The sequence below is a fragment of the Muscardinus avellanarius genome (assembly GCF_963383645.1).
Source record: "Muscardinus avellanarius genome assembly, chromosome: 2".
In the NCBI taxonomy this organism is placed as follows: Eukaryota; Metazoa; Chordata; class Mammalia; order Rodentia; family Gliridae; genus Muscardinus; species Muscardinus avellanarius.
Window position 1 is genome coordinate 128,743,835 of NC_137787.1, and position 126,676 is coordinate 128,870,510.

At 44.7% G+C, this 126,676-nt stretch overlaps 1 protein-coding gene across 1 annotated transcript; it reads left to right on the forward strand.

Moving 5' to 3' along the window:
• Positions 1-50,637: 50,637 nt before the first annotated feature.
• Positions 50,638-119,584, forward strand: LOC308258810 (cilia- and flagella-associated protein 337-like; the record flags this gene model as incomplete). Its single annotated transcript, XM_080689435.1, has 22 exons — positions 50,638-50,918; positions 51,105-51,222; positions 54,448-54,517; positions 65,641-65,881; positions 68,489-68,594; positions 86,598-86,749; positions 89,844-89,946; positions 95,921-96,027; positions 96,108-96,187; positions 97,041-97,095; positions 98,233-98,278; positions 100,078-100,137; positions 102,772-102,928; positions 107,256-107,351; positions 108,971-109,029; positions 109,293-109,434; positions 112,112-112,151; positions 112,974-113,062; positions 114,026-114,219; positions 116,293-116,390; positions 117,778-117,925; positions 119,420-119,584. 22 exons carry the CDS (start codon positions 50,638-50,640, stop codon positions 119,582-119,584), a joined length of 2,607 nt encoding a protein of 868 aa, XP_080545561.1.
• Positions 119,585-126,676: the final 7,092 nt, after the last annotated feature.

The window sequence follows — 126,676 nt, forward strand, 5'->3', positions numbered from 1 at the left end:
ACCACCTCCTTCCTTCTAGCCCAGCCCGACCAATGCTATCCCAGCGTTTGAGGATGCAGAGTCAGTTAAGTTGGAGCAGAGACTCAGGCAATATGGGATGAAATACTCTCAATGTTACTTGAATGCTGATCTATCTCATTTGCCTGATAAAGAGAGAAATTGTGGCTCTCCAAAACTATTAGCATTACAAAATTCTAATTTCTTTTCTTTTCTTTTTTTTTTTTTATAAGATTGAACATCAAGTGACCCTGGAGGAGCTACAGAACTTAAATGTACTCTTTCAGGTGGGAATTTGCAAGGTAAACTTTTAAAATATTCATCTGGGTAATCTGATTCTCTTTTTGATGGCTGATTTTTTAGTACAAAGTACAATCCTTTTAATTTCTATAAAATTGCATGAAGAGTAAATTTTTTGATTGTCACTTCTTAATGGAATTAGAAACAAATTGTGAATGCATCAGAGAAATGAACAAAAGAGAAAACATGTTAGAAGTTGACAGAGTTTAGTTAGGTCTAATTAGACATTCAATACTTTGGATTTTTGCTCCTAGACTAAACAAAATACAGCGACTGTATGCTCATAGCTGATTCTTTCTTGCCTGTTTTTTTTTTTTCTCCTAGGAACATGAAAAGAAAAGAAGACAGCTGCTGGATATGGAGACTTTCAAATGCATAATGAAGCAGAGTATGAGGTCACAGAATAAAGTAAATGGATTTTATAAATGTCAGATCATTGAAGCCACAGTTAAAGCTTTAACCATGTGAACCAATTAGGCCTGATGATCTGTCCATGAGATCATTCCTCTCTTTAGGAGAGTGAAGATTTGAAAATTATGTTCCTTTTATTTCTCTAAGATGTGATTTCTACTAAGACCCACCTGATTTACTGAACATTTTACATGGGAAAAATATTTTAAAATTACTTAGTATACCAGACCAACACAGTATTTAAAGACTTTTCTTAAAATAGAGGAAAAGACTTATGAGGACACTGATTACTTGCATATATATTTGTTCCAGAGTTTGGGCATGTCCTCCTGCGTCTAGTATACTGGAACTAAACGTCTTAAACATTCTCTCCCCATCTTGGTTAACCCAGACTATGAAATCTTAATAGAGAAGATTTTACTCATATCATAAAAGACATCTTATAAAGGGACAAGTTGTTGAAACTCTATTTGTCAACGTCTCATGATTATGTCAGAAGTTATAAAAAGTTATTCAAGATAATTCCGTTCTTGAAGTTTGAACAAAAACACACTCATGTCAGATCATAGATTGATGATGACATCATCAGCCAACCTTCCAAGTACAGAGTGCCCCGGTCTGAGGCTAAGGTGACAAGAGTTCAGAGTTCCACTTACTGCGGGAAGGCAATGTGGCATCGCATCTGTTGTTAGAAGTGTCCCTCCTGTCTTGGTCTTTGTGGGCGGACACGGTGCAGTGCCTTAGCCTGAGTGGGAAGGTCAAGGTTAAGGCACTGGCGGATCAGTGGTCTAAGAGGGGCCCTGGCTCACAGATGGCGATTTCTTGTTGTGTCCCCACAAGGGAGAAGGGGAAGTGGGCCCCTCTGAGGCCTCTTTTAGAAGGGCTAATCGCCTCCCAGAGGCCCTGCCTCCCAATACTCATTGTAAGAATTTTTTGCAAGAAGCATTCAAATAATAGTACCTCTGCTTGCATAAATCCAAACAAAGAAGAGAGAGAGGAATATTTTAAACAGATAAATTATTAGGTGTTTTAACAATATCCCAGATGGGTCTTTTAAACCACAGCAGTCTAATTACCTGTAGTTTTAGAATGCCTGCCTTCTTAGTTATCTCCTTATTCCCTTCTTCCTCCCTCCCTCCCTCCCTTCCATCAACAGGTACATAGGCTGTGTCTTGGCCCCTGGGGTGCAGAGCCAGTGAGGGCCTGGCCGTGGATGTGAGCACAGGAGCACTGGGAGCTATAGCCGCACCAGGGGCGGGAGGCCTCCAGCGGGCGGACTTGCACTGAGTTCTGGGGGATAAAGACAATCACTCCATGAAAGAGGGAGAGGAAGGTGAGGGCTTCCAGGCAGAGGAATAGCACCTGGGGATGCCCAGGGGCAAAAGCCGGGGGAACATGTACGAGTCACACTGATGAGGAACCAGGACAGACATTCCGTTATCTGGGGGCATTCGTACTAGGTGTGAATTTCACCCACAACATCACAGGGGAAACCCTTTCTTCATCGCCTATTTAACAGTCACTGATTTCTGTCTGTCCACATTGCCTGAGGATCTTTATATATTTTATTCCACCAGTCTCCAGAATCACAGGATAGCCCTGTTCAGAAGACAAGCTTATTCCTGTTTTGTAGCTGAAAGGGCAGAGGTGTAGAGAATCTGAATAATTTACCTGGAGCCCTTGGCTACCAAGGAATAGACTTGGGATTCGAACTCCAGTGTGACACTAAAGCTCATTATAACACTTAGGATATATCACAGAAGACCTTCACCCACCAAGGCCTAAGTGAGAGTGAAGCTTTTTCTTCTGTTAGGTAAAAAGTCAGGAATCAAGTGACTTTGTGAAATTATCGGGAGCCAGATTCCTCCTACTTTCTGCCACCCCCAACATATGGATTCTTCCTCATGGCCCAAGACGGCTGCTCAGACTCCAGCCATCGTGTTCTCCTCCTTCCAGCCAGCAGCAGGAGGAGAGTGGCAAGGAACTATTTACCTCTCCCCTTTGAGAACAATTCCCAGAAGCTGCCCACGACACTTGGATTTTCAACACTTTAGTCAGAAATTAGTCATGCAAAGGAGGCATGCAAATATGGTCTATTCTGGGCACGACCCAGTTAAAAGCTGTATATTCTGTTAGTGAGGAAGAACAGCTCAGGGCAACAGCTGGCATCACATCTTTCTCACTGTTCTAGGATCTCATAGTCTAACATCTGCTAAAACCCACAAAGTATCTCCCTTGCTCCTTCTAGGAAATGCTAACTTAGTCAAAATCCACTGCCAGAAAGGGGACACTGGAGGATACATTTGGGAAGAGCCCGGTGTCTAGGATGACTATCTCAGACATAGGTGGCATCTGGAGGAACCAAGGTTCCCAGCCTAGGGCACAACAAGCCCTGTGCTTCCCTTGGGAAGCCAAGATGTTTGACTCTCCTAGAAATGCTGTGACCTCTTCCTCTTCCTCGGTACCAGCTGGGGTCTGCAGCTGCCGTGAGCCTAGCATCGATCACTCTGCATTCCTCACTGGACAGTGAGCACCTCAGAAGCACACCCTTCTGCTCTAGCGGCTCAGCACTGCCATAGCGCTTGGCATGCCATAGGTGCTCGGTCTGTGTTCCTTCAGTGAATCAAATGAGGTAGGGAGATAGACCATGTTCATGAATGCCCATGCAATCATGGCCATCCGTGCAAAAACACAGGCTACTCCTCACTCTGGGATGGAGGGAGGAAGCTGGGTCTCTGGGCACAGCTACAGTGGACAGGGCCGGTGTCCTATGACATGGCTCAAGATACTGCAGTCCCTCCCTGCCGCCTCCTTACCCTGGGGCACCCACAGGCCTCCTGGACTCTGCCTTATGGTCACAGGGTGGGCAGGGTGGGCAGCCCAAGCCCAGCTGAGATCACTCTGACCCTGAGCTTGTGTTTTCTCATCCATCTCTGACCCCAGGATCTTCTTGAGGCACTTTCTTCATGCGTTTGAGTTTATTTGGACATTTGTTGCAAAACCACTTGTCACATATTATGATCATGGTATTGTCTGAAGCCTGGCGCTGTCAGTCCACCCAGGAGTGTGATGTACGTCCACTGGAGAAGAACTTCGTAGAGGGATCTGTGCTTAGCTCGGTTCTACAGCCAGCGTCTCTTTCTCCATGGCCCTTCCATGACAGTGGGGGTCAGCTCAGCAAGAAGCAGTGCTCCTGTGTCTCGGGAGACCAAGCCCCACCTAATTTTCTCCATTTCCCTGGCATTGCTGCTCAGAGGCAGGAACCCTGAGTCTCACAAGAGAAAAACCAACATCTCAGTCCTCAACACAGACATAGAGTCTGACCATCTTTGTTAAAGCTGCTTCCTAAATACATCATGAAATGGTGGAACCCTGAGGTTTTTAAATGACTCTAGAGGTTTCTTAAAATATGACAAGTTCACGCCAGGCATGGTGGCACAGGATTGTAATTCTAGCATTTGGGAGACTGAAAGAGGAGGATTGTGGTTTGAGGACAGCCTCAGCTACTTCTTAGTGAGGCTCTTTGCAACTCAGTGAAACCTTGTTTCCAAATAAAAAATAAAAATGGGGCTGGGGGTGTAGCTCAAAGGTACAGTGGCCCTGGGTTGCATCCCCAGTGCCACAATAAAAAATGCATATATATATATATGCATTTTTATATGTATATGTGTATATATATATATATACACACACATATACATATATGTATATATACATGTATATATACATATACATATATATACACATACACACACACACACACACACATATATATATATATATATATATATATATGACAAGCTCAGTGCTCCAGTTCTCTTCTCTGCTAAGCCATGAGCCAGCATATACTTGAATACCTTCAACTAAAGAGAATTCAGTACCTTCAAAGGGAGCCCGTTTGAAGGTGGAAGCTCTGGCCTTAGACTGTCTTTCCCTCTGGGAACTACAATTCGTCTTTATTGGCATTCTACTCATTAGCCCAATTTCAGCACTTCCGAGCCACTATATTAGTTACCCACGACTCCAGAACTTGGTAGCTTGAAACAAAACACTGTTTATTATTTCATTGTTTTTGTAAGTTGGGAATTCTCATAGTGTCTCACCAGGCCAGCAGGTCTCCCTGGAAAGCTTGACGGGGGAAGGATCTGGACTTGGTGTCTGGTTGGGCTCAGGGTCTCAGCTCCTGGCTGGCTGTTACCCGAGGCTGCCCTGAGTGCCCCTCCATAGACCAGCTGGCGGCGTGACAGCTGGCTTCATCAAAGCTAGCAAGACAGAAGTTAGGATCTCTCGTAGCCTGATCACAGAAATGACAGCCTCTCAAGGATGAGGTATTCCATGGGCTGCAGACAAGTCACTAGGGACGAGGGAAGGACACAGGCTGTGAATGCCAGGAGGCAAGGATGGCGGGGTCCAGCTCTTGTCAGCCTGCCAGAGCTGCACCACAGAGGAAATCTATTCTCTCACAGTGCTGCTTCTTATGCTTGAAAAATACTTTTCATAATTTGTATGTCTTTTCACCTTGGGCTACATCCAACTGAGCACCCTCGCTGTCCTTGTCCTTTGGATTTGCTTTGCTATTTGTCTCAAAGTGGAGCCTGAGCACAGTCCATTCTTCAGAAAGGAGCTCATTGGGTGGAGTGGGTTTTCTGAGGAGCACAGGAGCTGAGGGCCGCACAGCTCTTCCTGCTGCCTAGGGCTTAGTATCACAAACTGGGGTTCTAGGAGCCCCAGTCTCTAGTTGGGCAAGAGTTTTGGTATCAATATGCTGAATTCTGATGAATAGTCCTATTAATGTGGTTTTTTTTTTTTTCGGGTCTGGGGATGGAACGCAGAGGCATTCGACCTCCGAGCTACACCCCCTGCCCTATTTTTTATTCTTTATTTTGAAACCGGGTCTCACTGAGTTGCAGAGGGCCTCACTAAGTAGCTGAGGCTGTCCACGAACCGCCATCCTCCGGTTTCAGCCTCCCGAATGCTGGGATTACAAGCGTGCGCCACCACACCTGGCAATGTTTTTAGTTGTGGTTTTTTTTTTTTTTTGGTTTTTTTTGAGGTACTGAAGATAGAACCCAGAGGAATTCTACCTCTGAGCTATACCCCAGCCCGATTTTTAATTCTTTATTTTGAAACAGGGTCTCACTGAGTTGCAAAGGGCCTCACTAAGTAGTAGCTAAGGCTGTCCTCAAACCACAATCCTCCTGTCTCAGCCTCCAAAATGCTGGGATTACAAGTGTGCGCCACCACACCCGGCCCTATTAATATTTTGGAACAAATGTTCCAGAAATCCTTGAGCATTAAACTTTTTTAGTATAAAATTCATGAATTGATCAAATAAAATTTCCCTCCTTCTGAAGCACTCCTTTCCCCCACAATCTAGTGAAATCTCTAAGCTTATTTCTTTCTTCTCTCTAGAGTATTGAACAAATAGAACAACTTTTCATGAAGATAGACTGTGAAGCAGTAGGCAGAATTCAGTGGGTAAGTGGGCTATGTTTTGGGAAACAAATTTAATGTTAACGCGTGCATAACATGCGTGTGATATTTAGCCATGTATAACATAGTTACTTCCAAGATGGGGCCCTCTATTCGCCCCTTAGTGCCCTTTACCAATTTGAAGGTGAACCATGGTCACATGCTTGCTCACAGTTTTCAAATTTTTATGATGCCAAGCTGTAGAGCAGTTTAACTAGGACTCTCATAGCTAAAGCACATTCCAGGAAGGTCATCCTAATGTCAAGAATTAAAAGGTACATCCACCACTTTAACCAAGAGCCAAAGAGACATGCCAGCGAGCAAGAAATCTCACAGGCAAGGACATCTAGGCATGGATCAATGAACACATGAAGCGGGACTGTCACAGAATAAATTCTCAACGGATGTCATCACCAGCACTGTTGGTATTGCCCAGTTTGGGCTGTGTAGTGAGGAGCTGAGACACCTGTTTTCAGCATTCTCGGTTATCCTGTCTGCCAGGGTCTTTCCAGTGCTCTGGGATGAATTAAGTTCAAAAATGATAAATTGCACAGTAGGCCACCTCTACTCAGACCTCTGGCCAGTTCCCCCAAGCAAATCAAATGCAAACGCTCTCACTATGGTCTGATTTAAAAAAGGAATAATCAGGATTCCAGGATAGAGGAGAGAAATCTCCTAGTGAAGTAGGGATTTGGAGGAAGTGGAGAGAAAACTAAGATTTTCCAGGTCCAGACATGCCCCACACCTTCCCTTTTTGGCCGCGGAACTCTTTCCCCATTAATTATACTGCTGAGATTCTAAAGGAGGCAATGTGTCCTGATGCTTAGGAACTGTGGAGTCAAATAGGGGCTCAAGTGTCTGGCCAGACACCTGCTAGTTATTTGATCTTAGGCACAATCATTAGCCTGGCTGCATGGGAGTTTCCCAATTTGAAAAATGGAGTAAACAGTAGACCCTACCTCCTACAGTTATGGTGAGGACTAAGGTAAAAAGCCCCACCTCATGGAACATGGTACAGTTTCAGTAACCATGTCATCATCATCATGATCATCACCTTTCAAAAAAAAGATGGAAAGAAAGCAGGGAAAGTAATTTCAACAGCTGGATAGAAGGCTTCCATGCCCATCTGAACTGGCACACCACAGGTATTGCCTGCAAGATTTTGACAACCAAGCTCATGTCCTAAACAATTATGTCCAAGAAAGAAGTTACCCATGCCCTAATGGGAAAAAGAATCTTTGAAAGCCAGAATGACTGGCTATCTATCGAATTGTCCTTTATTCTCCAGGGTGGCTTCTGCACACATCTGCAGCTGGAGTATTTGGAACAAGCCAATGCTTTGGCCCGACAGAAAGAGGTTTCCTTCCTGCTGCCTGCTGTGCCCCGGAGGCTGCCGCTTGGGGCCCCCGTGCTGCGCGTTCTTTCCATGCCTGATGACACCTTAATCATGATCAGAGAAGATGGAGCTATTTATTTCTGGTCCCTGCAGCTGAAGTTGAAAAGAAAAAAGCAGATTTTTGTATGTGATTTTCATTTGATAAGGATGCTGAGTGCTACAGTTTGATTTTATTTGCTATTTTAAACTGCTCCTTAAGTGGCATGATTACATAAATTGTGCCCTTGAATATAATATATTCATGTTGGATTTTGCCAGTCTATGGAATGAATGCAAGTAAAATATGGGCTCTACATGTAGTACAAGATAATACTTCATTTTCCTTCTAACATCAGATGGAGTGATGAATTACACGTGATTCTGTCATGCGATTTTTCACAAATCTTAATGAATAACAAGTGGAAGAGAATTTCCCCCTAGTTTGTAGTTATATTGGTTTAGGCAGTTGTGCTAGGATTTCTCTTCAGAGAACCTACTGTATCACAAAATCAGAAACTCAGAAGGCAAACAGCCTTTGGGAGCTGCATTGAGAAACAACAATGGTGGACCCATTGCTTGATATATGCTCTCTTGAAAGTCATTCTTGTATTATCTTTAACAAATAGCTGAGCCCTTGTGAAGACCTGGCCTCCATTCTGGGTGCTGGGTTACAGAACCCAGTATATATTAATTAATTAATTTAAAATACACACTAGATTGCTGGGCGTAGTGGTGCACGCTTGTAATCCCTGAGCTTGGGAAGCAGAGACAGGAGGATCACGCAGGTTCAAAGCCAGCTGAGCTGGCTAAAGAGAACTTGTTTCCAAATAAAAATATAAAAATAGGTCTGGGAGTGTAGCCCGGAGGTAGAAGGGTTTCAAGGAACCCCAGTACCACCAAAATAATAATAATAATAATAATAATAATAATAATACACACTAGAATTTCAGCTAGACCTCTCTGATTGCAGAAAAAGCCATCCCTAGAGAGGGATAAAGTTGGCTGTTCAAGACTGTGGAACAAATGTTCACTGAAGGAGAAACAGATGTCTTTAGTCTGCATATTATGGATAAGAAGGACTCCAGATGACTGAAATGGTCTTATTAAAAAGGCACGTGTTTCCTGGCATGGTGGTGCACACTTGTAATCCCGGCACTTGGGAGGCGGAGACAGGAGGATTGCACTGGTTCGAAGCCAGCCTTGCTGGCTTAAGAGACCCTGTTTCCAAATAAAAATATTTTAAAAAATAGGTCTGGGAATGTAGCCCGGAGGTAGAAGGATTTTCAGGAAGCCCAGTACCACCAAAAACAAACAAACAAAAAAGGCATGTGTTTGCCGGGCGTGGTGGCGCATGCTTGTAACCCCAGCACTTGGGAGGCTGAGACAGGAGGATCACAGTTCGCGAACAGCCTCAGCTACTTAGTGAGGCCCTTTGCAGCTCAGTGAGACCCTGTTTCAAAGTAAAAAATAAAAAATTGGGCCGGGGCTGTAGCTCTGAGATAGAATGATCCCGGGTTCCATCCCCCGTACTGCAAAAAAGACAGAAAGGAAAAAGGAAAGAAGGAAGGAAAGAAAGAAAGAAAGAAAGAAAGAAAGAAAGAAAGAAAGAAAGAAAGAAAGAAAGAAAGAAGGAAGGAAGGAAGGAAGGAAGGAAGGAAGGAAGAAAGAAAGAAAGAAAGAAAGAAAGAAAGAAAGAAAGAAAGAAAGAAAGAAAAGACACATGTTTTCTCATTTCTACTCTTCAACCTTCCAGGGCAAGTGCATCAGCCGGAAGCCCAGGTGGGTGACAGATGTCGTCAGCATGCCACAGTACAACAAACTCATCATCGGGACTGGGTGAGTGCTGAACAGAGCCCATCACGGTGTTAAGAGATACACTTCCATGTCTGAGTTCACACAAACACATACCCACTTGTGGTATGTAGGTAAAGTTAGGAGAATTTTTTTTTTTCTGGTTTGGGATGAAACCCAGGGACATTTGACCTCCAAGCTACATCCTCTGCCCTGTTTTTTTTTTTTTTTTTTTTTTTTTGAAACAGGTTCTCACTAAGTTATGGAGGGCCTCACTAAGTAGCTGAGGCTGTCAGCCAACTGTGATCCCCTGGTCTCAGCCTCCCAAATGCTGGGATTACAAGTGTGCGCCACCACGTCCGGCTTCAGGAGAATATTTTTAAAAAATACTAAAATTTTATGCCAGTCCATGGTGTCTTACAAAGTGACCACTGTTATGTACTGCAATGGAGTTCTTGCTTCAAACACAGATGGAGCCTTCTTGTGGGGAATATGCCCTAAGCCTCACAGGAATGCCCCAGATGAGGTTTTTGGGGTTTTTTTTGTTTTTTGGTGTGTGTGTGTGTGTGTGTGTGTGTGTGTGTGTGTGTGTGTGTGTGTTTGCCTGGCTTATTATTTTTACTTTTATTGAGACAATATTTGTACATTTTTATTGAGACAACATATGTACATTGTGATAACTGGATGCATGTGTATAACATGTAATGATCAAATCCAGGTAATCGTTTATCTTGATTAATCATCAAGCTTTAGTCATTTTTATGTGTTGGGAATTCCATACTTTCTTGATCATTTGGAAATGTAGCATAGATTGTTTTAAGCAATATTTGCCTGACTGTGCTGTAGAAAACCAGAACTAACTCCTCCTCACTGGGTTTTGCGACCCCTACTTCTTTCACCCTCCTCCGTCCACCTTCCCCATTTCTAGTGAGCCTACTGTGTCCCCTTGTATTAGATCTACTTTTTCAGTCTCTACAAGTGAGGGAGATACTGAGGTCTTTGTCTTTCTGTGTTTGGATAACATAATGACCTCCCAGTTTGATTTTTTAAGTGTGTTCAATAACCATTTCATGTGTGTTACACATGCAGAAGTTCAGAGATTGATACGGGAGCTTATTATATTAGAGATGCTCCAAGCTGACAGACAGGAAGATGAGGCAAAGCATGGGCCCCCCGGAGGCAGGGGACCACTTTTGAATTGAATGACATGTGGGAAGGAGAAGGAGAAGAGACATTTAACACCAAGGAGGCAAAGGTCATGCGATGAAGAGCAACTCCTGTGTGTCCATTGTGAACACACCGAAGAAGTAGGTTGCTTTTCACAAACACACAGAAATATTTCCCTCTCACTCAGCTCCACGGTAGACCGCCTACCAGGAGGGAAGGAGCCAAGGGTACAGGTGGGGAAAGTACCAAGTCAACCCCCTAGTACAGAGAAAGAAGCCGTCGCCCTCTGCCCCACAGGAGTGATCGTCCTTACATTTTGAGCATTTAACAAACCCCTGGCATGGGACTGTCTCTTCCTCACATGTCATCACATCTTCTTGAGTCTGCTCTAAGATGAGAACTGTCATGGTCCACTTTACAAAGGAGAAAACCAAGTGGTGGACTGGGATCTGGGTCCCTCACTGCTGGGATCAAGAGCCCAGGCTGTTGAAAGCTGTGCCAGCCACTGCTGGAGTAGGACTGGCCCGGGGCCAGGTTGAGAGCCAGGCTAACGAGATGCCTCCCCTGTCAGAAGCAGAGAGCAAGGGCCCAGGCTCAGCCAGAGAGGTTTGCCCTGCACGCAGGCCTTTCACTGCCAAGTGCCCCCTGCTTTATGGGATCCGTGGAGTATAAAATATTTCTACAGAGCTGAAGTGGGGAGTTTAAGGTTTACTCCAAGTGTGCTTGGTTTTTAAACAGACGTCGGGAACTGCAGCTGTATGAGCTTTCTAACTTGGAGCCTTACTGCCAGATTGGTGGCCTGGAGGCTGTGCCTCTGAAACTGGACTACTGGTAAGAAGGGACATCCCAGAGGGGCTGGCTGTGGGGGACCCTTCCCTGGGCGCTAGAGCCTCCCCTCCTCTCGCCCTGGGCAACTGTGCTCAAGCAGGACATGCCAGGGTTCCATCAACATGTGTATTTTAGTTAGCTTTTCATTGCTGTAGGCAAAATGTCAGACAAGCCCAACTTAGAGGAACAAAGGTTTATTTGAGCTTACTGTTTCTGAGGTTCAGCCCATGGCTGGCAGGCTCCAAGGCAGGCACAGCTGGGTGGCAGGGCATGGCAGAGGAAAGGCCACTCTCACCTCATGGGGGCCAGGAAGCAGAGAGAGAAAGAGAGGAGGGGACCAGGGTCAGATACAGTACCCAAGGCTATACCCCTGCGGGTCCATCTCCTGCAATACCCCTCCTCTCTGAACCTGGCTTCATCGGCAACACAAGGTTTGTGTGTGTGTGTGTGTGTGTGTGTGTGTGTGTGTGTGTGTGTTACTGGGGGTGGAAACCAGGGGCTTTTCTATCTCCAGGCTACACTCCCAGACCTATTTTATACTTTATTTGAAAACAGGGTCTCTAAGTTGCTGAGAGCCTCACTCAGTAGCTGAGGCTGGCTTCGAACCTGTGTGATCCTCCTGTCTCAGCCTCCCAAATGCTGAGATTACAAGCATACACCACCGTGCCTGGCTTGGCAACACAAGGTTTTAGGGGACTTTTTAAATCCAAACCATGACTTCTCATCACTGTCACCTGGCACATCAAAGAGGGACTTTCTTGCATCTAGTAAGGAGAGGGCAACCAAAGGTGAAATTATTTTTAGAGTCATGCAATTATCAGTTGATCTATTTGTGTGTATGTATGAAAATGGGGATTGAACCCAGGGGCATTCTACCTCTGAACTATACCCATATTTTTAAATTTTTATTTGGAACCAGGGTCTCACTAGATTGATGAGAGTATCATCACTTGCTGAGTCTGTCCTCGAACCTATGACCCTCCTGTCTCAGCCTCCCATGTGCTGGGATTACAAACATGTGTCATCATGCCCAGCCTTAATCTCTGTTTTAAATGTAGCTGGATTAATGTTCCTGATACTCAACTGTGATCATATGACTTTTTGTTTGCCAGCTCCCTATCCAATAATAGCCACAGTCTTTGTGTACTTTTTCCATTTACTTTCTGTTGCTATCACAGAATATCTGAGACTGAGAAATTTGTGAAAAAAAAATTTGTTTTGGCTTATTGTTCATGGGGGTAGAAGGTCCAAAGCTCTGGCACAGGCACCTGCTCAGCCTCCGGGGAAGGTCTCATGATGCTTCAACTCATGGCAGAAGCAGGAAAGAAGTGTTGGTGTGGCCACTAATTGTGCTTCTGGTGGGACCTCTCTTCCCGCCTTGAAGATGGCCACTGTCTGCTCAGTGTGTGCTCACGTGGTCTTTCCTTGGTGTGTGAAGTGCAAAGAGAGAGTAGGGAGGGAGGGGACGAGGGAGAGAGAAAGCAAAAGCTCTCTGGAGTCTCCTTTAAGACCACTAATCTTGTCATAAGGGCCTGACCCTCATGACCTCATCTAACCCTAAGGCCCTATCTCCAAACACCATCACATGGGGGTTAGGGCTTCAATATGTGAATGGGGTGGGGGAGCAGCTGTGTTCGTGCATGCTGTCCACAATGGGGACTATACACTGACTTGGTTGTACACTAACCGTGTGACTTCTCCTGCTGAGGACTTCATCCAGGATGGAGTCAATGGCTCTGGCTACACATCAGCCCCATTGACCAATGGGACTGTCTGCTGCTGATGTAGTCCTGGGAGTGCCTCCTCTGTGGCCAGCACCCTGTGGGAGGACTGTCCAGAAGGGAAGTTCAAGACGCTTCTCTGCTCCTCCAGGTGGAGACCCCTCGCTCCCTCCCTCCCTTCCTTCCAACAGAGAAGCAGCTGGAACAGCCCTCATAGCCCATTACAACTCCACCGACTGTGCAGAGGGGTGGTGAGGGCTGTCCCGATGACCCTAAAGCCTCACTTGGGGCTGGTTGGCTTGGTCTTGACTGATCCTTAGCTAAGCACCCAGGGCCCAAACTCTGCATTTTATCTCCATTGCGTCTCTCTACCTCCTCTCACACCCAGACCTAATCACTGAGTGCAGTAGTAGAACCAACATGGTATTTATCATAATATCCTGGGAGAGCAGAGTTCTGGTAAGCACAGGGATCGTTAGTTATGGGGACTGAATGCTCCAGGGAGCATTAATCATGGTGTCTGAGTGCATTTGTGGGAGCACATTGTAAACTAATTACCACGTACAGCACCCGCTCTATCATTACCTCTAATGTATGATTTCAAATATAATACAAGTTCTATTTTGTTGCTTTCACACCGTTGTAGACACACTCTGAGGTATGCCTCAGCCTGAAAAATTTCAGGTCCCAAAATAAAACAGAAAGCCAAGAGGGTTTGTTTGTTTGTGGTGCTAGGGATGGAACCCAGAGCATGCGAGGAAAGCGTTCCACCTCTGAGCCACACCCCCAGCCCAAAAGTATTTTCAATGCCTGACAAATGTACCTGCCTAAGAGTTCTTAGATCATAGAAGACATTCAAAAGTTCCTTTTTGACAAAAGATAAATAACTACATTAATAAGCAAGTAATTTTTTTCTTTTCCCAGCCAGACCTAATTTGTCTGCTAACCTAGGGCAGGACATTGCCCTTTCTGAATATAAAGTAAGCTAACAATAACAGGAAAATAAATTTTACTCAGGGACATGGCATCAACTTCCTCCAGAGAATTTTTTAAACAAAAGACTTAAATTTTAGAGCCTTTTGTTAAGACAATTTATCAGTAAGAGAGCATAGAGATTGGCTTCATTTCCTAAATTAGAGACATTCCTTTTCTGTATAAAAATGATCTCATTTCTCCAGGAAATGAGCTCTAAAATATAGACTTGTTTTTATTTTATTTCATTTTATTACAGTACTGGGGATGGAACCCAGGGACAATGTACCTCCGAGCTACAGTCTCAGCCCTATTTTTCAGTATTTCTTATTTTTTTGAAACAGGGTCTCACTGAGTTGCAAAGGGCCTTGTTAAGTAGCTGAGGCTGTCCATGAACCGAGATCCTCTGGTCTCTGCCTCCCAAATGCTGGGATTACAAGCATGTGCTACCACACTTGGCTTAAAATATAGATTTGAAAGATACTGTTTTCTTTTTCTTTATTTTAATTTTTTATTGAACATAAATGGTATACATTTAAACTATACTTGATGCCCACTCCCCCCTCCCGCCCCCGTTTTCCCTTCCCCCCTCCCAACAATGATTGTCCCGGGTAACCATGCCATATTCATAATTTTACACATATTCGGATGTGGACCCTCGTTAATCAAGTTCAGCCTTCCTCCTTCCCTGTCTTTCCATTCAAGCTTTGCTGGTATTTCCCCTCCATTATCTGGAGTACCACTGGTATCCTCTAGGTTCCCTAGTTTGGGCATATTAGTGGAAACATATGTACCTTCTCCTTCTGTGCTTGGCTGACCTCACTTAACATAATGCTCTCCAGGACTTTCCATCTTCTTGCAAATTATATGATTTTGTTCTTCTTTATGGCTGAGTAGAATTCCATTGTGTGTATTTCCCAGAGTTTTGCAATCCATTCATCTGTTGATGGGGACCTGGGTTGGTTCCATATTTTGGCTATTATGAATTATGGAAAGACACTGTTTCTCATACTGGTTGCACCCTAGAGCGAGAGGCAGATGAGCCAGCCCACCCCGTGACAAGAATGCTCCAAGAGCCTGGCTGAACCGTGCACTGGGGTGAAGGGGCTCAGAGAGGGGCCTAAGCCCTCAGACGGGCAGAGGTCAGGAGCCAACGGCAAAGCCTTCCCAAGGGGTCACCTTTGCGCTGGAGGACGAGGAGATATATAGACCCAGGGACAGAAGGGACATTCCCGTCCACAGCGCATTAAGAGGAGGGCTGGGGGAGGGAGGCATGGGTTTCGTCAGAGAAGACAATGTATTTTTGGATTGAAGAGCTCCCTTGAAGGGCAGATAAGAGAAGATGAGGCCAGACAGTCAGGGGTTTTCTAATCAAAGGCCATCTCTGCCCTGCTAAGGACTTGGCTTGTATCCTAAAAACTGAAGATTTTAAACAAATGCTTAAGGTGACTCACTGTACTAAAGAAATGAAAGATGGATTAGACCAGGGTCCGAGAGACCAATGGGGGGAATATATGCAGACTCTCAGGGGCCTTCGTTCCGCCTCGGCAAAATGAGGGGCTTTTCTAATGAACTCGCAACCGAACAAACAAGCAGCCAGACAAGCAGTGTAACGACCGGCAGAGAACACTACTCCATGAACAGTGGCAAGAAACTGACTGTCGTCCAGGTGGGAAGGGCTGGCGGGAGCCAGTAAAGGTAGAGGAGGAGATGGCGCCGGGGCTGTGTGGGAGGCTCAGTCCTCTGGATTGTCTCGGCTGGACGGTGCAGTCCAAGGGACCACTGGGCCACGTGGCTGCCACCACTCAGGGGCCACTGCATTCGCTCAGTGTAGCTCAGGAGGTGGGATGCTCTCTGAGATCCCTTCTGGCTGCTCTTCTTCCCTCGTCCCCTCTCCAACCCCAGACCCTCCCCACCGCAGTATCAGAGGGGGAGGAGGATGGAGAAGCCCTGCCAGCCCACCAGGGGTCACCTAGCTCCTCGCTGTGCCTCTCCAGGGACCTCCCTCATGTCCTGCATCCTCAGTACCACGCAGCACACAGTAGTGACGTTGCTGTGCTCACCAGGGCTCCTCGAGGCCACTGGGCCACCCTGGAGGAAATGACGGAGATGGAGAGGAGACCAGGGCAGCTGGAGGATGGCGCAGACCCCCTAAGGGAACTCAGCTCAAATTCAAGAGTGCCGCAAGGCCCCTGGGCCATCGCATACAGGTTCCATGTGTGCCACTTCCCCTTGGGCCAAAACCGTGATCCCGCTCTCCCCCACCCCCAGTGACTCTGCCCCGTCTTTATCTCAGCCAGTGGCAGCGTTTCTTACCTCACTGCAGACACTGCAGCCATTAGCACAGAAAGTCCACTAACTTCCACCCATCACTTGCCCACCATCGGCTATAACCTGCCCTCTGCCTTTTCTCTTGCTCAGCTGGATGCCCTTTCCACACCCCTTTGCTAATCTCTCCACTTAGGTACCAGATCCCAGCCTCTCTCACCAACTCAGGGATGTCCCTCCTAAAACTCTCCATTTTCTTTGAAATTTTCATTCTTCACTAGATTAATCCCAAAAGTGTTCTTGTTTCTTCCCATATTGTGAATCTATCTCACTTGTTCTGCAAGCTAATATCTCTCTTTGTTCACGTTCTGTTGCTATAACAAAATGCCTGAGGCTGGGAAGCTTATTTAGAATAGAGGTTTACTTGGCTCACAGTTCTGGAGTCTGGGAAGTCCATATTTGTGTAGCATCTGGTGAGGGCCTTCTTGCTGTGTCATAACATGGAAAGTTCTTTTAAAATCGAAAGTAGTTCCAATATGGGGATGGTGAGATCATTAGGATTTATAATACCAAGATTTGTCAGAATTTGACTCACTTACAATGCTCCATAAGTTAGAAAAGTTCCAAGAAATAGAATCTGGAGCCAATCTGAGTATCACTGGGCATTTCCAATTTCCCAGCTTCATTGTTCTTCCTGGCAGCCATGGGCTGAGGCTGCCCTTCCGAGCGCTATATGAAAATTTCAGGTGATTTGATGTACAAAATGCCCTTACAAATCACCATAATTTCAAGCCACTTTCTTAATCCTTATTCATTTGCTTCCTTTATCAATAATAAAATATGTAAATTAGTTATAGATGATAAATTCCTACAGAAAGAATAAATTGTCTTAAACTTTGCCTCCTCACATCTTAAAAAGAAATCACAGACAGCTCCCTGTACAGCCTAGTCCTTTTACAGCCCACCCTGACTGCCATTTCTGCCGTCCACTGAGATGTTTCCAATGCTTGAATTTTCAGAACCTGCTCTCTTGCCAGAGCTGCACAGCAGTAGAATGATTTCTGGGCTCTCTTTCTCAGGATAGATGCATTTCTGGAATTTTTTTTTGGGGGGGGCAGAAATTCTATTGGAGTCTGTCTTTTTAAAACGGGTGCTTTTACACTTTGAAGCAGGATCAGAGATTCCTTTCAGGGTGAGCAACCACAGAGCAGAAAATCTCCACTCCAAAACTGTTTTTGGTCCAAGGGACCTAAAGACCTTCCACTTCCTGGAGGTTTGAGTACTTCCTACAGCATCACCCCAGAACCACGCCCTTAGCACATGGGCCCTGGAGAACATTTCAGATCCAGACTATAGCACAGGGGCATCAGCTTTCTGCTATCTGGGATCCAAGACTGCATGGAGAGACCCAGGGCACTATCTGGCCTGAGCGCCTACAGCCACTCCTCCACGGGGACCAATTGCCTCCCACCCTGGAAACCCATTAGAGAGGCTCATCCTGGGTACCCACTGCTGGCTCCTGCCCTTTTTCCTCTCCTTCTCATGCGCTTCTTCTCTAATATTCCCCAGTCTAGGGGCCTGTCTCTCTCTCTCTTTTTTTTTTTTTTTTTGCATTACTGGGGATGGAGCCCAGGGGCATTCTACCTCTGAGTTACACACCAGCCCAATTTTTTATTCTTTATTTTGAAACAGGGTCTCACTGAGTTGGAAAGGGCCTCACTAAGTATCTGAGGCCAGCCATAAACCGCGATCCTCCTGTTTCAGCCTCCCAAATGCTGGGATTACAAGCATGCATCACCACTCCCGGTTTAGGGGGCTCAGTTTTAAGGGGAAAGTCTTCCCCCTCTCTGCATCCTCCACTCCCCTTCACCCTTGCTCAGGAGCAACACTCCACAACATTGAAATCCTCGCTGTCCTTTGAACACCCTGTTAGGTACTGGCACTTCAGCACCTTTGCATTGGCCATCACCTCCTCCCTGAATGTCCTGGCCCTCTAAAGTCCACGAAGCTCCCTCCAATGTCCCCTGCTTGGAGAGGCCTTCCCCTTCCATCCTCTGCTCCTACCCACCCAGGCAGAGAGTCTCTTCTGGCCCCTGCCTGTGTTATTTACCTTTATAGTGCTGTGTATCTCCTATACAATATATGCATTGGGCTACTTGTTTATTATCTGCCTTCCTCCACTAGAATACGTGTCATGATGGTAAGGGGGCTTGATCGATTATATCCCATGGGTTTAGAACAATGCCAGGCACATAGATATGTCCAAGCAATATTTGTGGAATGAGAAGAGAGAGGGGATGGATTGAGGGTGACCAGACTGTGCCAGGCACCACCCTAGACATCACATTCATTCAACTGCCACCAGTGGGCAACCCGGCAGCCCTGAGTTTGTCTGGGTGGCTACTGGGGCTCAGAAGCCAAGGAGGTCACGGCAGTGTGTGTTGGGGATGCGTAGTGGGAATACTGGGACCAAGAGAGGCACCCCTGTGGGCTCCAGGGTCCACTGTGATAAAGGCTGAGGCTGGTCAGGCACAGGGCTTGGAGGAGGGTAGCGGAAGGTGGATGGCGGCCGCCCTGAGGACAGAGCCACCATCACCTGGCTGACATGATGATGAAGCCCCATCCCTTGTGTGAATCAGGATACCACAGCACAGGGAACCTTAGGAAGGGTGCTCTTTAAGTAGGTGCCTGTCACAGCCACAGGGCAGTGGGGTAGGTTTTAAACAGGCCAAAGAAAATACCCAGAGATGGTGTGGGGGACAAGGTTTATGGTTTTGGGGGGAAGCTTACAAGAAATCAGTGAGTGCTCCAAAAAAATTTCAGCAGCGACAGGCAGACGGCACCTCTGCCCCTCCACATGCTTTGCCAAGCAGCGCCTCCTCTCCCACAGGGTGTGGTGTCCAGTGGCAGCCAGCTGACCAAGTGACACACATCTTCCCTGCAGGGTCCTCTCTTTCATGCCCATCCTCATGCAAGGTGACATCACCAGCATCTGCTTGCTTAGCTTGCTCATAGGACCAGCATCCCAAGGAGCAACTGGCCGGGTGAACAAGCAAGAAAGTAGCTTCTACAGCGAGCCCTGATTGCCATGCTCCTGGTGTGCACCGGAGGAGCCATGCCTTCAAGACCGTAAGCACCTGGACTTGCCAGCCCAGGCTGGCTCAGGCCTCCTTACTTGGCTAGGTATTTGGGAACAAAAAGGGTCATTCAAGTTCATGGGTTTTTTTTACTTTCTTCCTTGTTTTAATGATGATACAGTTTTCCCTCACTATAGCCCCCAAACAGGACCAAATGCTGTCTTCAGGATTGGCAGTGAAAAAAACAGCTCTAAACTGGACTCACAGGGAATTCTTATTGGGGAGGGAAAAGACAGGCATTACACAAAACCAGTAGGAGTATGTGAATAGTGCAGGTTTATGGGGAAGAGAGCACATAGGAGGGATTAGACAGCCGGCGGGCAGGGGACAGGGTGCCACTGGGTGCCACTGCAGTGGGACCTGGGGGACAGCGAGGGGCCTACAGAACTTCCAGGCACAGCTGGAGCATGCAAGGTGTGTATATGGTGGCCTGCACGTGTACAGCAAGGATCAAGGCAGGGGATTATGGGCCTGACAATGTTCTGGGTAGTTAGGATATAATACTAAAGAAAATAGGCAAGAACCCTTGCCCCAGTAAAGCCTGGCTCCCAGACAGTAACCACCCACATAATACATGACCACATATGGTGTTAGAAAGGCACGGGGGCCAGAGAGAAAGAGAGGCCATGTAAGCACATCAGAAAAGGGGATGCCCAACATGTGAGCACTGGAGAGGGGTGGGAGGCAGAGACATGAGCACAGAGAGATGGAGCTAAATCCATGAGGCTGAGGAACGTGCTCGTGTTTTCATCTGCTTTTCCATTTCTATGACCGAAATACCAGACATGAACGACATGGCGGAGGAAAGGTTTATTTGGGCTCATGTTTCAGAGGTACAGTCCAAGGTGGCAAACTCCAAGACAGACATCATGGCGGCGCAGCATGCGGCAGAGGACAGCAACTCATCCCATGGCAGCCAGACAGGAGAGAAAACAGACAGACAGGAAATGGCCAGGGAGCCATCCAGTTCCCAAGGCCACACCCCCAGTGACCTACCTTCTCCAGCTGGTCAGTCCATTCAAATGATTAATCGTCGGTGTATTTATCCACTGATGAGATTAGAGCCCTGAGACAGTTCTTTGATCTCTGAATAGTGTTAAATTGGGGACAGGCTTCAAACACTTGAGCATTTGGGCGTACTCAAACCCCAAACCATAACAGCTCACCAGTGACTTATCTGCAGTGAGGGCTGAGCCCAGAGCTTGAATCTAGGAGGTACAGAATAAAGGGCAGCAAATAGAAAGATGAGGCCCTGCTTTTTTATGAGCTTTATCAGTATGGAGGTCGCTATTGGCTAGACAGGCCACTTCGGTGGGCATTGGGGGCAACAGGTCTGTGGAAATGCTGCAAGGAGAAAAAAAAGACAACAGTACGTCACTCTTCTCTTTTTCCCCCAAAGGAAAAATAGAGCATGTATGTGTGCTGTTAGGAATGATCGATCCCATAGAAATTGGAAAGTCAAGGAGCAGGAGAGAAGGGGGACAGAGGCTGAATCACAGCCCTGGGTGAGCAAGAGAGGAGCCGCCCAGTACACATGCGGGGAGCTAGCTTCAGGAGGAGCAAGTGTGGTCCGTCCAGAGGGACCCACAGGAAGGCTGGCAGGTGCACCCAGGTGCAAGAATGTGTGTGTGTACATGATGGGATCTGGTGGGGAGTTTTTCTCAGTATTCTCATCAGAGAATGGGAGTTGGGATGAGGTGTTGAGATCGCAGAGAAGAGAAGTGAAGTGGTCTTGAGGAGTGGGAGATGAGGGGCGGCTGCCAAGTAGCACTGGGAACTTATTAGTGGCTCGCAGCCATGACTTTGAAGTCAGACCACTCAGCATGGATGAAGTCAGACCTTTTCATATGGATGCAGGCAGCAGGCAGATAGAAAGTCAAATCAGGCTTAACCTAGGTCTCATTTTTGCCAGAGAAAACTAAAGAGAAGAGAGTGCAGGGGCATTGGGGATTGGTAGGAAGAAGCAGGTACAATTGACTATGGAGTTTAAGCCGTGTGTGTTGGTCAGCTTTCCTTTGTTGTGACCAAAATACCTGACAAGTAAAGGCTGGAGGAGGAAGACTTTATTTTGGCTCCTGGTTTCAGAGGTTCAGTCCATAGTTGGCTAACTCCACCTTGGGCCTAGCTGAAGCAGAACATCACGGCAGAAGCGGGAGGCCAAGGCAAGGTGCTCAGTGTGCAGCAGCCAGGAAGCAGAGAGGGGGACAGGGAGGAGACGAACCCTTCCAGGGTCCTCTCCTACTTCCTCCAGCTGGGTCAAACCGCCCAGTAGTCCATTCAGCTCTCAGTGGGCTAATTCACCAAATGGGTTAACCTGTTGATGAGATCAGAGCCATCTTGATCCAAGCACTTCCCCAGAGCCCTGTCTCTGAACCTTCCTGCATTGGAGACCGTGCTTTCAACACATTATAGGGCATAAGAGACCCAAACCATAACTCAGGAAAGAAGGAAAATGAGGCACAAAAGGATTAGAAACAACGCAACTGTGCTAGGATCTGTGAATTACAACACCTAGTATAGAACCAGAGCAGAGTGAGTAAACTGGAAATCTTGGGAGAAGGTGTAAAATTCAGTGTGGGGTGGGGAGTTTTTCAGTCATTACTGACAGATCAAGGGCCTGACTGTGACCATGAGTATCTGAAGTATCGTGGGGAGCAAGACCACAGGAGGCATGAGGTTAAAGAAATACAAAACCAGTCGCCTGGAAAGATTATTTACAGTTGATATTAGAGCCACCAAGAACTGTGGAGGGGAGAGAATGATCATGTGCAAGGAGCACATGATCAAAATCTTCTGTAACAACATGAAACATAGAGAAAATTGGGATTCAAATAGGCCTTTGATACCTTGGCAAAGAGCCTCAAAGCTTTGTCTTCCTGAGGGACATGGATATTGTTGTTAGCTTGTTTGTTTCTGTAGCTTACTGAATTGACCAAATATTCTTAGCCAATTTTTGCAGGCTCCTAGATGAACTGATCATGTTTTTGCTAGGAAGAGATCTGTTAAATCTCTGCAGGTTTCATGATGGGACACCTTGGCCACCAGGAACTGGGTTCTTCATTATCTTTCTCCCTTCCTGTCTGTCTGAAGAACCAATTGGAATATTATTAAATATACCCAGAAATGACCTTAACAATAACCTTTATAAAAACATAAAAGAAAACTCCAATATTGGAAGCACCTATGTTCCTGGACAGAAAATTCAATATTGTGAAGATGTTCCAAAATTAAATGCCAAATCCAATGTCAAATCAAAATCTTGGTGAGATTGTTTGGGATATTAATAGGGTGATTCTAAAGTTCATCTGGAATAGTAAATATGTGATAATGGCCAAGATAATGTTGAAAAGGAATAATGAATTACAGGTACCAAGCCATCTGTTAAGTTACAATAAATGAAAGTAGTAAAATAATAGTGCAAAAAGGAGCCACACCAAGCAGTGAAAAGACCTCTGTATACATAGAAAAGAATATTTTTATAAAATTAAAATTTCAAATTAATGGGGGGACAGCTGGGCAAAGAATCATTGGCTATCTATTTAAAAAAAAGTTAAGTCCTTGCATCATACTATATATAAAAATAAGTTCAAGGTAGAGAAAATGCCTAAATATTTTAAGTGTATACTAGGAGATGTAAGAGAACACCTTTAAAAATGGGATTAAAAAATCCCTTTGCAAAACCAGGACTCTGAAGCCAGAAGTGAAACGCAGAATTGGCTATGACAAAACTTTAGGAATATTTCTGTTCAGTAAAAGATAAGGGTGTAAAAATTTTAAGATAGGCACAATATATTCATGTTTTTTTTAAGTTTTATTTTTTTTATTTTTTATTTTTTTAATTTATTTTTTATTGGTGCAATGTATTCATACATCATAGTGGTATAAAGAAAATACTTTTGTAGACATACATGCACATCTCGCCCAGTTAGCCCCTACCACGATCCCCACCCCATTCCCTCCCCATCCCTCTTTCCCACGCTTGGCTTACTGGTTGACATCTAGTCATGTTTTTTATTATTAAAGACAGTAATGTCTAAAAGAAAAGTTAGATACTTACAAAAATATATAGAAAATAACAAAAGCTTATCACATATGAAGATGAAGGCAAAAAATATATATATATATGATAAATTCAATAAATAAACATATTCCATAGTACCCTAAACAATTTTTAGAGACAGTGCTGTTCTCTTTGAGTTTTTTTAATTAATTAATTAATTTATTTATTTATTTGGTGATACTGGGGTTCCTGGAAGCCCTTCTACCTCCGGGTTACACTCCCAGACCTATTTTTACATTTTTATTTGGAAACAGGGTCTCCTAAGCCAGCACGCACGACTGGCTTCGAACCTGCATGATCCTCCTGTCTCTACCTCCCAAGTGCGGGGATTACAAGCATGTGCCACCATGCCTGGCTTCTCTTTGAGTTTTCTACATGCCAAAAAAAAAAAAAAAAGGGAAATAACATCTATTGTGGGCTTCATGATGTCTGTAAAGTAATTATAATTAAGGCATTTAAAAGACACAAAGATTTTTTTATACCAACTTAAAAAGTGTCTCAAATATATTTATCTTGTCCTTGAAAATAAAAGAGCAATAAATTAGTCTGATATAAGTTGATTAGTCTGATATGAATTGATGAGTTATTCACCAAATTTAATGTAGACACCAGGTGTGGTGACACATGCCTGTAATTCCAGTACTTGGGAGGCTAAGATAGGAGGATCGTAGGTTCAAAGCTAGACTCAGCTACTTAGTAAGACCTTCAGCAACTTAGTGAGATCTTGTTTCAAATAAAATAAGCTGTATCTTAGAGGTCCAATACCCCTGAGTTCAATCCTTTGTCTATCTGTTTCTCTCCATTTCTCTCTCTCTCTCTCTCTCTCTCTCTCTCTCTCTCTCTCTCTCTCTCTCACACACACACACACACACACACACACACACACACACACTATAATGTAGTCATGTCACCCAAACCTTGTGATTGTGGTATTGCTAATTCCTAGCTACTGAAGGGGCCTCTACCTCTGGAACTTGCTTGGCCCCTTCACTGTTTTTGAAATCCAGCCCACACCAACCATTTTGTGTTTTCCGTGGACAGTACTGAGGGTGTAAGAGGTCACTGGGCAGAGGCCCCCATCAGTGTCTTGGCACCTGCTCCCCCCTCCACCACCCTCTTTCCAGCCTGTCTGTCCCTTCTGCCTGCTGCTTCTGGTCTTGGCTTCAGCCAGTAGCACCCAAAGGCTTGGAGCCAGAAATCCATCCAGAACAGAGGTTGAAGCGAATTCCCATGATCACCTGGCCTCTCTCCAAAGGGATGTCCTCGCTGCTCACTTCATGCACAGTGTTTGGGGAACCGGTCACCCCTGCTTCCCTGCTCCCCTTCTGATGGGAGGGCTGCGTGGCCATGTCAGGTCCCTCCCCGCCTGCCAGCCCGCTAAGGTGGTGAAGAGTCCACAGCGCGTTCAGGGGCAGAGGCATGGGCAGAGGCACTCAGCTCCCCTGGTTCTTTAATGTTTCTTACTGTAATCATGTATCTGTACAGTGTAAGCAGATGATTTAAGGAAGAGAAGCGGAATTCTCTTCTGATCTAGGTGAAGCAAATAATGTCTATTTCCAAGACCTTTCTATAAATAGCTCACTTTGAGGGACATTGGTCGGATTCCCTGCTCCCACCCCCAGCTTGTGGTTGTTGACTTTGTATCTGAAGATGATTTCTGTGTTTGCTTTCTTTGCCACAGCTTCCTGGGTCCTGACAAGTGCCTGATTCTCTATGGTGATGACCAGGTAGGTGTGTGGTGGAACTGAGTCAGGGACCAGAAGGCTGGGAGGAGCAGGGGCAGGGAAGAGGCTAGGAGCATTTGCATCCCCAAGCTGAGATGGTAGGAGGAGAAAAACAGACAAGGAAATGTAGGGTTATGAAAACACATTCAGAAATAACACATGGTCAAGGTTCTCTTGAGTTTCCGGTGCTTTGGACTCTTTCCATTCTCCTTAACCACACCCCGAAGAGGTGGTTATCCTCATGGCCGCTTGTTAGAATGGGGAAACTGAGGCACGGGGCCATTGTGCCATCTGCCCAAGGTTTTGTATGGCAGCAAGTGGCAGAATGAGGATCCCAACCCCAGTCTGTTCTGTGTACTTACCTCTGGACTTTTCTGATTTATCAAGCAAGCAAAGGAAATGTTGCAGGTAAATGCATGTGTGAAGAAATGGCCCCGGGGACAGAGGAGCCGCCAGGGAAGCAGTGGCGTTGGGGTGCAGAGGGGGGCTCAGCGGCTCGCCTCCTTTTGCAGGGAAAGCCTGTGTTAACCTGGCGCGGGAGGGAGGAATCCTTCCCCATACCTTGGCTTCACAATTAGAAATTAGGCATAACTGCAGATTCCCCTGGGAGAGGAGACCACGGAGTCGAATGATTGGATATTCTACAATCTTGCCAGAGAACAGGCTTGGGCCGGGCAAGGGCAGGAGGGCAGGAGATTCTTGAATCAAGGAGGCAATCGAGGGTGGATCAGAGGGAGCCACAGACATCGCACTCCACTGGATCTTGCTTCCTAATTTCGCTCACGCGGTGCCTTTTTCTCCTTAAAGCCTCTTAATACCGATGCTATTAAATATGAGACAGGAAGTTTGCAGGTTCACGGCCAGCCTCAGCTACTTAGTAAGGCCCTCTGCAACTTAGACCCCGTTATTTTTTTAATTAAAGAAAAAAATTTTGCGTTATTGGGGATGGAATCCAGGGGCTTTCTACCTCCGAGAGACACCCCCAGCCCTATTTTTTATTCTTTGTTTTGAAACAGGGTCTCACTGAGTTGCAAAGGGCCTCACTAAGTAGCTGAGTTTGGCTTCAAACCCAAGCAATCGTCCTGTCTCAGCCTCCCAAATGATTACAAGCATGTACCACCACGCCCGGCGAGACCCTGTTTTAAAATAAAGAATAAAAATATAAGGCTGGGAGTGTAGCTCGGAGGTAGAATGCCCCCGGGGTGGTTCAATCACCACTACCGCAAAATATATATATAATCTAGGGGGCGCTATCCGCACAGACTGCCACGTGCATGGTGCCGGGATGATTTGGGTCGTGCATCCGCCAGCGGATGATTCCCCTAAATGTCCTGGGGACACAGGGACAGGAGGACAGCGGCCCCTCTTGATCAGCAGGGTCCTGTGGTTCTAGCCTTTGTAAATGGGGCTCCCTTGGCGCTGCCTCGTCCTGGATGCTCTGCGCGTGAGGTCCATCCGGGTGTTGCCCTCCTGCAGAAGCCCCCAGGGAAGCCCCCCTCCCACAGGCTGCTCATTAGCATGCAAGTTCACGGGCAAGAAATGCAAATGATCCATTGCACTTTATCCCTCCGACAGGCCGTGCTGGTAGCAATAACCGGTGCTCCCTGCACCTGTCATCGCTGCGGCGCTGCTCACTTTGTGTAAAGCCTGCCCCCCTTCAGGTGTATATGTAGTAACCTTCATTAAAGCTCTCGGCGCTGAGACTCGATCATTCACTGCCCCCTAGTGGACGCCATAAGAATGAGCAGGGAACCGTGTTCCTTTTCTGATTTAGGTTCTAAGCAAATCAGGTTTGCATTTGATTTCCGGAATAGTAAGCAGCTTCAGCTGCTTTCAGCTTTCTGACCAGTATCTGTGGTTCTTAATTAACAGCCCTGAGGTGGTGTAAAATGTCAATCAAGAGTGATTCTTTGTAGAGCTATATTTTAATGTTAAAAAGTCATGACATTTTCAAATAGTATTTAAGGTTTCATGTGGTGCTCATTTTTTAAGAAATGAAATTTCTTCAGGTTGGAAAGAGGGTTGAAGTAAGCCTCACATTGAAGAGATTGGGCTGCCCTTTAGTGTGGCCTCGGGTGGGTGTGAGAATGAGTTTGTTCCTATGGCAGAAGCACTCATTCCGCCTGCCTTGTCACAGAATCTGTCGCCCAATTGTTCTTTGGCAGCTTTAAAGGTGTTCTAGGAGCCGGGCATGGTGGTGCATGCTTGTAATCCCAGCGCTTGGGAGGCTGAGACAGGAGGATCACACGGGTTCGAAGCCAGCCTCAGCTACTTAGTGAGACCCTGTTTCCAAATAAAGTATAACATAGGTCTGGGAGTATAGCCCGGAGGTAGAAAGCCCCTGGGTTCCACCCCCAGTACCACAAAAAAAAAAAAAAAAAAAAAAAAACAAGGTGTTCACAGGCTGCATGCTTCTTGGTGTTCCTGTAACCCTGGAATGGGGGTTGAAGGCCAGGGGACCTTGCTCACCACGAGGGAGCTGCTTCCATGAGTCCTTGCAGCTTCTTGGGCTTGGTGCACCCAGCCCAGGACCAGCGGCTCACCAGTATTACACATGGTATACTAAGAAACATATTAATATAAGTATAAATTGCATACTCTTTCTGAGTCATTTTCTCATTGTCAGAACTTGAACAGATTAGAACTATCCCAGAGTCCCATGCCTGTCTCAGCTTAGGGCTTTCTGTAGACTAGGATATCTCCCTCTCCATAGTGTGGGCTCTTGCTGTCAGGGCTCCACCGATAAAGTCCGAGTCCACAGTGCTCTGGAGCATTCCTCACACTTACAGATCTGCTTTTCACCTCTACATGTAGAATGGTGTTGGTTATATACCACTTGGAAGAATTGAGAAAAATTGCCCCTCAAGCCGGGAGCAGTGGGGCACACCTGTGATCCTAGCACTTGGGAGGCTAATAGAGGAGGATCACAGGTTTAAGACCAGCCTCAAAAACTTGGTGAGATATTGTTTCAAAATAAAAAAAAATTAAAAGGGCTGGGGTGTAGCTCAGGGATCGAATTCCCCCCTGGGTTCAGTCCTCAACACACGGAGGGAAGGAAGGAAGGAATCAATCAGATGTTCTGTGCTGTGTGGTTCAGTGGAGGAAAGGAGAGATACCTGGGTGAAATAGTCCAGGACAGCCCTGCTCAGCTGGTTTGTTTATTTCAGGCTGACTGTAGAGTAGACTTGGCCCTGATGGCAGGAAACATCCAAGACAGGAAGAAACTGTTGGAGAGAAAGCTTTGCTATATCAACACTGAGCAGAACTCAAAAATTTCCACCTCCCATAGATCAGAAACCACAATAAATGGCTTTTTTTTTTTTCTAAACAAACTGTAGTTTTCCCCAGGATGTCACAGGAAGTGCTGCTGGTGATTCATCGGGTTAAACATTTCCTCCTGAGTTAGAAATGAACGGAAGCTGCCACTCAGCGTGAAGGTGGAGGCCGCCGGGGACCAGTGGGCACGCTGACTGACCAGCCCTGAAGGGCTGCTGAAGAACGTTGCAAAATTCTTGCCCATGGAAACTTTTTATATTGCAATAATAAAAGTAAAATAGGCCTGGGGCTCAACTTAGAAGCCAGTCAATAGAGTTGCCTCTGCTGTATGTAGGTCTCTGTGACAGCAAAGTCCTCTGGCTGCCTGTTTTACTGAATTGGGCCAAATGCCTCGCCCCCATCCCGGTGGCTCCGACGACCTGACTTGGTTTCAATCCATCCGTCACTGGGGGCCACAGACTTTGGTGCCACAGAACTGAGTAGTGATGTGGTCTACTTCCTGGTGTCTGCAGCCGGTATCTTCAGGATATCATTTCTAGTGAAATCCTCTAGCCATGACTGAGTCAAGCGCTAGGTGTGAGGAGAAGGCAAGGCAGAGAGGGTCGGCGCTCAGGGCTGGGGTATTCGTTCATCTATCTTGGAAATTGTAGAACTGATCCAAAAACACATGTATGTATAATTTAGAGGCCGGGTGTGTTGGCACACACTTGTAATCCCAGCATACGGGAGGCAGAGACGGGGGCATTGCGGTTTGCAGACAGCCTCAACTATTTAGCGAGACCCTTCGCAACTCAGTGAGATCCTGTTTCAAAAAGTAAAAAGACTAAAAAATGGGCTGGAGGTGTAGCTCAGAGGTACTGGGTTCCATCCCCAGTACTGCCAAAAACAATTTAGATGGCCATATTTAGGCCATGGATGGTGGGTGGCACATGCCTGTAATTCCAGTACTTGGAAGGCCAAGACAGGAAGATCTCAGGTTGAAGGCCAGCCTCGACAACTTAGTGAAAGCCTGTTTCAAAATAAAAAGTAAGCTGGGCATGGTGGCTCACGCTTGTAATCCCAGCATTCAGGAGGCTGAGACTGGAGGATCGCGGTTCAAGGACAGCCTCAGATACTTATTGAGGCCCTTTGCAACTCAGTGAGACCCAGTTTCAAAATAAAGAATAAAAAATTAGGGCAGGGGGTGTAGCTCAGAGGTCGAATGTCCCTGGGTTCCATCCCCATACCCACAAATAAATAAATTAATTAATTAATTAAAAAATTAAAAGGCTGGAGGTAGAATGCCCCTGAGTTCAATCTCCAGTACCAAAAAAAAAAAAAAAAACCAAACAAGAAAAAAAAATAGAAGGGGACATTAAAAGCGGTGATAGTACAGAACACATCAGTGTTTCTACCTCCTAACCTTAGACTGCTTCGGCCTGAGGTCCCCCACTTGCCCGTGCACCTGGTAGGCATGAGCAGTGGCCGATGTGCACAGAGAGCCCCTGCTCCAAGCCGGCCGTCTTCCAGCAGGGAAGCTGGCTTTCCTGGAGGTGTCACTTGTACCATGCCTCTGCACCCGCTCCAGCTGATCTCTGGCCAAGCTGCCTCATTGGCAAAACAGAGCATGTTTTATGTAAGGGTTTAAAGCTGCAGCGGCGGCGGTAGTAGCTATAACCTGGCCTTTCATGTCTCCGTCTAGACAGATGCATGATTGAATAAAGGATTCATCCAAGGCCTGTGTCACATTGGCCATCTGGAAAGTAGCCAACCACTCATTTAGCAAATTGCTCTGTTTAAATGCAGCTGCTGCGTCTCCGCATTTATGCTACCAAGACAGATCGCGCGATTCCTCTTCCTTCATTTATCCAAGCCGCTCCTCTCAATCTGCCCAGGAACTTAAAAAGGCTGTTAATGCATGACAAGGCACTTGACCTGCATGATTTCCAAGCCAGGGGGGAGCAAACGTCTTGTGCCGGGTCGTCCTTTCCTCAAAAGCAAGGGCACGTCGTCTGCACTCCCTGTCTTAATGAAGGTGGCCTTTATTAAGAATCCCATTAAGCTCCACAGCGCCCAGCCATCCACCACTGTAAATATTACCTTTAGAAATGTGCCCAGGGGCCTGGCACGGGAGGCTGGGCCTGCAGCAAGAGCTCACCCTGGCAGTCGGGAGGCGACCTCAGACCTCAGGTCCCTGTGGAGGGAAGGGTGGTGTTTGATGGGTTAGTGCCTCTCTCCGTTTGGGAAGATGGATTACAGTCGTTAGTGGATAATGTCAACAAAGCCCTTGAGATGATTTGAATAAGAGTTGGAAGCAGAAATGGCTTCGGAATGGCAATGAGCTCTGAGATGCTCTACCTGGGCTCTTTCTTCCTAAGGAGGAATTGGAGGAAGGACAGAGAGAGATGCAGCCTCAGCCGTTTGTCTGGAAGTCTCTGGTCACTTTGTGTCATCTGTTACTTGCCAGAGAGAATAATCCTGGTGACCATTGCTTACTTCATTTGAGGTCACCATCTTATTAAGTCTGGAAGCTAGAACCCGCAGTCAGTGAGTCCCTCAGGTAAGTAGTACACGCTCAGCTCTTAACCAGGCCCATGAGAAAAGAATGCCACAGAAAAGTGGTCTTTGCAATTAAGTCATTTTTAGAAGACAAGTCCTTCCACCCCCAAAATAAAAACCACAGGATTATGTAGTGAGTAGTGAGGTGTATGGACTTTGGAGTTAAATCCCAATACAGCCTGGGTCAATTTCATCTTCTGAACCCCAGTTTTCTCATCTCAAAATCAGATAGGCATTTACCCTTTGGAGTTATATTTGGAAGTGACTGAATTAGTCTTTATATACAATAAGAACTCAATCGATTCTACTAAAAATAGCTACAAGATGCACGATCTTGCTTTTTAATACTAGAGGAAATAACCCTGGGGCAAGTGAGACGATCTTTAAGGATCAGCTCAATCATGAAGGAAATGTAAATGCTGGCAGGAAAGGGGCATTCAGTAAGCAGAACGAGGTGAGCACGTGGAATTTGCTGGGTGGGGGGAGGGAATAGAGGGGCAGATGGGTGGCCCGGAGGACAGAGCTCCGGTTTGGAGCCTAGAAATGAAAAGTTTGAATGAATGAGAGGACCTTGAAAGATGAGGTAAAGGGTTCTGACCTAAGTGATAACCGGGTACCATTTTCATTTTTTAAAATACATTTTATTGGTGCATTGTAATCTCACATCATAACATAGTTCACAGTGATAGGGACACTGTGCACCCAGCACTTGGTGGGCGTTCTCCTGGCTCCCTCCCCACGCCCTCCCCTTCCCCATACATGATATTGAGATAGGCTTTGGTGATTTCACACATGTACATAGCATCAACTGAAGAGTTTCCTTCATTATTCTCCCTCCCTCCACCCTCCTCTAGGCCCCCTCCATCTCTCCACTGGGGTTCTCCTCTGTTATCTAAGTTCCCCTTGTATCTCGATTATTCATATAAGAGAAAACATATGACCTTTCACTTCTTGTGACTGACTAATCTCTCTTAACAGGTACACCATTTTCCTTCCAATGACATAATTTTATTCTTCTTTATTACTGAATAGAATTCCACTGTGTACATGTCCCATAATTTTATAATCCATTCATCTAATGATGGATACCTAGGCTGGCTCCATAATTTGGCTGCTGTGAATTGTGCTCTGTAAATATGGATATGAGCTGGGTGTGGTGGCACACACCTGTAATCTCAGTACTTGGAAGACTGAAACAGGAATCTGTTCTAGTCCAGCCTCATCAACTTACAAAGACCTTCGACCAGTTAGTAAGACTCTTTGTCAAAATAAAAAAAATTAAATAGTACTGAGAGTATAGTGAAGAGGTAAATTTCCATGGGTTTGATTTGTGGTACTACCAAAAAAACTGGATAATACGAAAATCAATCCATGTAATTCATCATATAAACAGAATCAAAGACAAAAACCGCCGGGCGTGGTGGTGCACGCTTGTAATCCCCGCGCTTGGGAGGCAGAAACAGGAGGATCGTGCAGGTTCGAAGCCAGCCCTGCGTGCTGGCTTAGGAGACCCTGTTTCCAAATAAAAATGTAAAAATAGGACTGGGAGTGTAGCCCGGAGGTACAAGGGCTTCCAGGAACCCCAGTACCACCAAAAAAAAAAAAAAGACAAAAACCACATGATCATCTCAATAGATGCTGAAAAAGCATTTGATAAAATTCAACATCCATTTATGATAAAAACACTGCAGAGAATTGGAATAGAAGGAACATATCTCAACATTATTAAGGCAATCTACAATAAGCCCACTGCCAACATCATATTAAATGGGAGAAAAACTTCAAGAATTCCCCCTAAAAACTGGAATGAGACAAGGATGTCCACTATCACCACTTCTCTTCAATATAGTACTAGAGACTCTAGCCAGAGCAATAAGGCAAGAAAAGGAAATCAAAGGAGTACAAATAGAAAAAGAAGAACTTAAGCTTTCACTATTTGCAGATGACATGAAACTATATTTAGAAAACCCAACAAACTCAACCAAAAGGCTCATAGAACTGATCAACAAATTCAGCAAAGTATCTGGATACAAAATCAATCTTAAAAAATCAGAAGCTTTCCTGTACACCAACCATAAATCCACTGAAAAAGAAATTCAGAAAACGCTTCCACTCAGGATCTCCCACAAAAAAATAAAATACCTAGGAATAAACTTGACCAAGGAGGTAAAAGATCTCTACAAAGAAAATTATAAAACACTGAAAAAAGAAATCGAAGAAGATCTTAGAAGATGGAAAGATCTTCCATGTTCATGGATTGGCAGAATAAATATTAAAATGGCCATCCTCCCAAAAGTGATCTACAGATTTAATGCAATGCCCATTAAACTACCAAGATCATTCCTCACAGACATAGAAAAATCAGTCCTTAAATTTATCTGGAATAACAAAAAGCCCAGAATAGCCAAGGTAGTTCTCAGCAACAAAAACCACGCAGGAGGAATCACAATACCTGACTTTAAACTATACTACAAAGCCATTGTAATAAAAACAGCATGGTACTGACAAAAGAACAGATATATAGACCAATGGAGCAGAATAGAAGACCCAGAAACAAGTCCACACACTTTCAGCCAATTGATTTTTGACAAAGGGGCCAAAAACATACACTGGAAAAAAGATAGCCTCTTCAACAAATGGTGTTGGCAAAACTGGTTAACCATATGCAGAAAATTGGATGTTAATCCCACTTTTTTACCCTGTACAAAAGTCAACTCACGATGGATCAAAGACTTGGAAATTAAACCAGAGACTTTGAAGCTCCTTGAAGAGGGCATAGGTCCAACACTACAACACATAGGCACAGACAAACATTTCCTCAACAAGACCCCAAAGGCACAACAAATTAAAAGGAGAATCAATACATGGGATTGCATGAAATGGAAGAGCTTCTGTTCAGCAAAGGAAACTATCAAGAACCTCAATCGAGAGCCAACAGAATGGGAGAAGTTTTTTGCCACCTACACCACTGATAGAGGACTGATATCTAGCATATACAGAGAACTCAAGAAACTCAACACTAAGAAAACAAAGCATCCAATAACAAAATGGGCAAATGAACTAAATAGACACTTCACAAAAGAAGAAATTCAAATGGCCAATAAATACATGAAAAAATGCTCAACATCACTGGCAATCAGAGAGATGCAAATCAAAACTACCCTGAGATTTCACCTAACTCCAACTAGAATGGCCATCATTCAAAACACAAACAACAACAGATGCTGGCAAGGATGTGGAGAAGTGGGAACTCTAAGACATTGTTGGTGGGATTGCAAATTAGTGCAACCACTTTGGAAAACAGTATGGAGAATCCTCAGAAGAATGGGAACAAACCTACCATTTGATCCAGCAATACCACTGTTGGGTATCTACCCAAAAGAAAAGAAACCAAACTACCAAACTAATGCGTGTGTATCTATGTTCATAGCTGCACAATTCACCATAGCCAAACTATGGAACCAGCCAAGATGTCCATCAACAGATGAATGGATTACAAAACTATGGGATATGTACACAATGGAATTTTACTCAGCCATCAAAAAAAAAAAAAAACTCAACTACGTCATTTTCAGGGAAATGGATGGAACTGGAGGACATTATGCTAAGTGAGATTAGTCAGGCACAAAAAATAAGAAATCAGATGCTTTCCCTAATATGTGAGAGTTAGGGAGAAAAGAGGAGCAAATAAGACAACCTAAAGGAGGAGAAAGGAGGGGAGAAGAGGAAAATCTCTAAAGCACACAATGTACTTAAACATATCGAAGTCAATCACTAAGCCAAGCAAGGGAGGGAGGGACAGGGAGGGAATGGGGTGGGATTTGGGTAGGGGTTAAATCAGCGATGAGTACATGTTTGTACACACAAGTTTTTTACCCCAATAAGTTGTATGAATATAATGCACCAATAAAAAAATTTAAAAAAAACTGGATATACATGTATCACCATAATATTCTGATTTCAATTCCTTTGGAAAGATGCCCAGGAGGTGGATTGTATGATCCATTCCCAGCTTTCTGAGGAATCTCCACAGTAGCTGCACTAATTTTTAATTCCATCAACAGTGTAGAAGAGTTCCTATTTCCCTGCATCCTCCCCAGCATTTATTGTTGTTTGACTTCTTGATGATTGCCATTCTGATTGGGGTTAGATGGAATCCCAGTGTAGTTTTGATTTGCATCTCCCAGACTGCTAATTATGTTAAACATTTTTCATAGGTTTATTGGCCATTTGTATTTCTTTTTTTTTTTTTTTTTTTTTTTTTTTTTTTTGGTGGTACTGGGGTTCCTGGAACCCTTTCTACCTCTACACTCCCAGACCTATTTTTATACTTTTTTATTTGAAAACAGGGTCTCTTAAGCCAGTGCGGCTGGCTTCGAACCTGCGTGATCCTCCTGTCTCCACCTCCCAAGCACGGGGATTACAAGCGTGTGCACCACGCCTGGTTGTATTTCTTCTGTTATGAAGTGTCTATTCTGTTCAATTACCCACTTCTTGATTGGATTTTTTTTGGGGGGGGATTAAGTCTCCATTTTTACTTCTTCAGCAGGAAGGTGGTAGAGTGAGAGCCATGGGTTGGAAAGATTCCCTTGGTGTCAGTGAGCAGGGTGGCTCCTGGAGAAGCCCAGGGCTGGGAGATGGCCCAAGGCCACCACTCTCCCAAGGCTGATGGAGAAGAGGGCCAGTGGAGGTAACCACCGGATGGATGAGATGGAATAAAGTTGGTGTTCTCTTCCACAGCTATACCAAGCAGGCAAGGGAAAGCCAGAGGCTCTCAATCATTCCTTTTTGCAAAAATCCAAGAATAGGAGCCTTGGACACAGAGAGGAGGGCAGGCGCTGGAAGTTGACGCAGTCATTAGGATTTCTGGCTGGCTGGGCTAAGGCCATAGGTTGGGTGGTGCAAGGGTTGAGAGTGAGGTGACTGTAGCCCAGCCAAGGTCCTCGAAGGGCAAGATTCCAGTTGGATGATGCAAGTCCCAGTTGGTATTCAGCAGGGCGATACACATGTGAAGATCATTGGCTCAGGAGAGACGGTTAAACAGCAAGAATCAAGGAAGCTTGAAGAATTAGAGAATCTAGAAAAAAGAATAGAGGGCTGAAGAATCATCCTCAGGGATACAGGAAGGAGCTGGGGCAGCAGAAGCCAAGGGAAAAGGGTGTCTCAGAGGGAAGAGGTGACTGCCAGCTGCTCCTGCAGGGAGCTCCAGGGACACGAAAGACTGAGAAACTCTGCTTATTGATTAGAAACGGAACTGTGATGAAAACGGGGATGAAGGGATAGGGACTGGGAGAGAAGCCACGGGCAGGGCACAGTGAGGGTGTGTAGTGCTCAAACTGGCTAGGAGGAAGGAGAACCCCAGAGGACCAGTGCATGGTGATTCTTCCAAACAGAATGAGCTTCTAAATGGCACTGTAATGGCATGGAAAACTGACAGAAGTCAGTGATGCTGATGCAGTTCCCATTAATAGATTATGCTCTGGAAAAATCTTACATAAGACACGCTCAACACAGAATTTCTGGCATATGTCATAGCGAGGTTTAAAAAAGCCCAGCAGACTGAGATCCCATTTGTACCCAGCTTGAGATACTTTAGCACAAAAATGATGCTGGCTGCCATGAAGTTGGCATCCTGTGAACTCAGCTAAGATCTCAGCCTGTCCAGGGCTTGTGTGCTCAGGCTCAAAGACCACAGGAAGTTTCAGGAAGTCGAGCTCTGCTACTCAAAACTTCTCTTACCTTGGTCATGTCATCTAGCCTCAGTCTCTTCATCTGTAAAGCAGAAAAAATAAATAAATAAAGTTAGCCGGGCGTGGTGGCGCACGCTTGTAATCCCCGTGCTTAGAAGGTGGAGACAGGAGGATCGCACAGGTTCGAAGCCAGCCTCGCTGGCTTAAGAGACCCTGTTTCCAAATTAAAAAAAAAAAAAACTATAAAATAGGTCTGAGAGTGTAGGCCGGAGGTAGAAGGGTTTCTAGGAACCCCAGTACTACAGAAGAAGAAGACGGAGAAGGAGAAGGAGAAGGAGAAGGAGAAGGAGAAGAAGAAGAAGAAGAAGAAGAAGAAGAAGAAGAAGAAGAAGAAGAAGAAGAAGAAGAAGAAGAAGGATGGCGACCGAGAAAAGTGGGGCTTAAGAGCCCCGCTAACAACCAACCTCCATTACCACAAAATCAGCGCCTTTCATAGCTAGAAAACACCATCACCAGAGAAACAAAAACATCACCAGGCTCCAGAGAGAAAGCAGACTGAGAAGAGCTCAGAGCCACAGAGGAGATACACCAGCCTCACGCCCGAGGACACGGCAGCAGCGCCTTACTGCCGGCGGCAGCAGTGAGTTCACCGGATGGCTACAGCAAGCCGAGGTGATCTGCTGCGGAACAGCCAGGCGGGATTTCTCGGCGCAGGGAGCATCTAAAGCTCCCAGTGGCTGAGCTCAGCACACGCTGCAGGGATTCAGAGTGGAACTCAAAACCAAGAAGAAATACGCCAGCCTCACGGCCGAGGGCGTAGCAGCGGCGCCATATTGCCACCGGAGATTACCATTTTTAATTTTAGATAAATTGCCATAATACTAGATGTCAACTACTAAGCCAAGCATGGGAGGGAGGGATAGGGAGAGAATGGGGTGGGGATTGGGTGGGGGCTGACTGGGAAAAGTGTGCAAGTATGTCTACAAAAGTATGTATCCTACTATGATGTATGAATACAGTGCACCAATAAAAATAAATAATAAAAATAAATAAAAATAAAAATAAATACTGAATCTCCACAGATAACCAATCTTAGTTGTCTGTTGGATGGAAAATCTTGTTTCTCTAGTTCTGGTGTGTGTTACCTATTTCTTCTTTGTAGTTAATCTCTTTGAGTATTTTCTCTAGCACTGGTTTTGAAGACATAAATTCCTTCAGTTTCTGTTTGTCATGGAAGCTTCTTATTTCTCCATCTAATTTGATAGAAAGTTTTGCTGGGTAGGAAATTTTTGGCTGGAAGTTGTTTTCTTTCAGAATTGGGAATATGTTACTCCAAGCCCTTCTGGCTCTCATGACTTGGTTTGGGAAGTCTGGACTGATTCTAATTGGTTTGCCTCTGAATGTCACTTGGCCCTTTGCTTTTGTTGCCTTTAAGATTCTCTGCTTGGCTTCCACATTGGTCATTTTGACAATTATGTGGTGTGGGGATCCTCTTCTCCGATCCTGTCTAAAGGGAGTTCTATAAGTTTCCTGGACCTGTGTATCGACCTCTTGCTCTATGTCTGGAAAATTTTCTGCTATTACTTCCTTGAAGAGATTGTTGATCCCTTTGGTTTCACTTTCTTTTCCCTCCTCTATTCCAATTATTCTTAGGTTAGCTCTCTTAAAATGGCCCATATTTCTTCAATATCAGATTCCTGCTGTCGGATATTTTTTTCTAGATTAGAAACTATGCGTTCATTTTTGGATTGCTCATCTTCTAAGAGTGAGATTCTGTTCTCCATGTGTTCTAATCGGTTGTTTGTGCTTTGAATTGAGGCCTTTACTTCATTAATTGCATCCTTTATCTCTTTTTGGCTCTCTCTGAGTTCTTTTTGAAGCACCTCTATTATTTCTACAGTTATTTTCCTGATTTGATCTTCTAGAAATCTCTGATTTTCAGTTTTATCGGGTTCTGATGTTGTGGGGTTGTGGGCATTCATTGCTCCAGTATTATTCCTCTTTCCCATGATTTCGGAAGTTTGTGCCTTCTCTGGGTTCTTCCCTTGGGTCACTATGACTTCACTTAAGGTGTTCTGGATCTCGAGTCAGTAGTATCTCAGACCCCACTACTCCTTTACTGGGTTTTATCACAGAGTCTCCGACCCAGAGAGTCGATAGAGGCTGCTTTAGACTGTGGGGGGTGCCAGGTTGCACGTTCTCCTATGGTGTGATATCTCTGCCACCGCCCCTCCCCCACTGGGTCAAGTCCCAGGGAGTACAGTACTGGGATTTCTCCTCTGTGGCCCGCAATTTGACTCACTGTTTTTGAGTACGCAGATGTAGCTGTACTGGCCTCGCTGAATTTGCTGCTGCTGCCGCCGGTGGCAATATGGCGCCGCTGCTACACCCTCGGCTATGGGGCTGGCGTTTTCTTCTTGGTTTTGATTTCGACTCTGAATCCCTGCAGCGTGTGCTGAGCTCAGCCACTGGGAGCTTAGACGCTCTCTGCTTGGAGAAATCCCGCCTGGCTGTTCCGCAGTGGCTCACCTCGGCTTGCTGTAGCCGTCCCGTGAATTCGCTGGTGCCGCCGGCAGTATGGTGCTGCTGCCGCGTCTGCCGCGTCCTCGGGCGCGAGGCCGGTTATCTCCTCTGTGGCTCTGTTCTCAGTCCGCTTTCTCTCTGGAGCCTGGTGATTTTTTGTTTCACTGGTGATGGTGTTTTCTGGCTATGAAAGACGCTGATTTTGTGGTAATGGAGATTTGTTGTTAGCAGGGCTCTTAAGCCCCGCTTTTCTCGGTCGCCATCTTCCCGGAAGTCCCGAGATTCAGTATTTATGTTACTCTTTTACCTATCTCTAAATTATATAGTTTGCCTTTATTGTTGTTAATTTTTAGGATTTCTCGTTGGAATATTAATATACCTTCAGATATAGCATTTGGAAATATTTTATCCCATTCTATTAGTAACTTTTAACTCTGTTTACATTGTCTTTGGATATACAATATTTTTTTTTTAGGGAGTTTGTATACTCTTCTGTTGCCTGTGCCATTGAAATCATATCCAAGAAATCACTGCCAATTTCAATGTTGTGAGGTTTTATGACCCAGATTTTCTCCTAAAAGTTTATAGTCTTAAGATTTATATTTAGGTCTTTTATCTATTTTGAGTTAATATTTGTATATGGGATCAGGTAAGGGTCCAATTTTATTCTTTTCCATGTAATTATTATTTTTCAACAATATTTAATTAAAAGATTATTATTTCCACCACCAAATGTTCGTGGAAACCTTGTCAAAAATAACTTGACAATATAGGGAAGAATTTAGCTCTAGGCTTTTATTTAACTCCAATGGTTTATATATCTGCCTTTAGAATAGTACTACACTGTTTCAATTATTGTAGCTTTATATGGTTTGAAATCAGAAAATATATATCTTCTAGCTTTGTTCTTTTTCAAGATCGTTTTGGGTACCTAGAGTCCATATTCCATATTAGGATAGATTTTTTTCTGAAAAATAAATATATGAATATATGATAGTTTCGCCTAAAAAAAATAGAAAAAAAATATTCTCTGGTAAGAAAGAAAGTAAAAAGAAATATTGAAATGTTATCTTTAAGTCATCAAAAGCTTGGTATCAGACAAATCAAACTGTTATATGAGATTATCATTTTTAATTTTGGATAAATTGCCATAATACTAGATGTCAACCACTAAGCCAAGCATGGGAGGGAGGGATGGGGAGAGAATGGGGTGGGGATCGGGTGGGGGCTGACTGGGCGATGTGTGCATGTATGTCTACAAAAGTTTGTATCCCACTATGATGTATGAATACAGTGCACCAATAAAAAAAAATTAAAAAAGAAGAAGAAGAAGAAGGAGGAGGAGGAGGAGGAGGAGGAGGAGGAGGAGGAGGAGGAGAAGAGGAAGATGAAATAATAAAGTTGCTGAGGGCAACTTTATTGTGAGGGCTTAACAAAATGTTTAGTTAGTATGGTGCCAGCACCTGTTTAGGGATATAAACTCCAGTCACGCTAATACTAGAAAATACTATGGTAGTGTCCACCAACAAATTAGCAGAATGCATTTGACACCAGGGGTGAGGTGATTTTGACTTTTATATGCACCTCACTGTGCTGGTGGGTTTGCCATATCTAATGCTGTTCCCAGGGAGATCCCGGAGTACACCCTGTGGCTTGAGTCCTGATGCATGTCAGTGTAGCCTGGTCACACTCGTGCCTCCCTGGAGCTCACAGCAGCCCCACTATCCTTTTTGGAGGGTGGGGGATGTACTGGGGATCAACCCAGAGGGAGACATTCCCAGCCTTGTTTTTTATTTCTTATTTTGAAACAGGGTCTCACTAAGTTGCTGAGGATGGTCTCAAATTTGTGATCCTCCTGTCTTAGCCTCCAAAATACCGGGATTACAGGCTTGTGCCACCACACATCGCCCCCAGTGTCTCTTGCATGTGAAAGCCTGAAGAACAATCCACTTCCTTAAATGGAAAAATACTGTTTGTTGTTTCTGCTGGGAGAATACAAGGTTTTAGCAGGTAGGAAATAAATGGAATGTGTTGCCTTTTGACTTCTGAAGGAAATTTATTTTTCTTTTCTTTTTTAAACTGTTTTGCAGGGATGTGTGAACATTCTAGTTTTGGCATCTGTAGGTGAACTATTAAGGTAAATATTGAAGTTTTAATGTAATTTTTAAAGAAGGGGAATAACACTTTCTTAACGTAAAGAAATAATCTCTTTGTGTAACGATTGCCATGAGCAAAACAATATACCAGGAAAATAATCTCAAAATAGTCTAGGAGTAGAATTTGCTTTTCCTTTCTAGTTTTTTCAAATTCTAACTTTCCATTCACAACTCCCGATGTACTCACTGCTTTGCTCTGATACTTTTATTATGGCTGCAGTACCACTATGGACCTCCAAAGCTGTATTGACTTATCCATCAAAGAAACATTTCTGATATAAGAAGGCATTCTATTTGATTAAGTGATAAAGCAATGAAAACAAAATTAGTCACAGATGAAGTCAGGAAGACCTTCCAACTTAACGTAAAATGTTTGGAGGATCAGATATAATCAGCATGTATGAGTTAGGGCCGGCACACTGTGTAACAAACAACCTTCCAAGTTCAGTGACTTCTCACAGTAGAAATTGATTTCAGGCTCCAGTTACAGTTCTTTGCATACATTTGGTGGGTGACCTCCATGTGGTGATCGAGGACACAGGCTGTTCAGGACCTTGGTGAACCCATGTCCCGGCCTCCTGGTGAGCTATTGCTCTTGCTTGAGGTGCTGTTTTGGGAACAAGAAAGCACAGAGGCCCTGGGACGATCGCTGGATGCAGGGGTGGGAGCCCCCAGGAGTGTGGCCTTCAGCTCCAGCGTCTCCACTTGTGAGCCCGGGAGCAAATACAAGCTGCTTCCTGGGGGTACTGAGCGGATCTAACTAAGCACCAGCACTGCACATAAAGAACAAATACTAGCTCGCCCAACGCGGCCTCTGGATGAGACCTGGAGTTCCCCAAGATGGAGCAGCATTCGCTGATTTTCAGCTAGATAATGTTAAAAGCACCTTCTTTGTGAAAGTCTCTTTTCCTCTCAAGGGGAAGGAGACTCCCTCTGGAGTAGCGGGTAGAAGTCCAAGTGCCTCCGCTTAGCCCTTTCTGGAAGATGGCAGCCAGAAAGGGCACATGACGCACATCCTCTTCAGTCCTTCCAAACTAGTTCTGGCATGACGAGTATCTGCATTTATGTGCCAAGACGTTTCAAAGGTGTCCTGGGCACCTGGGCACAGGTGTGATTGCCACACTGAACCTGTCCACACCTGCAAGGTCAGCAGCAGCTGCCCTCTAATGTCCCCGGGGGGCAGCTGCCACCCACATCAAGCTGATGGCCAAGGGCCACCAGTTTCCGCAGTTTTCTCCTAGTTTCCTAGGAAAGAACAGCCATGACCCGGAGCCGGCTGAACTGCAGTGACTCTCCAGGAATGTGGATGCACCAAGACAGGATCTGCTGGTGGGAGAAGCAGAGGTCCTCTTGCACCGTGAGCTCACAGACACAGCAGCCATGGAAAGTCCCACAGAGACGACTGCAGAACCACACAGCACCCAGCACCACCTGTGCAGATGCCCTACGGCCACACTCACGATACCCCTACACTGCACACCACCAAAAACCCAAGAGGCACCCATGGATACACACAGCACCTTTCACAAATGTCCCCAAACTCCCCCAAGATGACACACAGCATAACCCAGGGCCCTGGCAGACACTTCCACCACACCTCCACACGCCCCTACCTCACATGTCTAGTGCACCTCCCAACCTCACCCCACGGGTGCCTGCTCTGACACCACCAGGCTTACACCACGTCACACTCCAGGCACCCCTCACAGTGCCCGATACATGGACATGCATGCACACACACACACACACATACACACACACACACACAGCGCCTTGCACAAACATAGTAGTCTTCTCTGATCCCCAGGCCCCCCCCCACATACACATACATACACAGCCACTCAGTGATTGCCTATGCACGCGCATACACACACACACACACACACACACACACACACACAAGTCCCCTGTGTATACTTACACATACACAATTCAGACACACTAGTAGTCCCAGCCTCCCCACAGTCCCCACCACCACCCACCCCAACGTGCTTCCACACAGAAACCCTCCCCATTAACGAGCCCTCTGCAGAGGCCCCACTGGCACACCCCCTCAATCACGTGGCCCCAGAGCGACCGTGTCCTGACAAACTGGGACGAAGGCACAGATACACAGACATCCTGCTTCCTTCTGCATCCTATCACTGCAGGCAATCTTGAGGCAATAACCCGGAAAAATCAATAGAAGCCATTTATTACAGACCACCAGGATCGTGGTACAATGCGCCAGTTACAGGAAAGTGGGACGAAAGAGCGCTCCAGTGAGGCGGATGGCGCGCTCCGGTCCAGCCAGCCAGCCCGTGAGGAGGCAGGCAGGACGGACCTCTTGACAGGATTTCAGAAAGCGCAGCTCACCAGCTGAGGCACAGTTTCTGGAGACCACCGCGTCCACAGCATCATCAGGAAATGATCTGCTGACACGCAAGGTCGGGTCCTCCTCCTACACCCGGAGACGGCTCGGCTGACCCTCTGCAGAGCAACAGGGCTGAGGCCTCAGCACAGCCCGCAGCTGGCTCTCTTCACAACCCAAGGCATTTTGTCAAAGAGATAACGCCTCCCCCAATCCTCAAGATTTTCTTAGAAAATAGGCTCTTCCAAAGAGGGCCTGGGATGGTGGGTGTTTGAAGGAGGAGGGACAGACTCAGGAGATCCAAAAGAAAACCAAGAGGATGGAGTCAGGGATTAGGATGCAAGAAATAGCCCTGACCAGCTGGTGGCCATCTGGGAGCCACGAAGAATGGGCAGAACAAAGCCGCGGAGTTTCCAGCAAGTGGGCACCGTTTGTCAGGGGAGGAGAGTACCGCTGCGGAACTGGAGAGGAGCCAGAGTCTTACCAGCTATTAAAAATTCAAGACATCTAGCGGTTTCCCTCAGGATCAGATTGGAGTGCATTTGCTCCTGTCTGCAGGGATCAGGCTGAAGACATCCTTGTGTGGGGATGTTGGAAGGTACCATGTGACCCTTCCCTCTTGATATCAATGTGAGAATGGACCCTGGGTAAAGATATTTTGATTTTGCCTTTTAGAGAGGCTTTTAAGGATCTTTAAATAAGACTATAAGGAAAGTCATTGAGGATAGGATAACTGGTAAGCTATTATAATAGGTTATTTCCATTTTAGTAAATGTTCAAAGTAGCTGGGCATGGTGGCACACACCTGTAATCTCAGTGCTTGTAGGGCTGAGACAAGAGGATGGCAGATTCGAGGCTAGCCTCAGCAACTTAGCAAGGCCCTCAGGAACTTAGTGAGAACTTAATTCGAAATAAGAAGTGAAATAGAGCTGGGTATGTAGCTCAGAGGTAGAACACCTCTGGGTTTAATCTCCAGTATGCCTCCCAAACACAACACACAAACACACATACACACACATTTAAAGTGAATTGTGTGTGTGTTTTGTTTTTTGCGGTATATGGATGGAACCCAGGGACACTCTACCTTTGAGCTACATCCCCAGCCCTATTTTTTTAATTTTTATTTTGAAACAGGGTCTCACTGAGTGGCAAAGGGCCTCACTAAGTAGCTGAGGCTGTCTGCAAATGGCTATCCTCCTGTCTCAACCTCCCAAATGCTGGGATTACAGGCATGCGCCACCACGCCCGGTGGTAAATTGTGTTTGTTAGTGACTGTATATACGAGGAAAAGACATAGATCATGAGACCAACAGGCACACTGTGATAGTTAAGACATTTCACTCACTCAGTTGTCCCACAGAGAACCAGAGGCAATGCCATCATGTGTTCTCCATCCACTCCAATTAGCATCTCTCCCTTTTACTCTGAATGTCACCACTGCCTCCCTCGCTCCCCATGCCAGTTAAGTCATCCTGAATGCTTGGCTCCCATGCCCAGACCCTGGCCACCAAGTCCTGACCATCGTGTGTCCTTAGTGACTCTAACCTGTGTCCACCTCTCCCTCCCCATGGCCACTGCCCCCTTCAACCTCTCAGCATCATCACGGCCCAATTGCTAGTTCTTGCACATCACTCTTTTCTCTTCCTTCCTTCCTTCCTTCCTTCCTTCCTTCCTTCCTTCCTTCCTTCCTTCCTTTCTTTCTTTCTTTTTTGAGGTACTGGGGTTGGAACCCAGGGGCATTCTACCTCCTAGCTACACCCCCAGCCCTATTTTTTATTCTTTATTTTGAAACATGGTCTCACTGAGTTGCAAAGGGCCTCTCTTACTAAGTAGCTGAGGCTGTCCACGAACCTCCATCCTCCTATCTCCGCCTCCTGGATGCTGGGATTACAAGTGTGAGCCACCATGCCCAGCTACTCTTCATATTTTGGGGTGTTTTGTGCAAAAACAAATCCAATTTTGGGTTCATTCATCAAATGCTGGCAGAACATCTACTGCCTGTGGGTCTTTGCCCTCAATGTGTGGATACATCAGCATTCTCTGACCTCGTGGGGTTATGGTCTAAAAGGCAATAAGCCAAATAAGTTACATGACATTTTCAAAGCTGAGAGGGGCTGTGAAGAAAATACAGTTAAGGGATTAAGAATATCAGTGTACCCCTCAATGATTAGAATTATAACCCCAAATTACAATGTTCTGTGCACCTCTCTCTGTCTCTGTGTCTGTCTCTGTGTATGCGCGTGTGCACGTGTGTGTGTGTGTGTGTGTGTGTGTGTGTGTGTGTATGCATGCATACATGCATCTATAATATAGGAACTAGAGCTTTTATTTATGAAGCTCTAGTGAACTTTGGGTGGTTGGATGATGGAGGATGAATGAATAAGGGATGGGGATATAGGTCCTGGGAGAGAGGGGGAGAGAAAGAGAGAGAAAGAGACAGACAGAGACAGAGAGAGACAAAGAGAGAGACAGAGAGAAGGAAGGGGAAGGGGAAGAAGAAGAGGAAGAAGGAGGTGGAGGAGGAGGAGGAGGAGGAGGAAGAAGATGATGAGGAGGAAAGAGCCATGCATGGGGAGGCTGAGACTGGAGGATCACAGTTCGCAGATAGTCTCAGCTACTTAGTGAGGCCATTCTTAACTTAGTGAGACCCTGTTTCAAAATAAAGAATTAAAAAGGGCAGGGGGTGTAGCTCAGAGGTAGAATACCCCTGGGTTCCATCCCTAGACCTGGAAAAAAAAGAGCAAGAGGAGGAGGAGGAGGAGGAGGGAGAGGAAGAGGAGGAGGAGGAGGAGGGAGAAGAAGGAGAGGGAGGAGAAGAAAAGAAATAAAAGTATAGATAGATGATAGACAGATGAATGAAGGATAAATACAGGTGAATGGAGGATCGAGGGAAGGAAAATAGATGGAGGATGTTTGGAAAATGAATAGATGGTGGGTGGATGGTTGCTGGATCTTTCAGCAGATCTTGAATTCAAGAGATTTATTTATTTATTTATTTATGTACAGGGGATTGAACTCAGGGACATCCTACCTCCGAGCTCCACTCCCAGCCCTATTTTTGTTTTTTATTTTGAAACAGGGTCTCTCTAGGTTTATGAATGTCTCACTACTTGCTGAGGTTGTCCTTGAACTTATGATCCTCCTGTTTCAGCCTCTCAAGTACTGGAATTACAGGCATGTGCTATCATGCCCAGATTGGATTTTACTTTTTAGTTTGTAATTAGTTAAGCATTACAAAATGTTTTAAATATAGCAATAAGATGTTAACTTCTCTAGTACTGAAGAGAGGGCTAACAAAATACAATCAGGAAACTACTTGTAAGCATATGTACACATCAACTGCGTATGATGGCTGTGTTCCTGGAAAGTTGAAAAATGAATAATTTTGATAAATGGCATCTTATCTACCCAGTGACCCTATGTAATTTCAGGCATGTTTTACTTTTTTGACACACAGTTCAATTAGCAGTAGTTCATGCCATAACATTGAGTTACTTTAGACTGTCTTTCTCCACCAACCTCTGTCACATCCATCATTCAGGTAAAAGTATTGATTTATGTTTGACCAATTACTGAGGAAAATCCATTCAAAAATGGGAAGTTTTTTGCACTGTACAAACATCTCTAGTGTATCAATTTTCTTCTGGTATTGTCCTTGTTGACTTCAAGTTTTAGGGCTTCCTTATCTTGATAAATGCTTGAACATATTGGCTAAAAGCAGATTTCTTACCACTCCACCCTCCCCATTGTTTCAAAAAAGAATTAGGAGCAGGTACTGCCAACAGCCAGCGGCTGACTTACTGTCACTTATAACCTCTGGATGATCGAACCAGGTGAGGCAAAAGGTTGCTCTTCACCCCAACCCCCAAAGGGTTGCTTCTCCATCTCAACTTTCCTCCATCAAAGTATTCAGTAAGCTGTGTGGGAAAAGCAAACACACTAACAAGCCCAGAAGAGCACATTTTCTCAGAGATATCTGGATCTGAACATTATTCCAAAGCTGAAATAAGCATAATATAATCAGGGTTTGAATGAGAGATTCAAATTATTCCAAGTGGGAAGGCCCCAGGTAGGCATCTTGTCGAACTTATAATTTAGTAGAAGTCAAATCTTCTCTGCCACATCCCTGAGAAATGGACACTCCAAATTAACTTAATCTTTTGAGGACGAGAGTGTTCTTTCTCACAAGGTGGTCCCTTCCAAGTGATCACCATGCACAGGACTAGGAATCAAAATAGATGTGGACTTCTTCACAGCAGTCCTGAATGATAGAAGGCAATGGAGAAGACAGAAGGAAAATCATCTCCAATGTCGAATTCTATGCCTTGGTGAATTATTGTGGGAATGTGAAGGGTAGACTAAAATTATTTTCAAAGATCCAAGTTTTCAATTATCTCCCCAAAACCACTGAAGGATTTTCTTTAGAAAAATGATAGAAAAAACTGAACAGAAAGTGAACCTGGATACAAGAAGCAGTAGACACAACAAAGAGGAGGAGATGGCACCCCCAGAGTGACAGAGAAGGACCACCCCTGTACGCCAGGCCTGGGGCAGCTGGAGCCCGTCAGAAGATGAAACTGACCGAACGAATATTCTGGTGTGGCTCCATGTCTTGAGAGCTGGGCAGCTGGTGAAGAATGCTAAGCACATGGAAAGCAAACAAAAGTAGTCAAAAGATAATATCTAACACTGAAAAGCCAAGAATAATCAATGCCAGCTAGAGGCAGGGAGTAAATACCCATTGGTTAAAATAATTTAAAATGCTGATAGTGACATCCAGTGGAGTAGCTGTCTCTCTCAGCATTGTGTTATCTATAAATTACCAGGGCTCCCCCGGGCGTGGAGGCGCAAATTTGTAATCCCTAGGATTGGGGAGATGGAAACAGGAGGATCACGCTGGTTTGGAGCCAACCTCACTGGCTTAAGAGACCCTGTTTCCAAATAAAAAAATATAAAATAGGTCTGGGAGTATAGCCCAGAGGTAGAAGGGCTTCCAGGAACTCTAGTACCACCAAAAATAAAAATAAATAAATTACCAGGGCTCATATGTGTTCATCCAAGTCCTATAGAAAAGTATTGAACAGGGTGCAGCTGAGAACAGAGTCCTGCGGTATGTCACTACAAATCTTCCCCTCTAAGAAGGGAGAAGATTTTTAAGATTCGTCTCGTAGTATTCAATAGAAGTGTTCATTCATTTGCTCAAAAGACATAATACAAGTGCATCTTTGGAATAAAATGGAAAAGAAAATTTTCTAGTAATAACTGTTCCAGGAATTGATGTTCTCCCAAAGAGCCACAGCAGGACAGTTCACAGTGTTCTTCCATTGCAACTGAGAGGAAAAGAACAAATTTCTTAGAGCCTCCACACTGTAATAGCCAGCCTTTTCCCCCGGCGCTCATCCACACGCTGTTCAGTACGTTGTCGTCCAGAAGTGGGAGTCCCATGTGGCAGAGATCTGTCACCACCACAAGGCCGAGGTTTCTAGAGACCTCTGCCTTGATGGAGTGGGAGTTCAGGCAACAGGAGTGTTTTTTATTGGTCTAACAGGACCTCTATTCATAGATGACTTCTTAAGAAACAACTTTTTAGTGGGTTGAAACATACCATATTGAAAATTAGTCTAAAGCAATTAACAATTTTGACAGAAAGTATACTTCCATGCTAGTAATTTAAAAAGTATAGAGGAAGAAAACCTTATTATAGCATACCTGATAAAAATGAGAAAACAATTACAGGCTGAGCATCCCTAGTTCAAAATCCAAAATCCAAAATGCTCCAAAATTCAAAACATCTAGAGTACAGATATGATACCACAAATGAAAAATTCTCACATCTGTCATCATGTGACAAGACAGGTTGTAGTCAGGACACAGGTGTGCTAACGATATTGCATAAAGTTAGCTTCATGTTATGTGCAGAAGGCATTTTGAATTTTATGGTTAGACTTGGGACCCATCCTTAAGATATCTCTTTGTCCTTCAGTCCATGGTTTCATGGTATCATAATAGCTGCTACAGCTCCAGATATACAACTGCATTTGAAATCAGGAAGAGCATCCTCCAAGGGAGATGCAGATAGACAGGGAAAGCAAGGGAAAGAGAGAGAGAAAACTATGTCTCATACTAATTTCAAACCACATTTTGTTGGGGAGCAAAACATTTCTCCAGGCTCCTCTGCTGATTTCACTTTCTCTCATTAGCCAGAGCTGGGTCACATCTTGATCTTGGCATATTAGTTCCTTTTTCCATTGCAACACGAAAATGTCTGAGGCTTGATAATATATAAATTAAAGATGATTACTTAGCTCTCGGTTTGGGAGGCTGGAAGTCTACCCAGCACGACACAGGCTCTGGTGAAGCCCCCACTCAGCTGCATCACCTAATGATTGGTGGCACCATGGCGAGAGTGCACTTAAGGAGGAGAAAGGATCTCGTAGCGAGACAGGAAGTCAGAGAGAATGGGAAGGGTCTAGTCTTATTCTTTTATAACAACACTGTCGTGGAAGTAACCAAAGTTTTACAAGAATACTTTAGTTTCTTCTGAAGATGACGATCCCAGTGAACTTTCTCCTGGCCCCAATGATTCTACCATCTCTCATATCACTGCCCTGAGGACCCAACTTCCAACATGGGAACTTTTCGGGGACAAACCACATCCAAACCATAGCACTTGGCTTAGTCAGTGGGATGAGGGGAAGAATGCCTGTTGGGTAAACAGTCATGGTGTCCCCCATGATTAATCATCCTTGTACCAGCTGCACTGCTCCTGCCTCAGCTGCAGGGATGCCAGCCTGTCTCAGAGCACTTGAGTGAATCACCTAGAAATTCAAGAGTCTTTATGCCACGTGAGCCTGAGGATGCCACCACTGCCTTCATGCACGATGGCCATGAACAAGGTCTACCTTCCTGTGCGGCTGACTTCAAAGCCCAATATTTTCTTCCAGAAGGCTGTTCAAGCCCAGCTGGGACACAGGGTATTCCTGGGAAACTCCCAGCCAGAGTCTTTTGAGTCCCCCCCACCCCCCAGGGCTCATGGGGCTCTGAAGGAAGCATTTACAACTTCAGGTTATATACGTCGTGAGAAAATCAGAGCAGCATATGTCAAATGTGGCAATTACATGCTCGACTTTTCTGGAGCCCAGAGGAGGGAGAGCTTAAGCAGGTATATTTAGAGAGCTCACTGTGGGTGATTTAGTGGGGCCTCAGAGTATGGAAGGAAAGAGATGAGGGAGTAGGGAGTTCCTGACTGGCAAGATAACCTGAGAAAACATTCCTCTTTGGAGAGAGCAGGATGTGGGAGGGACAATTCTTTCTATATCTTTGAGATATTTATGGTTTTTCTCATTAGAACTTGGAAGAAGATGCCCCAAGTTGAGAACATGCCAAACATTACCATTCACAATGCGATGACCTCTCCAAATGTAAACTATATCCGTTGGAAAGTACATGGAGACTGGGTTACTCAGGTAAATAAATAAATGAATAAATAAATAAATCCTAATTTTAATTCTTCGGAAATTTTTCTAAGGAGTGGTATAGCTGAGGAAGCGATTGGGGGAGGTAGTTGGGAGAAGAAAAAGGAGGACTGAGGAAGGAAACAGTTCAACTAATACTATAGCGACATATAAAAGCATGCAGGTGTGCGGTGAGGGAGGAGAGGGTGCGGGCAGGATGCTGAGGCAAACACACCAAGTGCTGTGCCATGTATGTTTGTATCAAATTGAACCTCACTATGATGTATAATTGCAATGTACTAATAAAAGTATTAAAAAGTAAAAGTAAATGAGATTTTGCCAGGCTGCTCCCTCTCTCTTTTCAGATAAATCAGCCAAAAGACATAGCTAAAAAACAAATAAAAATAAATGTTACATGAAATACACAGAAGGGCACAAAGAATGATAAATGACTGGTTTCTAAAATCTAGAGAAATAAATTCAAACTCTGGGAAGAATTTATTTGGGATGGGGGTCCTTGCCTCAAGTCTCTTTGGGGTCTAAAGACAGTAAGTGGGCCGGGCATGGTGGCGCATGCTTGTAATCCCCGCGCTTGGGAGGCAGAGACAGGAGGATCACGCAGGTTCGAAGCCAGCCGCGCACGCTGGCTTAGGAGACCCTGTTTCCAAATAAAAATGTAAAAATAGGTCTGGGAGTTTAGCCCGGAGGTAGAAGGGCTTCCAGGAACCCCAGTACCACAAAAAATAAAAATAAAAAATAAAGACAGTAAGTGGGCTTTTCTTCCTCTTGTAGGAGTAAGAGCCAGTCCAAGTGATTAGTGTCTTAGGACCAATAATGGGATTATGTTATGAATTTGAGATTGAGTTCCTGAGAATCTTCCAGCTCTAAGAAGCTAAACTGGTGTTTTTCATGTGCATGATAAAGCAAGACATTTTCTCATATGCTAAGATCCCAGAAACCAAATTCAGAGTGGACAGGAGAGGCGCAGGGGTCTTTGGGGGTGGACATGATGATAAATACATCAGACAGAGAAGCAGAAGCTCCTGCCAATGGCTCTTCTCTTTCTGAACACACCAGGTTTAAGCCAGATAAAGAAGCTTCTAAATTGAAAAAAAAATTATACAAGAAAAGAATGACAAGAAATTTTACCAAGCGGATGGGGAAAAATAGGAAAACTACTAAACTTATTTGAAAGTAAAAAGGAAAATTAAAGGGAAAGAAAATATAGAATAAGAAAATAGCATTTGTCTGAAAGATCAATACCAACAATTTCAAACACAAATTGGAGAAAACAAACTATCAATCCTACAGTAGAAAAGAAATGTGAATTAAGAAATCAGGCACAGAAAGAGAATAATAATCCAACTGAACAAGCAAACATAGTACTATGATGTGTTTCTCAAGTGTGGCTGAAGTAGGATTTCTTTCTTAACCTTTATTGGTTATACTTTACAGATCATACAGTCCTCTAACTTATATGCACATATAAGTAAGTTTATTGAGCTAAACAATTATCACCAGAATCCAATTGGGAAACTTTTCTGTCACTCGATTAAGATCCCTCCAGCCTGTCCTCTATCCCTACCCACCCCCAGCTCCAGGCCACCATTAATCTACTTACTATCCATGTAGGTTTGCTTTTGGCAGCCTGTTCCATGTAAATGGGGTCAATCTAATACACAGCGTTTATTCTTGGCTTCTTCCACGTAGCATAAAGAAGCCATCCTTCTTGCTGACTGTGGTTTTGGTACCGGCTCCCAGATTCCACTTCAGGACAGCCTGCCTGCTTCTTGCCCTCTTTATCCCTCTGTGCCCCAGAAGGCAGAAGGACAATTCTGAGATTCAGAGCCAGTGCTGCCTAAGGGGTGACCTGTTGTGGAAGGCTGGGTGGGAAGGCAGAGTCCGCATCACAGGGAGAAAACAGCACCAGGGTAGGTGTTGGTGTCAGAAGTGTGCAGATGGAGCCCGGCAGGGAGACCAGTAGGTCCTGCTCTCCTCAGATGGTGTGTCTGTGGCCTACTGGCTGAGAGGACTACCGCAGGAGCCACCTCGGGGGGTCTCACTCAACAAAGAACAGGTGCAGGGCAGTTCCAGGGACCCATAGCACCCTGACGTGGAGGTGGCCCTTGGCCCACTCAGTCCTCTTGTACTGGGCCCCCCAGATCCAGATACCCTGCTTCTCCAAATGTGCCTGTCCTCTCTCTCCCTTGGGGGCTCTGCTTTCTACAATATGGGAGAGTTAAAACCAAAGGTGCTCTTCCTTGCAGCTGTTTCTGAGATGAATATAAAGCCAGCAGTGACTAAGTGATAAACAAGCACACCTGGTGCACACCTGTAATCCCAGTGCTTGGGAGACTAGACTATCATAACCAGTTAGTAGTAACTTAGCCAGACACTTGTTTCAAAATAAAAAATAAAATAGGCTGAAGGTATAGCCCAAAGCTAGAACCCTCTAGGTTCAGTCTCCTGTTCTACACACACACACACACACACACACACACACACACACACACACACACACATGATAAGCAAGTTTCATCCTTGAGGCTCACATGCTGCTCTTCCAGTCCTAGTGTGGCTTTATCCAACTTACTTGCTCATAGTCCTAAAAAGGACTTCTGCTGGGAAAGATAGTGGCCCAAGAGGAGAACTCTAATCCTGCCAAATCTAGTTCCTCGTATCAGAGACTGCCCTGGCCACTCATCAGGATCTTGCCCACCACCCCCAGTTACCTAGGGTCCACATGTGTTTCTCAAAGCCAAGTACCTGACGTTTTTAAAGAAGGAGAATGAATTTTTGCCTCCCAGTATAACACCTAGCATGATTTCCAGTTTAAAGATGATGTGTAGGGAAATTGAGATTGTTTTCTCTGTAAACCACCCTGCAGCTATGCAGGAAACATTCAGATTTTTCTCAGATAAACCTAAAATAGGCATGATACACTGCTTCACAGCCTGTCAGACAGGATGCCCGGGAATGGTTTGTGCTGGTGTTGCCCTGGAGCAGTGCACAAGAGGAGCCGGCTACGCACTCCATATTGCACCAGGCCTCCTACTCACTTCCACTCATCTACATGCGTGCTCTTAAAAGATGTTCTTATCCTCGAAACAAGAGGTTCCCTTGTCCCTCTTGAAATATGTTTTGAAATAATGCATTAAACACTGTTACAAACTCTTACATGACCTGGTGGATGATCTTCATATTAATTAGTGTTTTCGCACTTTTTTTTATTTCCAGCTGAACTACTATGACTCTGTGAAAGCCGTCATTTCCAGCTCCAACCATGAGCCCACCGCTCTAGTGATAGGTACTGCTTATCCTCCTATCGTGTTTGCAGTGTTGTCTTTCTGGGTGTGGAGTCCTTGGAAGTCTCCCACCTTTACATTTTCTGCTTTGCAATAGGCACTCCATATTCTGCTAGTAACTCCTGATGTAGCTGAAAAATGAGATCTCCTCCACAGTTGAGGGGGTCTTCAGTTTAATGAGCCACACACTGGAGAGGCAGAGAGAGAGCATGCCTAGCACTGCTTTTGCTCCCTCCAAGAGTTCCATCAATGTGTTGAGGCAAAACAAGAGCAAACTCCACTCCAAGCAATGTCAGCTCCCACCAGGTGATGTGTTCCACCTCTAACATGATACATGCTCCAGTATACAGTAAGATCCATATGAAACAGTCACAATGGAGCATTTGGGAACATGGAGCTTCTGGTAGCTGGGAGTTGATTAAGTAAATTACAAGAAAGGCTAAGGGAGAGCCCAGTTCCCAAGCCACCCCTCAATGGTAGGGATGACATCAGTGTATTAGTCTACTTTCTGTGGCTGTCTCAGAACCCTGTGGACTGGATAACTTATAAGAAAATGGGTTTGCTTCACTCTTGACTCTGGAGGCTCTTAAATCCGAGGGCATGGTAATGGTATTTGGAAAGGGCTCTCGCGCTGCCTTATTTCACGGTGGAAATGTAGATGGGGAAAAGCTTGCTTTTGTAATAAAGCCATTCCCACGAGAACTGAGCAGATCCCGGAAAACGGCCTTAATTTATTCATGAGGGTGGATCCCTCATGACCTAGACACCTCCCATTGGACCACACTACCCTGCAGCACTGAAAATTAAGGTTCAAACACATGAACTTTGGGAGGCATAATCCCTGATGTCCAGCTGAGGCTGGACAAAGACTTGACTACGCTGTTCTTGGGTCTGTGATGTGGATGAGTCTGACCTATTCATGGAAGAGTCATTCTGTCTGGACTAGACTGAAGATATACTTCCCAGCATTGAGTGGACTTTAGGGGCTCAGACTAGCCCAAACTTGAACCAGGATTTCAATCCCTTTATGAGAGAATCTGTAGATTTCCACTTATTGGCTTACCACCCCATTTCCAGAAAAAACAACTACTCAGTGCCACCCTAAGTGCTTCCATTGTTCCCCTATTCTTATTCCAACTTTCCAATTGCAACACTCCTCCAAGCCACTGCAGCATCCTCCCAGTCCCCAGGCCGCTTCACTGACTTTGGAAATCTATGTGATAGAACATTCCCTAGGTACTAGTTCATCGTCTAAAATAAATTTAATCCTCTGCCAGCTCCTGGAATTTCTTAACTGGAATACTTTCTTAAGGTCAGCTTCTGTCTTAAGTGTTTTACATGTATTACACTATTTAATTACCATAGCAACCTTTGGGCTAGCATTTTCCTATTTGTCCCATCTTGCAGATGAGTCAGCTAAACTCAGAATAATTATGGAACTGGTCAGAGGTCTTTTAACTGCTTTGAAAGAAGTCTAACTCAAACCAACATAAGCAAAAGGGAGAATATGGAGAGGGGGTGCCTCATGTAACACAGGAGTGAAAGGAAAGGAAAGCAAAGCCGCTCCACCTTGGGAAAGCCTGGGAGCGCAAGCTCAAGTGCAGCTCCATCTCTGACTTTCTCATCCAGTTCCCCCTGCACACTAGTTCTGCACATGGTAGCAAGTCCGTGCCTCATTCTCCTGTGCCACCAGCAAGGACTGGCTGACACTCAATCCCCAGTTCAGCCACTCTAGAAAGTGTCTCATCTCAGGCTAGGCGTGGTGGCGCATGCTTGTAATCCCAGCATTCGGAGGCTGAGGCTGGATGATCACGGTTCACAGACAGCCTCAGCTACTTAGTGAGGCTCCTTGCAACTCAGTGAGACCCTGTTTCAAAATAAAGAATAAAAATAGGGCTGGGGGCCGGGCATGGTGGCGCACGCTTGTAATCCCTGTGCTTGGGAGGCGGAGACAGGAGGATCGCGCAGGTTCAAAGCCAGCCGCGCTGCCGTAAGAGACCCTGTTTCAAAAATATAAAATAGGTCTGGGAGTGTAGCCCAGAGGTAGAAGGGCTTCCAGGAACCCCAGTACCACCAAAAAGAAAAAAATAGGGCTGGGGGTGAAGCTCAGAGGTAGAATTCCCCTGGGTTCCATCCCCAGTACTGCAAGAAGAAGGAGGAGGAGGAGGAGAAGGAGGAGGAGGAAGAGAAGGAGGAGGAGGAGGAGGAAGAGGAGGAGGAGGAGGAGGAGGAGGAGGAGGAGGAGAAAAAAAGAAAAGAGAAAAGAAAAAGTGTCTCATCTAATTAGAATGATTTGGCCCATGTTTGAGACAATTGTGCTCCAACCAACTCAGGCAGAGCAGGAAACAAAAGAACTTGGCAATGTCCATTGTAATTGTGGCACAGAGTATGGGAGTGTGCTTTCCAAAAGTGGAATGGCAAGAGACATTTACTAATGAGTAAAAAATAAAATAAAATAAAATAAAACAAAGAATTGCTACTGCATTGAGTATCATGGCTCTGAGTGGAAGGCAAAGTACTAGAACACAGTCTGTCCCCAAAGCCTGTGCTTTTGACCCTTGGACCCAAAGCAAGGGCTTCATGTTGTGGGTGTGTTGGAAATGCAGAGTCTCAGTCTGCAAGCCAGAGATACTGAGTCACTGTGCATTTAAGAAGAGCCATGGTGACTCGTGTGCATGTCAAAGTCTGAGAGAGCCTCCCGTCACAGTAATGTATTGACATTTTTCATAACTTCCCCCTTGGACGCCTTGTTAATTCTTTATGGTTAACTCACTAACTTCATAATTATTTTTGAAGCCCTTGAGAATCTGTGGTAAAGCCCCATCCAATTATTTAATGTCACTATCATCATACTTAATTTTCAAGTTGATACCAATGGTGCTAACTTACATGTGTTTGGAACTTACAAATTTAAAGTATTTTTTTAATAATTGCCAGTGGCTCTAGTTTTGGATACCCTTGGAATCATCTAGGGGACTTCATAAAACCTGGTTTCCTGAGTTTTATCCTCAGAGATTCTGACTCAGTTGATCTGAGATGAGCCTGGACATTGCAACTTTCCAAAGCTCCCACAGTGAGTCCAATATGCAGCCAAGAGTAAAAGTTATTGTTCAAGGGGGCATGGCCCAGGCATCTGTACTTTTTAGATGTTTCTCAGTGACTTTAATTTGCATCCAAGGTCAAGAGCCAATCACCTACATTATTTGACCTGCATAGTGGTTATGTGTTATGAATCCAGGGCATTCCCATTTTACAGGTAAGGACACTTAAGTGTAAATAAGTTTGCCCACTGGGTCTCTTTTTTTTTTTTTTTTTTGTGGGCTTGGGGATGAAACCCAGGGGCATCTGACCTTTAAGCTACACCCCTGCCCTATTTTTATTCCTTATTTTGAAAAAGGGTCTAACTGAGTTGCAGAGGGCCTCACTTAGTAGTTGAGGCTGTCCATAAACCACAATCCTCCTGTTTCAGCCTCCCGAATGCTGGGATTACAAGCATGCGCCACCATGCCTGGCTAGCCCACTGGGTCTCTTAGCTGCAAGAGATGGAACTGGAACTGGACTCCAGTCTTTCTGTCCCCAAAGCCAGTGCTGACACTCCCTATGCTTGACTTCCTAAAGCCCTTCAGGTCCTGGGACCTGTTCTGGGACAGCTTCATTTCAAAGGGTTCTTCTTACTCTAGAGCAGAATGAGGCTTGACCGCAAAGAATACAAATGGGATCATTCATTCCTAGAGAATTGAGAAGGTCGTCAGCAGTCAAAGCTCCTGTACTGTGCAGCTGCCTGTGGTTGCCTGGCATCTCTGCACACCGGAAGCAGCAACAGCCTAAAAAAAAAAAAAAATCTATGAACAGCCCAAGCACCAGTACTCCTGTCTGCTGCCCCTCCAGGTCCACCTGATAGATCAAAGGGAGAAGAAGGAAGTTTGGAGCTGCCGTCATGTGTCACGTTATAACATCCTGTTCAAGGACAGACCACATATACAACAGTGGCCTCAAAAGATTCTAATGGACCTGAAAAATCCCTGTTACTTATTTGTAGTATACTATATTACTCAATTGTTTATAGTAAGACTAATGTAAACCTACTGTGCCTGGAGGCACATAAAAGTATAGAATATGCAATTATGCCTAGTATATAATACTTGGTAATGATAGCAAATGACTATGTTACTGATTTATGTATTTACTCTGCTACATTTTCTATTGTTATTGTAGAAAAAAGTGTAGTGTAAACAGTATGCCCTGTATGAGTCAGAAGCCTCATACATCTTGTGTTTGCCAATCTCTTGACTGCACCAAGAGGCCACATAGAGAGAACACACTATTATGTTCACATAACAAGATTCCTAATGAGATGCATTTCTCAGAACACATCCCTATTGTTAAGTGACACATGCCTTCTAACGACTTTCTCTCCCTCCTCCTCCTTCCTTCTCCACTCCCAGCTCCATCTTTGGACTTTAAGGGCCCAGTTTGAGCTCATGAGCAGTGCATTTGTAATGCATAAAATATTTAAGACGCTCTAAAGCAACTCAGAAGTCAGCCACCCACATAGCAATGATGTAAACCTTTTCCTTTTTGATGTCTTCTAGCCTAGCTGTGCCTGAGCACTTCTGAGCCTTTGGAAAGGCTAAAATCCTCGTTTTCCCTGTCTTTTATCCTTTAAAATCTAGCTCCATTTGCCACTGAACATCATGGAAAATCAATAATGATGTGTGCCAAGGCCTCCACCTCCACTGAAAAACCATCTTGTTCTTTCTTGACAGGTATCTTCCCTGAAGCTCTTCTAGCTGCTTGATTTTTAGCCTGATAACTCACATTATCTTTTAAGGGAAGCTTCCTTTGTTAATTTTTGATTCAATGACATTTGAATCACTAAAGTATTAGGGAAAGATATGTAGTGGTTAGGTTTCTTGGGAACTTTCATTAGACTTTCTTGGAACTAGGAAATTCGATTTTCTAGAACACTAATGGATATAAATTCTAAGAACCTAAAGTTTAGCCTCTAGAGGCTGAAGTAGTTCAAAATTCAGTATTTGAGCAAATCAAAAGCAATGATGATAAAACAAGGAACTCAGTTTTAGCCCTGGCTCAGCTACTAACAGAACTATATTATTGGGCCTCACTTTCCTCTCTGGTCCAATAAGTGCTTAGATATGGTTTGAGTGTGTCCTCCAAAGATTAATATGTTGGAAGTTTGCTTCCTAATGTGGTAGTATTAAGTAATCATGGAAACTTGAGATGATGCCAGGGGCGGTGGTGCACACTTGTAATCTCAGCATTCGGGAGGCTGAGACAGGAGGATCGTGGTTCGTGATCCACGAAAGGGCTTAGTGAAGCCCTTTGCAACTCAGTGAGACCCTGTTTCAAAATAAAGAATATAAAATAGGGCTGATGGTGTAGCTAAAATGTAGAATTCCCCTGGGTTCCATCCCCAGAACTGCAAAAAAAATAAATAAATAAAAGGAAGGAAGAAAGGAAGAAAGAAAGGAAGGAAGGAAGGAAAGAAGGAAGGAAGAAAGGAAGGAAGAAAGAAAAAAAATAAAGGAAACTTTGAGGTAGGGCCTAGTGGAAGGTGGGAAGGCCACAGGGCACCATAATTGGAAAGAATTATGTAGTTCTTGTTTGACCCAGTCAGGTCCCAAGAGAGTGTATTGTTATAAAAAAGAGCAAAATAAGTACCTCCCCTCTCTTCCTGTCTCTACAGGTAATATCTCCCCCCCTTTTTCCACCCCACCCCCTCACAATGCCATCTGCCATGTTGTGATGCAGCCAAGGGGCTCTCACAAGAGTCTGAACAGATGAGCTGCCTGATGTTGGGCTTTTAGCCTTCAAAACTGTGAATTAAATAAGCCTCTTTCCTTCCTAAGTATTCAGTTTCAGGTATTTTGTTGTATCAATAGGAAACAGACTAATACAATAAGAAAGCTGGATATAAATTCTAAGAATTCTTCTAGCTCCGATTCTCAAAGTCCTCATTCTACTGAAAAAGTTCTGTGCATTCTTCCCCACATTACAGAAGGGGAGACCACTAAAATTGCTTATTGCTCTAAACTACTATGACTTTCAAATAAATAAGTCTTGAGAGGTAGAGATCCAGATTATAGAAAAGACCAGATTTCTACATCAATGTCATTCTAGCAATATTTTACTGGGCATTTGCAAAGATGCCCTGATGCAAAGATGAGACCTTGAAATTCAGAGATCCTGTGGAGTGGAACTTCTGAGAAGAGCTGCCTGTACTTGCTCTTTCCAGCTCCTCTCCTCCCCTGGTAAGAACCACTCCAGTCTGGCCTTGGTCACCACCACAACTGCTCTTATAAGGGTTGCCAGTACCTCTCATATTGCTAATTCCACCAAGGAATCTTCCTCTCATTTTCTCTCTCTGCATTTGAAGCAAGTGACTACTCTGGCTTCCTTAATGAACTTCTTTCATTTGGTTTCAAAGTCTCAACCTCTTCTGCTTTTCCTTCTCTCCCACTTATTCCTTCTCTTTCTGGATTGTCCCTCCACATTAATGTTGGAGCGCCCAGAGTTCAGTCCTTGGACTTCTTTCTCTTCTGTGTCTACATCATTCCCTTTGTTATCTCCTCCAGTACCTCTGATATACTGTCCACTCCCAAATTTGTGTCTTTTGCTGAGTATTTCCAACTGCCTTAGCTCAGCAATAGACATCTCCACTTGGATGGATAATGGACATCAAAATTCAGTCCAAACCTGAATCCAGATATTTTCCCTCACACCTGTTACACCATATTCCACATCTCATTTAGTATTGAGCCCATCTTTGCAGTTGGTAGTCAACCTTGATTCCTCTCAAGACCCACATCCAATCTGTTAGCTTTATGTTCATGATTTCAGAATCTGACCACTTATCACCAGACCCACCTCCACAGTCCAGTAAGAATCAGCATCTTCTCTTTCCTGGATCACTGCAAGAGACTCCTATCTGGTACACCTGCTTCTATCTCACCCCTAAATTTTATTCCTTACACAGAAGCCAGAGAGATGTTATAAAACTAGAGGTCAGACACCTTTTAATCCTTCTGTGCATCCCCATCTCACTCAGCCAAAGCCAAAATCTTCATGAGCCCTGGGTGACTGATCCTTCCTCACCTCTCTGCCCTCCTCTTTGTTTGCACCCCTCACTAGCTCCCCTTGAAAGCATGTTGGACCTTTTCTACTGGCTCTTTCCTATGACTGCAAGCTTCTTCATGAATGTCCACACAGATCACACCATCACCCTTTTTAGGTCCTTGCTCTAATGTCACTTGCCATTGAAGCTTACCCTGACTGCTTTATTATATTTTGGAGTTTTCCATCTCTTGCTTGTGGTATTCCCAATCCTCCTTTCCTTGTTCTGCCCTTGTTTAAGTCCATGCCTCTAACCTCCTTCTGATATACTATGTAATTCACCCATTAAATTTGTTTTCTATGGTCTGTCTGTCTTCCCTCAAAGGCAAGGATTCTTATCTGCTTTGTTCACCATTATGTCTCCTTAGGAGTAGTGCACGGTACCTTATAAGTCATTATTAAATATTGGTTGAATGAATGTATTTGTGAAGCCAGAATTCGGCTCACATCCATCTCTGCCCCTAAACCGTGCTCTGGAGCATCACACTCCAGAAAGAGCAGCAGACAGTAGTCACAAGTATGTTGAGTGTTCTCCTCCTGTGCCCCTCTCCTTACAGCTTTCCTGGCCCTAGCATTCACCCATAGTTCCCCACACTCATGTGGTGGCTGCAGTCAAGCATGTGTCCTCTGGGTGCCCTGGGCTCAGCCCCTAGGTGGTTGCTGGAGAGCCATAATGTGTTCAGGAGATAGGGAGGCTATTGTACCCATTCCCAAGACTCCCTATGAATAGTCCTCATCGCTACTTTGGGCAAGAGCCCTTCCACAGCACCTCAGAGACTCTCTTCCACATCCCAGACTCCTTCACTTACCTTAGCTACTTACTCCCAACAGACTTGCCTCCGGCAATAGGGAAATAGAAGAAACCCACTGCCTAAGGAACTCTGCAGTTAGGAAGTGATTTCCAGTGCTTTTGTCTATTTAAGACAGGAATCTCTGGCTTTGTTTTTTGTTGTTAATGAATATGCAAAGAGGTTTGTATCTTGTCAAGGCCACAGAGAAACCAGAACTGGGCTTGAGTGTCTTGTCTCCTGAAAATAGGAAAGTGGGTCGATTTTGTGACCACAGGTCCATGAGCTCCTGCCATACTGAGGAAACTTGGAGAGAAAGTGAGGGGGGAGTAAAATATAGGGATTGATTTTTAGGCTTGAATCAGGAAGAGCAAAAGCCTGAGCTTCAGGGGAATGTACTGACCTTGCTGCAGAGCCCTTGGGATACTGTGAGCCCATGACTGTGGCGGTGACCTCTGGTCAGCCACAGTGGATAGTTCGAATTAGCCTTCCACCAGTACCTCAGTCCCTGAAGACTTGCCCACCAGTTAGTGTGCTGGGGATCTAAACCACCTTGAATCTGCTCTAGGTTTCCATGGCAATTACTTAAACTTCTAAGCATCCTTCCTTCAGACCTTTGGAAGAGAGCTATGCTCTCTGGTTTCCATGACAACCACTTAAACGTGTATCTCTGTCTAGCTCCGTTGGAAAAGAACCCCTAGAGATCATGCAAATGAACCGGCTGCTCTCCTTTTACTTTAAAAAGGATAAAATAAAAATAAAGTGACACACCTGCTTAGAAGTTTCAGATCTCTGTTCATAACAAAAAGGGTGAATGTGTCAAACTCCTGTTTGAGGCAGGTTTGCCATGTATCTTGACACCTAGAGTGCTCACCCGGGTTCTTGGGCTCACTCTGTCATCTTATGTAATTATCTACATTCGCCACATAATCTCCCTTCCCTCTGCCTGGTGGCTGAAGAGCAAGTTCAAGGCGGCTTTACCTTCCTAGTGCTTATTAAAGGAGGAAGGGAAGAACAGAGTGACTGACCTGCAGCCCTACCCACCCCATGGTGAACCACCATGGAAAGATGCTATGGAAAACAGGATCATCACCTCAGTTCATGGGCATCAACTGGTCTGGAGGTGGCCCAGGGTTCAGATGCAGACCCAAATGATATGAGAATCACACACCCATCACCCAGAAGTGACTCCACATCCTCTAGTGAAACTCACAGAATGGAGAACAGTCACTCAAAACTTCAGGACACTGGGCCAATCAAAAGGAAAGTGCTCAGAAGAAATTAAAAAAAAAAATGAGAGTCCTTCCCCTTCCTGGACACATTTCTGATCACCCCTCTGCGAGATATGCCCCTAACCTAGAGGTCCTAAGAGGTGGCTGAACAACCCTGACAACTGTAAACTGTTAATAAGACCTAGGCAGAACAAAATCCTTCTCTCTGTCTCTAAGCTATCAGCCAAGAGCTGCAGCCAGGATTGACCTTGGTCAGCTAAGAATTGGCTGTTAGCCCAGCTGAATACTGACTGTTAAAACCCAAACACCTGCGCTTAAAAAGTTTAAGCTGCTGTGGTCAGTATGGACCAATCTCCTTGCCAGACCAACCTTGCTCAGAAGTTACCCAATCATGTAGCTACTAGTTCCCCCCACCCCTACCCTAAGCACCATAAAAGCTTTGTCTAGCTGCTGCTCAAGCCTCTCAGTATGGATCCGCTGCATCGGTGAGGTCTGAGAGTCTGCGCTTAAGCCCAGATAAAGACTCTTTGCTTCTACATATGGTGGTGATGGTCTCCTGGTGGTCTTTGGGGACTCCTCGATCTAGGCATTACAGTGGCATTAGGCTAAGACAATCACCAACAAGCAGAATGTTCAAAATATGTTTGAAAACTGGGTACCATCATTTAAAATTTTGGGAGCTTTCAGTGCAAATAGAGCTTTCCTGCTTCTCTTGAAAAATCAGAAGATCTGTGTCGGAGTTCCACAGGACATGGCCTGTTGGATGGAACAGCACCTGCTCTAGCAGATGAAGTGTGACCTTGTACTGGCAAGACTTTTCTAAATTACAGATTCTTCTTCCTGACTCTTAGAAAACAGAATAGCCAGGCACAAGCTTTAATCCCAGTAATTGGGAGTCTGAGACAGAAGGATCCCAGGTTCAAAGACAGCCTCAGCAAGTAGTGAGACTCTCATTAACCTAGTGAAATCCTGTTTCCAAATAAAAATAAACTAAGGCTGGGGGTGTAGCTCAGACGTAGAATGCTTCTAGGTTTAATCCCCAGTGTCACTAAAAAACAGAAAAGAAAACAGAACTTGAGATAATAGGCAGAACACTCAAACAAACCCATTATCCTTTAACTCATATCCAAAGCCACAATGATTAAAAGAAAACTCTTATTTTGGAGGTGGGAGGTAGAAGATGAAGATTATTTTCCAACTTTCTCCCTCCAAGGCGCCCTGAGCCACCTTGGATGTAGCTGAGACTGACGATCAATGTAAGCCCGGAGGTGGGGGTGAGAATGTGCTGGTCAGTGGACTGAGGATTTCCTTCACTAATTTTCTGGTGGTACCTATCTCTGAAACCTGCAGAACGACCACTGATTGCTTCAAAGTGACGCAACCAGTTTGGTTCTATTGTTTAGCAGGTTCATACACCAACAAGTCATTTAGCCGAAAATATCTGTCAAAATAATTGTAGGATAAAATTTTCCAGTTGGCCACTGAAACTGTTAGGTCAACTGGATGAGCCCCATGTACAAGTCCAGAGTGGGAGTTTGATGCTCCTTCTCTTGTTTCCTTGACAACAAGTTTCTTAAACTCTTCACATGTTTTGTTTTGTTTTTACCTACAAGATGGAGGTAAATGTGCTTGCGTCCCTGAGTTTCTATTAAGCTCAAATAAGATTGTTAGAGAGGCCTTGGTATAGGGTAGAGATTTAATAAAAGTTTCTTCCAAATGAGATGGCTTTCCTCGTGTCACCTCTGGCCCCCAGGTGACTCTTTTTGTCTCTATTTAGAAAAGAAGGGAGAAAAATCTTACTTTTCATACCCACATCATTTTTACTTTTCAAACTAAACCCGGGAGCAAAAGAAGAAGAAAATAGGAGTCGTTGTTGGAAATTAATCAGGGACCTTTAAATTCAGCAGCCTGCTAGGAAATTGACTGATCATATTAAGAAACTTTGTTTTGTTTTTCTGTGTATATTTTTAGGGTGCACTATGGGAACAATGAATGTCAAACAAAAGATGAAAGACATGAGGAATGCTAGAAAAGATATCAAGACAAGAGGCCGAGCATTTCTTGCTTCCCCCCAAAGGCGTGCAGAATGTGATCAAACTATTTTCCATGTCTATAAAGGAGTCAAAGTATTTTCATTCTGTAAGAGGAAGAACTTGCTGGTGACTGGCGGGATGGATCGAGTAATTCGAGTCTGGAATCCTTACCTGCCTGGGTAAGTTGTCTTTGTTCCACCAAAGGACCATAGATATAGAAAAGCATTTGGAAACAGGACTGGGGATTCTCTCTTAGAAGAGTTTAAGAAAAGTTGGGCACAGTGGCACACACATGTAATCCCAGTACTTGGAGGCTGAGACAGCAGGATCAAAGGTTAGAGGCCAGTCTCAGCAACTTAGCAAGGTCTTGACATAAAAAGAGCTGGTGGTGTAGCTCAGAGGCAGAATGTCCCTGGGTTCACTCCTCAGTACCACAAAGAAAAAAAAAATAGTTTAAGAACCTCTGACTAAGCCGGGTGTGGTGGCACTCACTGGTAATCCCAGCATTTGGGAGGCTGAGAAAGGAGGATCATGGTTCACGGCCAACCTCAGCTACTTAGGTCCCTTGTAACTCAGTGAGACCCTGTTTCAAAATAAAAAATTGATTGGGCTGGGGTTGTAGCTCGGAGGTAGAATGCCTCTGGGTTCCATACCCAGTACCGCAAAAAAAAAAAAAAAAAAAAAAAAAAAAAAAAAACTCTGACTAACCTTTAAAGATTCATTTTTGAGCCGGGCATGGTGGTGCATGCTTGTAATCCCAGCATTCAGGAGGCTGAGCCCAGAGGATCACGGTTTGCAGACAGCCTCAGCTACTTGGTGAGGCCCTCTGCAACTCTGTGAGACCTGGTTTCAAAATAAAGAATAAAATAGGGCTGTGGGTGTAGCTCAGAGGTAGAATGCCCCTGGGTTTCATCCCCAGACCCACAAAAATGAATAAATAAATAAATAAAGATTAATTTTGGGGTATTCATATTTCATTTAAAATATAAATACCAGCCAGGTGTGGTGGTACATGTCTATAATCCCAGTACATGGGAGGCTGAGATAGGAGAATCACAGGTTCAAGGACAGTCTCAGCATGTAGTAAGACTCTTATCAACCTAGAGCAACCCTGTTTCCAAATAAGAAAGACAAATTGGGCTTGGGGTACAGCCCAAAGATAGAATGCTTCTGGGTTCAACCCCCAGTACCACAACAAGGAAAGTTGTTTTCCTCGTGGTTTTCTTTAATCAGATTGCTATCTTCCCTCCAATGAACCACACTTAGTCTCAGGGCCATTAGGGATTCTGATGTGCAATCAATGTGTTCTTAGTGCTTCTTATGCAGAGGGCCCCAAGTATACGCTCAGTTCTCTATGAGGGTTGTTTAGCTTCACCTGAATGAATGACTCTATCCAGGTGTGGCAGCGCATGCCTGTAATCCCAGCAACTCGGGAGGATGAGGCAGGAGGATCACAGGTGAGAGGCCAGCCTGCACAACTTAGTGAAACAAACGTAAGAAATTGGGGATTGTTCTGGGCACCCTGGAACTGGGATAGCCGGACAGTAAACAGAATAGCTATGAAGGTTCATTTTCATCATCCACTCAGTAGTGATCATCATACTCTTTAGAATCAGGGGCCTAACCTCTGTGGGAGGCCCCGTGGAGCAAGTGCTGGAGGATCGCTTTCTTGATAATAACAGTAGCTACTGTCTTATCGAGCACCTACTTTGTACCAGGTTCCGTACAACACATATATCATCCTTACATCAAACTCGCTTACAAATGAGGAGCCTGAAGCCCAGAGAAGTTAAGTGACTTCTTGGAAGTTACGGCAGCATTGGGGTTCAAAGGCAGCATTGGGGTTCAAAGGCAGGTTTGTCATTTGCACTGAGAAGTGGAGAAGATGGAAGGAGGGTAGGAGGCAGGAGTTGATTCTCCTGTATCAAGAGCAGAGATCCCAGGATGAGCAAGAGTCACAGAGGCTGTGCCGAGACTCTGGCCTCGCTGCTCTCCTAGGCACCCAGGGCCTGGAGAGACCTCGAGTGAGCCCTGCTCCCAGTACTGCAGGCAGGACGTCGGGCCTGATGATGCCCCTGTCACTCCTAGCCAGGCCACCTGGACCCAGAGCTGCGGCCTTGTTTCCCTCACCTCTAGTGATAAGAACAAGAGGACCCACCTCCTAGAGTAGCAATGAAGATTTAAAATAATCTGCATAAAGCACTCATCATAAAGTCAGATACATGATAAGAAAAGGAAGTTGTTTTCTACCACTTTTATCATCCTAGACCCCCAGTCACTTACTGTCTTGGTTATAAAAAAGGACACATGCTCTCCCTTGGCCTCGGCTCTGCCTCTCTTCTCCCCACCTCCTCACATTCCCTGAGACCCTGCAAGGCACTGGGATCCCACAGCCCTCCTTAAAATAAACTTACACCACGAAGCCCTTCTCCGAGACCTTAATACCGTTCTCTCCAGCCTGCTTAAAGCCACAGCTCACCAGGGAACCCATCCCTACCCTGCCGTGGGCTCTTCCTGGCACGCACCTTTTATGGTGCCATTGCGAATAGTTGCAGAAACAAAGCCCGAGGCTTTCTTTTACCCCGAGTCCTTTTGCTGTAACTGAGTATTTTTTGCCTCAGTCCTTGTATTGTACAAGATTTATACTTGTGTAATTTCAGAGCAAAACAGAACCCTCCTCCAGGCTGAAAAGAACTGCCAGATCTGGGCCAAGTTTAGTTTTGCATTCTTACTTAGGAATAGCAGACAGGACTGCTTTGCATTCATCTGTTCTTTCTTCATTCTAGAAAACCAACAGGTATGCTGAAAAGCCACACGGCTCCGGTGAGCTACATCCACATATCTTCCGAGGATAACAAGATATTTTCCATGTCCGCCGACAACACCATTAAGGTTTTCCTCTTCTACATTTGAATGCATGCAACCTCTAAGCCAGTTTCAGACAGGGGAGCGTTTCCCTCGCTGATGCCTTCCCCCTCTTTGACAGCTTGGAGGCCTCTGCCCCCGTGTGTGCACACGTGGTATTCACACGTGTGAGTTTGCTTTGGCACAGGGACTATGCGGGCAATTGAATGCTTAGGGAGAGCTCTAAGTGCTCCTGGTGTGTGAGTCGACCTTTAAGCATTTAGGCCCCTGCTTGCACAGTGTACAAATATCCCCTGTGTGTTTGGAGGATGGGGAAAGAAAGCCGGGGAGGAAACAGGATCCTCAGGGAGGCAGCCGCCCTGGCCCCCAGTGGTTCTCTTCTTGTGCAATACACACAGGGCCTTGACCTTGGACTTCCAGCCTCCAGAACCGTGAGAAAATAAATTTCTGCTGGTTAAGCCACCCTGCAGAAATGCTGTTATGGCAGCCCTCATAAACTAACAGGAGAGAGTTGCCTGCTCTGTGATTAACAAGGACCAGGCCTGACTCATTGAGTCATTTAACAAATCTCCTGAGTGTCTACCATGTGCCAAGCAGCATTCCAGGGAAAGAGATACTGTGAAGAAAGGGGTCAAAATCCCCTGCTTTTGTATAGGTTATAATCTGGGACTCGGGGAAAGGCATGCAGAAAATAAGGTATAGAAATGGATATTAATATGGTAGGTGGTAACAGGTGCTACAGAGAACAGTACACCGGCAGTGGGAAGGAGAGAGCCAGGAATATTCGGTTTCTGTTTCCTACGGGTTGGTTAGGAATGCCCACACTAAGGTGATGTTTAAGACCAGCTCTGACAGGAGCAAAGGGGTGAGCCATGCATTTATCTGCAAAAAGAGTAGTGCAGGCAGAGAACACAGCAGGTGTGAAGGCCCTGAGAGGGGAGCCAAGTAGGAGTTGAGATAGTGAGATTGCGGAGGAAATAGGAAGGCTTGAGGGAGGGGGCCTCGGAGGGCCACACAGGCCTGGGCAGGGCTTCAGCTTGTTGTCATTTGCTCTTGTTTCTCAAGGTGTAGGGCATAAGGGAGGCATCACTTCCATTTAACAGGCATTTCATGCTGCTGTGTTGCTCATAAAGGACAGAGCAGCCAAAGATGAGGCCGGGAAATAGGTCTGGAGGTTTGGGGAACAGCCTAAATGAGAGATGTGCTAGGTGCGGCAGGTGGCCACAGTGGAGCTGGGGAGAAGTAATTTGGTTCTGCATGCACACAGCAACAAGCCCTCATTCATAGTTACAAGCTTTAAAAAGTCCTGGAATCTGGATTTTTTTTTTTTCTCAGTGCTGGGAATTGAACCCAGGACCTCGTGCATACTAGGCAAGTACCCCACCACTTGGCAACACCACCAGCCCGAGATTTCTTTTCATAAGAATAGGCCAGATTCATTTGGTAGTGGAACATAACCAAAATGAACTTGATTATTTAATTCTTTGTCCCACTTGGAGGGAATGTGTCTGATTATGGGGAGTTGCCACCAGGGTCCATTGTGAGCGCCAAGTTTTACATAGTCTTTAAAAAGACAAAACCATCTGAACTTCAAAATCCATCTAGCCCAAAGAGGGACTGAAGACAGGTAACTGAGCTTAGAGATAAGAGGATTTGGTGATGTATTTGAGAAGGTTCTAAAAATAAAAGAGAAAAACCAAAAGCATTATGTTCTGAAACACAGGTGACACATTTAATAGAGTGCTTAGAGAGAAATTTATAGGCATAAATAAAATAATTTTTTTTGAGCCGCAGCGCGGATTGCCTGGAGCGGCCGCGCGGAGTGGCCAGAGCCGCGGAGTGGAGCGGCTGGAGCGGCCGGAGCGGAGCGGCCAGAACAGCTGAGCGGAGCGGCCAGAGCAGCCGAGCAGAGCGGCCAGAACAGCCGGAGCGGAGCGGCCAGAACAGTCGGAGCAGCCAGAGTCGCGTTGCGGAACGGCCGGAGCGGCCGGAGTGGCCAGACCCGCGGTGCAGAGCAGCCAGAGCCGGGCGCAGAGCGGCCGGAGTGGAGCGGCCTACATCTCCCCTAGCAGCACCAGGCTCCAGAGAGGAGGGAGACTCAAAACAGAGCTCAAATCCAGAGAGGAGGTACTTTGGCCTCGCGGCCTAGGACGCAGAAGCAGCGTCTTACTGCTGGCGGCAGTGGTGAGTTCACCGGACGGCCCTAGACCAATCCATTCAACCAGCCACCAGGAGCCTGAGAGGAGCGGTTGACAGCGAGCTGAGGTGAGCAGGTGCTGAACAGCCGGGCGGCAGTCAGCAGTTTTGTTGGTGCAGGGAACATCTAAAGCTCCCAAGGGCCGAGCACAGCACAACTGGCAGGGACTCAGAGCGGAGTTCAAAACCAGAGAAGAAATACGCCGCATCACGGCCAAGGGCGTGGCAGTGGTGCCATATTGCCAGTGGCGGCAGCAGCGAATCCACCAAGTTCACTACAGCTCCATCAGCGCACTCAATAACCGTGAGTCAAATTGTGACCCCTAGGGAAGAAATCCCAGTACTGCGCTCCCAGGGACTTGCGCAGATAGTCTCCCTGGGTCGGAGATTTTAGCAGTGCAGCCCAGGGGGGGAGTGGCAGTGGCAGAGATATCATACCATAGTCACAACTCCCCACTGGAGAACGCCCAACTTGGCACTCCCCACGGTCTAAGCAGCCTTGATTGACTCCCTGGGTCTGAGACTTTGTGATACAAACCAGTTAAGGAGTAGTGGTGACTGAGATACCACAGACACGAGATCCAGAGCATCTTAAGTGAACTCGTAGTGACTCGGGGAAGAACCCAGAGAAGGCACAAACTTCCAAAATCATGGGAAAGAGAAATAACAATGGAGCAGTGAATGCCAACAACCCCACAACATCAGAATCTGATAACACAGAAATCCAAAGATCTCTAGAAGATCAAATTAGGAAAATAACTTTAGAAATAATAGAGGACTTTCGAAAAGAATTTAGAGAGAGTCAAAAAGAGATAAAGGATGCAATTAATGAAGTAAAGGCCTCAATCCAAAGTATAAACAACAGATTAGACCACATGGAGAATAGAATCTCGCTCCTTGAAGATGATCATTCTAAAAATGAACGCATAGTTTCTAATTTAGAAAAAAAAACCCGACAGCAGGAATCTGACATTGAAGAAATATGGGCCCATTTCAAGAGAGCTAACCTAAGAATAATTGGAATAGAGGAGGGAAAAGAAGGTGAAACCAAAGGGATCAACAATCTCTTCAAGGAAGTAATAGCAGAAAATTTTCCAAACATAGAGCAAGAGGTCGATACACAGATCCAGGAAACTTATAGAACTCCCTTTAGACAGGATCAGAGAAGAGGATCCCCACGCCACATAATTGTCAAAATGACTAATGTGGAAGCCAAGGAGAGAATCTTAAAGGCAACAAAAACAAAAGGCCACGTGACATACAGAGGCAAACCAATTAGAATCACTCCAGACTTCCCAAACCAAGTTATGAAAGCCAGAAGGGCTTGGAGTAACATATTCCAAACTCTGAAAGAAAACAACTTCCAGCCAAAAATTTCCTACCCAGCAAAACTATCCATCAAATTAGATGGGGAAATAAGAAGCTTCCATGACAAACAGCAACTGAAGGAATTTATGTCTTCAAAACCAGCGCTAGAGAAAATACTCAAGGAGATTAACTGCAAAGAGGAAATGGGTAATACACGCCAGAACCAAAGAAACAAGAATTCCCATCCAGCAGACAACTAAGCAAAGAAGAATAAACAGTATCTTAAACAGAAATAAGATCTTAACATGTTGGGAATTAAAAATTATCTCTCTATAATCACACTTAATGTAAACGGCCTCAACTCCCCAATAAAAAGACATAAAGTGGCAAAATGGATTAAAAGCCAGAATCCATCCATCTGCTGCTTACAAGAAACACACCTTACAAGTAAAGATAGGAACAAACTCAAGGTAAAGGGCTGGAGCAAGGTAATCCATGCTAATGGTACTCGAAGACAAGCAGGAGTAGCAACTATGATATCAGACAAGTTAGACTTCAAACCCAAACTTATTAGAAGAGACAAAGAAGGTCACATCTTACTGGTAAAAGGAATAGTCCAGCAAGAGGAAATAACAATAATCAACATCTATGCCCCAAACATAGGGGCAGCTACTTTCATAAATCAAACTCTTTGTGATATGAAGTCACACATAAATCCCAACACAATAATACTGGGAGACTTCAACACACCTCTCACAATACTAGACCGATCTTCCAGACAAAGGGTCAGTAAAGATGTCTCAGAACTAAAGAACACCATTAACCAAATGGACCTGTTGGACTCATATAGAATATTTCACCCAACTACAGCAGAGTTTACATTTTTCTCAGCTGCTCATGGAACCTTCTCCAAAATAGATCACATCCTGGGACACAAAATGAGCACTAGCAAATTTAAAAAATGTTACATACTTCCCTGTGTCATTTCAGACCATAATGGAATGAAACTAGAAATCAACTATAAGAAGACTCAGAGAAACAACATAAACATGTGGAGACTGAACACCACACTTCTGAATGAAGAATGGGTCATAGAAGATGTAAGAGGTGAAATCAAGAAATTTCTAGAAACAAATGAAAATAAAGAAACAACATATCAAAACCTCTGGGACACTTTGAAGGCAGTATTAAGAGGAAAATTTATAGCACTGAGTGCTCACATAAGAAAAACAGAAAATCTTCAAATAAATAGCCTTATGACACACCTCAAAGCCCTTGAAAAGCAGGAACAATTGAACCCCAAAGCCAGCAGAAGACGGGAAATTATTAAAATTAGAGCAGAAATTAACGAAATAGAGAATAAAAAAACAATACAGAAAATCAACAAAACTAAAAGCTGGTTTCTTGAAAAAATTAACAAGATTGATAAACCATTAGCCAACCTAACTAAAAAAAAGAGAGAATCAACCCAAATTATGAAGATAAGGGATGAAAAAGGAGACATTACTACTGACAGCGTAGAAATCCAGAGGATTATCAGAAACTACTTTGAAAAACTATACTCCAACAAAATGGAAAACCTGGAGGAAATCGACAACTTCCTAGATAAATACAACCTTCCTAAACTGAGTCAAGAAGATATAGAACACTTAAACCAACCAATAACAATTAAAGAGATTGAAACAGCAATAAAGAGCTTACCATCAAAGAAAAGCCCAGGACCAGATGGTTTCCCAAGTGAATTCTATAAAACCTTTATAGGAGAACTAATCCCAATACTACTCAAACTATTTCGGGAAATAGAAAAAACCGGGACTCTCCCAAATACATTCTATGAAGCCAACATCACACTAATACCCAAACCGAATAAAGACAGTTCAAGGAAGGAAAACTACAGGCCTATATCTCTGATGAACTTGGATGCAAAACTATTAAACAAAATACTAGCAACACGCATTCAAAACCACATCAAGAAAATCATTCACCATGACCAGGTAGGGTTCATCCCAGGGATGCAAGGCTGGTTCAATATACGAAAATCAATCCATGTAATTCATCATATAAACAGAATCAAAGACAAAAACCACATGATCATCTCAATAGATGCTGAAAAAGCATTTGATAAAATTCAACATCCATTTATGATAAAAACACTGCAGAGAATTGGAATAGAAGGAACATATCTCAACATTATTAAGGCAATCTACAATAAGCCCACTGCCAACATCATATTAAATGGGGAAAAACTTCAAGAATTCCCCCTAAAAACTGGAACGAGACAAGGATGTCCACTATCACCACTTCTCTTCAATATAGTACTAGAGACTCTAGCCAGAGCAATAAGGCAAGAAAAGGAAATCAAAGGAGTACAAATAGGAAAAGAAGAACTCAAGCTTTCACTATTTGCAGATGACATGATACTATACTTAGAAAACCCAACAAACTCAACCAAAAGGCTTATAGAACTGATCAACAAATTCAGCAAGGTATCTGGATACAAAATCAATCTTAAAAAATCAGAAGCTTTCCTGTACACTAACCATAAATCCACTGAAAAAGAAATTCAGAAAACACTTCCACTCAGGATCTCCCACAAAAAAATAAAATACCTAGGAATAAACTTGACCAAGGAGGTAAAAGATCTCTACAAAGAAAATTATAAAACACTGAAAAAAGAAATCGAAGAAGATCTTAGAAGATGGAAAGACCTTCCATGTTCATGGATTGGCAGAATAAATATTATTAAAATGGCCATACTCCCAAAACTGATCTACAGATTTAATGCAATGCCCATTAAACTACCAAGATCATTCCTCACAGACATAGAAAAATCAGTCCTTAAATTTATCTGGAATAACAAAAAGCCCAGAATAGCCAAGGTAGTTCTCAGCAACAAAAACCACGCAGGAGGAATCACAATACCTGACTTTAAACTATACTACAAAGCCATTGTAATAAAAACAGCATGGTACTGGCAAAAGAACAGATATATAGACCAATGGAGCAGAATAGAAGACCCAGAAACAAGTCCACACACTTTCAGCCAATTGATTTTTGACAAAGGGGCCAAAAACATACACTGGAAAAAAGATAGCCTCTTTAACAAATGGTGTTGGCAAAACTGGTTAACCATATGCAGAAAATTGGATGTTAATCCCACTTTTTCACCCTGTACAAAAGTCAACTCACGATGGATCAAAGACTTGGAAATTAAACCAGAGACTTTGAAGCTCCTTGAAGAGGGCATAGGTCCAACACTACAACACATAGGCACAGACAAACATTTCCTCAACAAGACCCCAAAAGCACAACAAATTAAAAGGAGAATCAATACATGGGATTGCATGAAACTGAAGAGCTTCTGTTCAGCAAAGGAAACTATCAAGAATCTCAATCGAGAGCCAACAGAATGGGAGAAGATTTTTGCCACCTACACCACTGATAGAGGACTAATATCTAGAATATACAGAGAACTCAAGAAACTCAACACTAAGAAAACAAAACATCCAATAACAAAATGGGCAAATGAACTAAATAGACACTTCACAAAAGAAGAAATTCAAATGGCCAATAAATGCATGAAAAAATGCTCAACATCACTGGCAATCAGAGAGATGCAAATCAAAACTACCCTGAGATTTCACCTAACTCCAACTAGAATGGCCATCATTCAAAACACAAACAACAACAGATGCTGGCGAGGATGTGGAGAAGTGGGAACTCTAAGACATTGTTGGTGGGATTGCAAATTAGTGCAACCACTTTGGAAAACAGTATGGAGAATCCTCAGAAGAATGGGAACAAATCTACCATTTGATCCAGCAATACCACTGTTGGGTATCTACCCAAAAGAAAAGAAACCAAACTATCAAACTAATGCATGTGTATCTATGTTCATAGCTGCACAATTCACCATAGCCAAACTATGGAACCAGCCAAGATGTCCATCAACAGATGAATGGATTACAAAACTGTGGGATATGTACACAATGGAATTTTACTCAGCCATCAAAAAAAACTCAATTACATCATTTTCAGGGAAATGGATGGAGCTGGAGGACATTATGCTAAGTGAGATTAGTCAGGCACAAAAAATAAGAAATCAGATGCTTTCCCTAATATGTGAGAGTTAGGGAGAAATGGGTCATAGGAGGAACTCTTGGAAGAGCATCAGTAACTTTTAACTCTGTTTACATTGTCTTTGGATATACAATATTTTTTTATTTTTTAAGGGAGTTTATTTACCCTTTTGTTGCCTGTGCCATTGAAATCATATCCAAGAAATCACTTCCAATTTCAATGTTGTGAGGTTTTATGACCCAGATTTTCTTCTAAAAGCTGATAGTATTAAGATTTATATTTAGGTCCTTTATCTATTTTGAGTTAATATTTGTATATGTGTTAGGTAAGGGTCCAAATTTATTATTTTTCATTTATTATTATTTTTCAACAATATTTAGTTAAAAGACTAGTATTTCCTCCACCAAAATTTCATGGAAACCTTGTCAAAAATAACTTGACAATGTATGGAAGAATTTATCTCTAGGCTTTTATTTAGCTCCAATGGTTTATATATCTGCCTTTAGAACAGTACTACACTGTTTCAATTATTGTAGCTTTATATGGTTTGAAATCAGAAAATATACATCTTCTAGCTTTGTTCTTCTTTGAGACTGTTTTGGGTATCTAGAGCCCATATTCCATATCAGGATAGATTTTTTTTCTGAAAAATAAATAAATAAATGTATGATAGTTTCACCTAAAAAAAAAAAAAGAAAAAAAAATATTCTCTGGTAAGAAAGAAAGCAAAAAGAAATATTGAAATGTTATCTTCAAGTCATCAAAAGTTTGGTACCAGACAAATGAAACTGTTATGTGAGATTATCAATGTTAATATTGTATAAATTGCTATAATACTAGATGTCAACCACTAAGCCAAGCGTGGGAAGGAGGGATGGGGAGGGAATGGGGTGGGGATCGGGTAGGGGCTAACTGGGCGATGTGTGCATGTATGTCTACAAAAGTATCTTATTTATACCACTATGATGTATGAATACATTGCACCAATAAAAAATAAAAAAAAAAAAAAAAAAAAAAAATAAAATAATTTTTTTCTTGGAACTGGGGATTGAACCCAGGGGTGTTCCACTTCCAAACCATGCCCACAGCCCTTTTGTTTCTTATTTCAAAAGAAGGGGAGTAAATTGCTGAGGCTGGCCTCAAACCCGAGGTCCCTGTGGCTTAGCCTCCCAAGTACTGGGACTACAGGCATGCACTACCACACCTGGTTGCAAAAGAGATTTTAAATCAGTAACATGACTCTCTACATGAGGATGCCTGAGAAAGCAGAGCAAGCAAAACCACAAGCAAGCTGAAGCAGGTAACCAAGGAAGCCAGAGTGCAATAAAGGACAGGAAAACAGCAGGGAGCCAGCAGAAGCAAAAGTTGGTTCTTCAGAAATGTTGACAAACCTTGACCTAGACAATCAAGGGGGGAAGGAGACAACTCAGGTTACTGAAATTAAGAATAAAAGAAGTTTCCAGTACTTGAGAGGCTGAAACAGGAAGATCACAGATTTGAGACCAGCCTCAACAAAATGTCAAGACTCTCTGCAGCCTAGTGTGATCCTATTTTATTTATTTATTTATTTATTTATTTATTTATTTATTTATCTTTTTTATGATACTGGGGATGGAACCCAGGGGCTTCTACCTCTGGGCTACACTCCCAGACCTATTTTATATTTTATTTGGAAACAGGGTCTCTTAAGCCAGCTGAGGCTGGCTTCGAACCTGCGTGATCCTCCTGTCTCAGCCTCCCAGGCGCAGGAATTACAAGTGTGCACCACCACGCCCGGTGTGATCCTGTTTTAAAATAAAAAATAAAATGGGCTTGGGGCATAGCTCAGACATAGAATGCCCCTGGGTTCAATCCCTAGTACTACCAAAAAACAAAACAAAGCAAACAAACAAAAAAACACAGCAGGGACCATTATGATCAACCATAAAAAAATAAAAAAGAATGGACGATTTTAATGCCAACAAGTTAGGTATATGTATCTCTAAAAAGACACAAACTATTTAAGAAGAAAAATTTGAATGCATTTATATCAAGATACTGAGTTATTAAGAAAATTTTATGGAAAGAAAAGAATAGGCTCAGATGAAATCACTGGTGGATTCTATTAATTAAGTATTAATTCTATTAATACTTAAAGGAAGAATTAACACACCAATTCTTCACAAATGCTTAAAAAAAAAGAAGGAAGGAACAAATGAAAGAAACAAAGGGAGAAAGGAAGGAAGGTAGAGAGAAGTCTTCCCAAGTCATTCTCCAAGCTCATTACTCTTATGCAAAGAGCTCATTACTCTTATGCAAAGCTCAGATAAAGACATTACAAGACAAGAAAACTCTTTGTTAATATATTTTATGACTATAAATGCAAAAATCCTCATTAAAATACTGGAAAACTGCTGGGCATGGTGGCTCACGCTTGTAATCCCCGCGCTTGGGAGGCTGAGACAGGAGGATCACACAGGTTCGAAGCCAGCCTCAGCTAATTAGTGAGGCTCTCAGCAACTTAAGTGAGACCCTGTTTCCAAATAAAACATAAAATAGGCCTGGGAGTATAGCCCAGAGGTAGAAAAGCCTCTGGGTTCCACCCCCAGTATCACCAAAAAGAAATAAAAATAAAAAAATAAAAAGTAAAGTACTGGAAAACTGAATCCAGTACCATATCAGAAGAATTCTACAATACGACCAAGTAGGATTTATTCCAAGAATGCAAGGGTGATTCAACATATAAAAATCAATGTAACAAACCATGTTATCAGAATAAAGAACAAAAACCATATGATTATCTCAATAAGTAAAAAAAAAAAAAATAAAGTGTAGAATTTATGATCTGAAAACTACAAAACACTATAAAAATAAATAGCAAAGAAGTAAATAAGTAGAAAGATATTTTGTCCTCATAGATTGGAAAATTTAATGGTCTTAAGGTGGCAATGCTTTGCAAATTAATCTACATATTCAATGTAATCTCTCATCAAAACCTTAGTTGCCTTTTTTACAGAATTGAAGTTGATGCTGAAATTTTTTATGGTAATACAGGGGACTCAGAATAGCTAAAACAATCTTGAAAAAGAAGAAAATTGAAAGACTCACACTATTTAAAAACTTACTACAAAACTACAGTAAATAATACAGTGGTGGGATCATAAATATAGATGTATAAAGTGATAGGGAATTAACAAATAATCGAGAATCAAGAATTAAACCCTCATTTTTGCAGTCATAGAATTCTTGACAAGAATGCCAAGACCATTCAACAGAGAAAGAATAATCTCTCATCAAATTTGCTGGATCACCTGGTTATCCACTGAAAAACAATAAAACCAGACCCCTACCTCAAAACCATATGCAAAAATTAACTCCAGTGGATGACAGACCTAAGTGTAGGGACTAAACTAGAGACTCTTAGAAGACAGCAAAGGAGTAACTCTTCATGACCTCAGATCGGAGAATAGGTTCTTTTCAATATAATATCAAAAGCATAAGAAATAAAAGGGAAAAAACCCAAGTAAATTTGATTTTATCAAAATTAGAAACATTTGTTCTTCAAAAAGGATACCATTCATTAAACAAAGAGACAGCCCACATCATGGGGGGAAATACTGTAAATAATATATCTCATGAGGAAGAACTTTTAATGATTTGCTATAAAAACACAATTAGCTCAATTGTAAAATGGGCAAATGAGTTGAACAGACATTTCCTCAAAACCGGCCAGTGAGTACATGACAAGATGCTTAGCACCATTAATGTAGAGAAATTCAAACCCACACCACAACATTATACCACTTCATGCTCATGAGGTTGGCTAAAATCAAAATAGACAATCACAAATGTTGTCAAGGATGAGAAGATTGGAACCCCTATACATTCCTACTAAGGAATTAAAATGACACAGTTACTTTGGAAAACATGTTGGCAGTTCTCACATGTTAAAAACCTAAAGTTACCATATGACACAGCAATTCCATTCCTAGGGATATACCCAAGAGAATTAAAAAGATCAGTTAACATAAAGTAATATATGAAGGATTATAAATGTGCATGGCAGTGTTGTTTATAATAGCCAAAATGTAAAAATAACTCAAATGTCCATCACCCAGTGAATGGGTAAACAAAATGTCATGCATCTGTACAATGGCCAAATTCAGCAACAAAAAGGGAAGCTAAGACAGGAGGACCACAAGTTTAAGGCCAGCACGCAGGAACTTAGCAAGACCCTGTTTCAAAATAAAATCAAATAGGCTGGAGTGTAGCTCAGAGGTAGAATGCCCCTAGGCTCAATCCCTAGTACCACAAAAAAGAAAAAGAATAAAATACTTAATATGTTACAACATGAATGAACCTTAAAAACATTATATAACATAAAAGCCAGCCACAAAATCTATGTATTATACTATCCCGTTTATATGAAATGTCTAGAAAAGGCCAAGCTATAGAGACAGAAAGCAGTTTAAAAGTTGCCAGAGGCTGTGATGAGGTACAAACTGAGGGCGATTGGTAATGGACAGAGGTATTTTGGAGGAGTTCTAGTGGTAATACTTGCACAACTCTGTGGATATACTAAAGACCACTGAACTGCACACATTCACAAGGCAAATTTTGTGGTATATGAATTACATCTCTATAAACTTATTTTTAAGGAGGTGGGACAAGAAAAGAGAAAGAATGATACCATTGTTGGGAGTATGAGGTAAAGTTTGAGATAGAAAACATGGAGGTGGGGGTGAGAAGAGACTAAGACCAGGAGCTCAACTGTGGATGTGTTAGAGAGAGTCATCCTGAGTCTAGAGGAGATGTCAGAGCTAGAGATATAAATTTGGGAGTCATTAGCATTTAGATGAAATTTTAAGCCATGGACTGGATGAGATCGCAAGGAGAAGGAAAGTGAGCACAGAAAAAAATACTCCAAAGACCAAATACTAGGTCACTGTGGTGTCCTGGGATTTTTTTCTGTGAGACTCCAATATGGCTCCTACATAGTGAGCTTGGAATCCATCTCATGATGATTATGAGATATTTTATATAAAACTAGGTGTCAAGACCACAGTCAGTGATCCAGCCAGGACCCAAACTCAATTCAGTCCCCTGAGCAAACTTGATTAAAATGATTTATGAACTTTGGTTTTTGATTTATTTTGAAAATCAAATTCATCCAAAGGCATCATCTAAAGTCATAACATTGGAGACCATATTTTTAATGAGCTTATTTTCTCCAAAACTCGCAGCTCTCAGATAATCATAATTCTGTATGTGGGGACACGTCTTCTATTTTCTTTTCCTAGTGCCTCTCCATTTTCTTCCAATCTAAACTCATGATTACAAGATTAGCATCTTGCCTGTGATGATTCAGGCATATTGAATCACTTCCCAATGTGTATTTAAAATATATTGAAATCCTATCTTGGAAATATGGTGTGTAAGTTATTTCAGAATATATTATTCCTATCAAATAAAAACTAATCAAGGAAAAGCCAAACAGCTAGATTTCCCACATGCCTGATCAGATAGTTCTCATTCTTTGCATTGATTTTTTCAGCCCAAATATTTTACTCCTTTAAATCATGGGAACACACAAAACATGTCAGGAGTCTGTTGGTTTCTGGCATTCTCTAACAGAGAGTAAAGTGGCAGATTTGAATTTTCTTTTTACTTGTTATTTTATGTAAATTTCACATTGAAAACCACAAAGATGGCAGTTCTGTATTGACTGGAATTAGAATGGAAAGACAGTTATTTCTGATGAGGAAGAGAGCATGATGTGATAGCATAAAGCTTGCCACCGTGATAAATTAACCTCAGGTTTAATATTCTAGCCTTAGAGATACAGTGGCACTCACCTGTAATCCCAGGACTTGGGAAGCTAGACAGGAGGATCCTAGGTTCACAGCCAGTCTCAAAAACTTTGCAAGGCCCTCAGCAACTTAGGGGAAACCCTTTTCCAAAATAAAATAGGGCTAGGGGTGCAGGTCAGAGGTAGGACATCCCTGGGTTCAATTCCCAGTAACACACACACACACACACACACACACACACACACTACAAGTCTTTCTCCATCCTCTGCAACATATCAGTTCCAGTGGTCCTGGTCCTGGTCCTGGTCCTGGTCCTTTTGAAGGGCCAGCTCTGTCCAGCTATTGGCCTCACCTTGACTTAAGTTCTAGACTCGTCTTGATCCACATGCAGGGGTTGTGAAAATAGAGAAGGGCCACCTGCCACTTACAAATCCCAGCTGGAAATGATCACATAGCTTCCTCTCATGGTCCAGGCTGAGCTCATGACTACCTGTTTGAATGAGAAACTGGGAGATGCCTGGATTTGGCCACTTCCCAGCAACAACTCTCACCACATGGGGCCTAAGAAGCATGGACTTGGGTGGGGGCAGACAGAAGGCTTTGGAGACAGACAACCCTGAGTTTAGAATCTGAAATTCCCACAGGCGAGGTGACCCAGGGTGGTTATCCAATGCTTCTGAACTAAGTAACTTAATTTTTAGGAACACTGGTTCACTCTTCGAAATGGATGAAAGTGCTCCCTCTCAGGGTACTTGTACTCATTAAGGGTGATGTATAAACTGTGCTTGCTGCTGTATTACCAGCTAAGATTCTTTTGAGGCTAAGAGGCATACAACTAATTCAAATGCCTAAGCTATAAAGAGAGAATGTGATGTTTACTGAAATCAGATCAGCAGCCAGCCAGCCTCCGGACAGCTGCCTTCAGAGTTGGGACTCTCTGCCTGTGCTTCTCACTTCTCCTGGTCCCACATCAGCTTTATCAGCTCCTACTGCAGAAAACTGTTCTCCCTCAAATGGCAGGGAACATACATGCCCACCACCTTCAACTCACATCTAAACTCGAGTTTCACTACCAGCCCCAAGCCAAAAAATCCAAGAGAAGAATTTTCCGAGAACCAATTGGCCAGACATGAATACCATGTCTTTTGCCTGCAGAGACCAATCTCTGGACAAAAAATAAAGGAAGGATAGCCAGGTGTAGTGGTACATGCATGTGATCCCAGGACTTGAGAGGTTCAGAAAGGAGAATCATAGGTTTGAGACCAGCCTCAGCAACTTGGCGACATTCTGAAAAACTTAGCAAAACCCTGTTTCAAAATTAAAAAAAAAAAATTTCAAAGGCTGGTAGGTGTAGCTCAGAGGTAGAATGCCTCTGGGTTCAATCTCCAATACCAAAATAGAAAGGAAGAAATAACAAGAAAAGAAGGGAGGATGCAGACAGAGTAGATAAGTCAGACATGCTCAATTTGTGGTAGCTATTTTTCTTTGTGGAATTTGATACAAGTGTGGTGAATCAACCTTAACTTTAGTATGGAGTTTCTCCCCCCCATCCCATTTCCTTTCTTGCACCTTGACAGATGTCCTTGTATAGCATCCAACTGAGATCTTTCTTCTCAGATTCCAGAATTATCTGTGTGTCTTGCTCCTCCTCAAGACCTTCTTACTTTCATTAACCTATGTTAGTCTGCTTCTTGTTATTATAACAAAATGCTGGAGACATGATAGTTTATAAAGAATAGAGGTTTATCGAGTTCATGGTTCTGAGGCTGAGAGGTCCAAGAGCATGGCACCAGCTTCTCCTGAAGGCCTTCTTGGACTCTCAGAACATGGCAGAGGACATTCTGTGGCATGGAAGAGCAAGTGTGCTAGCTTAGATATCTCTCCCTCTTCTTCCAAAGACACTAATTATTTGTAAGATCCTCATGACCTCATCTAAACTTCAGTACATCCTAAAGGCCACACCTCCAACTACCAGTAAAGTTTTCATTTGGAATACAAACTTTGGATAACAGATTCAAACTTAAAGTGAACGATTATCAACAGGCAAATGGACTGCCACAGAGGTGTGAGTGACTGGTAAGAGCTGCATGTGTTCCTACCAAGGAAAACGAGCATCTCCAACAAGTTGATATTGCAAAAAGGAGTGAGGACGCCCCCTTGAGCATACAGCCCTCAGGATTACCTTTTCCATGGGATTACCTGACTGCTGTCACTACTGTGAGCCTATGCTGCCCTCCCGGGATGAACAGCTCTACCTTTCTTGGAACTTTCATAATCAGTTTGCTAACTGCTGGGGAGAAGTAATGAGAAATGTACAGAGAGTATGGATACAACAAATTAGAGTCTGGCTAAGAGGGAAAGGCCTCAAATCTCATCAGAGCTCATTTGCTTCCCTGAGACTCCAGAGAGCGGAAGAAGCCTCATCTAAGCACAGCCCCCTGATATTTTCTTGTGCTGCGCTAGAGGGAGATGGGCCTGAGGTGGTTCCTGGATTACTTAACTAGCTCTACACAGGCAAATTATTCAACTTCTCTGGGACTCACTGGATAATGCCTGCCTCCCAAAGGCAGAGTGGTGCCTGTCTGTAATTCTAGTACTTAAGAGGCACAGACAGGAGGGTCACAGGTTGAAGGCCAGCCTCAGCAACTTAGACCGTCAGCAACCTATCAAGACCCTATTTCAAAATAAAAATAAAATAGACCTGGGGGTATAGCTTGGAGGTAGAATACTTCTTAGTTCAATCCCCAGTACCAAAAGTAAAAATATAAAAAGGAGAATGAATTTCTTAGGTCTGTGCTTTAGTTTGGATCCTAGGTGTCCCATAATGGTCCATGTGTTAAGGTCTTGGTCCCCAGCATGGCACTATTAGAAGATGGTGGAACCTTTAAGAGGCGGGCCTCGTCTGTAGGTCACTGGGGTGTACCCTGAGGGCATTGTGGGACTCTACTTCTTTGGCTCCACCACACACTCCCACCATGATGCAGAGACCCCAAAGCAGTGGAGCCGATCAATCACAGGCTGAAACCTTCAAAACTGTGAGCCGCCAGGCTTGGTGGCGCACGCTTGTAATCCCAGAATTCAGGAGGCTGAGACCAGAGGCTCAGCGTTTGCGGACAGCCTCAGCTACTCAGTGAGGCCCTCTGCAACTTAGTGAGACCCTGTTCCAAAATAAAGAATACAAAATAGGGCTGGGGGTGGAGCTCAGAGGTCAAATGCCCCTGGGTTCCATCCCCAGACCCACAAAAACTGTGAGCCATAGAACAATTTTCTCTTTATAAGTTGATTTCCCCAGTTATCTCTATGGAAAGCTGACTAATACAGGCTGCTATAACAAAGTACCATACACCTGGTGGCTTACACAGAATAGAAGTTTATTGTCTCAGTTCCAGAGGCTGGACGTCTGAGGTGACGTGGGCAGGGTCAGCTCTGCCAAGGGCTGTGAGCACGCTGGCTCCAGGTCCCTTGTCCAACTTCTGATAGTCGGCTGGCAGTCGGTGGCATCCGTGTGTCACAGATGCCTCACCCTGATCTCTGCTATCTTCACATGACATTCCCCTCGCATGTGTGTCTATCTCCAAGTTACCCTCTTCTTATAAGGACACACTACTCACACTGGATTTGGGACCCAGAGTGACCTTAAAATTATATCTGCACTGACCCTATTTCCCAAGAAGGCCTCATTCTCAAATACTGAAATTATTCAATGGGAGGCATGATTCAACCCATAAAAAGAGTAAATGAAACCATGCAGGTAAAGCAGTTGGTCCCTTGTCCAACTTCTGATAGTCGGCTGGCAGTCGGTGGCATCCGTGTGTCACAGATGCCTCACCCTGATCTCTGCTATCTTCACATGACATAATGTCTGATGTGTCTTATCTCATGAGACAACCGCTGCCTTTGTGACAGTCACCACCTTCCTGGTCTCACGTGTGGCCCCTCTGTGCCCTGCCCCCAGCCCTTGCAGCCAAGTCACAGTGAGCTAAGGTAACACAAGAGCCGTGGCCTGATTTACATGCCAACCACAAGTGATTGACAATAATATGATCATCCTAATCATACTATTCCACTACCTTTTTCTAGCCCTGATGCTAAGCGCTTTTTTTACATTACTATTTTAAGTGACTTGAAACAACACTCTAAGACAGGCACTTTCACCATTCTCCCTGTTTTACAGTTGAAGGAACTGAGGGAAGGAACTGGTAGGAACTCTAGTGGGACTCTAACCCAAGCAGATCCTCAGCCAGCAGCACCCTGAAATTTGTCCCCTGTGTTTTCTGAGTATCTGTCCAGTGGCTGGCTTTCAGGACCTATATTAAGAAGGGGACAAAGGTAATTCTGTGCCACAAATAAGACTCAGCGTAGGCAGCTGCTCTGTGCAAGCTGGAGGAGATGTGACTGGTCACCTCCTAGTACAGGGAATTAACCACAGTCCCAGAGCAGCATGGCCACGGGTGTCCCTGTCCTTGGCAACTGCAGTGTGGATCAAGAGCGCAGGCTTGGCTCTCTGCCCCCTTTACACACAACAAAGAATGAGGAGCCCCATTCAACACTGTTCCTTTTGGTGAGGTGTAGAGGTGGCAACTCAGACCCCAAACAGGCCCTGGAAACCCAGCTAGGCAGGCTGCTTAAGACCAGATATTCTTCCTTTCCTCCTCAGATCTGGGATCTGGAGACACACAGTTGCTTGTTCACGGCCTCCTCCAAAGCCAGTGGTGTGACCGGCGAGCTCACAGCCTGCCTCTACCTCCCGGGCCCCCGGGCCCTGTGTGTGGTCACCGATGCTGCGGCCCTCTTGCACCTCAGGCTGAGGTATGAGTGCTGTCCTCTGGGCTCTGAGTGACCATCTCTCTGGAGGTTTCTCTGGAGCCCAAGCTATGGGAAATGTCCTACTTCACATCCTGTGGTTCAGATCTCTGTATAACTCCCCACAGCACAGGCCAGGATTGCATCTTGTTCGCAGCGTGAGCTTTTCATTAATTACGCCATCGCTGCCTTCCATTTAATCCTGAGGTCTGCAATCTGCAGGCTTACCCCATCCAGCAGCCCTACCCCTATATTTGTTCAACATTTACTATGTGAGGGCTCCCAAAATATCATCAGCCTGATCCGCCGAAGCCAACAGAGAGAGCCCTGGCAACTTGATGAGCCTACCAGTGGAGCTGCTTCAATTGTGCCCTAAGTGGCTCAGACCTGTATAGAAGACAGACAGCACATGCCCAGGTGAGGAGGCCAGTCTGTGTGGAGGGCCTGAGTGGGCTTCTCCTGCCCGGAGTCTGATACTCAGCAGGTTTACTACCTTGAGACCTGAGCCTCTTGGATTCTTCTGCCAAGGTTAGCCTTGGCTTCCTGGGTACTCCTTCACCAGGGCATATAACCAGTTCCTCCTCTGAAAGGAAAACAAGTGCCTACCTGCCTGCCCTTCCTCACTCAGAGGGGCCGCTCAGTGCTGAACATCAGCTCCAGGTGCCTCTCTCTGCCCTACCTGGCTGAGATTGTCTGGTTTTACTGAAGAGTATTAAGTTCTACTGCTCCAGTGCCCAGAAATACAACCCTCAAGCTTTACAGGGGAGCAAACAGAGGCTCAGAGAAGGAAGGCACTTTCCCCAGGCATGGGGGAGCCAGCAGCAGAGCAGGGGCAGGTCCTCCTGCCTCTGGGTACCCTGACCTGTCTTTCCCCTGCATCTGCCACCACCATTGAAGCAGTGAAGCTTTCGGAGATGCCAAAGGGGAGAAGGAGCTTATGCTAAAAAGAGAAGAGGAAAGAAAAAGCAGACAATAGAAGGCACATTGCCTGGTCTCCTTTCTCCAGAACCTACAATGAAGGCTGCCTTCAAAGGGCCCTAAGAGGCCAGGTGGCCATGGGGTAAGACACCTCCCTCTTCTCAGGGGAAAAACTCGGTGCTGAACTTTGAGTACTGAAAGGCCTTCTCCAGTCCAAAAGTGCACACATCAGTACAGCAGGCTCATGTGCTCATGTGCCCACTCTTTTGTGTGTGTGTGTTACTAGGGATTGAATACAGGGGCATTCTACCTCTGAGGTAAACCCCCAGCCTCTTTTTATTTTTATTTCAAAACAAGGCCTTCCTAGGTTGATGAGAGTCTCAGTACTTTGCAGAGGCTAGCTTGGAACCTGTGATCCTCCTGTTTCAGCCTCCCAAGTACTACCATTACAAGTGTAAAAACCACGCCTGGCTGTGTTTCAATCTTACTCTCTCTTCACCCTTCCTTGCTACAGGGACCCAACAGCTCTCGCTCCCCCTTGGCGCTTTTCCCCTGGGTGTTCAGCAGCACCCCCAACCCAAAATCCGCTGGATGTGTGATCCAAGGATGAAGGCAAGCTTTTAGAGTGGATATCGTAGTTTGCATATTTCCAGTCTTATCTGTTTCATAATGGCAACTGGATTCTCTGAGCCAAAAACCACAGTGTGTGGCCTTGCAAATTTGTCTTGATTTGTGATCACAGGCACGGGAGGAATCTCAAATACATTCACTGTATCCAGTGATTAAATCACCTGGCAAGAATTAACTGGACAGGAGACTGGTCCCATTTCCAAGCATCAGAACCTTATGGAACAGTCCAGAATGCGTGGCTCTGGCCTGTGGCCGTCCACTCCCTTCCAAACCCATCACTGAGGGCTCGCATGGGCCAGGAGGACCCGGGCAAGGCACCTGCCAAATGATTGTGACTGCAGCGTGCTTGGGCCTGGGCGCTTCTTCAGTCAAGTTGCCAAACAACCAGCTGAAACCGGAAGCCCAGTCAATCAAACTGCTGTTTGTTCTGCTTGATAACCCCATGTCGAACAAACAGCCTGCTTGATTGATTGCTTTTGGAGTGAAGTGACTGGAATTCCACTTCACAGCAAACACAGCCTCAGTCTCAAGCGCCAATGCGGAGGTGCCAGATAACATCCTCACTGCCCCCTCCAGTCCCTCTGCCACGAGCTGTGCGGCCTGGATGGAGTTACTTAGCTCTCATCTGTGGAGTGGGGAGCTCAGCTCTTTCTTCCCAAAGCTGGAAAGAGAACTTCTACTCTGGTCCCATGCACCTCGTGACCCTCCTTCCCACCCCCTCACTCCCTCAAGCCCAGGGACCTGTCGTGGGGCAGAGCTAAATGTCCCTGTGCCAAATCCTGCTCTTCCTGGGGCTTTGGGTCCATCTGAGCCTGAGGCTACACAGCAGGACCACTAGGAGGCCCAGAACAACAGCCTCTACTCAGTGTCACCTGCAGATCACCTGTTCATCCTACTCATGAAACGCCCATGAGGGATTCCATTTTGTACATGAGGGAATCAGTATAAAGGGCTTGGATTGCTTAACCCCGTGGGCTGTCTGTTCCATGAGAGCTCAGGTGGGCTGTCTGTTCCATGAGAGCTCAGGTGAGACCTTCACACCTGGGCACCCATAGGAGTCGCTCCACAGGCCTCTCAGGAGTTGGGCAGCCTCATCTCCACTGTGAGCAAGAAGCGCTGCCTTCTGGGCACCAGGGCTCTGTGAGTGTTTGTGGGGAAAAATCTAAGTGACCAGTAAGGAGCCCCTCCATAGTCTCACTAGATTACATTCCTCCTGTCCCAAACTGGAGACGTGCACTCTCATGTTCTTATTTAGTAGCTGCTATTAGCTCACTGCTTTCAGTTACACGTGTGACCTTCTGTGCTAATGCCATTATATTTTTTCTCATTTAATCATTGAAACAACTCTTTTAGTGTCATTATCTCTATTTTACAGGTAAAAAAATTTTAAATCGTGAACAGTTTAGTGACCTGCCCAGGGTCCCAGACCTATCATTTGTCCCAAAAGCCTATTCCCATAGCCATTCATTAACAGAGCAGCCACTGCGTCTCCTGAGTAACCCTGTCATGAAGGTGACTGAGGTTTTCACTGTCTCTGTTTTTCATGAACAAGATCTGCTGCAGAGCCCCACCTGGAGCTGTCCCACCAAGAACCTGTGGTGTGTTGTGGGTACAACCCTGTCTTCAGGCACGTGGTCAGCTGCTCTGAAACATCTGTAAGTATCACTCCTGCTCTCTTAATACCAATGCATTTCTGAGTATGAGCCTCTCCCTCCTCCCCTTAGAACCAAACTCTCTTTACAACTGGTGTTCCAGGGACAAACTGTCAATGGAAATAAATATTGGGAGGTTCAGTTCTATTCTGCCAATGGTCCAGCATGGTTAGGACATTCTGCTGTGAAAGGTAAATGGAAGCGCCTGTAGTTTCTCCAGGAGCTGATAGCATGAGCTATTTAGAAGGTCCTTCTATAGTATGGCATGATGACTCGTGCCTGTAATCTCATACATGGGAGGCTGAGACAGGAGAATCATAGGTCCACAGGCAGCCTCAGCTACTTCATGAGGCCCTCTGCAACTTAGTGAGACCCTGTTTCAAAATAAAGAATAAAAACATAGGGCTGTAGATTGGCTCAGAGGTAGAATGCCCCTGAGTTCAAATTCCTGGTGTTACAGAAAATATAATAAAACAAAATAAAATAAAAGGGTCTTCCTGGTAGTATTATTTCATTGACATTCTCTTGGATGGTGTAAAGCAATTACTAACTGCCTAATGTGTTATAGTTGTAATCTGTCTTGAAGGGCAGCCATCCATGTCCACTTCCCCTCACACAGGGGCTCCTGAGGACCACACCAATTACATCCTTGATCAAAGGCATGATGTCAGCCCAAAGAGATGGGGGACAAATTCATTGCTCATTGAATAAGGAAAAGACACAGACCCTATCATTCATCTTCTGTCCTTGTGCAAATGGGAGGGCACACCCCAATTATACACACGATGTTAAAATATCCTGAGATCCCCTAACAAATTTGTGTGATGTTTGATAATGGGATACATTCTGAAAAATGGGTCATTGACCATTGTGGCACTGTGCAAATATAGTTGAATGTAGTTGCACAAACCTAGATGGTGTAGCCTACTACACACTGAGGCTGGTACAATTGTGTGTGCGTGAGTGTGTGTGTATGTGTGTGTGTGTGTGTTTGTAGTCTGTTGCTCCTAAGAACATGATGAGCCAACAACATGATATTAAGTCAAGCACAAGAGAAAATGATACAATCAAGAGATGTGGTAAACACAAGATATTGAGGCTGCTGCTAGGATAACAAGACATACTGTTCATTAAACATTTTTATAAATAGAAGGAATATGCACTAAAATAGCAATAAAAATATGATGCAGCAGCTGAGCGTGGTAGTGCACACTTGTAATTCCAGTACTTAAGAGGTTAAGATAGGAGGATCACTGGTTCTTAAAGAGCCCTGCAACTTAATGAGGCCCTCTGCAACTTAGTGAGACCCTGTAACTGGGAGGTAAAATGCTCCTGAGTTCAATCCTTAGTCACACACACACACACACACACACACACACACACACACGCAATAAATACATAAACCAGTAACATAGTCATTTGTCATCATAAAGTATGGTTTCCTATAGCACAAGTACACAGTATAATGTACATAGTTGGGTATTCTATACTTATATGATGGACAGAACAGTAGGTCTGTTCAAGCAGCATCTCTGTGAACATGTGAGCAGGAGGTTGCACTAAAACACTGGGTGGACATGACATTACTAGGAGACAGGGATTTCTCAGCTCTGGAAAACTTAGGGGTCATGATTGTGTGCATGGCAGGTGGTTGAGGAAACACCATATAAAGTGCATGACCATATTAGCCCAGTCCCTTTTTGAAACACTGGCTCAGGAGTTTTGCAGGTGAGTGGCCAAAGCTGCAGCCTCACCTTCTTTCCTGCTTCCTTCCAGAGCCAGGCCCACCTGCTTCACTTTCTTCACATTCCTCCAGCTTCCCTCTCAGAGAGACTCAATAGTGATCACCTGACTTTATTAAGTATTTAAAAAATAGATTACCTGGTTTGCTGCTTAAAAAATTCTACAATGACTCAGTCTCAATACATCTCAAAGAAGGCGAGTTCCTGCATATTTAGGGTTTGTGCTCATAAGGCAGGACGTATCTTCCATATTGATCAGAATCTCCTGGGACTCCCCTGAAGCTGACTTTGAACCTTCTCAGCCCATTGCTCTGTCCACCTTTCCCATCTCCACCCCAGAACTTCCCTGCCTCCTCCCCTTTACCCCTACACACCTAAGCATGCTTCAAGGTCCAACTCAGGTCCCAACTTCCACAGAACTTTTCTTCCCTACCTGACTCTGCAAGCTTTGCCCTCTTCCTGCCCACTCATGTCCAGTGCCCCACATCATGGTGTCAAATTTTTTTCAGGGGGATAGCCTTACCTTCAGCAGGTGCTTAAAGTCAGGGATCATGATCTGTTTCCCCTTCTTCCTTTCCTGATCTGTCAAAACCCTTCCTCTTCAAGACAAATATCAGCTCCTCTCAGAAATGTGCTTAATCTCCCCTACCTCACCCAAAATCCAAACAGAAAGAGTGGCCCCAATAGTACCTGGGCTTGTACGGCTATGGTAACACTGCCCACCTCACTCAATAACTTTGCTTGTAATAGCATACCTTTCCTGGCAGTAGGTGGCAAGTAGATGTTGAATTGAGATATAAATATGCTCACAGCTGTTACTGTAGCAGATACATGCTGGTTAATAAGCTCTCCAACACTGAGCAAAATAAATGATTGATCTCAGGATGTAGCCACCTTGCAGATATGTTGCTGAGTAAAATCTTTGTAGCATCCCCATGCAACCATCACAATCCAAGCATCTAAACCACATTGCACGCTTGGCTTGTGGAGGGGAAAGTATAGCCCAAGCTCTTCACAGCGCCAGAATTTATAAATTTTATGATAGCACATTATGCCCATTTGGCTTTATACAAAGACATGCTAAGGTCCACCAATTTGGGGTGCTTCTAAGAATGTCTGAGAACAGCACAATAGAAATTTATAAATGTTCAAAGGGTTTGTCTCATGTTGCATACTATTATTTCCCTTATATATAGTTATCTATATTAATTTGGAAGTTTATTTTTAAGTGTAATAAAATTTTGTTAACAACAGGGTTTTAAGCTATAAATATATTTACATTTTAATATCAAATTTTTATTTTATTTTACTTATTTTTGCAAAAAAATAAAATTTTATTCAATTTTTATGTAATTTGGAACATAGTTGCATTTAATATGTTCAATAGGATAGCATTTACAAAAGAAAAACTCAGTTCATGAAGTCCTTCAATGACCTGCTATGTATGAAATTCTCCCTACAGAGAGCAAGTAGGTGCACCTGAGAAAGTATAAATAGCACCTTTTGACTCGTCTTTATTCTATAAATAGAACCCTGAAGTCAGATGGAAAGATATCTTCAGTGCTCACTTCAATCTTTTCATTTTCAGATTGGTTTTCTCAGGGATATTTTCTCCTTAAAGGTGGGTCTGGCCGGACGTGGTGGCGCACGCTTGTAATCCCCACGCTTGGGAGGCTGAGACAGGAGGATCGCACAGGTTCGAAGCCAGCCTCAGCTACTTAGTGAGGCTCTCAGCAACTTAGTGAGACTGTTTCCAAATAAAGTAAAAAATAGGTCTGGGAGTATAGCCCGGAGGTAGAAAGCCTCTGGGTTCCACCCCCAGTACCACCAAAAAAAAAAAAAAAAAAAAAAAAAGTGGGTCTATTTAATCCAGAACTGGAGCTCTGGCCTCAGAAACCAGGTGAAGAGGATGTCTCTTGGGTGGGTCCTGGGCTCACTTCCCAGTTCACACTCTCTCTGATTTATTCTTCCAGGCCAGGGCCTCACCACCAGCTGATAGGTATTTAATTCAAATCTGGTTCTCACTTAATGTTGTGGAACTTTGGGTTATATACATATGGTTGACCACTTTAAAGTGAATCCCAGGCATGCTGGGTTTATTGCAATATCATGGAGAACACATGTAGAAATCCTGATGGTAGACATCTCTACCATCACTAGGGATCTTTGCCTTGCAGAGGGAAGGAGGCAAAGCCCGCAACACTGGAAATCCATTCTCAGGTATCTGAAACCCACAACAGTGAGAGGACATCTTCTAGCTTCAAGTTTGGAGACCCAGAACTTTCTCTCTAGTCAATGTTCCTTTTTATTTTTTTAACAAAATAGCAGGTAAAAAGGAACAGTCCATAGCCCTGAGAAAGGAAGCTGCTCCCTGTGATTTCTCCCCCCACGTTGTCACTGTCTTTTAGAGATCCCTGTCACTTTGAGCTCGGGCTCCAGGAAGCATACCCCAAAGGGAGCCCTTCCTGTGGTAGACACTTAACCACTCAAGAAAAACACCACTCAACTACCTTGAAGAGATTCCCATGCAAAGGTTGCTGAAGGGGTGGGGCTGAAAGTTGGACTGCATGACATCTCAAGGCTGAGAGTTTTGAAGATATATCCATGCAGAAAACAGGTCACCTCTCTTGTTCACCTTTGCCCGATGGTGACTACATTCTGCTGATTAAAATTCAATTGACAGCCATGTATGATGGTACACACCCATGATCCCAGTACTTGAGAGGCTGAGACAGGAAGATCACAGGTTTGAGGACAACCTCAGCAAGTACTGAGACTCTCATCCACCTCGTGAGATAAACCCTGTTTCAAAATACATATAAAATAGGGCTAGGGATGTAGCTTGAAATCCCCAGTACCAAAAAAATTAAATTCACACCTATTTTCTCTGAGCCTTGATGATCAGAGTTGTACTCCACTTCTTCTAAATTTTTTAATCTTCTCACTGTTTATCAAATAAATTATATATTCCTAAATTTATATGCTGAAGTCCTAACCCCAATACCTCTGTATGTGGTTGCATTTGGAGGTAGGACCTTTCTTTCTCTTTTATTTTTGGTACCCATCCCATTCTAGGAGCTTTACATTCTTAGATTGGACACACGAGTCAGATGTTATTTGTCCCTTATGTGCCTGGCTTATTTCATTTAACATGATGATCTCCAGTTCTATTCTGTTATCACAAATGATGAAATCTTATACCTAAATATCATTCTACTTTGTATTTATGCCACATTTTCTTTATCCATTCAACAGAGATGGTATGGGCTGGTTCCATATTTTGACAATTGTAAATAGTGCTACAACAAACTTAGGAGTGCACATATCTCTTTAACCTACTGATTTATTTCCTTTGGCTACAGACCCAGTAGTGGAATTGCTGGATCATATGGTAGTTCTGCTTTTAATTTTTTTTAGTGTTTTTAATGGTGCGTTGTAATTGTACATGATAGTTAGAATCACAGTGACACAATCATGTACAGGCATAACATTATTTGGTCTGCTTCCTTCCCCATACCTCCCCCTGTTTCTCCTTTTCTTTCTCCCTCCATCCCTTCTACTACTCTGCTGATATTTCTATTAATTTTCAGGAGGCCCCTTCTTTCCTTTTTTCCTGTCTTTTTACAGAGAAGAAAACTCAGCCTTTAATTTTTCTGAGTTTGGACACAACAAATCCATATTTTCAATCTTTCAAGGAACCTCCATATTGTTTTCCATAATGACTGTACTAATTTATATTCCTGCTAACAGTGCAAAAGAGTTTCCTTTTGGAGATAGGACCTTTGACAAGGTGACTAAAACAAAAGGAAACCATTGGGATGGGCCCTAACCAGTCTGACTGGTGTTCTTATCAGGGGAGATTAGGACACAGAGAGGCCAAATATGCACGTGGTCAAAGGAAAGACACAAGAGGACCAACACTCCCTAAGGCGACCACCTGGAGAGGCCTCGGGAGAACCCAACGCTGGGGCACCTGGATCCTGGACATGCAGCCTCCAGACTGCGAGACAGTAAATGTCTGCTGTTGAAGCCACCTAGTCTTGTGGCATTTTGTCAAGGGAGCCCTGGCAAACAAGTACACTCAAGTGAGCCGGCTTGTAGTGGGACTGCAGATCCCATCAGGGTAAATTTTTATCGTTGGTGTCTATGATGCTAGACCTCTAAATGCAAGTCCCATTTAATTTGGTAGCCAGAATTCAGTCTCTTTCTCTCCTCCACCCTTTTTTTTTCTCTAGGTAGTGAAAGTTTGGGACTTTGAAACAGGAAGACAATTATCTGAATTCATTGGGGCTCATGGCAATGGTGAGGTCACTTGTCTGACCTTTGACTCCAGTGGAAGAAGGTACACACCTCCTCCAGCATCACCAGCCGTTCGGCAGGGTGACCCCAGCCATGTCATTCTAATGGAATGCTGCTTCCTAGGCTAGTTACTGGGGGCAGAGATGGCTGTCTGAAGATGTGGAGCTACAACAATGGACATTGCCTGCACACCTTGAGAAACGGCAAGTGATGCTAGGGTAGTCCTACTAAGTGGTCCCATAAAATCCATGTAAGATTGGGCATCTGTAGTAAATTTAAAATAAATCAACTGAGATAGAACCTAGTACTTATATACAACCCCACATTCTTTTTATCTGGGCTTTTGTGTTACTGAAAGACTCTGAACTTGTGTTTCAGGGGGATGCAATTGTACAAGTCAAAATCTAGATTAACCAATTGAAAGCAAATCTCTTGTTATGATTTTCCCCAAAAGGAATGCTCACTTCATTCATTTATTTGCTGTGTGTCCTTGGTAAAATTTCTCTGATTCTGGCCTTCCCAAAACTCCTACAGGAGCCAAGCATGGCAGCACACAACCGTAATCCTAGTACTTGTGAGACTGAGACAGGGAGATCAGAGGTTCAAGGACAGCCTCAGCAGCCTGGCAAGACCCTGTTTCAAAGCAAAAAAGAAAAAGAAAAAGAATTGGGGGTGTAGCTCAAATATAGACGGTTTTTGGTTCAATCCCAAGTATCCCCCCCCCCCCCCACACACACACCTCCTACAGGGAAGATAATCATCTAGCAAAAGGGTTAAGTGAAGTAAGTGAGTGCCATCTACGATTACGGTCCTGTCAGGAGAGGCCGGGAGCCTTTGGGTCCCCGAGCAGGGGTGGGATCCGCATTGCAGGACAGTGAGGTGGCAATTGATCAACTGTGCTTAATGATTTGAAAGACACGTGACTGTGTTCTGAGAACTGGAAAGTAACTGCTGACAGTTTGCCTATCATCCATTAGGTGAAGTCAACATAGGTAAGCTGATTCAAGAATTAGTTAAGACAACGTTTGATATGAGGTAATATTGTTATCTTTCTAGATGAAAAACAAAGGGAAGTCTGTGATTGCACTTACATGGAGGTGAACCAAAAGAAGTGAGTAATATTCAGTTATTATATGAGCAGGATTGTATTTAGCTCTGTGTGTGTGTGTGTGTGTGTGTGTGTGTGTGTGTGTGAGCGTGTGTGTGTTACTGGGAATTGAATCTCGCTAAGTTACTAAGGCTGGCCACAAACCTGCTATCCTCCTGTCTCTGCCTCCCAAGTACTGAGGTTACAAGCATGTGCCACCACACCCTGTAGTAGAGTATCTTTTTTGCTGTAAAGTTCATCCTGGGGAAATACACCAGAACATTGCAGGAGGTTTTCCAGAAGGAATATGTCAAAGCATTCCTGAGGACCCTGGTTGCTTCCTGGTGGCAAGTCAGGCAACTGGGGTCTTCCAGAATATTGGAGCAATTCTCTACACATTTTGATGGCTCTTTAGAAATAAAGATAGAAGCCAGATGTGGTGGCGCATGCTTGTAATCCCTGCACTTGGGAGGCTGAAACGGGAGGCTGAGACAGGAGGATTGCACAGCTTTGAAGCCAGCCTCAGCTGCTTAGTGAGGCTCTCAGCAATTTAGTGAGACCTGTTTCCAAATAAAGTATAAAATAGGTCTGGGAGTATAACCCGGAGGTAGAAAAGCCCCTGGGTTCTACCCCCAGTACCACGAAAGAAAGAAAGAAAGAAAGAAAGAAAGAAAGAAAGAAAGAAAGAAAGAAAGAAAGAAAGAAAGAAAGAAAGAAAGAAAGATATAGATAGGTGATAGGTAGATAGATAGAAAGTGCTGCATCCTCCCCAAAATGCTTTATTAAGGAATGAATCAGAGACTGAAGCAATTAAATTCAACCACCATAAATCAAAGAACAAAAAGTCAGTAAGTTCCCTGCTGAACACTCTAAGGGTGACACAATGCTGGTTGAATCTATTTGTGTCCTTGCTTCCTGCCCCGCCATGCTCTTGGGACCAGGTAGACCTCTGAAAGCCAGGAAGCAACATCCATAGAACTAAGAAATGACGCGCTGTCCTGCTTCTGTTTTCTGGTCCTTTAAACACTGGTTAAAAACAACTCAAATTTATCAAATCATATTTCTGCTTTTTCTTCTAAACCATACTATGAATTCCACATCAAAAATTAAACAGATAAAAATCTCAAGTATTGAAATGTAAAATTATGTTTACTGTCCTAGGTACATCATAGCTGTTGGATGGGACAGAAGAATAAATGTGTATTTTGTAAGTGAAATGATATTTCAAGACTGTCCTTTAGGCTAGTGCCTCTCTCTCTCTCTCTCTCTCTCTCTCTCTCTCTCTCTCTCTCTCTCTCTCTCCCATCACACATGCTTGTAATCTCAGTACTTGGGAGGCTGAGACAGGAGGATCGCAAGTTCAAAATTAACCTTGGCAACTTAGTGAGGTACTCAACAACCTAGTGAGAGAGAACCTCTTTGCAAATAAGAAATAAAATTGGAAGCCGGACATGGTGGTACATGCTTGTAATCCCAGCATTTGGGAGGCTGAGACCATATGATCACAGTTCGCAGACAGCCTCAGCTACTTAGTGAGGCCATTTGCAACTCCAGGGAGATTTTGTTTCAAAAATAAAAAGACTAAAAAATAGGGCAGGGGGTATAGCTCGAAGGCACAATGCCCCTAAGTTCTATCCCTAGTACCAAAATAGAAAGAAAGAAAATTGGGATGGAGTGTAGCTTGGAGGTCGAATGTGTCTGGGTTTAATCCCCGGAACCCCCCAAAATAGATCTTGGAGTACCTTTGCTATATTGTACAAGTCAAGTTGTGATATGAATAGAACAATTCCTTCCCTTTATTCCTCTTTAAAAAATATTTTACCCCATTCTTTTCTTAGTTTTCTTCCCTGTGTGTGGTTTTTTTTTTTTTTTTTTTTTTTTTTGTGGTACTGAGGTTCCTGGAAGCCCTCCTATGTCTGGGCTACACTCCCATACCTATTTTTATTTGGAAACAGGGTCTCTTAAGCCAGAGAGGCTGACTTCGAACCTGCACGATCCGCCTGTCTCCACCTCCCAAGCGCGGGGATTACAAGCGTGCGCCACTGGCCCCTGTAGTTCTTTTTATAAGCAGAAACAATAGCTAAAAAAAAAAAGCTGTCAGAGCCACAGAGGGTATTCCTGGGAATCCAAGCCAGGCTGCACCTTGAACACCTTTTGTTCTCCACCATGAATCTCACATCTTGTCCAGTTTCTGCCTCCCGCCTTGTTGGCACTGGCTGGCGTGGTCCCTCCTCCCAGCCTCGGGGTCTCTGGCTATAATGCACACCCCTACACTCCCCAGGGTGGCGCAGTCTGCCATAATGTCCAGCCTTTAACTCCTTCCTTCTTCCTCCTGCCATATCTTTATGCATTAGTCTCTTTCTAACTGGAAAGAGGAAATGGACTGTCATCCATAGCAGCTCCTCAGAGACAATTCTGTTTTATGGCTTAGTGATGGGGAAAGAGATTAAGAGACAAGGGAAGCTGGATGTGCTGACTTCAGTTTTCAATCTACCTGTGGCATTTTATTTCCGCTGCTTGCTATGCTGGGTCGTCATGGCTTTCTGAATGTCTTTAAACACTGTAAGTTCTTTATTCATTTGAAAGTGCACTTTATTTCACAGCCTGAGCATTGCCTCCTCAGAATGACTTGAGAGATGACTTCCTGGGAAGTCTTGGCGTTGATTTGTCCTTTGGTATTACAGGTTCCCGGCTGATGGCTTCGGTTTTAGTGCCTGCCACAGCCATGCGTCTTATTATGAAGGCGAAGCTATGCACCCCATCTGAGAAGCGCTTGTCAGTTGACATATGATTTGCTGAAATGCAATCACCCAAACGTCAGAAGTGGATTGCTTTTTATTCCCACTGGCACTGAGGGAATTTGCTTTGACATTTCAAAACTCTGCATCACTGGCGGGTGAGGGGTAGGGTTATGAAATGTGCCAGCACCTTCTCTCTGACGTTGTGAGTGTGTTGGCAGCTCGTTTCGTTGCTTGTACAACATGTCCTTTTCGGCTCTGGATACAGGATGCCCCACGTGACTTCCAGCATTTCTCGAGGCCACAGCCACGCTGGCAGGATGACCTGGTGAGCTCGGGTCCACTGTCTGGCTCTCAGTCCAACAGCAGCACATGATTAAGGGTCTCCTTCACTCCGAGGGCTCACCTGCATTTCCAGGACCTGCCTGGGTGCTCACAGCATCCTACAAGCTTCTGCTATGGCAGGATTCGTGGTTGGGGTCTATGTGGAGTCAGGAGCACAGAGATCCAGGCAGCCACTTCCTCTCCAGAAGGGATGATGGCCCATTTATGCTGGGGTGTGAAGCCAGAGGGGCAAAGTGCACACAGCTCTCCAGCAGAGAGTCCAGCAGGGATTCCAGAAGAGCAGGAGAGCAGTCAGGATGGGGTTGACACCATTTTCCTCAAAGAAGCAGCCACTTTACTGTGCTTGGTGGCCCAAACTGTATTCACTGTGCCATCCTTGGGCAGCCAGAGGCCCTGGGAGATGACATTCCTGCCATTCTGTGGCTTCTTAGGGGTCCAGAGCCAGGGCATTTATTTTGCTTCTTATTAGGATCCAGAATTCCCCAACTTTCTATAGCTTTCCAAGACCAAATGGCCTCCTTCAAAATTGTCCATATGCCAAGCCAGTAAGACAAGTATCAAAAAAGCAAGGCTGCTGTGCTCAGCTGTCTCCCACTACCCCACCTACCTTCCATCTCCTATAAATATTTCTCAAGGTACAAGTCACTAGAATACAAACTGCATGAAAAGACCTCATCTGTCTGTTCACTGTGGTCTTCCTGGGACCTAGCCCAGTACCTGGCTTATCATAGTTGCCCAATAAATATGTTCCATTCAGCATCCTCTGTTAAGGGCCTCTCGTGGACCACATATGTTTTGTTTGCTAAAGATGCAAGGATAAGCAAAGGGAGGCACAGTCCTTGCCTTCATAATACTTACAGTTTAGTGAATACTGGGTGAAAAAAAAAACAAAGTTATGACAAAAAAAATTCCCCAAGGAATCCACAGCCACTTCCAGAGCAAAAGTTATGCAGGAGTCAGTGAGGCACATAGTCATCCAGCCTTCCATTCATTCTCACGTATTTCTTGCACAGTTACTTAGCATTGTCCCCAGTGGCTAGGCACAGAAGGTGTAAACATGAGTAAAACATGATTCTCAGCCTCAAGAGTCTCACAGACTAGTGAGAAGACAAGCAACCAAGAAATAATAATATGCAGTGCAACAGATGACATAATAACGTATAAAACGCTGGAGCAACACAGCAGTTTGCTCTACCATCATGTGGGATATTAAAAGCTCACTAGGGTTTTCCCACAAGGGCAAGGCAGTCTAGATAAGGGAAGAGGAATTCATGACAAACCTGGAAGCATAGACGCACGCTATTTGGGAGGACCATGGCAAGTTTGAGGGGCCCAGTGCATTGGGTACAGGATGAAAATGAGGCCAGAAAATTAAATGAGAGTCTGAGAGATATACTACCGTGTTATCTTGGACTGCTTGGGCACCTTAACAAAGTGTCACAGACTGGGTGGCAGAATGTGTTCCTCACATTTCTCCTTCAGTCTGGAGGCTGGAGGTCCAACATCATGCCAACATGGTGGGTTCTGGTGACGGCTCTCTTCCTGGCTTGCCGACATCTGCCTTCTCACTGCGTCTCACATGGCAGAGGGTGAGCTGTATGTTCTTTTATGGACACTTCCTGTTCTTTTATGAACACTGATCCCGTCATAGGGACTTTACCCTCCTGACCTCACCTAACTAACCCCAATCATCCTCCAAAGGCACCATGTCCAAATACTATGTGCATTTTAGGGAGGACACAAGCATTAAGACACAAACATATATGAACTTTATTCTTCAGACGGGAGGGCGGTGGAAGGAGGAGCCTAGACCTAAGGACTCACAAATCATTCATTGGAAAGAGATGACCATTGGCCTCCTCTTTTCCAACACCTTCTCAGCTGTGTTCAAGGAGAAGGGGCATCTTGGGTGATGATAGACAGGTTCTCAAGGGATACTCTGTGACAAGTACATGAGGTCAAGGATGGAAGAAAACCTTGATAGAGCCAAGAGAAGCCAATTCCCCACAATGAGAGATGAGATGCTCATGGCCGGACACCATGAACTTTGTAGCACTGGTCCTCAAACATCCACATTAGGTTTTTCTATCTCTTAAGGTTGCATATCCAAAGCTCCTGCTCTGTGGGAAGCAGATGGTCTTAGTTCCTAGCAGCGTATGTAAGCCACAGTTAGGGAAAGACAGGAGCCCTGTAGGACCAGAGTCACAGTTTGCCCTACCCTGGAATGCAGACCTCCAGTTGTTGGGAATCCAGACACCCTAGGCCAGTACTAGAGTTCTCTGGTTCCATTCCATCAACATTTCAGGCTCAATGAGGGCACCTTGTCAGAATCAGCTTGACAGCATGATGGTGAGGCAGCTGCCACAAGTAGCACTTCCCTGGGAAAGGGAAAACCTAAGAAGTGATAAAACTGACCTGAGGAGATGCAACACCTCTCTGGCTGGCCTGGAGGCAGGTTCCTACCAAGGGATGGAGGTTCCAGGTGAGCCCTTGGTGTGGGCAACCGCACCAGGAAGAAGCCCCCTGCAACCTCTGTCTTTGGGACCAGATGGAGGAAAGCCTGCAGGAGTGACTTGCCACTTGACTCCTAAGCCCTGCCCTTCTCTTTGTTTCCCAGAACCATGGGCACAAGGAGGACATCCTCTGTGTGGCTCAGTGCCCACCTTCTCTTCTGGCCACCTCCAGTTACGATGGGGAGATTATCGTGTGGAATGTCATCTCGGGCCACATGTACTGCAGGCTGAACACTCCCAGCCCCTCGGATCACAGAGAAGGTAGGTGAGGGTGGACCCTGCAGCCAATCTTCACAGGTCCCACGGAAAACCTGGTGAGATTTCCAAAGCTGGATGGGAGCTGAAGATTTCACCTATCTCAGCTCATATCTCTGGGCACCTGCCCATCAATGGCAGCCCATGACCCCAGAGCCCTTTGCTCATCCTCTGTCAACCTGAAGGATACTCAGCCCAACTGAGCCCCTTGGGCTTTGTTGGTGCAGCTCTTAATTTAACTCTTTTCTATCACCAATCACCACGAGCTTCTTCTACCCAGTTAGCAAGCCTGCTCCCCCAGCCCAGCACAGATAGCATCCCCTTGACACCTCCTCCAACAGCAAGTCTCTATACCATCATGTCTTTAGCCTCCTCCAGTGGCCATGACCCTATACACCCCACCTGGGTCTGTCCTTACTGGTTGCATATTGTGCTACAAAACTTTCCCCTACCCTCACACTGTGTCTCTCTAATTTTTATTTCTTCATACCACTCTTAAGTCTCAGTCTCTCTTCCTCCTCCTCCTCTTCCTCCTCCTCCTCCTCCTCCTCCTCTTCCTCCTCCTCCTCCTCCTTCTCTCCATATATATAAAATTTCTCTCTCAATATATTCATGGCTTCTTCCATTGATTTATTCATACAAAAAAGAGTACTTTCTATGGTCCAAGGACAGTGCTAAGTGTTGGAGCTGAGGCTGGTGGTCACACTCCTCTCCAAGTTCTGAGCCATTTCATAAATGCATATGGGAAACAGATGGAAGACTGATATTGATGAGTTTCATTGCTGACTGTGCAGGATGGGAAACTGGCTAGACCCCACATCTGAGTGGGCTTTCTTCCTACCACTCCACCCACCTCCAGTCTGCCCATCCTTTCCAGTCTGCAGACAACCCCCTGCCATGGAGCCCCAACAGAGGACATACAGGAGTTGGACATTTTTGCATAAAATTAGAAAATTCTTGCATATCCTGAGGCCCATTAAATCCTTAGAAATCTTAGAAAAAAAGCCATGAGCCCCACATTAGGATCCCCTGCTTTAGGCATTTAACAAACGACTCAGTAGTTAAAAAAAAAAAAAAGTCTAACGAGTCATTCAATCAGAAAATATCTTTAAACTGGTCCCATGGGCACAACCCTGTGGGAGATGAATAGTAGGCAAAGGTGCGAGGCCTGATGTTGCCCTCAAGGGACTTTTGGTCTCAATCCAGAGAAAGATGTGCATGCCAACAGGGAAAACAGCGGCAGAGCCATGGTCCACCTCAGTGCTGACTGGGACTCAACCAGAGATGGTGATTAGGCCGAAAACTCTGAAGACCAAGGGGTTAAAAACAAATTGTTACCTGTAGATTTAGCCTCAAGTACATATAGGTAAGAAAGATTATTTTATGAAGCTCTTTCTGAGAGTGTCTACAAGCTTTTAAACCCTTTGGAGAAAAAAGTGGTGGTATTTCCTTATGAAGGTTTATTTTCACACCCATTAGAGTGAGAATAAAGTAACTGGCCTTCCAGCCCTGTTTGCAGCAGCATTAATGGCTCAAAATTATGTGCCTGTGTGGAGGTTTTAGAAATGCTTCTTCGGCTCCAAAAATGAAAAGGCAGACATCACCGTGAATAACTCACACTTCCGCAGTGCAAAAATGAAATAGGACTAGGTGGAAGTTTCACGTCCTTCCAGGAAAGAGCAATCCTGGCTCTTCTTAAAGGTCGATCCAAAACACACGGGACTGGAGGAGGCGCCACATTCTTAGTTGGAAAAGAATCAGAACAGCTCTCTGAAGTCATTCTCAGGAAAGAGCAGAGGGGGACAGGGAAAAGCCTTGTGAGCAGAAGACAGGAGTGCCTGCCAGCTTCCCAACCCTGATCTCCATTCTTCCTCATCATGGAGATTGTTGCTTCTTCCCCCACATGAAAGAGAAAGAACTTGAGTGTGGAAGAGAGAAATCAAGAGCTTTTAACCAGGCTAGCATCCAGGAAATCTGTGAGTTCACACTGAGACGAAGGCATTTTCATCTCTGAAAGCAGCGTAACAGTATTTGTTGGGTACCTCTTATCTGTCAGTCATTTTCCAATGGACTTTTAATATTTTATCGCGTTTAGCGCTCACCTGACCCTGTAAGACAGATGCTGTGGTACTCCATTCCGTCAATGAGAAAGCTGAGGCTGAAGAGTAAAGTAACGACAGTCGTAAGGGCTGCCATTTGTTGAGTGACTTTGTGCCAGGCCCCTCAGGTCATGACAGCGTCACAGCAACATCATGGAGCACCATTCATATAGGGTCTCAGCTGATCCATTTTGAAACTGTGTGCAATAGGTCAAGGCCACATCACAGCTGAGGACAACTGAGGTTTGGGAATGAAATACTCCCCCAGACCCTTTCTGGTGATGAGGAAGCCCACAAAGCTGCCCATTCCTCTTCGTGCTTCTGCAAGCTTTCCAGTACCAGTGTGGACAGGTAAGGGGTGTGCCTTTGCTGCACCTCCTGCTCTTTGACTTCTCCCCCAACTTTGGCCCCAAGTCCAATACTCCAGGAGCCCAGTAATGTAAAGCTTAGCCCAAATCTCCAGCCATGTCTTCTAAGCGTTAGGAATGAGATTGGGGCCATCTGCTTCTGAGAAGACTCAGCCCCTTAGAGACAACCACAAAAGGCCAAGCCAAGGGCATGGGCTTTAGAACTTCAGAATGTTAGAACTTTTTGAACATCTGAGTCTCAACTGAAACTCCTGCATTAGTAGCCATGTGGCTTTGGGCACATCATCGTTCTTTCTGAACAGTGAGCCTACCTAGAAACATGACTCTGAAATATGTTCATGCTGAAAAAGGACCTCACTCAAGGCCTGGCTCCTAGGACATATTCCTGAGTGGACAGTTCTGATTGTGGTCACCATCCACTGGAAGGCAGGGCCACGGTTCCTGAGTATACATTCCGGGGCTAAACCCAGTCAGGCCAAAATAACTATGTTAAAGGATTAACAACCAAAGTCATGAAGTGGACATGGAGCATGGCTTCCTGGATGAACTACAGCACCAATCTCATCACTGATAAAATGATTGTCTTAGCCTGTTTAGGCTGCTCTACCAAAATACCATGAACTGGATAGCTCTTTTGTTGTTGTTGTTGTTGTTGTTGTACTGGGTTTCCTGGAAGCCCTTCTACCTCTGGGCTACACTCCCAGACCTATTTTATATTTTTTTTATTTGGAAACAGAGTCTCTTAATCCAGTGAGGCTGGCTCCAAACCAGTGCAATCCTCCTGTCTCTGCCTCCCAAGCGAGGGATTTACAAGTGTGAGCTACCACACCTGGTGAACTGGATAGCTCTTAATGATATATTTTTCTCACAGCTCTAGAAGTCCTAGATCAAGGCACCAGGACGGTCAGGTTCTGGTGAAGGCTTTCTTCTGAGAAACAAACTGCTAACTTTGTGTGTCCTCATGTGAGGAAAGAGAGCAAAAGAGCTCTCTGGGGTCCCTTTTATAAATACATTAACCCTGTGCATTTAGACTTCATTTTTATGACCTTGTTGCCTCCCAAAGACTCTACCACTAAAGAGCATTATATTGAGGATTAGAGTTTTAGCATATGAATATTGAGAGGGATGCAAACCTTCAGGGCAGAGCCCCTTATTCAGCTGTTCATTCCCCCAGAAGCATAGTGGCATACCTCCAGTGTCCCCAGAGAGGGAGTGCTCTTCATCCAAGTTCCCTATATGCAAGTAGCAACATTGTTTATGTCTCTTGTAGGTTTGGATCAAAGTAGGTTTGTAGGAAGTTGGTTCAACAGCAGATATTAAAGTTCTATGGTATTAATCACTCAGAGAAGACTAAGGATAAGGAGATAAAGACAGATGTGACCCCATGTGGGATGGTGCCTAAAGCACAACCTGTGACTGGAAGATGGGGGGCAGCGGTGCCGGGTTAGGTACTCAGGACTTGGCTGCATTGTGGAGGTCTAGGCCTGAGACCTCCCTCCCAAGAGTCCAGAGCAAACAGGGTTTCCCAGAGATGCCGTCTCTGACCGGGCCCCCTGCTGCTTGGGCCAAGGGCAGTTGCTCATTTTGGGGGTAGGTAGGTCTTTGGATCTCAGCTTCCTCTGTCCACCACATTCAGCACAATGCCTCGTCCCTAAGACATGCATAGACATAGATGGAAAACAAATGCGTGAAGGAACATCTTATGTCTTAAGTAAATCTCTTAACCTGTCTAAATTTCTATCTCCTGTTCCAACAACAGGAGTGCCAATCCATCGCCATGTCTATGAAAGTCTGTGGTTACCGGGAAAAGTACCACAAAGGTTCATCAGTATTATTCCAAGCCACAAAGCTCTCCCTCATCCCTAGGCACAGACCGAAGTGTTTCCCGCCTCGCCTTTCTGAAGACCCGGGCGGCCAAGTTGGACCCAGTGGCCGCTTCCCTCATCGCCAACGGGCCGGAAGGTGAGGTCAGAGCTCTGCATTGGGCAGCACCCCTCATTTCTATGACAAGGCTGTTTCAGGCCCAGGCTGGGCAAGGAAGGGTCCTGAAGCTTCACTACCACCCTGTGTTCTCTGCTGATTCCCCAGTGGCCTTATTTGCTCTTTAGAGCCCAGGCTAACACCCAGGTGCTGGGCTTTATCCCTAGCCCTCCTGGGAGACTTTCACCCCAATCCACCTCCTTCCCTGGCTGAGGGAGAGGCTGAGCCCCAGGCCATCTGCAGGGGAGGAGCATGAGACCAGAGGATGCCATTTAATCAGGTTAAATAAATACAAACAGAACCTTGCAGGGGAAGCCGCCAGGGACAGGAAGCCAGACAGGGAAGTCAAAAGAAGACCGACAAAGAACTATGAACAGAGAGCTGGCAGGGCCTCAGAGATCAGCCACAGGGCCTGCTCACTTTATGAAGGAAGAAATGGGGCCTAGAGAACAGACTTCTGGGTCCAGACCTCTTCCTAATGAGGTAGGTGACATTAACCAAGCAACATGATTCCAATATAACAGTGGGCTCCAGTGAGGCTCCAAAGCCCTGGGATTTTAAGTACAACTGCAAGTTCAAAACAGCCACCTGTGCTGCTCTGAGGCTGGGGGCTGCTCAGAACTGTCTGCATTTGCTCCCAGAGTATTTGATTGTTTATGTCTTGCAAGCACCCAGCCCCAAAGCTGCAGGCCTTATGGGCACCTGGGGACCTTGAATGCCCCCTCTCTCCACCGTCTTTTCTGGGCATGCATTGCCTCTGTCTTACCTGAGGGAGCCCAGGCTCCCCTTCTTCTCTGGGAGAAAAAGAGGAGGATCCCACCGTCTGTGACCCAGTGAGCTCCCGAGAGGAGTGACAGGAGTGAGGTCTCCATAAAGGGTGACCACTTGCACACCCATTTATAAACCATAGGCAAGAATTGTTACCCAAAGACCAAGCAGAATCCTCAGGACTATATAAGTTCCATGGTGTCTTTAAATAAATGTGTGCACACACATGGACACACACACACACACACATACACACACACCCCAAACTGAAAGATATTAATTACCACTATATCACAAATCTATACTTTTCTCCACAGCCAAAGCTGGAGTTCTCCTCTGTCAGGAAGGCTGCCCCAGTTAGTTCAGAAAGGAGAGGCTGCTGCATCATCAAAAGGAGAATCCACAAAGAAATATCCCTTCCCTAATACACACTGTTCATTTTCACAGATCACAAAGCTGGGCGTGGTGGTGCACGCCTATAAACCCAGTACTCAAGAGGCTGAGATGGGAGGATGGCAGATTGGAGGACAGCCTCAATAAGTAGTGAGACACTCAACACCCTAGTGAGGCCCTGTTTCAAAATAAAAAGGGCTAGAGTGTAGCTTGGAGATAGAATGCCCCTGAGTTCAATCCCCAGTGCTACACACACACACACACACACACACACACACACACACACACACACCAAACAAATAAATAAATAAAACAGACACTACCCTCTCCGGTTGCGAGACTGCAGGGGCTCAGCAAAGGCTCAGAGACTCAGCCCTGGCTGGGCTCAGGTGCTGGGCAAAGAGCAAAGGATCCCTTCTGACTGCTGCCCTTCCCTCCAGGTTCTGTCACCTTCTGGAGGCTGTTTGGCGAGGCTGGCCTCCTTGCACACTTCACTCCTGTAAGTTGAGCAGTCAGCTGGATAACTTCCCATCTGAGAACTTGATTTTTTGGTTTTGTTTTGTTGTCATGACTCTAGACTGACTAATGGAGCAGCTCTGCCCTCCCCAAGCTATTTATCTTCACGACTTTGCTGAAGAGCTGACATAGTCAGAATGACTAGTCGTTAGCATCAGGGAGCACAGCATTTCACTTGCCATTGTGTGCAGACCTATTTAATGGCGTGTGTGTGTGTGTGTGTGTGTGTGTGTGTGTGTGTCTCAGTCCAGGAGAAGAGCCCAGGTCAGCAGCATCGCTGTGGCAGCAGGAGATGCCCTCGCCTACCTGGCTGACCAGCAAGGCTTCGTGCATGTTTTTGAAGTCAAGGAATATGGCCTGCAGGGACCAGAGCTGAAGCCCCCCAAGAGTAAGCATGGAGTTCTTCACACTAAACACCATGATGAGCACAGAGGTGGTTTGGTGCAATATTATGGCTGGCAAAATTAAATTGTACCTGGCAGGGAGGATTCTCTTAAAATCCTTTGAAAATTTATGTACAGAAACATTTTAATAAAAATATTCAATGTTGATAGGGATGCAGAAAAATGGGCAAATGTACAGTCTTAAATAGAGGGTAAATTGCTAAATGGTAACTGAAGAGCAATAGATGATAGATGATAGATAGAGATAGATGATAGAGATAGATGATAGATTAGATAGATATAGATAAATAGAGGATAGATTTAAGAGGAAATTTTACTCTAAGATTTGGCTGAAAGAAATAAGAAATGTGTACAAGATTTAATTAAAATATTGTATATCATTACATTGTAAGAAAGACAAAGGAAAATAAAGACAACCTATATGTCCAGTATAAGGGGAGTTGATTGAACACATGATGGTATGGTATGGTACATTGGAGTATTATTTAGTCATTAACTTATGATGGTAAATATGAAAATGTATTCAAAGGAAAATATTCATAATAAATTTGTAAATGAAAAGTTAGATCACAAAATAATAATACATAACAAGTCTATCTTTATTAAAACAAAGAAGTATATGAAGCTTAGAAATCTGGAAAGATATAAACCAAGTTTTTAACAAATGTTGCCTCTTTATAGAAGAAGTTATGAATATTTTTTATTTTCTTCTTTTTGAAAAGCTTCTTAAATTTTTCTGTATATGTATTGCTTTGTTAGTAACAAAAATATGTTTAAGATTTTAAAACCCTTTCATACTATAAAACTATTCATGTTTAGAAAAAAAATCAAACAGTCTGAAGTAATGGAAAATGAAGTTGTTTTGCTAATCTCTCCTACCTTTGCTAACTTCCATTTCTATTCCTTAGTAAGAACATTAATAGATTTTAATTTCCTTCCACAAGATTTGTATATGAGTAAACATAGGCACATACACACCCAATACATAATTTTTAGAACTTAGTGTTTTCTGTATCTAGACAATTTTCCAAATAAGTATTTCTTGTTCTATCTTCATTTTCAAATAGTCATATAAATTCCATCAAATATATTTCTTTTTTTGTGTGTATGTATGTGGTACTAGGTATGTGAGCCCAGGAGCATTTTACCTCTGAGCTACACCTCCATACGCCCTATTTTATTTTTATTTTTTAAATCGTATTATTTTATTTTAAATTTTTATTTATTTATTTATTTATTTATTTATTTATTTATTTTAATCTGGGGGAATTCTACCTCTGATGTACACTTCCAGCTTTATTTTATTTTTTATTTTGAAACAGGATTTCACTAGGTTCATGAGAATCTTACTATTTGCTGAGGCTTTCCTTGAATCTATGATCTTCCTGACTCAGCCTCCCAAGAACTGGGACTACAAGTGTATAGCACCATGCCCAGTTTATTTTTTATTTTGAAACAGAGTGTTACTAAGCTGCAAAGGGCCTCACTAGATTACTGGCTGGCTGTTAACCTCCCATCCTTAGTTTTAGTCTCCCAAGTACTAGGATTATAAGCCTACACCACCATGCCTGGCTCACAAAATATATTTCTTGAAAACCAGTTTAAAGGTAAGTAAGCACATACTCTCATTCCCTATTTCCTGTTCTTCTATAGAAGTTTAAGTAGAAAAGTTTTTTTTTAATCCAGACTTATAAATAATCTGCTTTGTATCAGGCTTTATTACAAGTACTAGTAGGGTGTTAGCTTTTCATTACTGTAACAAATATCTAAGACAATCAACTTTAAAAAAGGAAAGGTTTTAGCCGGGCGTGGTGGCGCACGCTTGTAATCCCTGTGCTTGGGAGGCAGAGACAGGAGGATCGCGCAGGTTTGAAGCCAGCCTCATGCGCTGACTTAGGGGACCCTGTTTCTAAATAAAAAAAATATAAAATAGGTCTGGGAGTGTAACCCGGAGGTAGAAGGGCTTCCAGGAACCCCAGTACCACCCGCCCCCCAAAAAAAGGAAAGGTTTCTTTTCTCTCTTTGCTTACAGTTTTGGAGCTTTCCATCCACAACCCACCTGGTTGCTGCGGGCCTATGGTGGCACACTGTGGCAGCCACGCGTGGTGGAGCGAAGTCATTCAGGAATTGGGGGGAAAGAAGAGAAACAGACCAGTGTCCCCAAATCTCTTTTGAGGGAATGCTCCCCACGTGACCGAAAACCTCCCACTAAGCCCCACTTCTTAAAGTTTCCACCACCTCCTGAGAGCATCAAGTTAAGGACTAAGGCCTTTGGAGGATTCCCGATCCAAGTGTAGCTTTTACTGGGCTGTTTTAAGTGTCATTTCTAGGGCTGGAGATGTAGCTCAGTGGTAGAGTGCTTGTCTGGTATGTGAGAGTCCTAGGGTTTGATTCTCCAGTACTGCAATCACTTTATATTATTTGTTTATCCCTGCCTACTCACCAAACCCTAAGCACATCATATAGCCTAGAGGTCTTGTGCAGACCCCAAACCTTCAGAGGTGGCAGGGACCCAACACCTAGTAGGTGCTTGATGATCACTTGTGGAATTAATGCAGCAAGACCCATTGACTTGCCACACTAGTACGTCTCTGCTGCTGGACACACATCGAGATCTGACCGGTCCTGTCTTGCTTAGACATGCTTTTTCTTTAAATCTAGATGTGAACTTCTGGAGGGCCCATGTCAGTGTGGTGACATCGTGAGTACCATCCTCTTGAGTGTGCAAGAATTTGTAAAAGAATGAAAATGTTTTTATTATAATCAAATCAATCTTCTCAAAAGCCCTCTGAGTGGCACAAAAGAGAAAAACAATATTTCAGTTGTGCTATTGATGAAAACAAGACATATATTGACCACGCAGAACTAAAGGAAGAGATGGAAAAATCTCCATTTTTCTTATAAATGAATGCTTGTTTTATTTAAATTGAGTTGGTTTTCAGTGCAAATTCATAAGCGTAATAGGCTTAAGATATTTTATTGGGGTTGAAAGGAGTCAGTGTCAATGGAGAGACACAGACTCTTGCTAGATGGTTATTTCCAACCTCTTGCTCTTTGGCTCAGACTGATCTTCCACAAGGTGGATTCCAGTATATCTTGTTTGATATGTCTGCAGCTGGGGAATTAGGAGGGAGCGTGGAATGGGAAGATACAGGGGAAAGATGGCTCCCAGAAGATTTCAGAGACAAACCTGACTTCCATGTCCCAACTTTAATTCAAGAAGTACTGAAATATATAATTTTTTTTTTTTTTTTGGGTGGTGGTACTGGAGGTGGAACCCAGAGGCTTTCTACCTCCGGGCTATACTCCCAGACCTATTTTATATTTTATTTGGAAACAGGGTCTCACTAAGTTGCTGAGAGCTTCACTAAGTAGCTGAGGCTGGCTTCGAACCTGCGCAATCTTCCTATCTCAGCCTCCCAAGCGCGGGGATTACAAACGTGCGCCACCACGCCCGGCAACCCATGTCCCTTTCACATGTGAGCAACCTTGAGGAACTTCTTCTCCCCTTTTACCTCATTAGTTTGGAGCTGATAGAGGATGAAAATATTCTGCTGTCATCCTCCCTTGACCGCACCGTGCGCCTGTGGAGCAAGGATGGGGCGTACATAGGTAGGGAACATCCACCTGGCCTCCACTACTGCCCAGTGCAAGGTCCAAAATGTACCCTCTGTTGGGCCATGAATTCTCTAAGGTAAATTGTATTAATCTGCCAGGGCTGCCATAACAGAATGCCATAGGCAGGGAGCTTAATGAACAGAAATTTCTTTTTTCTCTGTTCTGGAGGTTGAAAGTCCAAGATGAGGCTCCCAGCATGGTCAGATTTTGGTGAGGGCCTCTCCTGGCTTTCAGAGAGCACAAATATCTCTTATTATAAGGCACTAACCCTATTCAATCAGGGACCGACTCTTATGACCTAATCTATCTGTAATTACCCCTGTAATGGCCTTATCTCCAAGTAGAGTAACATTGGAGTAGCATTGGGGTTGGGGCTTAAACGTATGAATTTGGGGAGTCCGTAGCATAAAGTCAGCTTATTTTTCTCAAAATTAGAAAAATCTAAATGTTCTTCAATACATTTGAACCTAAAGAACTCAGTGGGACTGAGGGCAGTGAGATTGGTAAGGAACGGCCTTGTCATGAGGGCTGCATGATTCAGAACTGGGACCATCTGTGTGGCAGCTGAAGGCCTGGCCTGCATGGACCGAGGTGAGCGGGATAGCCTGACCTGCTGCCTAGGGGGATTGTAGACCAGTTTTCTGTAGATTATGTTTCCTGAAACAGTTCTGGAATTATTTTGAATCCATCTTGCAAGTTCTTAGAATGTTACTGAGTAACCTATGCACCCACATGATGCGTTGTGTAGGAGGTATTCTAGACTTCCATCTCCAAGGCCAATTCCCCTGACACTGTTTTCTATGGAACTATAGGAGAATAAGATAGCTTGACCAGAGTGGCTTCCCCAGGATTAAGGGACCTACTGGCCATGCCATCAGTACACTTTGCTCTGGTTAAAGATGGGTTACCTTTCTCTCATACACACATTCTTTTTTAAATTAATTTCTCTTCTTCCAGGGACCTTTGGGCAGAGTAGCCCCTGGGATATTTTTACTTCTGCTTCCTGGAGCCACCCAAGAGTCCCCTATGAGATTCTGACAGATCCCCAGAGTATGCCTGCCCACCCAGTGCTGGAAGGAGATGCTCCCACTGGGCGTACAGTGGGAAGAAAAGAGCAGGGCAACCTGGTGGAGGAAAAGCCCCTTGCTGAGGTTGGTACAGGCACACGCAGGTCACCTGTGTTGACTTTGAAGCTTCCAGGGGGATCAGCATGGAATACAATGGAAGTCTGGGAATCAGGGCCCAGCCTAGGAATGCAGCTGTGAAAGTGTGTTTCCTCCATCCTGAGCTTTTGGGCTGACCAGGACCAGGAAGAAGGTCATCTCTGCCTATCTGTGGGGTGGTAGGAACTATCTCCCAGCATTTTTCTTCTTGGGACCAACAAAAACCAGCTGCCCTGGCCTTGGAACACAAGGAGATTCGGTACCATGCTCAGTCTGTTGTTACATCTGACCCTGCACGTCCAGCCCACAGCACACACTATTCTGAGATGCATTTCAAAGCAGGGCCTCCTCACTAGGCAGGGTGGCTTATACCTGTCATCCCAATACTTGGGAGGCTGAGACAGGAGGAGAACAGATTAGAGAAGTCAGCAATTTAACAAGACCCTGCTTCAAAATAAAAAATAAAAAAGGGTGGGGTGTGACTCAGAGGTAGAATGCCCTTGGATCCAATCCTAATACAAAAAAAAAAAAAAAGCAAGGCCTCCTAAGAAGTCAAAGGAAGAAAAGATGGCTTAATGCCCAAGCCTATGAGAGTCAGTCAGAGCAAGAGATTTGGAAAGAGCCCTGGTCGATGCAGTCTTGGTTTAGAGCTCCGTGAAATATATGGATTTCCAAGAAATGCTTGCCCTTTAATAAATTGAAAAGAAGGTCATTTCATGAGCTATTGCTCGCCAGCTATGTCACAACTCAAAGCAGGACACTGCTTTGCCAGCCAAGCCATGTGTCATAGGCTTTTCCTTGGCAGCTGCGTGGAATACTGATCACAGAGTATAACCTAGTCGCTGACTCTGGCTCTGAGACCCAAAGATGTTCAAAATAGAAAATCAAGGAACTGGGCAAGCACAGATCAGGACAGGCTCAGTCTGGTCTGAAGCCTCCCTGGTAGCTCCCTGGAGGCTCAGAATGTGCCATGTGGCCCTGTTGGCTGACTCAGAAACACAGTAATTTTGGGGAGAAAATAATATAGGGAGAAAACAAATGCCTTCATTAATTTTGATAGGCCTGCAATTTGGAAAACAAAAGCTCAGGGGGAAGTGGGAAGAGAGGAAGGAAAGGAGCAGAGCGCTTGTGCTGAGGGAGTCGAAGCCTTTGTGGTTGCATTTTGTGCTCTAAGGCAGAACTAAGAAAAGCAGACTGCAGGCTCCAGTGCAGGTGGGCAGGGGGAGCTCAGGAGGGCAGGGCTGGAGGAAAATGAGAGAAAGGGCAGGGGAGAGAGAGAGGGAGGAGGAGGGGAGGAAAGTAGTCCAACAAGATCAGTATCCTATCGTACATAGGATGCTTGCTCCCTAAGGGTGGGAGAGGCTGGGCAGAGCTTTCATGAGTGACCTTGATCTTGTATAAGAAAACCACAGGGTAATTCTGTGCTTATTATTCTGCCCTGTTTGACAGCAGAGACCTCAGAAAACAGCCTAAATTCTTTCCAAGAAAAATACATAGAAAACAAGAACCCGAACCCTTATGTAGTATATCTGGGCCAGTCGATGAGATTTCAACTATAAAATTACAGTTGTAAAATGTGTCACCACCATTTACCAGTTAGGATTTCTTGAGTTATATCCTCAAGTTCACCTTAATTCGCGTGGGATCTCTCCCAGCAACCAATTCTGCAGAGCTGTAAAACGGGGGTGGGATTAGATGATCTCTAAGTTTCATTCCAGCCCCCCAATTGTATGTTTCTCTGTCTGTTTCACAAACCTGATGCTCTGATTGGACTCTGGATGTCAGTAGTGAGTCTTTCAGGACACCAGCAGATAAAACACAAGCACGGCTGAAAGCTAAAATAAGCTGACTGGATACAGAAAAGCATTCACCTGGAAAATAACACACTGAGCTGGCAGTTGGAAAATCAAGTAAAAGCTCAGGGAGAAATGCTCTTGTTATCTACCGATGCAGTCAGCTTGAATTTTGTTCTAACACAGAAAACCCAATGGGTGTTCCTTGTTCCCCATTACCAGTGTGATCATGAGTTCCTCTTCTCATATCTGTTCCTTCTTCTTCCAGCCTGAAAAGACCTCCAAACTTCCCTCTCCAGAAGGTTCTATCATTGAAGTGGAGATGAAAGGAGGCTTAAAGCGATGGCCTGCATTTTGCCGTGGCAGGTCAGTCTGAAAGAAGCGCCCAGGTCCAAGAGGGTCCTCCTGAAATAGCGCAGCCTTCTGACTAAGACGTGCCAGGCTGTCCTGTCATCTGTATGTGCCACTTGTCCCTAAGGTACCCAGCCTGTGAGTGTACCTGAGGTCACAACTCAGGTCTCACCAGTCAAATGTCCTGCCTGCATAATTCAAGACCCTCCACAGCACCCCCAGTTTTGTCTGGTTATACATGTGGTCAAGAGACATGGTTCACAAGGCATGGTGGTGCACGCCTGTAATCCCAGTACATGGGAGGCCAAGACAGGAGGCTCTCAGGTTCAAGGACAGTCTCAGGAACTTAATAAGAACCTCAGCTACTTAGTGAGACCCTGTTTCAAAAAAAAGAGGGGGGAAGGATGTAGCTTGGAGATAAAATGCCTGGATTCAATCTTCAGTACCAGAGAGAGACAGACAGAGAGACAGAGAGAGTTCACTGGGCCTGATGACTCATGCCTATAGTCCTGATACTTGGGAGGCCAAGACTGGAGGATTACAGATTCAAGGCCACCCTTAGCAATTTAGCAAGGCTCTTAGCAAGTTAGTGAAACACTGTTCCAAAATAAAAAGTAAAATAGGGCTGGGGCATAACTTGGAGGAAGAATGCCCCTGAGCTCAATCCATAGTAACTCCTCTGAGAGAGAGAGAGAGAGAGAGAGAGAGAGAGAGAGAGAGAGAGAGAGAGAGAGAGAGAACTACTCTAAGTAGTTCAATGTGATTGAAGCAGAGTTAGTTTCAGGGTGGGAATGGCAGCACCAAGAAGGGGAGATTTTTCAGGACAGAAATAGGTGACTTCCTAAAGTGATTAGAAATGGGCAGGAAGATAGCATGCTCAAGGACAGCCTCAGCAACTTAGAAAGATCCTGTTTCAAGATATAAAGGGCTGCCGGGCGTGGTGGCACACGCTTGTAATCCCCTCGCTTGGGAGGCAGAGACAGGAGGATCGCGCAGTTTCGAAGCCAGCCGCGCGCGCTGGCTTAGGAGACCCTGTTTCCAAAATGAAAATGTAAAAAATAGGTCTGGGAGTGTAGCCCGGAGGTAGAAGGGCTTCTAGGAACCCCAGTACCCCCCCCAAAAAAAATAAAGATATAAAGGGCTGGGAGTATAGCTCAGAGGTAGAATGCCTCTGAATTCAATCCCCAGTACTATCCCACCTCCCAAAATAAATAAAAATAAAGGACCAGGAGGAAGAAAAGAGCCAGAGACAGAGGTCTCTGGGGTCACCAGAGACTGCATATGTTTTTGCTCATGGAAACATGCTGGGTTGCTCCATTTGGGGTTTTGGTTAAAGCAAGGGGCAGCAGTCAGCCCTAGTTTATCAGAGAATTCACACACTTCCTTGTTTCTTTTCCACCAGGCGGCTGCCAGAACAAAACATGCCTTGCCAGAAAGCGCCTGAGCCAGGGTGGCCCAGCATCTACCAGACTCTCCGGTGCCATGAGGTCACCTGCCCGTCGGCTCCTGGGGAGAAGCCAGATCTGTCTATCATCAGCCCGGACTTTACTGTAAATTTTCTTAGGCAGGAAAGAGAAGGGAGTGGAGCTGTCTAGAAGGAACACCAGGGCCACAGCGGCTTCCTCAGCTGAGTTCTCAGAGACTCAGCTGCTGGGTTCTGTTTTTTATTTCTTTTTGGCAAATTCTTCTTCCCTGTATGATCAAAAGGTCTGACTGTGATTAAGCTTTGCCCAAGAGGAGCAGAGAAGAACAATACAAGAGATAATTTCAGCCAACATGGGCTTCTTCCCAAAGCAATTAGAGCTTGAATTTAAGAGAAGAAATCGGATTTAAGGTTTTTTTCCCCTCCTCAGAGGCCAACATTTCATTGAGTGGAGGAAGCCCACAGCTGATTGCTGCAGCCAGTGGCTCCCAAAGCAGCCCTCCTCCATAACCTCAAATACTGACAACATCTGCCTACAAGTGGGCCAGGGACAGTGGGAGAGAAACTGAGGCTTTGGGCTAAAAATAGCTGAAAAACTGTGGGTTTGGGAGTTTACTTTGTGCCACGTAGACCCTGTCTAAGAGCTTAGATGCATTCTCTCATGTATTCCTAACTCCTATTAATAGATTTTATCATCCATCTTATGAACAAGGAAACTGAGGTTCCAAGCAGTTAAATGACTCACTGATGCTTTAAAATGACACAGGAGAATCCAGAGTGAATGCTCTTAAATGCCCACAATGCTAGCTTTCAGCCTGGGAATAAAATCAGATGGCCAACAGCCTCTTCTTTCCCAAGGGCATCCTCAGAGGTCACAGCAGTGGACCAGAGCTGCCGGGGACTGGTGCGTGCTATGCTTACCTCTTCACCAACATCATTTAATTTCCACAGCAAGCAAGAGAACAGGTGTACCCTATGTGACAGATGAGAAAAACTGACCCTCAGGGACATTAAGTGTTTTTGCCTAAAATTACACAGACAAAAAAAAAATTCAAATCTCAATTTGACCTAAACACTGAGCTATAAGCCTCTACTTCTAATTCAAAACTGTTGTTTTTGCAAGTGAAGACTTTATGGTATAAAAAATCCAAGACTTCAAAACTAGGAAGTCTCTTGGCCCTTCTGGTCCAGTGCTTCTTAATACCTACCTACTCCTCAGTGCACACTGAGGTCCTTGTGGTGGGAGGAAGCAGAACATGCTGTAAGCCAGGGCACATTTGCCTTGGAATTATGAGGACACTGAGGATTCAGATCCACACTGGCCTTCTGGGGCCTTCTGGTGTGTCTGGGTAGGAGGATAGAACAGTCTGCATTTGTTGAATATTTATTGAACAGTTTGTTACCTTTTAAATACTGGGCCTCCACTTATACCCGGCCTTGAAAGTCTTGGGGGTGAGCCTAGCCCTGCTTCTCTTCACCACTCAGATTCCTCCAATTCCTCACTCCAGGGCCCCCATGACTTCCATCTCTCTTGAAAGACCACCCCCTTGCAAAGAATCCTGGCTTCTCAACAGGCACGTGTTATGAGCCCCCAGTGACACTCCCGCGTGATGACTTTCAGCAAGTGTCTGTTTCCAGCGGTCTGAGTGACACGCTGCCCCACTTCATGGTTAGGTTCCCCATTGTCCCCCAGGATTTGTCTGACTCAACCAGCTGGGAACCCAGCCCCTGGCACCTCCAGCTGGGTGCTCACAGGGTGCCTGTGCACATCAGCGAGGACATGTGATTACCTGCAAGGAAGCTCAAGCTAAGCAAGCCCAGGCAAAATGGGAAATGTACTGGCTCAGAGAATTGAAGGAAAACCTGTCACCTGGGACACAAGACCCATCCAGACTATCTTTCCACCTGTCGTCTCGTGCTGTGTGTGCTCTCGCTCGCTCACTCTTTCTCTTCCCAAACCAGTTCTCTCCACAGTACAGGACACAAGGCCACAACCATGGTGCCGGTGTCAGCTTTTGCTCCACAGAGAGACTGAGTGCGTGTAGGTTCCAAGTCCCTAGCCAAAAGACTTGCTGGTCTATCTCAGGCCAGTAACTGAGGGCTGGGGGGCTGGCTCCTTAAAAATGACTGCCCTTATCAAGGGCGATGGTGCACACTTGTAATCCCAGTATTAGGGAAGCTGAGAGTGGAGGATTGAAGGTTCAAGGCCAGCCTCAGCAACCTAGTAAAATTCTTAGCAATTGAATGAGACCCTGTTTCAAAAAGTAAAAAGGGCTGGGGGTGTATCTTGGAAGTAAAATGTCTCCCAGTTTTCAGTCCCCAGTAACACACACACACAGACATATGACTGCCCTCAAAGAGCCTAAGAGATGTGGAGACCACGATGTTACTGGGAAAAGAGGATGGTGGGTACACAGACAATCCTTTTCATGTCCTGAGGCTAGACAGCTGAGCTCCATTGCCACAAGATTATCAGACTATGCCCCCCTCCATCCCCTCCTTTTCTTTCTTTCTTTACTCATATGGTTTGGATATGGTTTGAGTATGTACACTAATGGTTCATCTGTTGAAATTTAATCCCTATTATAAAGTGGTAAGAGGATAGAAACTGAGTTCAACTAGGGTGTTTAGATGTGAGGCTTTAAGGGAGATGATTAGGATGCAATAAATTTATTAGGGCAGAAATCCCATGATTGGATTCTGATAGCTTTGTAAGAGGAGAGAACAAGACCAGAACACACACACACACACACACACACACACACACACACACACACACACACACTCTATCTTTTGCCATGCCCTGCACCACCGTGGAATTCTGCCAGCAAGAAGGCTGCCACCAGACACAGCCTCAGAACCATGAGCCCAAATAAGTATTTTCTTTATTACTTACCCAGTCTGCAGTATTGTTATTAGAAGATATATTTCTTTCCTTCTTTTTTTCCTTCCTTCCTTTCCTTTTTCCTCCCTCCCTCGCTCTTTTCCTCCCTCCCATCTGGCTTGGATTTGAGTCCTGGCTTCCCTCCTTTCTGCTGAATCTGGGCTCCAGAGATCTGGCCCCAGTACTGCCGCCAACTTGCTGATGGGCTGAGCACACCACTTTGTTCCTCGAGCCTTAATTTCTTCAGCCATTAAAGGGGGACGTGTTCTGCTACCAATCTTCATGCCTGCTAAACAGTCGCTTAACTCCCCCACCCCACTTCTCATTAACCCCTAGCCTGCAGGTTTCTCTGCTTGCCGAAGCACTGTCCTTTGAAATCCTTACTTGTGCCCCATGGTATGGAGAGCTCTGTTCTGGCCACAGCCGGCTATTCTAATATCTTCAGCTGAGAGAGCTGTGTGGATGCCATTTTGCAGAGGGCATTGTCCCTCCAACTGGTCCCTTGAGGGAGCCAGTGGGGTTCAAAACAAGCCCCACCTCTATAAACCATGCCACGCAGAATTCTAGGTACCACCAGATGCAGGTTACGATTGGCCTGGCCTTGAAAGAAGAAAATGGGGCCATGTAGTGAAATGCCTGACATCTTCCTCTTTCTGCCCCCCTTCCACTCCCTCCTACAACCTCCCAGCTGCCACCATCCTGCTTTCTCACCCGCCCTCATGTCCATCAAAACAGGCCAGGGACAAGGTCCAACCATTACCCTTAGTTCCCTGAATCAAACTGGGGTGAGTGGGTAGGAGTGGGGGTCTCTGGAGAGATGAGTTTGAGATCTACTGGATTAAGGATATTTCAGTGGGTTTATTTGCCTCAGTACTTCTCTAAACTCTTTATGTCTTCAAGTACCTGGGAAACCATCAGAAAAGGAACACTTTCCCTAACTTATTTGGCCAGAAAACCCAGGGTGCGCCTTGTGGGATTAGGAACACACCAAGGAACACACTTTCAGAAACACTGTCAAAGCGAGGCTGCCTGTGCTCAGGTGCTTCCACTCAGCCCTTGCATGCTGTCTTTTATAATTGTCGACTTATTTTCCTTTAAGTTTATGATTAAATTACTCCTCTAGATTTTTCCAGTGGGTCTCGGAGGCCAGCAAAAGTTTGTTATTTTGTTTTGTTTTGGTGGTGCTGGGGGTGGAACCCAGGGACTTTTCTACCTCTGGGCTATACTCCCAGACCTATTTTATATTTTATTTGGAAACAGAGTTTCACTAAGTTGCTGAGAGCCTCACTCAGTAGCTAAGTCCAGCTTTGAACCTGTGAGATCCTCCTGTCTCAGCCTCTTAAGTGCTGAGATTACAAGCGTGTGCCACCATGCCCGGCAGCAAACATATTTTTATTTTTATCTTTATTTTTATTTATTTATTATTATTTATTATTTTTATTTTTTGCAGGTCTTGGGATGAAACTCAGGGGTATTTGACCTCCGAGCTACAACCTCTGTCCTACTTTTTAGTTCTGAAACAGGGTCTCACTAAGTTGCGGAGGGCCTCACTAAGTAGCTGAGGCTGGCCACAAACTGTGATCCTCCAGTCTCAGCCTCCCAAATGCTGGGATTACAAACATGAGCCACCACGCCTGGCAAGCAAAAGTATTTTTAGAGAGATAACAGAGGCTATGAAGAAAGGTGCTGGGATGAAAAACAGAGAGATGTGGTCAGGAGGCAGGGAAAGCAGGGAGCCCAGAAGCTGGTAGAGGCAAGGAAGAGACCCTCACTCCCGGCCTTCAGAGGGAGCACAGTCCTGCCAGGCCTTGATTTCAAAATCCCGGGCTTCAGAACGGTGAGAGGAAGTGTTGTGCTGTCTTAACCCAGAAAATAAATCCAGACACACAGCTTTCTAGAACCGGGCAGTTTTCCCTCTCTGGCTGGGTGTGTGTGCCCTGGACAAATCAGCTAAAGGTTTCACTCACTTGTTGGGTTCACATTTCGTCTGCTATGATAAGCTCTGGGGACACACATAGGACTCAGAAAACTCTTGTGGGTTCTCAGCAGCACCAAAAGCAGCAGAGAGATGCAAGAGAATCACTGTAAAGGAACCTTGAAATACAACAGGGAGACACAAAGAGGCCTCCGAGGCTGGGGGGGGGGGGGCGGTGTTGAGAAATATGTGGTCAGGAGGTCTGGGAGATCTAGGTAGATTCCTAGGGACAAGGAGGGCTGAGCAGGGGAAGAGGGACAGGCCAAGGCTTGTCTGTCCTTAATCCTAACACTCCTGGCTGGTCCCGGAAGCCCTCCACCATCTCTCCCTCAGTCCACCCCTTCCCTAGGGCAAGGTGGCATGTGTGGTATGAAGTGACTGTGCATACGTGTGCATGTGTGTTGTGTGCATGAAGGCGAGATAGCGAAGCACACATATGCCTATCTGAGAATAGGAGGCACGTGTAGGGCTGTGGGGCGGGCATGGCTGCCCTGGCCAGGGTACTAGGAGCTGGAATGCCCTGTGTTCCTTGAGGGTCACTTCTAACCCACTGAAGCCCAAGGCTGAGGAGGGGCTAATTACTATTTTCAGGACCCTCTTCAGCCAGTCCAGGGCTGTCCCCACCAACCACAGCCTTGAGATGAGCGCCCGCTCTTCCCTGGTAGCCCCAAGTGGCTGACGCCCCAAGCTCTCCTTGCTTACAAGGGTTTTGTTAGTTTATGTAAGAAACGATGTACTGTGGGAAGAATGTGATTTCTGTGTGCACTTCTGTCCAGAGTTGGGTTCCATGGCCTGAGAGGAACCACAGACCTGCTTCCACCAAGCCAAGGGCGGCCCAGGCCCCGGGTGCCCCTCTGCCACTCCAGTAGTTGGGTCATTGTGAGCTTCTATTTCCAGCCCTGGTATCCCAAGGAGGCCGCTGTGCTGTGTGATTTCATGGTGTCTGTGAGGAATGCTGTTTGAAGTTCGATACTGACTAAAGCTCTGGACAGCATGTGAATGGAGCAAGTCAGTTACTGGGTCCCAGCGGGAAGCAGGCGTGGTGATGGGCAGGGACTGCAGGAGGCCAGAAGGACAGAAGGGAGGACACGGAACATGGGGTGCTGGTGGGTTCTTTCTGTCTCTGGTGCTGGTGCCTTTGATTTCCAGGGCCTGTTGACCCAGTGAGACCAAAGACTAACTATTGAGACTTTGATAAGCTGAGCAAGGAGGAAAACATCTCCCTCTAACCTAAAGAGCATGCGCTCCCAACGCCTCCCCAGGCTCCCGCAGGACACCTCAGGCACTGCTCGTTTTCCTCATTGCACACGTGGGGCGTGTGCTCCAAACACAACGTGAACTGGAGCAAACACTTAACGGCAGCTGCTCTCAGAAATCACCGGGTTCTTTCTGAGCAAACACTTAAGGGCAGCTGCTCTCAGAAATCACCGGGTTCTTTCTGTGGTTAAATTACAAACACGTTGGTTTTTATCTCCTTTGACGGTTTGGTAACTCCCATCCTGTTCATTCTTGCTCCTTCCCTACCCTCTGGCCCCTGTTACCTGCCCCAGTTTCCTTCCAGCTCCCTTCCCTCTGACATCGTCAACAGTGACCTTCTGAGGGTGCTGTTCCAAGCTTCTAGCTATAGAAAAATGAATACGACTGCACCTATGGTCTCCACAGATAATGCACCAAGGCTTGGGTGTAGCCTTCTGGGCCACTGGGAAAGCCTGATAAAGTAGTTGGTGAATTTCTTCGTTGATTCTCAGTGCTCAGGAAAGGAGCAAGATATGTGTCATCTAATTATGGAGGGACATTTAGGACTCTAATCACTAGATCCTCCCAGTGGCTTTTGTAAAGGTTAGTTGACAAATCCTTTTTACATAATTTCCATCAACCTTCTGGTTGATGAGCAGTAGTTAATGCGGCTCCATGCAATCTGAGAGGCTCTCAGACTGCCCTCGCCTGTGCGACCTCAGGGTCCTCCTGTGACACATGAAGTCCTGGTGCTCCTGGACTCCGCATTGACTGGCCAGCCTCTTTACAGGGAGGTGAGGACAGGGTGTATGCTCTGGGATGCAGAGGACAAAGGGGCACAGATCATGTGTGTGGGAGGCATGTGTAGTGGCTGTGTTCCTGCAGAGCTCGCTCTCCACAGGGCACCTGTCACCAACTTCCCCAGGACTCCTGGACCCAGCAGTGCGTGACTCAGCACTGCCTGCAGAGGGCATGGGATAGGAATCCCAGAAGCCCATTTGTCCTGAGTTACCCATAGCTTGGTTATTTAACACTTCCTTTAATTACCTGTAATCACCTGTCCTGTAAATCCCCTTTGGACCCCTGTGCTTTCAGTTAGGTTTCTTTCATTCTACCCGAGTGTCCTGATCAGTACAGGGAAGGAAATGCCTCCTCTATGGAGACCAAGGCTAGTGAGGAATTCCAGATGGGCAGGTGCCCATTAGGAGCAGGACCAGCACTCAGAAGAGAGGCTGGTGTGGAAAATACATCAGCTAGGCTTTGTGCAAGACACACCGTGTATGAGCCAAACACACATGAAAGTGTAGCAAGTCAACATGTGCTATTCTAGATTTTTTTTGAGGCTGTTAAACAGAGACTGCTTATTCCTAGATATGTGTCATCTAATTATGGTGGGACATTTAGGACTCAATCACTGGATCATCCAAGTAGCTTTTTTAAAGATTAGTTCACAACATAACCTACATCAACTTTCTGGTTGATGAGCCACATTTAATACTGCTTTCTAATATAAGTGGATATGAGTGCTAACAAGAATTATTTAGATATTGAAGAACCATCTTATGTCTGGGCATGGTGGTACACATTTTAATTCCAGTACTTGGGAGACTGAGACAGGAGAATAGAAGGTTTGAGCACAGTCTAGTAAAAGCCTGTTTCAAAATTAAAAATAGTATGGCCATGTAGCTCAGAGGTAGAATGCACTTGGGTTCCATATCTAATACCAAAACAAATAGAATCATCTTCTAATTTCTCTAATAAAGCTATGCTTAAGATAAAATGCTAATATTTAGTATGTGTGATGGGTCCAAAATTCTCAAATTTGCATTAAATTAAGGTGGACATGGTGTCACATGCTTGTAATCCCAGTATTTGGGAGGCTGAGACAGGAGAATGGCAGGTTCCTGACCAGCCTTAGCAACTTGTGAGGCCCTTTGAAACTTAGAGAGACCCTGTTTTAAAATAGAGAATGATGCTGGGTGTGGTGGCACACACTTGTAATCCCAGTAGTTGGAAGGCTGTGACAGGATTGCAGGTCATGGACAGCCTCAACTACTTAGTGAAGCCCTCTGCAACTTAGTGAGACCTTGTTTTAAAATCAAGAATAGAAAAATAGAGCTGAGGGTGTTGCTTGGAGGTAGGATGCCCCTGGGTTCAAACCCCAGTAGAAGGGGGGAAAAAGTTGTAAAGGATATTTTGTGGGCCAATTGGACCTGATAATACTATTATCAATGGGAGACTTCCTGGTTGTGAAGTTAGCCTGTGTTTCTGGAGAGTGTCCATGTTCTGATGAGGTATGTGGAGATGTGGGTCTGAGCCTATCAGTGAGTGGTTACATGTTCACTGTATTTTCTTAGCTCTTATAAATAAAAAGGTAAGAATTTAGAATAAGACATTATCAGAGGAGTCTTCTTAGTTTGCAAGTTGTCAGAATCAAAGTAGAGTTGCTTGTGTATAACCAAACAATAAGTGAATAAAACCAGGAGGTCATAAAGGAGACTCATGCATGAAGCCTGACACCAAGAACCATCAGATTGCCAGGACCATGACCTTGGGTGAAGGCCACTGCAACCGGACACAGAAGTTGCTGCTGCCAGGATATTTGTCCAGCAACTCTCTTCAATGCTGGCCCAGAACCACCCTTGTTATTTATCTCTGTGGCTGAGGATTATTGTTTCGAAATAATTTATGTAATCCTCACTTTGCCTTTAAAGATTCCCCTCTACATGGCTCCCTTAGATCGTGGGTCCCAGGGCATGCATGTTTCACATGGTTATGCCCCT